Raw genomic sequence first — 144,179 nt, 5'->3', positions numbered from 1 at the left:
ACGAATCGTAACTGCGTTAATGCATCCCTCAAACGGTGTAAGAAGCAGTCTTTCCCCTTCTTCGAGACGTCGCACGTGTATAACCGTTGAGATATATTCGTCGAGATTTCCTTGATTGATGTGGATCAACCCAATCCGATGAGGCTTTGGCTATAAGAAGTTGGTGAATACACTGACGGTAATACATATTCGTTAGTGTTTACGACGAATAATATTGAGCTTATATGCATGGGTTGGTAATTAGTTGTGTATAGCATTGACATGTAATCGATATATAGTTGGTACAGAGTCGAATTGAATATTTTGAAGGTCACGGACCATAGGTTTCTTCAAATTTATTTCAATCGCGAACAATCTCCTAACGAAAATTTAATATTAAAATATGGCAAATATTTGTATTTATTATTAATATATTGTTAAGTTATTGTTAATATGAATTATTACAAATATTGGACTTTTATTCGAATGCTTTCATCATTAGATCAATTACTGAGCGTCGCATTGTGTAAATTGACATTTTTTTATAGGCTTACTATGAAAATTTGCTTTGATATGAAAATTATTTTTTGATGTTATTATTGTTATTGAACAAAGATGGAGTAAGGGATGTTGTCAATTTGATTAATTCATCCTTTGTTTCTTACAATGCTCATATTTGCGATTCCCAATTGGATTATAATAATCTTGAGAAATATTTGCTGCTACTTATCAATTATGTATGCTGAAAATTTATTGTGAAAGAAGCTTTTTGTATATACAAATATATTGACAACGATCCCTCGGATCATTCAATTCCGTTAAAACCTATTACCATCTTAAATTTGGCGCAGATCGTGTTCCGCACACTTGCTTTTAGTAAAATTAATGGTGCAACTAGATCTCCAAAAAATTATGTGATTTCAAAAGCGCTTTCACCGTATAAAAATGTTTTGCGTGGGAGAGTGGTTGGCGAGGAGGGAGAGGGGATTTTTTGCCATAAACGTGATACGTACAGCTGCGACACGCAACAAAGAGTTGCTGCCGCCTACATAGCGATCAGATAGAAAATAATGACTCAATCTATTAAGTGATTCGGCTTGGCAGGAGACTCTGCTCGTCTTCGCGGGAGGCAAAAAGCCAGAAGGAATCCGAAGGAAAGTCGAATAATAATGAATCTCACCGGCCTGCAACGTTTGCGCCGTTTCACTCCGGAAAATGAAATACTTCCCCGCCTCGTATCCTTTGTTATTTTTTATTATTTTCCTGCCTTTGAATATAGGGGAAAATATTCGAATCGCATTCGAAAGTTTGATGTCATCTGTTTGGTATTTATCTTAATATAGTGCACCGCTAATGAAATCAAATATATAAGGTTTTTTCATCATTTGTTATTACTTTATTTGTCATTAGCCAAATATAACGTGGCTCAATATTAATATATGTAATATAGTTCGATCAGCATACACAAGAATAAAAGGATTTGTTTTTTTTTTTTTTTTTTTTTTTTTTGATATTGATTTATTTGGTTTTGTCCAATTTTATTCTTCTTTTTTTAATAACTATAATTTTAGGTAAATAGTTTTATCGTATCTTCAATTCTGATTGTAAATTACAAATGTTCTATTCAAATGGGAAAAAAGAGTTTTAAGTATTGAATCGAACGATATGAGACATGAATGTCATGAAAATTTTGTTTTAACATAAAGTATTAATATATCTTTAATTTTCTATTTATTTGTATTCTATATAGATGTATTATAGTTCTTAACGTAAAGAATGCGTATTCATTTAATTGAATAATAAAATAAATAAATTTGTGCATATCATAGCGATTCGACATTTTACGTAAATTAATGTACGAGCTCTTTATTCGGATATTTTATATTATTTAATTATTTTTTTTTATGAATATTAGTACGTTATTAAACTTATTTATAAACATGAAAATATGGATTTTAAAGAGATTATCATTGAATTTCAGTCGGCTCAAGCATTTAAAAGACTTTTGCTAGTCAATCTCTGATATTCGAATAATTGTAAATATTCATTAATCAAATCTTCAAATATTCTATTTAAATTGGAAATTGTGTATTGTGAGATATTTTTCTTCTTCATATTTTCGTGTTTATTATTCAAACATTCTATTAAAAAGCCTGCTGCTACTTATGTTTCCAAGTTCTTTAACTAAATTAAATGAAAAATTAATAAATTGCATAACTGATAACGTTATTATATCAGAATTATTAATTTTAATGAAGTATTTTTAAATCACATGAAATAATACGGACAATCATGTCATCCATAAAGTAGTTATTTATAAGCCAAAAGTGATTCTAATACTAGGAGCCGCAGTAAGTTATGAGTAAGTTTTGTAACTGTAAACGTTTTAAGAATCACACATTGTCAAAATTGATGTATTTATTAAATTTTATCAAGAAATAATCGTTCACTTATCTTGAAGTGGAATCTCAATAACAATATTCTTCGATTGAGAAGAGGATTCTCTATTTCTATCGTTATTATTTAGATCGATTATTATTATACGAATGACAATTAATGCATAATATATAAATTATAAGATTGTAAGATATAAGATTGTATAAATTAGTAAGTGATATATTGTAATATATCATGCTATCTGGTATAACTACAAAATTTATAAATCCATTCAAAGTAGATCCACCTTTTCTCTATGATTAAAGGATGCGTGTGAGAGGTTAGATATTTAAAAAGTTTGTTAGGAAAATAAACAGAAAGGTAGCCAGCTTTTTTATTACGATTAATGAATAAATTTTGTAATATTTATTTAAGCCAGCCTCGTTAGTCTCCTCGTAAATCAACGATTTAGTATGTTACGAATATTCATGTGTTCTCCATAATTCCTCCATGACGAATGCGATCGACCAATAATAACTTGGTACTTGGTTTCGCCGTTGAGATCTCTTTGGCGGTAGGGGGTGAAGAGTAACACATTCAACGCGTAACAATCCTAGGAAACAATATTGAAGGGAAGCTGGTGGTGAAGGCAATGATCGTTATCCTGCCTTCAGAGTGGGTACAAAGGTCGTGGTCGCGTTCGCCTTTAAAATCAGCGGCGCGCGAGTACGAATCGTTATTTCCATCTCAATTAATATTTTAATCAAGCCCTCTATGTTACAGCGCGTTGTTCCATTTATCATCGGCTCATGCCTTTTTGACGTTCTCTCTTCCTTCTTTCCGCTCCTACCACCAAGTTTCGTTATTTTCTTCTCTTATTGCAATCCAATACTGAAGCAACAATGGTGATATACTTGTCTCTCTCTCTCTCTCTCTCTCTCTCTCTCTATCTATCTATCTATCTCTCTGTCTCTCTGTCTGTTTCTATCTATCTATCTATTTATCTATTTGTCTCCATCTCCATCTTTATCTATCTTTATCTAACTACATATCTGTAAATAACCAATAATTCCCTTTCTCCTTCATTGACTCTGTATACGCATACATCATTATCAATCTAATCGTCTATATTCATTATTTATACATAAAAGTATTTTACATTCAAGCGTAATGATGAGAGTATCGACATCGTTGATGATATTCGTCGAAGGAATGAGAAATTCATTTAAACAATGGAGGCTGGAGACTTTATGTAGATTTCTGAATGCTCGGGGATGTGCAGTCGTTTTCAGAATTAAATGTGCATTGTCCTAGAGAAGAGAAGGGAACGTTATTCGCGCATTCGTAATTGCTATGTAGAAGGTATCAGTCCGACTTCATGTTCACAATCATACTTACTCGAAAATGGCCGGATTGTATTGTGGTGAGTTCGATAAACGTCATCGGGACTGTTGCTGTGCTACCATGCCTAGTTATTATCGGCTCGTTGTACTCATAATTAACGAAAGAAGAAAATTGAGGATGAGCAAGCTCAAAGCCAACTACGTATTTACGAATAATGATAAAGAATAATTTATCAGCTAAGGGTTAGCTTGAGGCAAAATTCCGCACACAAAAGATATCTGAGAGGTAAACAAAATTAAATTACTTTAAAGACACGCCACCATGGCAATTATTCAATTACATAAAGAAATCATTCGTCTTTATTTCTAAAGACTAGCAAGCGCTTTGTTCTCGATAAATAAACAACAAAGAACATTGAATATAAGCAAGCAGTGTTTTTTTTTAAACATTTGTTCGCTTTTTTTTTATTCCTAAAAACATGCTACATAAAATATACTGTTTTAAACCTGCCAAAATTCTAGTTTTCATGACGCTGTTTTTACAATAATAACGGACATTAAGAATTCATTGTCTATTATTCCCGAAACCAGGATCAGCGTTGATGTTACTCAATGCATGTGATTGTCAATCTTGTTATTGAGAAAGTTCTTAAGCCGTGCTCTCTTAGGGATTAAATCTGCATCACCAACTTTGTAATTTTTTGGCTGGGTAAACAGCCATAATTGTTATTGTGCTACCCCGTACTCGTATAATGCCCGAATCTTATTAATCATCAATATAAATATAATTACTCGGCATTTAAATAATTATCTATTAATCTATCGAATTATATCTACATATTTATTTCTTTAAATTTAATCTCTCTCTCTCTCTCTCTCTCTCTGTTTATATATATATTTTTTCAGCTACTTTGAAAACCCGCATATTCCGCTCCATTGCATTTTAATTAAACTTTCGTTTTGATATTTATCATTCATTTCAAGCTTTTTATTATATACAAAGATTCTTTTATTTATCTTAATAACTTTTATTTATATTACCTTGAAAGTTTTACTGTATAATTTATTAGTATGATATCGCACTTTTTTTTTTTATTTATAACAATCTATTATTAATAGATAGTAACTAGTTTTTTAGCTTTCTAATATATGCTAATTAGCTTAATGTATTACATTAGATTGTACATATAAGAAAAAGAATTAGAGAAAAATTAGATAATTATTAGATTAAATTAGAGAAAATTAGAGGCAGACAGATGCAACATTCGTAAAAGAACTTGAGGATTGAATAGTAGATCCAAAAAATGTCGTCTGTCAACAACTTCGAAGCACTTCATCCCCTTGTAAATGAAAACACGGAATCAAGCGCAGCGAAATAAAATTGAGTCCATCGATAAGTCATTGAAAAAGAAAAAAAAGGGTGACACATTGCATCATCACCCGATCTTTTATATTTTGCTTGTGGAGTAGTTATTTTAAGGAAGAGATAGAGAGAGAGAGAGAGAGAGAGAGAGATAGAGAGAGCGAGAGAGAGAGAGAGAGCGAGAGAAGTGGTGCACTCGAGAGAGTAAATTTGTATAATGGAGTTGTCCCCAAGGGGGCGCGCACGCATCTCCAACCCCCCGGAGAACAATCATTGGAGCAGTTTTGAAAACCACCGTCAGTGCCGATGTAATCCCGGGCGCGTGGCACATGTTTAAAATCGCACTTGGATTCAGGCGCGCCTTTTGAGGGTATCGTCTTCGTCGGCTTTAGAATTTCAGTCGGCAGTGTCTATTGCAAATGTACTATAAAGTTTATGGCTTCCATTTGAGAGACTCGATGAAGTTCCATACATATTTTGCATTTTATACTTGTATATTATTATATTGAATTACTTATTATTATATTATGGACTTAATGTGAGAAATGCGAATAGAGGAGAGAAATTTTTTTATCCAATCAACGTTCACCAGGTATTAGGAATTACAAGGGTTTTCCATAATTTCAGTATGACTTTCTGTGAAAAAGCCATTATTTTATTATCAAAAAAATTTTTATATTAAAAATACAAATAAATCTATAAAAAAATGTAATAAATTTTAGATAAATATAGTTTTTAATGTGGTGTTTAACTAACAATAAATTAACTATTATTATTAATTAATTGCGTTTAATTGTCGAGAACTTCATATCGATAAATATACAACCAGTCGATTAAATAACACTTCGTTCGATTATTCTATTAACTCGTAAAGTTCGTATTATTTAATACAAATTCAAAGCATATTCCCCATTGCTCAATACGGTATTACCATAATGCATTGCATCATTATTTGTTCTTAAGTAATGTAAACAAAGTTGTAATCGCGTAATTACATATATTAATCGAAAGCGATTCAAATAGGATGGAAATAACGTCGGATCAATTGTGTCCGCAAATACCAAATAATCCGTCTTGCCCGCTCGCCCTTTTTATAAACGAGACATGAAATATAACGTGCCATGAAAAGCCGAAAGTAACAACCTGCTCCGGAGCTCCCCGCGATCTCATTTTCAAGGGTCGAGCCGTGCCTGTCGCTGTAATGACCGGGAGCCGCACAATAGATGTCGAACGCTGTTATACGCGATTCTAATCTGCGATGAATGTCGTTAGGGCCGGGAACACATGGGCACGCACATTCATGTATGCGCGATAGGATCCGTTTAATCTGTCAAAGCGATTTCCGGATATTGTGATGCGAGTGTCCCGAGTTTTTGGCGTTTTTTTTCTCTCTCTCGACGACAATGAGCGGCTCGTTAAACGAGTCAACCAATCAACAAGTTATCCGTTTGCGAGCTCTCGAGGCAATGAAAGAACGCTGTCATTCAAACATTTTATCATGGGGGCGACGAGAAAATGCATGCTGTCTCTGTACTTTGTGAGATGCGCACGAGTTACCCCTGGACGAGGTCTATTTTTATCAGAGCGCGCAACTCTAACGCGAAGCATTTCTTAAGTACCTTTCTCTATCGAACACTCACCTGTATTTTCACAGCAATTTGGGATAAAGCGAGAAATTTTTTAAATTAAGAAACGGCTCATCTTTACGGCCGATAGTGAGAATCTGCGAGCTTTAAACATTGAGCTATGTAAGGTAACAAATGGTGCTAAGACGCTGAAACAAATTTAAAAGAAAGACAAAAAAATGTTAATCGTGCACAAGAGGAATATAATTGGAGACGAATGTAATAAAATGTATGTCTAAAAATGTGATGGAACATAAAATCACTCGAGTCGTTAATCTGCACTAGGAAATTAATTTTCATAAAGTTCATTTTTCATAAAGTGCAGTTGGATAAAAATATGGAAAAATTAATTGTCATGAATTGATTTGATAGGGAGGATAATATTAAAGCGTTATCAAGCACAAAGGATGATGAAGTCATCTTTATGTGCTCGTGCGTGTTCGTACTTATTAATCTATTGTGGAGAAAGAACGGCAGGACGATTCTAGCACGTGGCTGCTTGCTTCTTCTATTGTGCTAATACGACGCGAGGCCCGAACTTTGGGACCTCTGCGGTTGACCGACAAGGTCGAGGCAAAAAAATCTGCGCGTTCCTTAATCACGTCACGTTTTCACGGGAAGCCCGTAATGAAAGCCGGTCACGTTTCGCTTTGTCGTCGTCAATAGACGGGCCGTTGATTACAAGTACAATGGCAGCCATCGATCCGCGAAGTTCCATTCACTTCCCAGTCGTCGTTGCTTTTTGGTATTTTTGTTTCCTGCCTCCTAGTACCCTAAGACTCGTGTAACATTGCACCTCATACGTTTTCTTAACATGACTGTTTGCGTGAACAACGTATGGGCGTATACGTGGTGGATTTTTTTTTTCTTTTAAAAGCTGTTTATTTGTATAGTCAATTGACGAAATTCATGAAATTCTAATCTGCTCTTGTAATGTCGCAGCATTTCACATAGTCAGTATTGAAATTGAGTTTATTTCGGGAGAACGATTTATCATATATTTCTTTTATTCTATTGTAATTAAGTAATTCCAACAAATTAACTCAGTAGTGAGTGGAACGAACTTTCTTTTATTTACGAACTCTTTCAAGTAGTAAAAAATTATTGTTATAATAAAAAGCAAGTAATAAAATATAAATTATGTCTTAATATCAATTTTAATTATCATTCGACATTTCATACAACGATGAAGAAAAATTTTATTTCATTAACGATATTTAAAAGCTAAATATTTAATTATCGAAACAAAATTTCAAGTCTTTCAGCGATAAGGATAAATGAATTCTTAATAATTTTTTTCTTAAACAAGCTATCGTAATAATGGAAAATATTGAAAAATTTTTGTTTACAAATTTATTTATACCTTATCGAAAACCCTATGACTGAGTTGATAATAAAACGACACGATCAATTAACAAAATATCCACGTTGTTATTCTTTCTCAACTGTCCCAAAACTGTCCAATTTACTCGGAACGGTGCTCTCTAAATAACAACAGCAATAATACCTTAAATCGATGAAAATGATAATGCGTACGGGAGTCAACGCAATCACTACGAACCTCACTACTACTACTCTTTGGGGTGGAAAGCAGCGGCATTAGACTGGACGAAAACTCGTAATTACACGTAAACCGACATCCGATAAAATGAAAGCTGATTCCCAGCTGGTGCTTCACTGTGCTAATGAATCAATTTTGTCGATCATGTTAACTTTGGCTATTGTTGCGTGGGAAAATTCGGCTCGTCCTTTGTCATTGTTGCGATGCAGATACGCGCAAAGTCGTTTCATCAGGTGCCCCGACATACGTGCAGTCGATCCTCGTAATTTGCTCGCGGCAAGTGTGTCTTTGGCAAGTGAAGCTTAAAATTGCATAAAAGTATAACCGAAGAAGCCTCGACTTTGCTCAGTTTGCTGCTGTGCTTTCATTCGGTTTTTAAAATCAAGATTGTCTTTCGATTTTCCTCCGACAACAATTATCGTCTACAACAATCTCGCATTTGCATTTCGTCGCTGATCTGTGTATGTCAGCTTGTACGAGGGAAGCGACGACAAAGCAGCAAAATCTATTCAACGCGTTCACGCCAAATAATATAACCCAATACTAAACCTTATAAAATAAATCGACAAACATCCACGGGCTTATATCGCACAGAATCACGAGAATCTTTATAACAAAACCGAGTATTGGTCGGAACGTCGAGGTACGCCTCGCTCGCCATCTCTTTCGGCGCACATACGTCAGCATTTAAATGAATTGACCCTCTCGTGTCTCGGCTGTCCGTTGGGAGCTTTTCGACAGCCTCGGCCCCTCCGGATACCAACCCTATCGTCCGGCTGTACTTTCTAATTAATCAGCTAGTCACGTCCCTCCGCACATTTATTCGGGAATTCGGTGGACGTGGTGCAGCTCGCGATGACGGTGGGTAATAAGCGTTCCTCGATCAGCTCGACCAGCGAACTCGAGCGTTCACCTTGTTTTTCTTTTCTTTTTTTCTTTTTTCTTTTTTTTTTTTGTGGGGGGGGGGAGGAGGAGGAAGAGGGGGGGGGGAGTGAAGGAATAAACGGTCCTCCGCGGGACTGAAAAGAACGTTTGGACTGGATAGTTTGATTGGTTTTGAGGTGAAATAAACGAGAGAACTGTCTATGTGACGGCTTAGAGCGCATCCACCACTCGTTGCGCATACTTGAATGCCTTCCTCCGAGCAATGTGCTCGGGAAAAATATTTGTTACCCACATCGGACTCGATGCTTAGTGGTGAGATTTTCTTTCTAAAGACTAAGGTTCGCTCCATCGAATTTAATTAACTTAAACAGCACCGAGAGCTGAAAATAAAACGCCAACCGACAACCCCGAAGTAATTGAAGGCTAAAGCTCGCAAAGGTCCCCCCCTCCACCGACGCAAAATCTCAAGCGTGGTGTAATTTCTCTTAAATAATCATCCGCGTCTATGAAGTTGGCTTCCAGCTCGCGGAACTTTGCCGGATCTCGCCGGCATTGGACGCCGACATATATACCGGGATGTTCTCTTTTCCCGACCACTTTCCACCATCCATCCACCTCCTCTGCCTCCGTCCCTCCTCCTTGAGTAATTAACGATATTTCACCGGTAATTAAACGCATCCAATACACTCTGGCTGGTTCGTTAACGATGGAGGAGTTGCCTCTTAAGACACGACCTCTTCCTCCAGCTTCCTCATCCTCCCCCTTCCCATCCACACTCCATCCACCTCTCCCTGGCGTTTCTTTCCCCGCGACCACATTTTCTATGGGCGAACCACCGCTCCCCCTAACCCACTCCACCCCCATTCACCTCTCGTCCTTCTCCTCCATTGGGAAAATTGTGTGTGGGTGGATGGGTGAGAGGGAGGGGGGTATACAAGTGGGAAGTGGCTAGGAGGGGGGTGGGGGAGTAAGAGAAGGCAATCGCTATTGGCTCCGTTACTTTGGCCTTTCGCGAGCGCATCAATCCATCGGCGTCCATTTAAATGTTTGGCTCCCTCGTCGAGCTTCTTACGCGAACGAATTAACCCGTTTCCGATGAAATTGATCGATTGGAAGTCCTCGTCGGCTATGCAATACTCCGTCCCTCCAATTTTATTAATTGCTAGCAACGTCATTAATGGAGATGTTGCCAGAGGGCACGGAAGAAGGGCCCGCCGGAGGTAAACGTAAGGAAGCACTCGTTGCGAGCTGCCCCACTGATTTACGACTCGCGCAGCTGCCATTGATAAATGAAAGTGTATGCGACAGGGTTTTATTACTTTTAGATGCTCGACGTTTCTTTGTGCGGTTGTCTCGAACGAATGCGGAATAAAGTTTTACATCGTTTGTAATGTTTGCAATGCGTGCTGTGCCGTATATTTTTTGTAACGGGAGTTAGTGCCGTCAATACTCGTGTTTAGCCTTAAAGGATAACGAATAATCCAACTGAAATCACCCTCAATTTTCGTCTCATATTACTTAAATAATAAATAATTGTAAGGATTTAAGAGGAAGCTTGCTCGGTCAATTAAATTATTGGATAATTTCGATTTTAAGAGAAAATGCTTCATTCAAACGAATTACAAGGCGTCGATAATCAATAATATTTAAATCAAATTTCGATGAATTAATTCCGATAATAATAAGTTCCGACAATGTTTCGATCTTTATAAAAGAGAGTTTGCTATTCGATAAATGAAATATTGCCTACAGGTCTAAAGGCACTTAATTTTTATCGGTAAAGGTATGAAAATGGTTAATTAATGAAATTTGTATTTAATTAATTGCAAGTTATATAAATTACACTTGTAATTTAATAAAATACAAGTACTTTTAACTTGTTACATTAACAATAACAACAACAACAATGACGTTTATGATCATAATGACATCGCCGACGATAAAGATAATAATAATGATAATAACAGTAGTAATCATAATAATGAAATAAAAAGTCTTAACATTATAATTCCTGCGATAAAAAGTTCTTAGGAACCTCTTCCTTTAATGCTGCGTCGATAATAAAATCCATGCGCTAATAACGTCTGTGAAAATATGAAAGACCTTTTCATAATCCATTAAGAGGAGCGCGAATTCGCCGTGAGCCAGATTTAAGCTAGGCGTACTGCGCTGAAAAAGAATAATCAAGCTAATTACAATTAGTATGATTAAAAAAACGTGCGGCAAAGAGAAGGAGGGAAAGATTGAAGCAATTCCACGAGCGAAGGGACGGAAGGGCTGGCGGATGGTGGAGACGGATACAGGACAAAAGGCGACAAACACGTATGCACGCGGGGCACGAATAATGCGTTATTAAATGCGCGGTTCTTTCATTATCAGCAGTTGTAATCGTTGGTTGAGTCCAATGTAATACAAAGTTGACTGAATTTTAATTTTATACGGAATTACAAACAAATTCCACATAGAGTTCGGTAAAAATCTTTTGGGGAAATGCTTTTCCTCGCAAATCGAAACCTTAATTCGATACTTAATCCTTCTTTCTTTTCTTCTCCTTGCTATTTTTTTTTTGTTTTTTTGTTTTTTTTTTGTTTATATTCAATTATACTTCGGCTTTATTAATGTTCATCAGTTGTAAAAACACATTACTTTTCGACAAAGCTTATTTTAGCGGCCTAATATTATTTACTGAAAGAATTAAAATTCTCTTTCAATTTTATTAATTCATTAAATATTGAGAAATACAGGTATTATTTTATAATATTACTATAGATATTATTAAAGATATTAGATATTACTATAGGTATTATTTTATAATATTACTATAGATATTATTAAATGTACAAATATCGATAACTCATAATTTTTCTTTAAAATAGGTATTGGCATTTTAGCCTGATGGCATGAAAATTAAATTCTACAATTAGTTACACAATACCATTGTTTTTACTAAGAAGAGAGAAAAAGAAGCGATCTCGTAGTTGTTACTATAGACTATTCTTACTATGTGTAACACTATAGTTGTAATGAATTGTAAAATTTATGTTTAACCTTTGTTCCATAGTAGTATTGATAATAATATGTCTATAAATATACAGTATATTATTACCCGTATAACGTTTTTCAAAAGAGTAAGTTAAAAACAAGTGTGCGTTTCTTGTACAAAACAAATCAATACGTTATTTTTATTAGCCGAAAAGCAACTACAAGTTTAATAATTTTGATCGTTTTGCTTTAGAAAATTTATCATTTTACCATATTATCGTCCACTTATTTATCCTAATGTTTAAAGTAATTTACTGCAGTTGCCACGAGTATGATCATTGCACATTTTATAACATTCAAGCGCAATTCACATCATTTCGTCCACATTCCCAATATACTCATCGTGCGTGCGTGCATGCGTGCATAAATATATACATAAGTTAATTAAAAAAAAACATTAATATATAAAATACAATTAAATAAAAAAATAAATAAGATAGGCATAGGTAAAAGTAATGGGTGCATCTATCAACATTTATCTTCCGTACAGCCGTCGAGTAACTTGAAATGAAATTTTTCAACAACAATTTTTAGTCGTTTTTATCAATCACCAGTCTCAAACGCGCTTCCTAACAAAAGTAAAACAAAGAAAATCCTAGGATGACATAGCAATAAAGGCGCCCTACACCCGCATTGGTGGTTTTAATTACCGCTTGCACCGAGTCCAACTCCCTTAATGGATTCATTTTGTCGCATTAGGAAAGCCACGGCGGCCTCAAAGTTTAGTCGGAGCACACATACACGTACGACCGCAAGCCGCGTGGCTTTGGAAAATTTCGGAAACGCTACTCGCGAGCCACCAAAGCTAGTTCGTTCAACTTTGCCTGCAGAACCCTCTCCTTGTCTTTCTCATGTTTGATGTCCGATCGCCGACTAATTCGCTCTTGCGCAAGCGCCGATTAGTTGGCCTTTGCACACTCCCAAGGATAAGCAGAACGAATTGTGCGACTGTACGGATGGATTCTGTTGCGCCGGTGTTTTGCGGCCAAATTTGCTTGGATGAAGGCGGCCAGTGACTTAGTTCACTTACTTTAGCTCTAACGTTTTATGTAAATTAGTTGCCAATGCAGGTGTAATTTATTTCATGTTAGCGTGTGTACATAAACGCTTTTCCTGTTAAAATCTCTTTCTCCCAAAAAACCGATTTCGTGATTTGACTAATTTTTAAGCTTATTCGAGAACTACCTTTTCTCAGTTTTTTACATTATACTTTTACTTGTAACTTCCATATAATTTTCCGTATGAAATTTCAAATCACTTATATTTTTGCAATCGATGATTAATAGAATACTATTGGTTTTATTTCATAATTAGACAAATTATTTCTAAAACCTTGAAATTCGCCGCTGTAGCCATTGCATAAACCGCAAAAATTGTAATCACAATGCAATATCAAGCCTATGGCATTGTAAAAGCGATCGTAAAACAAGAACTTGTATTATTTTTATTTACTTAACATTTGTATCCATACATATCTATATATTTTCTTAAAATTTCAAGTGTCTATTTTCGAAAAATTTACTAAAACGTTTTTTATGAATAACAAGATAGATTGACGATTGGTCGGATGGGTAGATGGAGAGAAAAGCGGACAGACAAAAAAGATACCGAAATATAAATTAAGTGCTCCTTTCAAATAATTTCGTAAGTTTAATTGCCGTACTGAAATTCTTGAGCATTGCGATCTGATAAGAGAATCGTATCTCAATTGGTGCTTCGAATCTTCTAAGAATGTAGTCTTGCGAATAGTATAGAGGGATGGAAGGATTAATCGCTTAATGCTGTCTAAATCCTCAATGGTCAAAAATCTTGTAAGACTTTGCATCAATATAAATTATAAATCTTCGTGTATGCAAGTAATCTTACAACCTTGTTTTTATGCCAATCGTTGGCTCGGTTGATCATCGAGGTCAAGGTGGATTTAATGATAACGTGTCGAAATTCTCGATAATAAAAGAAAAATGAAAAAAAAAAACAATAAAGCTGTGAAATCCTTAATTTTTTCCGAACGTTTTAATTTTAATCAGAGAAACAAAATCTCATTCATCGTATTCTCTACAATTTATACTTCAAATGGAATCTAAGACAATAGACCCCCCCCCCGCCCCGCCCCGCCCCACCCGCCCTACCCACCTGTAACCTCGGCAGCATTGCCATCGTCAACTACTAGAACGACAACGAGGATGATGACGACGACGACGACGACGACGACGACGACGACAACGAAGATGAAGATGGTGATGATGATGACGACGACGACGACGACGACGACGACAACGAAGATGAGGATGATGATGATGATGACGACGACGACGACGATGAAGTAACAGCCACGTTTTCATTTCCTCCTCAGATCGATTTAATGACAGAACGCGATGTCAAAACAAAGCAACTTCGCGCTCAGCCGCTTATCCAACAATGGCGTCCGCCGCGTAATAACGATAATGAGGGGCCTGGGGTGGTTGAGGAACGGGGGCGAGAAGCGACCGGAGGTATCCACGCGTGAGCTTACGGGCTCGCGCCTCCGGAAATAAAGGCCCAGCTTCACGGCCCCTGCTCCCAAATAATGAATTACCGAAGAAAGAGTTTCCACGATGGCGGCGATAGATGGACTGAATGGTGGAGATTTCTCGTGCGACACACTCTCCGGTGATTGATAACGGTGGATGCTTTTTTGTTTGCATTTTGTCGGGCGAAGGCAATTTTCCTTTGGAGTTTGGGTAATGGGAAAGGATCATTATTGTGACAATGCTTCAATTATAAGGATTTTATTGTTAATGATGGTGACGTAGCGTTGGATAAGTCGATGATGTCTGTGGTGCTAGTCGTTTGTCTTTCAATATGTAAAATGCGTTTCGCGTTATTAAATAATAGTCGTCAATGAGATTCGACATTTTTTCCTTGTTATTTAATTAAAGCACGCTAGTACGTTTATTGTTGATCGAGCACTTTGAAAATTAATGCAATCGGATATATTTATATATATATATATGGGCGATATGATTAAATTCCAATCAGCACTAAGAAAGGCAAGTATTTGTAGATAGATCATCTAGTTGGATAGATTTTGTGATTTATGCGTAGATATATCACATTATATTTGCTATTGTACATCGTTAGTACCGCGAACGTGAAATACATGCAGAATTATATATTATTAATTAAGTGACAGCCATATGTTGTCTAGGAGTAAATTTTTTCAAACTATATAGTGTAGATAAGTACGTGCATTCTGTAGAACAAAACTATATATATATATATATATATATATATATATTGATTATTATTTAATTATATCGTTAAATAGTAATGACTTAAAAAGTAATCTAGAGTTTCAATTCAATGAAATATGTAAAGCATGAAATAAATACAAGAATCCAGATATCATTGCATTGAATTAAAAGCCTGTAATTTTGGAAATTTCAATTTAATTTCAAGTTAATTATTAGACTTTTTTTTACAAAATATATAAGAAGTTTTGTAATAATAAAAAAATAAGTATAATTGAGTAAATGTTGGTTTTAAAGTTAAGATATTTTGTTATTACGATCAAGAAAAAAAATAGATAAAGCTTGCCAAATGAATCCGGCGAATCGTTCGAGTAAGCTCGAACGATACACGAAACAATTAACGAATGCTGAGTGCTCGGAATTTCTTGGTATCTTAATACGTTTCATTCGTCACAGCATCGTTGTCATTCCAATTTTCCGACAATATCAAATAATTTCTTACTTAAGAGAGTAATGTTCGCGGTGTCCACCCCCCTTCCCAGTTTCCTAATTAAAAAAAGTGTGTCGTCAGACGACGAGGGGAAGCGACAGAGTTGGCAATTTAAAGAGAAACAGAACCTAATAACAACTTCTCACGCGGCGTGGCCGGGATAATTGTTTTTCCCTCGTGCCGGAAAATTTTAATCTCGATTCGCGTTCGCGACAGACGCTGGCGCGATGTCGAAACGTGGCACATTGTGCAGACGCCATAACGCAGCAATAACAGCGTTCCATTATATTTCCATATAGTAACTAGAGGGAAATGTGGGAGGAGGCGGAGGAGGAGAAGGAGGTGAGAGAGGAGTGCGTGGGGAGGGGGGGAGGAGGAGGAGGAGGGGAGATATAGGGAGAGATTGCAAAACATGCCTAGATTAATGTTTTCTCATCCAGCCGTCGCGTCGCGTCTCATAGCCTCGCCCTTCTAAGCCCTATTGCATTAAATACACTTCAGACGCGTCGTTTATGCAAATGCGATGTGCGCCCAAGATGCTGTGTAACTTATTCCTATCATATCGCGACATTTCATTATACTAAAATAATTTAAGGAGTGATTTAATTAGATTAGCGTTTCGTTATCGTTGATTTTTGACGCGTTAAATGACCCGTCCGACGACAATAGCATTTACAAGATAAACGAGAAGATCTTAATATTTGTCCGTTAACGTCGCAAAGAAAGTGTCGAGCCAAATGTGTTATTCTTGGCATTCTTATTAAGCTATCGTTGTTGAAAGAAAATTTTCATATTTGATTTAATGCAATAGAGTAGGTAGTTGGGTAAGTGCATCGTACAATCCGCTAGAGTAAGCATGTAAACTTTTTTCGACCATTACATTGATACGCGCTAATAATAAAACGACCGAGTAGTCTAATGTTTCAAACGCGAAAGCTGTAAATCGATTAAAGTCTGTGATTTTAATTGCATAGGAATGATTAGTATTCGTTAGTTTGGGCGATAAAAAAGATACCATTGATTCGAATTACTAGATTGTCAAAGATCTCATTAGGATTAATAGAAAGTCCATTTATTTCAACTCTTATGTCTGTAGTTTGAAATTTAAATGTCTAGTATAATTATCGTAATATAAAGTCAACTACGATTATCAAAACTTACTTGCCTACATAAATAGAATAAATAGAATAAAACTTTGAAAAGCTCCTAAACGTATGTGTCTCGTGGTATGCTACACATTATTCAATAATATATAAAAATCTACATATTATACAATTATTTAACATTTCATAATGATTATATAGAGTATTTCATCATGATACAGCAGAAATGGAAGATTCTCAATACCGAGAGATCTAGATAAAATTAATGCACATTATTAATAAGTTACGATAATATTAATATAGTTTAAAACGTAACTGCAAATTTAATGTAAAGTTAATGTAACTGCAAATTTTTAAACAAATATTTTGTTTAAAATCTTATAAGCTGGTCGTTCCATATAATCAATCGGAAAAAGGCAAAGGAAAAGTTATGTAAAATTTACAAAACTAACTCTATATCGAATCTAATTTCAACACCCCATTAAATTAATAACGACGGCCATAGAAAGTTCAGTTTTAGTTGCTAGTTTTAACTCGCTACACTGGCATACACAAGCTCAGGTGCTCACGGGTTTGTTTTAGCGAGTCTTCACTCCAATCCACGCGATGTTTCTCCTCTCCAATTTTCGCTATTAATTCTTTCTTAAAAACTATATTCGCTTTTCAATTAGCTCGGTACAAATTCAATTAATCGCGCTCACCTAATAGCACCGCACCTTGGTCCGACTGATGGTCAGAAAGTCCAAAATTACTCGCAACTTTCTAATAAATGCTAATACAAATTATTAAGTTTATCAATTTTCCACCTTTTCATTTCAAATGCAATATTAATATCCTGCGCTCGCGTCAAAGTCGCATCTATGCGTTCCAAAGCAGATGGGGAATATATTAATAATTATCATTAGCCAATCCTCGTTCGATTCTGGGAGAGCGTTATTACGGGGCATAAATTAAAGCACATTCGTCTTTATCGATCTCATTATTATTTCCGCTTAAAGGATATAGATAAAAGATTGTATTTTGTATTTCGTTTATTATTATTATGTTTTTTTTTTTAATAAAAATTTAAATAATTACTAATACTATTCCTGAAAGTTTGGACGGTGACAGAGAGAAATAATTTTGTATAGGGACAGCGATCATCGGACTGAGCTTCAGACACGAAACCACATTGACCATAGAGATGGGGAAAACAGCTAACATGGCGATCAGTCTAGCAGGCCAAAGTCAGGGCGAAGATGCGAATCAAGGACGAAAATGCGAACGAGATGCGCACTATAATCACGGTTATGACGTGGGAAAGGATGTTAACGGTGACTGGAATCGTAACAGAATCCATTTCCCAGTCTTGGGGGTGCCTCGACAAAGGGCGCAACTTCCGCGTCGACGAGCGAACAACGGGGCAGGAGGAGGGAATCCATCTGGCGGAGTCTGCATTGGGCGCATTGTTTACGAGCATCTCATGAAATTAAACCGAGTGCGCGAGACAAAAGCCCGAGCGGCAGCTTTCGGCTCGCTGCACCGTCCAATGACGGTCGCGGTCGTTCTCGTCAGCGATCTTCCTTATCGCGGAAACCGCCGGCTTCCACGCTCGCGAATTACACCCACGCGACACGAGCGTTTAGCAAGCAAGGCGGAATGGGTTATTGATTTAAAAGCTGAAGCCATTAACTGGTGATACGTAATCTAATGTGTGCTTATTATTCGCGCAGCATTAATTTTACCTGCAGTTTTACTCAACGATCTTGTGTAATTTTAATTCCTTAACAATAAACAAGGACAATGCAGTATATAAATACGGATTAGTTAACCGTGCTGATCAATTATTCTTTTCATCATCTGATATTTTGAAATCGATAAACTTTATAAGTTTCGTATTTATTTAGTGAATATCGAGTTATCGAGCAATAATTATGCACAGTTCGATTTGGATGTGATTAATTATAAGACTTTTCTCACCGACTTGAGAATCGAATATAATAATTAAGTTTCGATGAAATCATTAAAATTAATTTTGTATTGATTAAAACACAAATATTGTAACGAAGAATCTACACACACACGCACACGCACGCACACACACAAATTGATTAAAATAAACAAAATATAATTTCATGCATTTGTTAAGTTTATCTTATTATATTTAGATTTAAATTGATAATTATCTTGTGTGAAAAATTTAAATAATATAAGGTTTATAATAAACATCCCAATTTAACGTAATAATTGTAAAGTGTAAATCTGCCTAATGCATTTTAAATTTGTATATGTCATTATTTGAATAAAAGAACGATTTAATTATGCTCCATAAAATGCAAACATTTGTAACGAAGAGATTTCTGTGAACTTAAAAATGAGAAATGAAGTCCAGTTATGATGGGGGAAAAAGCAGGGGAAAAACGAAAATAAAGCAAAAAACAAGCGAGGGCGGAAAGAAAGAAAAAACTGCATTTTCATTATACGCATAAAAGAAAATCAGAAACTACGAAAAGGAGAAAGAGAAAGAGAGGGGGTGAGAGAGAGAGAGAGAGAGAGAGAGAATAAGCGGAAGGTGAACACGGTGAAGAAGAGAGACGGAAATTTCACTCGCATTGTTTCTGCAACATTTGGCTCCTACTGCTGATGAGATTCCTCTCTTCTGTTTGCGATGGCGGTAAAATGGCCCATCAAGCCTCGCTCTCTTGCTCGCATGTATCGTCTCTCTCTCTCTCTCTTTCTCTCTCTCTCTCACTGCTTCTTTCATTCTCTCACATTCTTGCTTTCTCCACTTCGCTCCCTCACACACACTCGCACACATCCATGCACAAAATCTCTCTCTCTCTCTCTCTCTCTCTCTCTCTCTCTCTCTCTCTGTTCTGTTATCTTCCAACTACCCGCATTAATAAATACGCGTAATGCACTCGTCGAGGGACAAGAAGTATTTTATGAGTCGTAGCTTCTGAAAGACTTCTGTCTAGGCTAATGTTCATGACAGGTAACTGAAATTTCATTTTAGGCTTTTTAAAGTGTGAGTTACTCTTCTTTATGATTTATTCAAACATGACAAATTTTGCATTTTTAATTAATCAAATAACAAATACAAATGTTTTAATTAAGAAAAAATTCATTTTATTATTTTTAGATTTTATTTTAGACAATCAGCGTTTGTCAGGTTTTCCATTTGTTTTACAAAGTCTAATGAAATTTATTTTAATTATTAAGAAACTACAATTAAAACAAACTTTTACCCATACGATAGACAATAGGAACAAATATTCATTGTATCTACAGAATTATTTAAAAAAAAAAAAAAAAAAAAAATGCTACTTTGGAAAAAAATGCATTTTAATTTTAGTTCAATAAACAATCATCAAATATTAATAAAATGTTGTTGTCATTTATTTATATTATGTCATTCTATATACATTTTATTTATACTCTCTCAAATATATCATTCAAAAATCAAAAAGAAAATAATTTTAATACACGAGATAATTTATAAGTAAAAAATATATAATTTTAATTGTGGATATTTTAATATTAAATGAATAGAACATTGGTTGTATTTTTTTTAAAAGAATTATTTTTGTGTTATCTATGCATTATTTGCATTAGTAAAATGTTTACCTCCATAATAAGCAAAATTTCTAGTAACTGATAAATTATTATGTGAGCTTTGGCCAACGAATTATTTTATATTTTTCTTACATTTGCTAACTGAAAGATAAACAAGCAGTCTGAGCTTTTCAACTGCCGACGAGTTTACGATACGTTAACTTTCACAAACTAGAGGCATTGATTACCCTAAAAAAATTCATTACAAGATATATCAGTAATATTTAGGTTAGAATCGGTAACGAAAATGGAAACTTTAAACGGCATTACAAACGAGATTCGCTGTATATTATAAGGAATGACCGCGTGTAAATGAAAACTACATACGAATATATTTAATTCCACTATATTGAATATTACGTTTATTTAACAAGTTATAAAGTTGTTTTACATATTAAGCGCTTATATATTTAATAATAGATAGCAAATAATAGATTTAAAAGGCTTGAGAAGTAATGTGACAGATAAATCATAATTGTTGGAGGCAGTGCTTAAAAAATTAAACAAACAGATGCTCTATAGACTGTTGAGTAGACGAGCGATATAATCGTTGATCAAACATTGAGATTATATGAGTAAAGTAATTGAAATTGTTATCTAAGCATTTAATAATATATATGTATATATATGAATCTATCTATGCAAGTGCATGCGTGCGAGCGTGTGTATATGTATATATATAAATCCACAGGTTAACGAAAAATTAAGCATAACTATTAATAATACTTTCATCCGTGTTTATAAAATAAATGCATCAATAATAACCAAATACATATAGTTAGCATACGTCGTGACTAAATACAATATGCAAAATTTTAAAAGATAAAGAACCAAAGGCTTGATTAAAATGCGTTTACGATGGATTAATCAGTGACCCCATCGGCCTCGCGACGACAGTCACCGAGGGATGATTTTCCGCGATCGACGATTGGCGCAATCAAAAACAAATACAAAAAAATCCAATAATTCAGCGGCACCTCCCTTCCGATGTAGAATAAAAGCGGCGAACAAAGCCCGCTGAAAAGCGTCATTCCCCGAAATCTAGCCGATCGCACGGTGCGCATGATCGAATAAAGCCCCACGACACAATGGCGCGCTCGGGACAAAAGGGGGTGGTACGGGGGCGGGTGAGCAAAAGTCAATTAGCACGAACCCCGTCGAAACGCGGAGATGAGAAATAATGAATGAATTCGGGCATTGTTTCGGGGCTCACATGCGGCGCACTTTTTTCATTCTCTCTCTCTCTCTCTCTCTCTCTCTCTCTCTCTCTCTCGAGCGTGTTGCGTTATTGTTGATGTTTGCTTTAAGTCGTTACTTCATCAGTGCATGAGTAAAATAACGCGGACTTCAGTCGTAACGTTTTATTGAAATTTTATTTGAATAACGACGATCCCGATTAGAGATGACAGCAAGAATTGATAATACTAATATTTATTCAAGAGCAAAGGAGCTGCTTTATTTTATAGCTTTTGGATAAAAGAGACACTAATCATGGGTTTTTATTATCATGATGGTTAACTAAATGATACTCGATGCCCTACATAAGGCTTTCCGATTTTACTAAACTATGATCGATTGTGCTAATTGATATGGCACATAAAAATACATCTATTATTTATTATTTTAATCTATGAAATACATGTATTTTACAAAGTACTAATTATTCGATCAAATTGAGAAGACATGTAATTGTATCCCACAATTAATGTAGGATCTCATGCTAAAATTGTCATTTTAATGAAATTATTCTATTTATTAAAAAAATGCAATAAGTAATATGTTTATATTTTTTTGTACAACTAAAAGTTCTTCAAGCTGTTAAGCAAAAAAATGTATACATTATGCGGCAATTTAATTCTTCTAAATCAAGGCATAAACATCAAAGTCAGTTAATAATAGTACCCCTCAGAAGTGTTGATACCCCATAAATCAAGCACGAGCCATTATAGTCAAAATACATAACTACGCTTAACATACTGGTAGCTCAAGTATCTTTCAGGAAAATCGGTTGTGGTGCAAGGTTGCGGGAAGTTATCGTCAAAGGGGGCGGAGCGAACCATGAAGATGAGCGCTGGGCATCCTCGGGACGCAACCGGGGGAGGGAGGCTAAATTAATAAGGGCGTTGCTCTGGGGCGGATACATTGTTGGACCCCCCCGATTGCGCTTTTGCCCGTATCGACGACGTGCGTACATCGCAGATAGTTCTTTCGTTTACAAATTTCGACTGCATTCCGGCCTTTTTCGGGAAGATGCCGTCTTTCAAGTGTAATTGTGTAAAAGACAAGATTTAAATAAATTCGTATGATAATTTTTTATGAAGATCTGCGTCACGTGTTTCGTGCATTTGGTAATCTGGTTAAAAAATTTATAACATAAATTAAACACTTTTACAATGGTTTGCAAGATTATTCTCTCTCTCTCTCTCTCTCTCTCTCTCTCTGCCCCTCTCTTTCTCTCTCTTTCTCTCTCTTTCTCTCTCTTTCTCTTTCTCTAACACATAAATGCGATATAAGTGAAAAAAAGTATAGTTATCTTATGGTCCGAGTTGTCGCTTACACTAAAAAGTTCGTTACCGTGCAGATCCATTTCTTAAAGAAAAGGAGGATAAAGAAACAAAATAAAAGGAGCGTGCAAGCGAGAATGAGTGAGTCAGAGAGAGAGAGAGAGAGAGAGAGAGAGAGAGGGAGAGAGAGAGAGTAGATTGTGTAAACGGCAAGGCACTGCACCGGTGCAGGCCTAGGCGCAGGATCAGACAGAAGCACATAGCCCGAGGCCATGTAATTCATTACTAAAGCAATCTCACCCTGGCACCCCTCCGCTCTCTCCTCTTTTACCAGGTCTGTCCCTCCTTCGCCCTTATAATATAAAAAAGTCGGGGCAGCGTCGGGAGGACGAGTAAGAGGGAGAGAGAGAGAGAGAGAGAGAGAGAGAAGAGAAAAAGCGCTTCGAATAGAATGGCGAAAGAGAGCGCGGGGACAACAAAACATCATGAAACACAAAGCGCCGTTTTTATAATTAAAAAGATTGCGTATATTTCTCCCTACCCCCCGCCGCTATCCCGCCTATGCCGCGCTCTACCCTCCTCCCGCCCGGGCCCCACGCCATATCTCTCTTCCTTATTCTTTATTTTCGCTCCCTCCATTGTTTGTACTCCCGCTCACCTCGCCACGAAAATTCATCCGCTCTTTTTAATCAGGCCGGACATCACGGATCACCTTAAAACTGTTAAGCGCGAGGTCCTTATTATTACTTGCTTTTGAATATGCTCGTGACGGATGCTTTTACTTTGGCTTGGTGAAAGAAAGGCAGCTTCTCTAGGTGCGACGCAATTAATTAACTACAATGATGAGGAGGGGAGGGGGAGTGAAAATCTTCTTACTGAAGATCAACGCAGATGGGCTATTATTTTCTTTAATGGCTAGCATTAAAGTTTACTTACCACAGGTTACAGGTTAACAGAGGTGATTGAAAAATTGAATTAACCAAGACATAGACAAAAATGCACGAGTGATCATCAAACTGATATTTGAATGCTGAAATTTTTAAGTATGAAAAATTCTGTCGAATTTTATTAATCAAGTAATAATTCACGCTTACGTCATGCCAATATAACAATGAATGCTATAGCCACTGAAAAATATGTAAAAATGAAATTAAAAGCAACTGAATCGTCCACAATTGATCCAAAGTATTCTTATAAGTATTCTTAAAAATATTTTACATCTATTCGAAGATATCGAATAAAGGATAATCCTTCGTCGTGACATAATACAATTTCTCTCTATACCACGACTCTATACGCTTAGATTACCGCGACAATCTCGATATTCTAATTATAATAATAAAAAATTTAATATTAAATATAAGTATTTCCTAATCTGGCTATATTCGTGATCAAATTGAATAAAATAAAGGATTATATTGAATTAAAGTTAGTTTAAATTTAACTAATTTTATCATATTAATGAAATTCCTATTTCAAAATTTCAGATTCGACAAATATCTATTAATTATAGAGAGTATTCATTATAGCAAGCAAATGTACCTTTTCAACCTTTCGGAATAAATTATCTCTCATTATTAGCATTTCATATTAGAATTTTCAATGAACCAGCGCGCTTAATGCATACATAGGATTTTATGAGAATAATTTATAAAAACTCCTTTAAAATTATTAACAAATCGTCAGAATTGATTGACATTTCGGCTTATTTAGCTGCGAAGCGCAAATAAATACATATTTGTCAAATAATAATATTCGTGAGCTATTGATTTACGAAGCAAGATAACGGGAAACATTATTGGAGCTACAATTTCTGTATCGCATGAAAATGTGTTAGATTAACACATGACAACATATGAGCCACAAGGTAATAATATCGCGAAACTTGTTATTTAATTCTACATGCTATTTTATCTGCATACAATCTATGTAGAATGCATTATGAAAAACTATTTGAATAGGATATCGTTTTTAAAACTCGCCCGTAATTACTATCATTTCAAATTGCTTAATGTAATCCATCACGTGATACATTATTTTAATAAAACTTTTAAAAAATAATAAAACATTTATTTTATAAAACTCGATGTGAGTATTAACAATGAGTAAAAAATTCTCGAATTGAATTCGTTTAATACGAACGTGATAAGTGAACGAATTTACCATTTTTGTAGATTATTTTCTTCTTTTATAGCTAATATATAAAAATACACTACATAAGAATACATAAGAAATATAAGAATAATACAAAAAATTCATATTGTTTTTATTTAAAATAATGTTTAAGCCCGGGCGAGTGTATTAAGCATGCGCGCGACATTCATTGCGAACGTAATCGAATGTGTTACAAGCGATGATGATTGCACGCCGATTATTGTATGTACTCATTTAATAGTGCTTGTAAATATTACGCGAGTAGCGATTATTGATGCCTAATCGTTAGCTGCAGGCTTAAAGAAATACATATTTTCCATTGTATTATGAGCGTTGTAGGTGGCAAATTATAGACGACGTTGGTGCTTGAATTTTAAAACGCGTTACATATTTTGAGGATGGAAATTTTCACTTCATATGAGATTTAAAAATATTTTTTAATTGAATTAATGATAGATTGCGAGGATATTGCTTAAAATGGAAAGCAATAGAAATTCAGCGGCCAAGCTATTCACCTTTAGCCACGACAGTTAATCAACGACGCAGAATATTATCAACATTGCCAGCCAAGTCAATAGTTTTAATAATATCCTTTCACGCATATTCAATTCAATCCAACGCTTCATACAAACGACAAAGTGTAAAAAATGACTGCAATTAAGAATATTTTAATGTTATTTTTGGAATGAAGTCGCAAAGGCAAAATGCAAATGGCTAATATAAAAGTGCACATAACGGCATCCTCGATCATTGTTCACGTTCATTGATCTCAACTGTTGATTAGAATAATCTCCCAGGTATTTAAATGTAGATTGGTGGAGCGAACAGTCGAAAGTGGAAAGACAAGTTGAGAGAAATGAGGCCCTTGCTCGTATAGAGAAGGTCTCAGGCCTAGAAGACGAAAGGCCCCGTAGGTGCTTTCCGCGATGATGATGAGTCGCGGCGAGTAGGGAGGGGAGGGGAGTAGGAATGGTAATTGGGTAGGGGGAATGGGGCAGGGGGGAAGGGTCCGAAGACTGAAATTCGAGCATCGGAAAATAAAGAGCGCGAGACAAAACATTGCAAGAAATTAGAGGGTCGATTCGAGCGGTCAAACGGGCAGGGAGCGCCCCCACCAGCCGCCCCCGCGGCTCTGCGCCCGGGACGTATTCCCGCCCCCGGGAGAGCGCGCGGACCAATGGCAGCCCCCAGTCGACTCCACCCCGTGGGGCGCGAGCCAGGTTTAAGGCTGGCGAGCCCTCAGTGCCTCGCGCCATATCGCCCGAGCGCGACGACCTCGGCGGATCGGCATGAGGCGGCAATAAGCCCGAGCACCATGGCTGGACCCTACCTGTCGCCTCTCGGGCCCCAGGCCGACCTTCTCACCGAGTACATGTTCGGACGTCGCCGGCAGGTTAGTGTACGTTCCCTTTGTTACTAATAAACTCGAGCGTGGCATTGCCTCGAGGTAGCTCGCTTTGGCGGCGCGCTGTGATTGTGCGAGAGGATGGTGACGGTCGACTGTGTGCCGAGTGCCAAGCCACTTACGAGGACCGGCGTCGTTAGGCCGAAGTCTGGGGCTTCGGAGCTGAGAGGGATACGTTTTTGTGTTGTAGAGACGAAACCGGACGACCTTCACGCCGCAGCAGCTCCAGGAGCTCGAGTCCCTCTTTCAGAAGACCCATTATCCGGATGTATTCTTGCGAGAAGAGGTCGCCCTAAGGATCTCACTATCGGAAGCTCGTGTCCAGGTATGCATCATCTTATCGTCAATTGCCGATAATGAACGGGCTGCTAGGATTGAACGCGAAGTATGCCGTGGGTAAAAAATAGTTAATCGACTCGCCGTTAAATTGATTTCACATCTTCTTAAGGTATTTATTTACAACAGTTTTGTTCAGAAAATGTTGGGCAAGATCGCGTGTAGGATTGACAAAATAAAATAAGGTAGAATCTTTACGAATACGCATAAGATAAAACGATTTACATCAACGCATCAAATGTCAATTATATGACGGACTAACCCGAATGCACAGCCTAAGGATGAAATTGTTTAGAATTACATTTTTAATTTACTCGTTTCAAGCATCATTTTACCTGCTAACAAACACTGAAAATAATTATATACATACCGACATATGATTAACAATCAATTATAAAATAAGCATATTATATGGCAAAAATTTTCTTTCTAATCGATAATAACGAATTAAACTTCTTAATATATCTAGAAATTATAAAACTTTTAATTGTTATTCGTAAAATTTTATCGATTACTTCAAAACGAAGATGCATTTATGGATTCGAATGACTTGGTTAATTAGTAGCTCATTACGTTAATATATCGACGAAAAGTATCGAGGCTCAATGTCGATTGCTACTTTTAGAAACATTTAAAACACTGATCGATGCTTCAAAACTGTGTATTAAAATACCGTTAAATTTTGTAAAAATAATATTGACTGGAATTCTTATCTTCTAATTAATCGAGTTTCTTCATAAATTTGGACTCGATCCAAATGCATTTGACAAATATATGTATTTTCAATATATTTGATTTTTAATTTGTTTACACTGGATTATTAAGTGTTAATTATTTTATAAAATTTTATTATATATTATGGAGATTAATCGTTCAAAGTAAACTATAAAATCGCAGATCGACCATTTATAACTTTCATTATTTTAAATTTGTCAAAATTATCCAATCTTTCAAAATTTCAAAAATCGTACCAATGCTCTAAATCCCATTCGGACTCTAAATACCCATATGACCAGCAAACTGCTCATCCCTTAAAACATAGCTTTAAACTTATATATGAACAACACATATGCAATAAAATATGTAATAACGATAAAATGAAAGAAACGAAGGAACAACGATGAAACAACTTGGTTGAATATTACTCAATAATAACTGGGCGAAGCAAAGATTTGCCGATTCACTCGCACTAACCTTCCATTGTTCACCTTTCACTGTTTACCAATTGAGTCCGTCGGACGTCAATTGTGTCCGCGTCTCTGAATTCGGGGCTTGCGCAGGTGTGGTTCCAGAATCGGCGTGCCAAGTGGCGCAAACAGGCACGGCTTCAGCTCCTGCAGGATGCCTGGCGCATGCGCTGCCTAGGTCTCGGCAGCGCAGCCCCACTACTCCTGCGACCACCGCCTCCGCCGCCGCCGGGTATGCAGGAGCGACCCGAAGGCTCACCACCGCCGGCCCAACAGCCGTCGATTCAGCAGTCGATCCCGCTCCAGGAAAAGGTCATTGATGTCGGTGGTGCATCACCGCCCGTTTGCCGGGATTACCGAATCCTGCCACCACCACACGGGTGCGTTCTACCATTCGTCTACGCTCATTTTCATCAAATTTGTCTTCTAATTCGTCTGGCTTATTATTTTAAAGGACTCGCGCGCGAGGTCCTCGACTGGACGATTGCTACTGCCTGCTACGAATAATAGCGTTTTCGAAAATATATCAAGGATTCAAGTATTCTTATCCGATGCATTTTTTTTTGTCTTTTCTGGCATTGTCGATGCTTATAAACGACCATCGGTTTCACTTTGTTTACCATTGCATGTAATGAATCATTATGGATCTTACTAATGATGTCCGGCACATCAATCAAAATCCACATTGACAAGAGCTTTAATGGGACATTTTTAAGACCTTTATGACAAAGCACTGTAATTTACCATTATTGTATTTATTCATTACTCTTTCAATATATTCAAATATACAATTGTTATATAAGATTTTAATTTATTCGAATACGCGAACTTACGTTGACTGTAATTTCTGAGGCTTATCGCGTCTTCTAAAATTATTATTTCCACCCTGTTAGTCCCTGTTAGTCAAATTGATTTGCACCTCAGAATATATAAATCTGCAGAGAAATACAATTACATATAAATTTATTGCAAATATGTATGAAAGAAAAATTGCCTATATTCGAATGTAGCCCAGGCTATTCTCTTTTTATCTTCAAATAAATAAACTCCTTATATTTATGACGGTTGATATTCTATACGTTTAAAGCTTGTCAATGATGAATATGATCGCTTAAAAAATTTACAAAAGATCCGTCCGAGGCCAAAGCAATTACCGATTCAAATTTTCGATTTTTTCATGATAATAACTCGTGTGTGTTGACTTAGGTACACGATGACGCGCGACAAATCACCGGATAAGTGCGGATGCGGTTCACCATCGCGGGGATCCGTGAGTCCATCGGCATTATCCTCGTCGCCGGAGGCTGAACCTCGGCCACCCCAGGAGTCTGAGATCGACTTGACCATGAAAGGTCCATCGCCGGTGCTCCGACCATCGGCGCTTTTCCACCATCTGCATCACTTACAGCAGCACTTGCATCGGCCGACCAACCTTAGTCCCCATCCCCCGGAGGAACCTCTGGATGTTACTCTTACCGGTCTCAAGAAGTAACGACTCACATCGCCTTTAGTTTTTTCTCTCCTCATGCGAATTTATCATTGTTGAATGTACGAGCAAATCCATGGCAAATAATTTTTGAGTCTGATTTTTCACCATAGTGCGTTTGTAACTTCAGTTTCATGCCAAAACTATAATGTAAAAGTCATATCTTGCAGCATTATAAACATTGTTTAGTCGATGAATTGTTACGGGAATAATGATTATTATTTATACATAATAAGAAGAAAGAAGGTTGTGTCCCCGAAATAGGCAGTAAAAACTAGTCTATCCCGATATTAATCGTGGTCAGTGATATTATTGTAACACATCAGTCTCCTTCGCTTCAAGTCAGATTCTTTTTTTTTTTTTGTAATATACTTTGATTTATTGTATTCGTAAGGAAGCTATAAATTAGTTAATAGTACGCAAAGCATAACGAAAACTATGTAATAAGAATGTCGTAATTATAAATATCTTAGCTATCTGAGTGATATGATTTAACAACGCGTCTCGAGGTCTTCCAATGCACAATTATTCTGGCGGGCGTAAACGATAAACGTACGATTAATAATACACTTGGGAATCGCGTTTAGTAAAATACGAATGAATTTTTATGGTACATTTCGGTATACCTCAGTATCTTTATAAATATTATCTTTCTCGTTGCTCTTTTCATTCAGTGTTAGAGCGTTTTTATTGATCCACCGCGAGGAAATATTTTTGTATATTTTCCAACAGTTGTGGAAATGGCGAGTACGTACTGCTTCTATGCTAGACAATTAATATTAATTATAATCGAATGAAATTAAATTACATCTCTGTACATTGATTCAAGTATGATAAAAATACGGTTAAAGAAGCTTACGGAAAAATTTCGTGAAAATAGCTATTATCGCAAATTTTATTTAATTTTTTACTTTTAATTAATATATAAATCAATACACAAAATTTAAACTGATTATACAGTTTTCGCATATCACTTTCAGCGTAATTATATATATATAGCGGATATTCCTATATATATTATATGGCTTTCCTGCCTAATTGCACCGGTAATAATAAATTTAATTGTTAAATTATTACGGCTTTGATTGCTTTTACTAAGATTTGAAATTTACTACAAAGAGATATCAATATGTACGATATTATTTTTTATTGTAAAGTAAAAAGTTCATAAAATATAAAAAATTAAAAGTCATTGGTGAAAATGAAGTAAAGAATTTTTTATTAATATAGCTGATGATATTAAAATTGAAAATCATAATTAGTTAACAGCAGTAAATATGATACGTAATGAATATAAATTAAACAAAAGAGTACAGCTATAATTAATTACTATTAATTGCTGAAAAAGTTTGCAACAAATATATGATCTGAGGCCCAGAATAAGAAACAATTTTTCAAATGTTAGATGAAAATGTTAGATTGTTAAGAACTCAATTATTACTCAAATTTATGTAAATATTTAAAAACCCATAAATTCTTTAGTAATGATTAATATCGATGATATAAATTAATTACATTCTTAATTTTTTTTTTAACATTACGGTATATTTTATAAAATTATCCAATATAATAAATTTATCAATATTAAGAAACAAAACTGATATTGATATATATATCATCTCTTTTAAATACAGTGATACTATCGGTTTTGATAATATGCATTTGAAAATTCAGATTGCTATGATAATAAATTAATTATCATAATGAAATTTTATTTTTAAGAATGACAGATACTTAAAAATATTAAAAATCGAGTTTTTAACAGCGGAAATATTTTATCTATTACTATCTTGTCAAAGATTTAAAATTACAGTAAAATTTAATTCGAAAAAGTATTGAGTCTTAAGTACTATTATTTTAGTTCGAGTATCTAGAGTAAAAAGATAAAGAAAGAGTCATTATAATGTGAAAAAAAAATTTATAATAACATTTTCACTAAATAAGTATGTTAACAGATCAAGTGATAATTCATTTAACAAATTTTTATTTGCCTTTGTTATTTGATATTTAAAATACGAATAAATATTAAACTGCTAAGTAATCAAAATGAAACAGCACACTTATAACTGTGAAAACAGTAGTTTACGTTGAGATTAAATATGTTAATAGGTCGCAAAACCTTTATTAGCATTCAAATCAATTAATTTTAATTAATAATACAGTGTAAGTTAATCAATCGAAAATTTGGAGCTTTTTGAATATTATAATTATAAATATTCGACAAAAATCTAATTCTAGTCAGGGAATATTTATACAATTTTTTTAATGCAAGGTATTATGTTATTTATATAATTACTGTAAAATGTAGTATATTGATAAACTAAAGAATTAAATAGCATCAAGCGCATCAAGAAGCACTTGTGAAAATATTATCAAAATGTTTATATAAGCTTGCGAACGTTTCCTTATATTTTTGTATAATTCTGTCTTTAAATGTAATAACAAACTTTATTTGTATAATATTCCATTAAACTCTCAGAAAAGCAGCTTTCCTTTTGAAAGATCTAGTCACGAAACTAAACGAACCTGATTAGATTGAATTAGATGCTGCGCATTTAGAAATGCTTAAGTTTCGCCTTAAGTGTGTATCATAATTGCATATTTCATCCAATCACGAGTATTTTATATAACTTAAAATGTAAATACTTAATATAGTACATAAAGAAAATCAATGTACATTTTATTTTAATAGCACTAGCACCACTTAAATTAATTTATACCGTATATCTTAAGTAATGTATGTCCTATAAAGTTGTTATCATCCTTATTACTTGAGTCCACGTTCCAAACGATAATTACAGAGACTGCAGAATGAAAAATAAATGGACCAATAACAAATAATAGATCATTCATAAATATCGTCTTACTTAAATTTTATTTATAAAAGCACAGTACTACGAACAAAGAGCTACTGATTCTTTTTTTTTTTTTTTATCACGAGGGAATGCGAGATGACAATTATCTTGATGACTGTAAGCGTAGATGCAGCAGCAAGAAAAGAAAATAAGAAATTCGATCGTCTGTATGTGTACAGTGAGATAAATAATGCTCTATTATGTCCCTCTGCATATCAATTAAATTCACAGATGACAATATTAAAAAATTTTCTTTTTTTTTTCTTATATTTTTTTATCAGTTGGGCTTTACTAAGAGCGTTATATATAAAGTGGAAAGTATAATGTGAATCTTTTTCTAGTGACCAATAATTTTGTTCTTTATTGCATAAGGTGAACTTGATATAGTCTTTCCTGGTGAGAAAATAGAAAATATTAAAGTGAGAGTAAAGAATCAAACTGCGAATTAAATGTTATTTCAATCATTTTTGTTCATTCGAGCATTCTTAATAACTACTGAATTAATATTATCTTATAAAAAAAAGCACAATATTTTTTTTTTCCATAAATTTAGGTCCAATTTTATAATTAAATTGTAAATTACATTGAAATTCATTTAAAAATATTTATATTCTGAATTGTGTTCGAAATGTTATTTTAACATTTTGCTTTCGTCAGACTAGTAAAATTTAAATATCTATACAAAGCTATAGTTTTTTAAAATATTCTAACCCTTTAAAAATTAAAAATATATAAAAAAATATTTTATAATTGAACAAATAATTTCTGTCTCTATGCATTAACTACTTTAAATCTGCTTTATAGCGATTCGCATCCCATTATTTAAGGTCTTAAAATTTTGATTACAGTTTTGAAACAATGTTGAAAATAGATATGCAATTCGCATACTTAAAATATAATACATTGGGTTAGAAATATATGATCAGTAGTATTAAATCTTTCATAAATAATTCATATATCAAAATATATTAATTAAGAAGTAAAGTTCAGGTAAGGAAGTAAAGAGGTTCTTCATTATTGATATTGTTCTACTTAAAGATGAGTGTATAAAATATGCAGTAAAAATTTTGATTATTTATCTGTAAATGACAAAAATTTTATAGTTGTCATTCAAATTGAAGACCTATTCTTGTATATAAGAAATCTGTATCTAAATTACAAATTATATAGTTTTAACGATTTTTAAATAGTTTATCATTTAAAATTACTGAATATATAAATTTTCGCATCGATATCTTTATCGATAAATGCAGTTGTATAATTAAATAATTCGTGTGTGCTTATGTACGGACACATTGATATGTTTTAGAATGTGCAAATTATATCATACGTTTTCATAAAAATTCTATTTTTTTTTTAATATACAACTTACACTTATTTTTTATGTCTAATGAAAATAATGGTTAATTACATGAGTAGTAAAAGTATATTAAATAATCTCTCATTTTATACAAATCATTATTTCTTGGTATGGATATTTTATAATCAAGCAAGTTATGAAAAGGTATTGAAAAGGGTTCAAGGCAGTTCAAGATAAGCATAGTAATACAATAATACTTACCGTTGTTAGTAATAATATTACACATAATTAGGCACAAACTTAAGATAAATTAAAGAATCTGGTTACTCTGCTGATAATTTCAACATCCATATCTATTATTAGAAACGGAATAATCAAATGAATATTTCCTACTGCAATATTTAATATAACGACCGTCAGTAATGCCAGTGCTTACGTTAACCTGGAAGAAGAAGTGATCGATACTTTTCTGTGTTTAAAAAAAATCATCGGTCATAAAGATAAGAGTACACCAATGTTCCGTAGATGCGCGCTTGAAAATATAAAAAGGTCTCGAGTTAGAACGTAAGAATTGCATAAGGGAAACTAAAATGGAAAAGTAAAGACAATGATATACTAAAAAATCGCTTAGAAAATGTAATGGATGGTAATAAAATACATATATTTGCTTTATTATTATTTCTTCTTTTTTAATTTGTTGACGTGGATCTATTGTGGAATGTGACGAATGCCTTTATTGTTTACAATAAATTATTAGTAAATGGACGTGGTATTATATTTGTTTCAATTATAGTATAATAATTATAAAATTGTAAATTAAACTAAGTTAAAATAAAAATATATTCGTATTAAAAATGAAATTATAAATATAATTCTTTTATGAATTATAAAATTAACACTAAAATTAATAATAAATATTTATCATGCTTCATTATCATCAGAATGTATAATTAAAAATATAATTAGCGAAAAAAATTCGTATTAATATTTTCAAAACTGTAATATAATTAAAATCTTTAGAAGTAATTAAGACTCTCAGAAGTCTACAATATAAATATATTTGAAAACATCATTCAAAGGACATATATAGTTTACAAGAACTAATGTTTAAATAGACTGCCATTTCAGAAAATATTGCAGTTATAAAACATCATATATTAACTTAAAACGTATTTCAAACTTGATATGATGTATTATTAAATATTGGTAATTTGAATCTAATTCGATAATATATTTATTGCTTTGGCGTTCGTATCATATGCGTATCACATCATATATTAAGTTCAACCTTATCTTAATTTCTTTTCAAAATATTTTGTATATTTTTATACAAAATACGTGGTCATAATGAACAGTCTTCAAGTACTAGACGACAGTCTGTAACAATAATGTAAATAATATTGAATGTTAATCCGGATGAAGTTAATTTTGCTATTATTATTTCTATAGAAGGCATAATCTCAATCCTAATAGAGTAAACGCATTGTATAGTCTTTTTTCATAATAATTGTTATCAATGTATTCGCCGAGGGCAAATATAAAAATATGCGATTCCTGCTAAAATTGATAATCGCTAGATTAAAATTGTATAGATTAAGCAAATTGATCCTTAGTGTTTAATATTTCTTGGTAATAATCCAACAGTTGAATAACAAACCAACTTTCGTTTGTTTCTGTCATTCAATTCTCATAAATTTAAGACTAAGACTTTATTTTATTTTTATATGCAACAATTATTATATGTAATAATTTACAAATATATTAAAAAAAAAAAAAAAAAAAAAAAAAAAAAAATTTAAAAAAAAATTAAAAAAAAAAAAAAAAAAAAAAAACATAACATTCATCAAAATATTACAATAGACATATTATTAAAATAATTTAAAAACTTTATAATACATCTTGTTTATTCTTATTTTTATATTAGACAAATTGTCACTAATAATTATTTTCTTTTAATACATGTCCAGTATAATAAATAATATAATTGATACGTTTATTAAGAAACAAATTTTAGGTCATAACTAATTAGTATACATATTTTACATTTATGAATTTGAAAATATATTGATAAAAGATATCGATAATTCAAACAATAAACTTCAGTTTACAAAACCTTAACTTCCGTAACGTTAATATTTGCTGCTGATAACAATTTATCAATTAGCAGTAAACTTACAAAAATATTCAATATCAGCGTGTATATTAGAAAATCTTGCACAAGTTTTAATTTTTCCTATAGTTATGCATAATCGTTCGCCGTTGATTTTTGTTATTTATCTATTTGATAGTTATACGACATTAAACAAATGTCAATAAAGATTAAAGAAATTTGACTTATTTGCAATTTTTACCTGCAAAATCTTCTTCACCTACTTTCCAAATACTATAATATATTGTTGATCGGCTTATTGAATTTATTCTAAAATTCTATTCTATATAATTTTTGCCTACATTGACATTTTAATATTTTAAATCGATCTTAAGCAAAATCATATAGTATTTTCATATATGTTTTATAAAATCAAGAATTATATTTGTCATTATGATTTTTAATTTAATTTAAACTCAATTTTATAATATTTAACAGAATTATTATTCTTAGTTAATATACGTTTACTAGTAAGTAGAATCTATAGAATAATCAGTTTAATAATCAGTTTATACGGCTCATTGTACCGAGTTACACGAAAATCAAACAATATACTCTTATAATTTACTTTGAAAGGAATTAAAAGCAATTTCTATAAAAAAACTGCTAGTTGTTACGAATTATAATATTTATGATATGAATTAGATAGGAATTTCTTATATAAATATAATAATATTTGTAAATATATAAATGCTAATATACAATATATAAATTATAATAATCTTTAATATTTTATAAAATTTACATAATTCTTATGGTAAAATATCCCTGTAAAAATTTATTATTAAAAAAACTTTTGGTTAGAATTTATAGTTCATGAATTGTACTTTAATAGATAACAAATAGCATTTTAATATGTGAAAAACTTTAGTTTTCTTAAAAACAAAAAAAAATATATTATGTAAAATAATTAAGTAAAAAGAAATATCATGTTTTAAGACAATATTGTTCAAAAGTATTGTTTTCTAATTTTTTCAATACTGTTTACAATTTCGATGCTTGGAATATGGAATTTATGAAAATGATGCTTGTATATATAAATATTTTGTTGAATTTAGGAAAAAGTTAAGATGAAGTTATAGTAAATTCATAAAACATTCAAAAAGGGTCGAAATCATGATCTTTATACTTGCAATTGACGATTTTATTCATTAATTAAATAATTTTATTCATTAACTAAATAAATAAAGAGCTTCGAATCTTATCTGTGTGAGTCTTTTATTTTCAACTTCATGTTCTACCAATTCATCTATAATACAGTGACCTCTATCATATTAAGTAGAATATTCAATGTTTCCCATTGAGAGTTCTAACGAATTTTTGAGATTTATTATACGTAAAGAAACTGTTGTTTTCCTACACTCTGGGATCTTTCGGCTTACGTAGGTAAATAATGATCGCACACATAAAACCGCAAATATAAAACTAAATCAAACATACAGGAAAATCTTTTAATTTTTAACAATCAATTATAATAATACTCATCTGTGTATTAAATCATATAAAATTATATTATTAATGTTCTGAATTATATTCAATCTTATATTTAGCCTTATTATATTCGATAAAGTACTTAGATGAGTATCGTATAGCGTGTAATTAAATATAAAATATGTATAAATAAATAAGATATCTTATATAGTATTTATTATGTATATATATATATATAATACAAATACTGTAGTATTATATCTTTCATATATAGTTTGTTATATTTTTCCTTGGATTATGTATATTATTATTATTATTATTATTGTTATTTAATAACATACTGAATCATAAAATAAGTCAAGAATTTTGAAAGTTACCGATTGATTTCATTTAAAATCACTTCTTATCATTTACGATGTAAAAAATCTAAAGCCTCAATTGAAATTTTAAAATGAAGTTTTTAATTACAATATAATGTTTTAATAAAAATTGTATTTTATATTAGGTTAGATGCGTAATTGCGATAAAAATGTCCGTGCCAGATTATTTTTGTTAAAAAGTAAAAGATATGAGAATCAAGAACTTGCTTATCATCATTCTTAGTCCATTTAATTATAAATAATATGTCAGAAGCTTGGGTGCAATTATTATTTAATTCAAACGCGTATCGACGGTGTATCGAGCGAAAGTTCATCAAGTGCAAAATTTATCGTTCGCAGGTATAATTCATCCACGAAAAGCGTAAGAGTGTCGAATGTCACCTTACTAACGAACAATTTCCCTTCGATTAATCACCGGTGCGTGCTCGAATATGCCACAGTCTTCCCCTATCGTTCCAAATAAGCATACGTCCGACTCTTCGCGTTAACGTCCAAACGCTATCCGTAGAATTTCAGATTGCACTGCCAGTCGCGTACCTACGTTAAAAGAGTGAAAAACTTTCGCAGTAATCAGGGGAAGTAAGGACGGACGTTGCGTTATCGACTAGCGAGCAGCGAGTGGCTCAGTTCGCGCGAGACCGGCAAGCAAGCCGCTCGTTCAGGCTTTTCTCCGTTGGAAAAACTTTCCGTGCCTACTGTTGAGTGCTCGAGGGTCATCATATCTCAATCATCTTTCAAAGGGACTACGTTCCTGTAGGTTATACATCCAGCGTGTAAAAATTGTATCACGGGGCTCGAGGCATCGGAACGCCACTTTTTGGCAAGTCGCGTTTGTGATAAGATATAATTTTTTTTTTTTTTAGTTTAATTTCTTTTAAATTGTGGCCCGTTTGACGTCGAGCTTCACCGAGTTGACGATCAATCAAAGTAAAGCGAAGTTTCAAAAGTTCATAAACATTGCTCCTCTTATTCCTACTCAAATATCAATCTCGAGGCTCATGCTGACTATCCATCGTGATTCCATTAATTTCGGCACTCCTGCGACCTTGCGCGTCTCATTTAAATGTATTCTTAAAATATCTATTTCAGCGTTATATAATTGCCGCCTTGTGGACCGTAATTGAACCAATCGTACTGCTAAATGTTAAAGCAAGAATAATAGAGTGACTTTTGCAAGTGCGAGGCCTTTGTTTTAAAATATAACAGCTATTTACGAACGTACGACTGTCTGTCATGCGTGTTAGTTGTGCAAAAGCAATGTATGCGAGAATATGTACGAAAAGGATAATGAGGAATGAATGATAGATAACTAGAAACAAATGATGTACCGTTAGAGTCGATGTAAAAGAGTGCGAGGTCGAAACGAGCATGGGCATAAGCTTGCCGTGTAGCGACATAAAACTGAGGTTAAACTTGCCGATTATGTTTAATCAACAAATTTGCGATTAATATAATATTGATAAACTCTGTGATGATATATTCGCATATATGCATTATAATTCTATTTTACTGTACATTACATGTAAAGTTTTATTATATAGTGTTATCATGATATAATTATATAGGGCGAATTCGTGTTATTTACGAGTAAGATGGTGCCTGTATTATAAGACATATATCTAATGGAAATCTTATTACTTTTCCATTATTCGATATTATAGATTTGTATTAGCGTTGGACATGTAGTTGCGCACATTTTATTTAATTATCCATTCGCTTAAAGTCGAATGTAGAACAGACATGTTGAGTATAAATTATTGCAAGATTATTTTCAGAATCAAAGTGCCACTTAGAGGCAAATTAAGTTTAATAGAAAAATTTCTTCAAATGAACAAATACGTAGCCGAGTGCATTGCTGCATAATTAATAAATAATTCCTACGATGCGCCTCGTTATTGTCGGTCACGAGATTATTATTTTACCGCGTCTTCGTAATTTTCGAAAATGCTAATTATCTTCATTTAAACAACAGCAACGACAACAACAATAACAACAAAATTTGCTGCTATTTCGTTGTAATACCGGCGTCATGTCATTAACAACCTTCTTATTACCTTCGACTATCCCAAATGGCCTTATCACCCATAGACACGTCGTATTTGCTTATTCCACAGTCACATAATATATCGATTACACGCTGCAATATCAGATGCTTTTAGAAATCCTGCAGTCAAATATCATTAATTTGACGTATTTACTAATTTTATTTGTGCACATTATTTTATAAATTTACATCGCGTGATTTACATGGCTTCATTGTGTAAAGTAACACGAATGAGTAAATATGATAATTTATTACAATATATATATATATATTATCATTCTTAGCACCTTTCCTTGATTACGGAAAAGTTGTTAAATAGAATATTTATTGCATTTAAACCTTAAACCAAACTTCAGCAGCATTGCTTATCATACTTTATTACAAAAACTGTGAGAAATATCGTTATATTTAGGACGTTTGCCTGTACAATTTTAATCCGAGTTTTTTCGTCAAGTCATACTATTGAATATTATTGAGTTAAGAGGATTATATTCATAATTGCACCAAGTCTTTCTTCCAAGTAAAATATTCAAACTTTTACTTCATTAAAATAATAAAACACTCGTTATTCGTATGTTTAAGTTCGGTATTTCGCAAATAGACGGGCGAGCTATTACATTGTGTATAAATCTAAGTCGTATTTTCATTTTGATTTCATTTATGTAGCAAAGCCTCACGAGTGAGAAACACGATTTGATTCATATGGTATATATGCGTCTAATGTACGAAAGGTTCAGACGTGGTGTGCTCTATATTAAAAATGTTATGAAGGGTCTACATTTCTATGAATGGGTGTCGGTAATAAATAGCATTTTCTGTATTAATAAGCTCGGCAAGATTGGATATGTGACGTGCGACTTTAATCGTTGATTGGTGTTGAGTAGAAAAGGAATGTTTCGCAAAGCCATGATCGCCGATCAGTCGTAAATGATAATGAAGAAAATGCTTAAAGAATTGCACCACGCTTTATGCAATTCAACCTGTTCTTTTCATTCTTGCATTTCTCCGCGATCAGGGGCATTAAATAAGTTGAGAACCCAGTGCCACCATTCTCATTATATTATATAATATTATGAAATTGTTAGCATTATCATTATCAATTAATTATATTATTAATTTTCTCGATTTGACATTTGTATTTATCAATTTTCCTTAAATTAAGTTTCCATTCGGTTAATAGGGCCAATTAATTAATTGTATTAATTAATTAATTATTAATTTTAGTAAATAAAATTGACCCTTATTTGTTTATCAATAAATTGTAGACGAAATTCAAAAATCATATTTATCATCGAATAAAATACGTATGCGTTAGCCTAACTTCTAACTTGTCGATTAAAAAAAAATTTGAAATGCATACCTGTTTATTGAGCAAATGACGTGACTTTTTGTTTCGCTTGAAGAAAGGCTCGTCTCGATAGTAATCGCGTCACGTGCCAATTGATACTTGAAAATAAAAGCCAACGAGATGATACGAGTGATTATTGTCGAGAATTATAGTAAATATTAAAATAAATAATGTAAAAGTGACATTGAATATAACGTTTATGTAGTTATAAAATGGAAATAAATCGGCCTGTATGACTGAATAGATGTTTCGATGACATCTACAAAGTAAATTGATCATTGTTCATTGATGCAATTGTCCGTGAGTAAGAAGCTGAATTTCAATAATCAATAACACGCCATTAATAACACGTTAAATCCAAATAAATCTTTTGGCCAATATTACAATAATATAATAAAGAATATCGATTTAACAGAAAAAAGTCAGGGATCTTCTGATATAAACTACTGATTTTTCTTGCTCTATTGTTTAACAAGTTAACCAGTTAAAATAAACTTTTTGTAATATAGTAATAAAAAATAATAATGTTTTATTGTGTTTTATAGAAAAAGGCATATGTTAGAAGATGCGGCTATTCAATTTAGTATTTGTTTTGATATTATTGATTCCTGTTAATGCTCATGGACAGTCGTAAGTATATTTTGTATTTAATTAATACAATCAACCGACCGAACTTTTATTATTACAATTGAAATTGATTTGGTCATTTAAAGATAATACTTTCATGAAATTAAGTTATATGCAATGTATGAGCACTATTTATTTAAATTGATTTAATAATGAGTAAGTTTAATTCTATTTAGTCAAAAGAAATAACAAAGAAGAAGAAAAATATGATAAGAAAAAAAAAGGCATAAATTGACTTAGGTGTTAAAGCTCTGGCCATTAATACTTATAAAAATGTCGATGTTTTCCTAGTTACGTTACTTTGTGTACAATTTCAAATTGTATAAAGGATGAAATAATTCGTTAATTTTAATTAACAAACGTTCGAAACGTATTATGAAAAATAAGCAAAAAGAAAGAAAAAAGAAATTTCTAAATTATTCCATTGATCGAGAAGTTGTAGAAGAAAGTCACCTTTTAAAAAATATGTCTACTCCCTATACTCTCCTTATCGGTTTTTAAAACTATTTTTACCTCCGACTCCCAGCACAAGTACAGAAACGCTCAAAGATCGTTAATAAAATCTTATTTTTTATAAAAGGATATTTCCGAGGTCGTGTACTAATGCCTCACTGATTTTAATGATTATTAAATTTAATATTAAAAGGCCTAAAATTTCTTACAGAAAATTCACGAGGACATACGAATGCGTCCAGAGTAACAGATGTCGACGCTCGGTACGTCCGGTCAGCGACATTGGCGGTTTATCTCAGCACCCGAGCCTTCAGGCATGCAAACTCGTCTGCGCGTCCGGAGCCGGACTTTGGCCGATACCGACGGGACCAATAAATACTGGCAGCAACGTGAGTTCATAAATGATTATGCGCAAAGTATCTAAAATGTTTTGCAAACACGTTGGGAGAAAGTTTGATAGTTCGAGACGTTTTATCTTTTCTGTTCTATAAAGCGTCGCTATAGTGTCGAAGTAATTAACCCGATACAAATTATTATGACCTTATTGAATTTTATACAAACTTTTTCTTGTACATACTAAACCAAAACGAACTTTCCTTTTATATATACAAAGCAAATATGCATTTTTTTTTTTTTTATTGTTTAATTTAATTTTCAATACGTAGTTCTTATGATTTGTAATGAACTTTGACAAATTAAATTCTGTATGATTAAAAAACTGAGAAAATTTTGTAAAAATCTTAAATACTTTGTATCTTCTATCTCAATTATCAAATAATCGTAGTGTATTTTGTTTGCTTTTTGTTCAGTATCTAACTATTCACCCAGAGAATTTTCAATTTATAAGAGTTGATAACGTCACGGATCAAGCGCGCATTTTCATATCAAAGGCTATCGACATTTTCATGGAGAACGTTCGTTCTATTTGTACATTCAATTGTAAGCAAGTTAGCAGGAAAATTTCGGTGAATTTGAAGGTCGAATCCTCTAATCTGGATCTCAACTGGGAAACCAATGAAGGATACGATTTGGAAATTTCCACTACTGGTAACACAATCTTAACTTCGAAATGCCACGTATTTCATAAAGATAATGAATTTAAGAACTTAAGAAAAGTCAATTGAATTAAGTCAAATCGACGAGTTGGATGATATATAAAGAACGTTTCACTGATTAAGCGTTACTGAAAACTACATTGGTAGTAAACTTCTATCGCCTTCGATTTGTATATTCAAAGCAAACCCTACATTATAATACTCGAACTATTACGAATTTTTATTTTTTAATGCAACGACTTAAATCGCATTAAGTACAAACAACTATTTCGTTTTATCCAATCGAGTCAAGTTGTCACTATTCTAAAGCACTTTATATAGACGCATTATATATATGTTTAGCACAAAGTACTATCGTTTAGCTTTAGTAGCAGTGATGGTTAGAGACGCAATGAAACAGCAGCAACAATAGTACATCTAAGCATTTCACCATTAAGACATCAATTGTACACACTAATAGGTTCCGATGTGTCTATCTTCGTTTCGGCACACACTGTTTACGGCATGCGTCACGGCCTGGAGACGCTATTGCAATTAGTAGCACCTGTGCGAGATCTCGGGAAGATAGTTATCCTGGATTTTGCGACGGTGCATGATAAGCCGGTGTTCCAGCATCGCGGACTTCTCATCGATACCGCGAGAAACTTCCTACCGGTACCAGATATTCTGCGTACTATCGACGCCCTCGCCTCCGTCAAGATGAATGTCCTGCACTGGCACGCCACCGATAGTCAGAGCTTTCCACTCGAGATTAGAAGCGAACCACTAATGACCATGTGAGCTGCACCTATTCGTAACGATATCATATAAACGTTTTATTGGATATCGGCTAATCTTCCGCTCCGCTAGATTTTGTTTAATTTTAATAAAGCGAGCATCCTAATTAATATACTATATACGTATATATACATATGAAAGCCAAGCAATCTCTACGACGGTAGATTTATTAGAAGATATTTTATATTTTGCACTTTATTTGTCAATATATTTATTGTTATATATATATATATATATATATATATCAAGTTTGGCTTTCATACTGAGAAACCGCACATCAACGGTGTCGGGGATCGGAGAAAGTCGCAAATAAGCTTAGTTGTCATGTATATATGTAAAATTCGAGGTCGATCTGACGTATACAATACAATATAATGTTAAGTAACATTAACGAATAAGAAAATCATTGAAGAAAATAATTAAATTAAAAATTTTAGGTACGGAGCTTACAGCCCTGAGCAAATATATACTGTGGAGGACATGCAGAAAATAAAGAAATATGCCAACTCGAGAGGAATTAGAATTATTTTAGAACTTGATTCTCCGTCTCATGCTGGGGCTGGCTGGGAGTGGGGCGAGTCCGAAGGTTTGGGTAATTTAGCGGTATGTGTTAATCAGCAGCCTTGGCGTGAATTTTGCATCCAGCCCCCGTGTGGTCAGCTCAACCCCGTTAATCCCAATACTTTCAACGTTCTCCGGAATATTTACAAAGAACTCTTGAATACGTTTGGTCGACATGGATTGATGCATCTTGGTGGCGATGAGGTTCGTACATTGCGTTCATTCGATTTCAAATCAATTATGGCGCCACGTAAAAGACGCTTTATTTGTCTTCCTTTATGCGCGTTTTTTCCTTCCTTTCGTTTTTTTTTTTTTTTTTTTTGACTAAAAACTGCGATCGAGTGTTTCGATTAATTATAAAATATACTTTTCACATTCGTAGCTTTTTATGAACTGTTGGAACTCCACGGAGGAAATAACAACCGAGATGGCTAAAATCGGCCTTGGACGAACTACCGAGGACTTTTTGAAACTTTGGGCATATGTTCATAACAAGCAGTTGGAGATATTGAATTCAGAAAGTAATGATAAAAGTACGGAAAGTGTTATTGTATGGAGCTCGATGTTAACCTCGCCAGAATTTATAGAAAATTATTTAAATAAAACGACATTTATTGTGCAAACGTGGGTCGAATCTAATACATATTTGATCAATAAACTTCTTGGTCTGGGTTACAAATTAATTATATCAACAAAGGATGCTTGGTACTTGGATCATGGATTTTGGGGCCAGACAAAATATCATACCTGGCGCGAAGCTTTCAATAATCATATACCACAACATGTAATTGCACTATTGCTATAATAATTTATATTGATTTATTGAGATGTTAGTAATGTATCTGTCGTTAATTAATATAATTACAGTCTGGAGTATTGGGAGGTGAAGCTTGCATTTGGGGCGAATATGTATTCGGTGAAAATTTGGACTCACGAGTGTGGCCGAGAACAGCCGCGGTCGCCGAAAGATTATGGAGCGATCCTTCCAAAATTACTAACTACAATCACAAATTGAGAGACTGATGTGGAGGAGAATCTCGCCCGAGGCGATTTCACCCGAGTGGTGTAGACAGAATGAGGCCCAATGTTGGTAAACTGTGATTCTATTGAACGGTTTAGACTCAAACAAACGTCATTGCAAAGTTAGTCATTAGTTTTAATTCTTAAGAGAGTTATAAATTTTTTATCTTACTTTTGACCAGTGTGTGTACGTATTTTTTTGTAATGATGAAAGTAAAAAATGAAGCCACATTTTTGTATACATAAAACAATAAATAATATTTATTTTTATCGTTGTATTAATAATTTAATAATGTAAAAATAAACCTAAGAATCATGCAATTGTTCTGCCTTTTAATTATAAGAAAACGAGGTAGTTTTAAAATTGCGCTGTAATAGAACAATACATAAATTGTATCGGGATTTTTTTTAATTATTTATAAGAATTTCACCCTTTTGTATAAAAAGGTAGGCAAATAATATATATTTTTTCCTTACACAAATAATATTTTCTTAATGTGTCACATATTATTATTATTAAGTAATACATTAAAAATATTGGACATATATTGAATAAATTAAGGAACGATGAAGAAAATTATTCCAATTATCATTATTTACAAATTTATATAAGTATAAATAAAATTTATTATCCACTTGCTGATGGTGAATTTAATATGGCTATTGTCAAATTTATTTAATTTAGATTCCTTACAAATTGTGTTAGTTAAAGCATTATCACTATGGTCGTCCTAATTAGGCATATTCTATATACGAAATTTGTATAAGAAAGAATAGAGGCTTAAAAGCTGCTTTCTGACGAATCTTATCTAAACAAGTGTTCATTTTTTTTAAACAATTACTTTGGCTGTATTAACAATTAATTGGATGGATATAAAATATTTACTCTGCCATTTATCAATTTTAAAGTGTATTTAATGTTTTTATTATTTTAAGACAAGATTTACTGTATTTTATTTAATTTATTTCATTCACAAGTCAGTTACTGAGTATATTTTGGTAACGTTAATATTTACTGTGGATAATAATTTAATTTATCAAATAGCAGTGAACTTACAATAAATATTCAATATCAGCGTGTATATTAGAAAATCTTGCATAATTTTTAATTTTTCTATTTGATAGTTATACGACATGGAACAAGTGTCAATAAAGATTAAAGAAATTTGACTTATTTGCAATTTTTACCTGCAAAATCTTCTTTGCCTACTTTCCAAATATCATAATATATTACTGATCGGCTTATCGAATTTATTCTAAAATTCTATTCTAAATAATGTTTACCTACATTGACATGTTAATATTTTAAATCGATCTTAAGCAAACTCATATAGTATATTCATAAATCTTTTACGAAATGAAAAAAATATAAATTGTTTAATTGATTAAAAAATAAAAATTTAATTGATTTTATTTCTCGATTAAAAACCTAATTTTTGATTCATGAAAATTTTTCTCACAAATTACTATTTATTACTAATTCGTTATACACATACACGAGATCAACTATATATTTAATTTATTATTTATAATTGTCCTTTTATATTATTTATAATTGTTTATATTGTTTATTTATTATTAAATTTTATTAAAATTTTATTTATTATTAAAAACATTATTTATAATTGTCCTTTTATACTCTTTACCTTATATATTTATATTGCATATTTTCTAATTATACACTAATTATGATATTTTCGGATCCTCAATATTTAGAATACTTTGTAATTATTAAATGTTCTTACCACACGCGATATTAGAATTTGATTTATTTATAGATTATACATATTTGTAAAATAATTATAGAGTATTGCAATAAAAGATATTTCCAAAATGCAAACTTTTACATTGCTATTAAAATTACTACGTTAAAATGTTAAAGTAAACGTTATATATATATATATATATATATATATATCAAAGTAATTTATAATTGGTAAATTAATTGCATTTTAAAATTCATTTGATTTTTAAAACTTAAAATATTAAGCATTATTATTACCAAAAATTCGCAACATTATATTTAATTTCAATGCATGATTTGATACTTTTAATTCAATATTAAATTTTAATACAAGTATCTACTATTTACTAACTTATAATTTGATATCTATAAATACTGTTGGACTTAGGAAAGAAATATGTAAATATAATTATTCAATAAAGTTTTTTATTATCATTTCAAACTAATTTTTAATTACAATTATCTTAACAAGTATTATAATTCTTTGTAATCGAGTTTATAATTTATATAATTTAGAATATATATAATTAAGTCTTTCTCTAGATCGTATGAAAATAAACATTTTTGGATCATGAGGTTATATTATCAGCGAATTAAATCCAATATTACGATTATTTTTATCGCTTATAAAGCTATTTGTTACAATTCGTATAAATAAAATGGAATGTTATATATTATGAAAAAGGTTATAATGTATCAACAGTTAATTGTGGGCTTTTATACACAATAATGTTACATAAATTATATTTTAATATTATAAAATTAAAAATAAATTTAATCCTTTTTGTCTTTTTACCTGAGCAAAATTTATAATGAATAATCATTTTAATAGTGTATTTAATCAAGAAATATGGGAATATTCTGAATACAATACTGATTTCCAATACCTTATGACTCTTTACCTTCAATGCTTCCCTGTACTTTTCCTCGTAGAACGGAATTTGTTGGTTGTGTGTTTAGATAATATTGTTGAAAATTAGGATGTTGCTGTTGATGATGAAAATGATTTTGTTGAATATACATGGGCTGAAGATCCAATCTTGGTTCTATTGTAGCATTTGCCTGATATGAAGGTGGACCAAAATCTTGTACGTTATGTGTTGGAAAATTCTTGTGTAATGCATAGGAGTCGTTTTGATTTTTCTGTATATTTGGCATTGGTGATTGGATGGTTGGAAGAGTTGAATACTTGGCCGAATGAACGTCTGTTATAGAGAGATTTTGGCTTTGCGTTGGCAACTGATTATGCGTATTAGTAGAACACGAGACAGCATCTTGATAAAATTTTACCTAGATCGTTCATAAGTTTTAACGTTCTTCAATAAAAGTATTTTAAAAAGATTAAAACGTATTTGTTAAATAAATAATTAAATAATTAAATGATAAAAAAAAACCATGATACAATACATTTATTGATATAAGTAATTCTGTGTTACATTTTATGGGAGGAAGAATAAGCAAATATCAAATTATCATGGAATTATAAAAATATAATTCCAATAATGCCGAAAATGATTATAGTTTAATAATATAATATTTAATATTTAAATATTAATCATACTAAAAGTAAGTGTTTTTATCATTTACTATATCGCTTTCAAATTTTGTAAATAATTTATCGGATTTAAATAAACTAAGCAAATTGTTTTATTTAAAATAATCAATAAATTTATTAAAACTTTGAAAATTTATTGTTTAGAAAAATTTATACTTACCATAAAATAAACGTGCATGCAGCTGCCTTAGAATGTTATATTAAAATGGATAAATTTTTAGAAAATTGTAAATATTTTATGTAACTATTTTGATAATAAATACGTTAAAATATATTTTATATTATTATTATATACTTAAATTCTATTGATGTTTAAATATTTACTTATTATATCTTAAGCATTTATAATTGTATAAAATTGTGTTTTGCTTTAAGTTGTACAATAATAAAGCATATTTATCTTACTGATCAAATCTTAAAATAAATTAAACAGGAAGGTTTTTTAATTATTCTATCAAATATACATTTAATTAATATTAAATTTACTTATAAATTTCTTAATGAATAAATTTATTTAGAGCGCATTACTGATGAAACGGAACCATTTGCAAGAAAATGCAGAACTTTAATAGGCTATGCAAAACTACGAAAGATCGAAAGTTTTTTTCGTTTTTCACATTATCTTTATAAATTTCACATGAATTCATAAGATACCATAAATTAAAATATTCAAAGCTTCTACATTAGTAAAGATAGTAGATTTTACCTGGGCTGCCAATAAGTTAGCCTGGGCTGATGCGAGCTGTTTGGACAAGTTGCACACGGTATTATGGAGACTGAGCAGATTTTGTGAGGAGTTTGATATTTCGTTCATGCAGATTTGCTGCTGTTCATCGGGGAAGACGTTAAAGGCTGCGCTCGGTAACTCTGGAATTTGACTGGCCAATCCTTGGTTATTACCAGCGATGAATGGTATTGCATTTATATTCATTACGGGGCTGTGGTGCATTCTTGTTGGTACTTCATAACTCACGCATGGCATATTTTGGTGAAATTGGCCACTTTGGTCAGGGTAAGTTAACATGACTGCATTATCATCAACTACCTCAGAAAAACACGGCACTTCATCTTTCATTGTTGTCAAATTGATATTTTGAGGCGTATTACATACCCTGGTATGTACTGGCCCTGAAATTCAAAATGCGATTATACGATTTATTCCTCTTGGTCTATACGCATATATGTAAATTGTCAATAACATATATATATATATATATATATATATATATATATATACATATTAAATTATATCGGTTACTCACACGAAAATAAGTTAAATGGAATTATGATTTATCAATACTAATGTTTAATACGAATTTTTTTAAAAAAAGTTATGTATGTATATTTTAAAGCATAATGTGTACATTTTCGTGGTCTGATATAATTGTAATCAATTGATATTTCTTTGGGCTGCAGTTTACATTAATTTTCTTCTTATTTATTTATGGATATTTTGAAGAAATCGTACAAATATATTTTAATTTAGATTTTCCAATATTTCAAACTTTGTTAAAATTTATACAAATTCAAAATTTGTTAAAAAAAATGTATATATATATATATTAATTTTATTACATATAAGGAATTTTTCTTTGATCACAGACTTATATTCTCAATAATATTTTTTGTTAGAATAGTTTTCAACTTCTTAAATTTATTTTTTCAAAATGTCTAAATATTATATTCATTAAATAGTTAGTAGAAAACAAACCTAAAGCATGCTGAATATTTTGATTACTTTCAACAGTTATAGCATTAGGTTGTAGATCAGAGTTTGAATCTTCCTTAACACTCTTAGGATTTGTACATTTGTCTAATATTGAAGTGGTTTTGGTTTCTGATATTAACTGCTTGGCTTCGTTTAATTTTTTCGTATTGGCTGATGTAGTTTGATTCATAGAATGATTTTGTATAATTGATATATTTGCTTTCTGTAGAATATCAATTGCCCTGTCTAGATTTGAATCAGTAATCACATGTGACATAGCCCAATTATCGGGATGTTCCTGCTTCGATAAATGAACATTAACACTTTGTTCTTCTTGTTTAATGTTCATTTGTACAAGAGTATCGATTTTATTATCAAGGTTGACCTGACCCTCTTGTTGATTAGTATTTTTAGGTTGATCAAAATTATTTGAAAATTTAGTTTCTTCCTTTGTTAGACTTGTACGAGTTTCTGAAATCATAGAATTTTGCATAATTTCATTTATTGTTTTTACTTCAGAAGTCCTATTTGCGTGGTTCATAGGATGATTCGGTATCTTTGATATATTTGGGTTTTCAGGACTATATGATTTTTTTGAATTTGAATCAGTAATTACATATGGCATAGCCCAATTATCAGAAAATTCTTCATTTGGTGAATTATAATTAGCGCATTGTTTCTCCTGTTTAACATCCATTTGCACAAGAGTAGCGACTTTATTGTCTACATTAATCTGGTCTTCTTGGTAATCAGAACTTTGATATTGATCAAAGCTACTTGAAAATTTAGTATCTTGCATTTCACTTCTTGTTTTCCATTGATTGCATTCTTGTTGACTATTATTATCAGAATACTTTTGAAATGGGAAATTATTTCTATTCATCCAATGTTCATCATTGAAACATTTACCGAAACGTCGTTTAGCTGGATGTGCATATTTCAGGTGTTTATTTAAATCATTTATATTTCTATTATAATTCTCAGTATAATTTTTATTTCTATTACAATATTCCTGATTTTTATTAAAATATCCTTTACATTTAATTGCAATATCTTGGTTTCTGTCATAATTAGAATATCTATTTAAGAATTCTTGCCTTTTCTTAATATTTTCATAATTTTTATCAGAGTAATTTTGCTGCCTATTTAAACGTTCGTTATTTTTATTTATATATTCTTGATACTTATCATAATAGTTTTGATGCCTAATTGATTGCTCTTGATTTTGGTTATATTCTTGACCTCTAATGAGAAAGTTTTGATTTTGATAAACGTAAGATTGACTTTTTCCTTTAGTGTCTTGATTAGATTTTAAATAATCTTCTTTGCATTTATGATTAACATATTTCGATGTTGTTTGATTATAAACTGTTTTATAATCATGTTTATTTATTAACATGTCAGTTTCAGGATAATCACATTCATTAGTAAATTTTCCATACATAAATTTTTCTTTATTTTTATTTGGTAAAACTACTTCTGCGTAGTTTTCACGCTGATTTTTAATTTCTTCTTTTTGTTCTTCATGTGAATTTGGTTCTACATCTAATTTCCTGATTAACGTTTGTGGCTGAAGGAATCCTTGATTATTTTGCAGTCGATATTTATTTTCAGTATGAGCTTTAATAAAATCTTGTTCTTTCTTTCTGGCACCTTTACCTATAAATAGTCTTTTTTCTGAATAACCATCGACTCGACCGAATTTATCAATAAAACCTTTTGCTTGATTTTCATCATTGCTGCTTAAAATAGTACCCTCACATAAATTATCTGGAGGATTTTTATGAGTTCTCTTCCTAAAAGCAAAATCATCATTAATTATACTATATAAAATAAATCTTTGAATATTGAAACTTGTATTTTCTTTGAAGAAGTCTTATAAAAAAAATGTAATATTTATGTAACATTATTCGTGCAATTTGATATATATGTTGTAAAAATATAAATTTTATATATTATATAAAATAAATATAAATCAATTTTATAATAATAATATATAATGAAAATAAATAATTGACAAGATAGCATATACACATATTTTGAAAATTAATCAAACTTATATTCTAATATATGAATTGGTAAATTTTATACTTATTAATAAGCTTCTATTCGTTAGCATAGATAAATATGCTTAATGAATTGAATGTGAATAAACATACAAATGTAATATATTTATAATAAAAACAAACCAATAATTATTATTAGAATCATCTTGAATATTAGCTTTTAAACTTTTTGCAGATATTTTACATTTCAAATTATCCTGTTGGGCTGTACAAATATTTTCAGATAAAGCCAAATTTAATTCTTCACCTCCTTTTGTTCTAACAATTATTAATGACTGGGTATTAGGCAGAAGGTTTTTCGCTGAATTATTATTATTACCCCAAGAATTTTTTGATGGAGCTGCATTTGTCTGTCGTTGAGCATTGTTTTGTTTAGAAGAATCAGATATGTCATTGTGATTGCTGTTTTGTATAGTGTCATTGGATCGATGCTTATTATTAGAATTTTCATATTTTGGAATGTAATCTTTGTTCTGCTCATCCTTTTTCGGTAAACCTTTTAATGTAGGTTTCAAAGCGTGACTCATATTTATAACACTGTAACAAAAAAATAACTGTTAGTTAATAAAAACGAAAGTAACTACATTTATATAATTATTAAGAATTTCATTTGACATTTGTTAGTGGATGTATATTAATAAATTAACAGTTAATTAAAATATTTGATTGAATAAAAATTTGTTTCTGATATTTCCCAAAGTGAAAAATGTTATATATAAGTAAACTATTTATGCAATTAATATTTATATCAATTGATTATTGATTAGCCCATGTTTATGCAAACTACACGTATTTCAATTGTAACAAATTATGGATTAATAAATTTATATACATACTCAAATGATGCACGACTTTTCAGCCAATTCATATTCTGCAGCTTACTAATAATATTTGGTTCTTTATCACAAATAGTTTTGTCCACAGTCTCTAAACATTGATTTTCAGCGATACACATATCCATTTTTATATTTTCTAAAGGTATTTCCTTCCCATTATTAGTATCAGCATCAATATTTTCTGAAGTCTGAATAGTTTTAGAAAATTCTTTTAAATTATTAGATTTAAGCAATTCTTTATTGCTATTTAATTGTATGTCATCTGTTATCACAGGATCATTAGTATTAATACCTATTGTTTCTTGAGTTGGTAAAATACATTTAATACTTAATTCCTTAGAAGACGATTCATTGTTTTCATCACTTTCTATTTCAAAAGTATTATCATAACTTTCTTTGATACAGAAATTTTCTTCAGTCTGTAATTCTTTATCATTAGTTGATTTTACTTTATTAACTATTGAACCATTATTTTTTGTACTATCAACAAGTATGATTTTCGGTAATGATAAATTAGAAATATTAGTTACATTTTGTGACGGCGTTTCATCATTAATTATATTCTTATAATCATTTTTTTTAGTTGAGCTACTTGTTACTTTTTCTTGCTTATGTATTAAAAAATTAATATCACAATCTTTATTTTTTTGTTCTACTTGTAAAAGTTCTTCTTCCTCATCACTAAAAAATATATCTTCATATAGAGAAATATCTCTATCTTTGAGATTTTTAGTAATCTCTAAAAGTGTTTCATCACTAAAATTCACTTTTGCATCAATTAATGAGGACTGCATTTTATTATTAATACCATGTATGTTGCTCATTTGCAGTGTACATTTAATATTAGAATCATCTTTAATTTGTAATAATTCTTCTGCTTTAATCATGTTTATTTTATTATTAAACAATGATATTGGATGACTATTACCTATTTTAGATGATGTGTTGGCTGAAAAATATTTAATATTATCAATAAATGCTTGCTCATTTTGTAAAGCATCATTAAAATAAAAAATCTGCCAAATTGTAATAAATTAACAATTTTAATTATATATATTTCATCAGAAAAAGAAAACTATTGCCATTTATTTTTTCAGTATATAATAAATATGTACTGTTATAAATTCATATATATACAAATTGTACATACATATATATACATATATATATTTTTTGTTTTTTTAAAGAAAATTATTCTATTATTTATGACAAGACATAACAAACGATAAACAAACCTTTATTATGAATATTAATGAATTTTATTTGTTCAGTTTATAAATGTACTTTATCGTTACAATTAAAATATAATCATTTCATTTATAGATATTTATAGTCCAACGATGAACTCTCATACAAAGAAGATATTATTAAATACTGATACAAGTCTTTGTAAAATTTTTTAGCCAATATAAATTAATTTTTTTCATTACTTTTCATTTTAAAACTAATTTCTTTATATGTATAGGCATAATGTTGAATGTAAATTAATTTTATTCAATAATATATATAATAAAATATATTTCACACATATTTAAAAATATATTATCAATAGATAATATAAAAGGATAAAACTCTATTATTGATAAAAATTTTAAATATATCGATACAGTTCAGTTACACACAGATAGACGTGCGCGCGTGCGCGCGTAGCATGTAACATAATGATTGTATTTAATGGAAAAATAAAAGTTTTAACAAATTACAATGAACATTGTGAATTTGATTCAATTTTAATTATAAATTGCAAAAAGATATTTTATTTATTTTTACTAAATGTTGAGTAGTTAACAATAGAATAGAGTAAATATAAGAAACTAAATCAACTTTAATACGTAATCGAAAAAACAAAATAATACAATTGAATACTATTAAAGATGGTAACAATTACAGTGCATGGTAACTGAAATCTGAAAATTAGGAAATATATATTGACCACGTACGTGTAATATATTTAAAAATCTTTATATTAGAGCAAACGATATTTCACTGTTGTTATAGTGTTTCGTGTTATTAAATATAGTTATATCGTATAATAATTTATTGTCAATTTTTTCGATGATGAAACGAGACTTTATGAAAAGTAATTAGGTTCATGAAAAATATAAGCGTCTTACTTTTATCAATACATTTTACTTTTTTTTTTTTTTTAATTCGTCAAATTTTCCTTTGTTCTTCCTTTCCCGGATCCCTTATAAAACTTATAAAACACAAACACAAAACTAAAATTTTAACAACGCCTCATAAAAACGGTCCTTCGAAAATATAATAAAACTATGTTTTCATTTGTTATTAGTTCAATTCTTTCTGCTTAAAAGCTCGGAAACAATTCGCCGATCTTGGCTTGGTGAATATGATCGCACAACGATAAGGCAGACGCGTTTTCAAACTTCGCCGGTGTGCTTTCTTAGAATTTCAATAAACAAGAATATGTACGCTTATTTATTCATTGGGTCAAGTGTTGAACCAATCGTAACTGTAACTATTTTTGGCGCCATATTCGATAAGCACATAACAACTCGCCAATTATAATTGGAACTCTAAAAACGTTGGTCGATCATTTCATCGTACATTCGATCGTTTTTGATATATATATATATATATATATAAGCATTTATTCGAAATATTTTAGAAAACATTCGGTGACTTATGAATGTCTCCGGTGTATGCTTCCAAAAATACCAAATGTAGTCTCAAAAGCATCCAGCATTAGGATCAATAAAAATGTATAATTTAAGCGAAAGTAACTAAGAAGTGCACTGGATTAAAAAAAAAAATTTTTTCTCCATGCATACATGAATTAAATTTATTAAATGCATGCACTATGTTACAGAAGATAATTCTAGTTTGATTATTAATGAACAGATTTTCAAAATGAACGATAATATAATAATAACAAAACAACTCACCTCGGATATTCTGTTTTGAAAATAAACATTTGCAGGGCACTTATATCCAAATGTACATTTTCATCTGTTTGAGGTTATGGCGTCTAATAATCGACTTGTTTGCACTTGTGTTATTGTGCATGTATTGCATTATCGGGGGTATAAAGTTATATGAGCGTGCATAAAGGCCTTAGAAAATCAAACATAATAAAAGAAAATAATCGATGGCAAGAGGGGTGTGTGTACGAATGTGTTAATAGCCGTAAACGTAGGGAAATGGAGAGGAGTGCGAGGAGGGAATGAGAAAGAGCAAAACTTGGGAGAATGTGCGCAAGCCGCAAAGAAGGACGGCGTGTTGACTCGAGAATGAGAGCGTTCGCATTTTCGTATCTTTTGTCGTTCCTGGTGTAGGGCTTACTAGTCGATGGTAATTCGTGGTTCGTATTGTGGGATGAATATGTCAATGTTCGACGAGATGAAATTTATAATTGAAGCGAGGCCACGAAGCTCCTGAAAATCGCGAGCCGGTGGTTCGACACTAGTGCCCGATCCTACGGTAATCGTCCGAGTAAGAAGCATCGTCATTTTTAAAATCCTTGTTATTTATCCTACTGCTGGTCTTGTTGGTGTCTGTGCAACTGATCGAAACGTGTTAATTTTTGTTTGCTATTACGTTTGGTCCATATTTTATTATTCGGCTCTCCTTATTCACGCCCTCTTCGCTTTCACTATACATTTGCCCTGCACATATATTGTCGTGGGAAGAAGAGGGGTTTGTTGACCTTTTAGGTTAGATTAATCTGGTTGTGTACTTTTATATTTCGGTGTTTATTCGGACCGAGAAATTTCCAAGAGTCGCAATCAAGTGTGCAAATAAGAAATAAAGTTAATTTTTAATTTTTTTTTATTTCTTTTTTTTTTTTGTACAATTATTTTATATCAACTTGATAATGTAACTATTTATTATGGTTTGGTGATGTATTTTAGAACGAGTTCAAGTTTCATTTATGTAATTTGTCTCCGATGCAATATCAGGTATGCTTAGTATTTAAGAATATTTTTATTTTAAAGTTATTCAATAATTTGATTGCAATTGTTCCTCACGTGGGGGAGGCTGTTATTCCATATGTATTTAAATAACATTGTTCTTTCATACCTCGATACCCGTTTTCGCTATGATAAAAAATAGCCAACCTACTTTATCTAATATGTGCCATATATATATATTTCTCTGTTTAGAAAAATATTTAACTTACAACTAACTACCTTCGGTATTACGATTTGTAAAAATTTACAATTAAATGTCAATTCAAATGAATTCCGTTCATTTCCATTCATAATTTAATAAATCAATTCCACTTAATAAATTACGATTATCGTTCATTTTATATATCAAGTTAAATATGAAAAAGTAAATAAAATATTTTTTTATATTATTAAAGCCCAGGAAAACTAATGATATGTATTTAAGATGTTAACTTGTCGAAAATATTTGAATACAAACTTATAAAACTTTCTTTTCGCTAATCTTCTCAATAAGCGTTAATTTATGACATAACTCGTCATCAACGAGAAATAATTGTAACACTAAATAATTGCGAATTAGTTCAAAGTTTTCGTTCAAATACTTTCTTGGAGTAAAAATAACAAAAGTAAATAAAAATATTAGCTTATAAAGTAATTATAAATATCACTCACATATGTATGATTTTCTTATTCCATATTTCTCTTCAATTACGTTTTTAACATATGTTGACATACAATGATTTATCATAATATTATACTTATTTATTATTTAAAAATTGAAGTTCCTTAGTTTTAATGTTTTTTTTTTTTTTTAATATCTTGAAAAGGATGCATGTAATACGTATGCCTTATTTTGTTTTTATACAAATATTGATAGACTATATTAATTTTCTGAAATAATTTCATTGCGCTTAGTAAAATTTTCTCAATATTTCAATCGTTATATAAATGTCTTGTCGAATAAATAATTAAATTTGGAAATTAAGTAATAAAGAAAGTTATTAAATGCCACTCAAAAAATTAAAAACATATAGAGAATATAATTATTGTCTTTAATTAATTAACAAATTCATTTTTTTTCTTCATTACAAATGTGTATAGCCTTGGAACGAATTGATATATAAGCTTATGTGACCTCATTAATACATTATTACTACGTACCTGTATACATTGTTACTTCACAGTGAAAATCATTGATAAGATGATTTCATTTTTGCAATAAAAATTGTAACACTCTACTACCTTTCAGAATATTTATTTATTTCAATTATATTATGCGCTTGATAAATTGTCTTTTGTCCAGACCATGGATTTATTAAAAGATTTATTATTAAATTAGAAAAATCGCATTCCAGATAATCCTACAGTCAAATGTAATTGTAGCTAAAACATAGTTTTTTCAAGATATTTTAGAACTAATAAAAAAATACGTGTAAAATCGAACAATATATTCTTTCATAACGGTGAATAATTTGAACGTAGGAGTAAATAAAAATTAGATGTATTTTATAGCTACAGCTAGGAGTTTAGAATAATTAAGAGACGTGCAAGAGTCTAAAGGCAAAAACGGTTGGCAGATAAAACAACGAAAAGTAATGTCCCCTTTGTCGTGAAATTGACCAAGGAAAGGGGAGAATGGAATAATCAGCTTCGTGCGCCTCATAATCGACAATAGTTGCCACGTGCTACTCTGCTTTTTTTTTAAAAAAAAAAAAAAAAAAAAAAAAAAAAAGAAGAAGGAAAAATGCAAAAAATAAAAGAGTCGCCATTCATAACATGTAAAATCGTTGAGATGTTATAAAAATTACGGCCATCTATAATCGATTGTTTAAATTTATTCTTACAGCTCTGGTATGATTTTGAACGTTAGTATCGTTAGTAATATGAGAAGTAAGATTTGTTATTACTTTATTCTATATTATAATATCGAGCATTATTCGAGTGGAGTCGGTATAGTACTTATCAGTGATTTTATGCCCGGATACTATAATGAAATATATACTATACTTATAGTATAATTATCTAAATAGCTAAATTGACATTGAGATGAAAAAAAATTGCTTGCTCACATACACATATACTTGTGCTTGTACAACTAATTGTAAACATTTAACATGGGTTTTGCACTTATTGTTATTTTCATTAATTTCGATAGCATGAGAATGTTTGTACTGAAGCAAATGTTCATTTATTTTAATCGTATAATTTTTTATACTTTATTTGAGTCCCGTTAATTTTGAGTTCATATTTTATACATAATATTATAAATGATATTTTTTTGTAATATATTACTTATGAAAAAAATGAAAATAATAATAATTCAAAGGTGTCGATAAAATCTTTCAATTTTAAGATCGCGGGAATATAAAATTTTAAAATTAGCTACAAATCTGCATAAATACAATTTTCTTTATTAAATGAAATAACATCGATTTTTTCATTGTGAAGAGTATTTTAAACATTTTAGAATAAAAATTTTAATATATTGAATTACAAATACATTAAAAAAAATCGTCATAATATATATATTACTTAATAAATTTATTAATGTTAATTATTGATATGAATTTTATATGGAAGATATATTTTAATAAAGTCATAAAAGTTTTGCCATTTTAGTAAAGATTGCAGTAAAACTTGATATTTTATCAACATTGAAAATAATATTTACATTTATATTTGTTATAGAAAAGTTAAAAGAAAGAAAATTTATAAAGAATATATATTTATGCGTTTTATGCATATTTCTTAGTATCTAATGTTAAATATTATCAGTTCATTAATCTAAATCTTTTTTTAGCTCTAATTAAAAAATATTAAATTATACAATAGAAACGATTGAATAAAGAATATGTCGAATTTTATGATATAAAGGCGAGTTGGCAAAGATAGAATATTATATATAAAATAATATAGAATGATTTTAGAATTAATTTAGAATTAATTAATTAATTTAGAATGTTTAAAATTATTTGAACATTTATTAGGCTGTAAAACTGCCACGGTTTCTCAATCGACCCATAAAAATTAAATATTAAAAATTAATTTATAATCATGAATTGATAAATTAATTTTCAATTTAAATTCTTTTATTATGAGCGATATAAATAGTTCAATGATTCCACTTTATCGCAAAAATAAAGCACAATGTATTGGTCATATGATGGCTACGTACACGTGATTAATTTATGTAATTAAATTATTTATCCAATACAACGCTATCATTTCAAAAGATTTTGTTTTCTTTTATTTATTATCTTCTTCTTTTTTTACAAATACATATGTAACACCTTAAGAAAAATCTCTTTCATTTTTTTAATTATAGAATTATAGAATTTAATTACAGATTTTAATTAGAATAATTTTTCGTTTAAAGAATTCCTTAATTCTTATGGGAAATTAATTGACTTTTATCGATTTATACAACGAAATCCAAATATTTTCATGTATCATATTTAACGAACGAAGAAAATTTTTGAAAGTTCGTGCAATACTTCTTTGAAAGAATGATTTAAAGTAGAACACGAGCACGAGTAAAGTATATGTACTGTAAAAGTAAAGACAATTAAAATAAATGAACTTCGTATCTCGTCTATTTTGTAGAATAGGAATAAAAAATTTTCTGTTTTATAATCTCAGCTTTGTGCATGAACGGTTCATTCAAGGTAGTATTTCGTAAAGGATTATCTTGGTAAATGATTGATTGATTTTCATTTTCTTGATCTATTGCAATTTATTGAGCTTGGCAGCAATTTTTTCAAAAGTATTTGCAACCATTACATTATGTTCATATAAAATGTATATTTTATTACTTATAACGAGGAATCTAATAAATAGTCATACACACACACAACACGCGCGCGCGCGTATATACTTGATTAGTTCCAAAACTTTGAAGGTGCGACATTTGTTAGAAAATGCGCGTACTATAACGTAGATTAATCGGTACACAAATGAATAAACTATAAGAATAATTATAAATTATTTTTAACAAAATTTGTTCACATTTTCTTTTCTTCATTTTTTTTAAGTATTCTTAACAATTGTATTTATTACATAAAAGCTGTTTTTTTTAATACTTTATAATTATTGGTTCGACAAACTGTATTCACAAAATTGTATATTTAATATACAAATTCACCTTCCCTGGTCAATTTAAACCTTAACAATTACAACGGAAGAGTAAAAAATTGGACTAAAAGCAATAACGAATGGAAACAAAATTTCGTTGAACATTAAATAATTGAGTTTTCAGCTTATGAAAATGTTGTCCTCGCTCTGTCATAATAATAATATGTCTATAATTTCATGGGAGTGTTTCGATTAATTTTCTCACAAAAACAAACATTTTATCTACCCTCGCAAGTTTGAAAGCTACGGCCGCCCGCAAATATTTAAACAACTTTACAAATGTATCGCATCGTATCAATGAAAAACAAAGTTTCGTCGCAATGCTCTTTATTGTAAGCCGGGACAAACGATAAGGATGTCATTAGCTAGATTACTAAAATTATGATAGGACTGTCTACGTATAGGCTCATTCGTTCTACCGACGAGTCGCTCCTTTCTTATCGTGAAGGATATATACTCCTCCCCTTGCCGCACATCCCGATTTTCTTCACCAGCTGTCCGTGCGCATACAACTGTAAAAAAAAATTGTCGCCGTTCATGCGCACAAGTATTTAGCGCCTGCCCGCTCACCCGTGAAAAACGGATGACGCGAGAAGAGACGCAGCATCGAAGTCGCGAAAATCCCTTGGCAGTCCCGTATAAAGAAACACGTGCACCGTCGCTTGGCATCAGTCTTGCGACGACCGTCGCTGACGATCGGCCGTCTCCGACTTGGTTCTCGCAACGTGAACTCAATCTACCCTTTAAGTCCCGGTTAATGTGAGTATGCGCGCGGCCACCCTCCAACTCATTTGCTTCCGCATTCACGACTTGGAAGGAGCCGCCTGGTCGTGTCGGGCGAATTCGCTCTCTTCCGGTGAGAGTCGCAGCCGGAATTTCACTCGCGCACCCTCAACTCTCGTCGCTCGCGGACTTGCAAAATTGTCATCTTGAGTTCCGTGGGCTTTATTATTATTATTTTTTTTTTACATTCGTGGAGAACGCGGCATCAGATCGTTGTAATCAGATATGTGCATGTGTGCGTGATTCGACTGGTCGTATGCCGGAGTGGGGAGAAGGACGTGCTTTGGAATATCGTAGGATAATTCTATTACGGTGTATTTATTTTTGAGCGTTAGTCCTGGCAGATGTGCTGCATTCCTTCGAAGTTCTCTAAAGTTAATGCTGTATTGCCTTGAGACATCGTATACGGAGAATTCTAGGAATTTAAATCAAGTTAGAGTTGTGATATTCCATTTCGCTTGCGTGCATTAGTTTTTTTTTTTGCACGTACAGCAAGTTTAGCCGACAATCACCTACGAATCATCGACTCGACCTATACAAAGACACTACATCAATGCACCAATGTTATTATTCGTTGTATTTATGGCAGCTCGTTAATGATTGTAAGTATCGCTATTGGAAATAGGATTTTACATAATACGAAGCGATCTCTTGGATATAAAAATCGCAATTGAAAAAGAAACCGAGTAAGCGAACTAAGAGTAAGGAGATTTAAGATTACGCATTATCGGTGACATTACACTACTCGTTATTACAACGTACAATTAAATGTAATACTTTTTTTCTCATATTTTTTTGTTTGTGCTTTTCTTCTTCTATTTAATTTATCGTATCGATGAAACACTTAATGCAATATTATTTTATCGTGCATTGTTATTTAATGTAGTTTTATCGACACTTAAAAGTCGATATGGAAATTTCAATGTTAAACGAGATGAATAATTATTTTATAATACCACTGACAGAATCGTACGAGCTAAGATGAGACGTGTAATTCAGCGTGCCATTACCATTCAATTTATTAGCTTATGTAAGTTTAGCACCTATCATCTCGAGAAAAATTATATAGTCTCAATCTTATGATAATCATAAATTCTAATCATCTCTTTGTATCATCAATCGGACTCCAGTCTCTGATAATATTACGTTACTATATTAAATTTAATTAGCCGGTCTGTGAGCCATTGACATTAATATTGTCTAATTAACCGTCTGAATTAACAAATTAAAAATAAAATTATTTGCATAATTTATACTTGCATTTGTGCGCGTAATACGCTTGTAGTTCTTGTGAAATGTGAAAGATCACCCGTTACATTATTGTACGTAAGTATATTTATCCTTTGACAAATAGTGGCACATTCTAATTCGCATATTTAATCCTGCTATCGAAATTATCAAATAACCAAAAGTCAGTACGTTTTCAAAATAAATTTACCTTTTCTTACAAATAAATCTCTCTCATTTATAATATCGGTTGATTTTTTTTGTTTTTTTTTTGTTTTTTTTTTTTTTTTATAATAGTCGAATGAAAAACAAATTTAGGAACAAAAGATCGATTTGGAAAGCAAAATGTAATGCAAACATACGCGTCGTATCGGTAAGAGGATACTTTTTATTTTCAGCCTTATATATTCGTTATTTAATAATTCTTATTCAATTCATAAATTATAAGCATATTTATTATCTTGGTGAATAAAGGACTAGTTACGCTTATAAATAATGTATTGATTGCTATTCGATCTGTCTAATCCTCGTCCTTTTCGGAGGTAATGCGATGAATCGGCGTAATGTTAATCAGATTGTCTTAGGTTTCACGTTTTTAATGTCAAAGATTATTTATACGAAATCAAATTTATTTATTAACACTAACGAAACTGAACTCGAACGAAACTGCTATACCTACCTAGCAGCAGTAAATCATAAAAATAAATGAATGGAAAGTCTGAACGGTTACACCGAAGATTGGAAGAATAAAGATTTGATCTTAGATTAAACAAATTCAGTGAAAGCGATGAATATTTCTTTTCTTTTTCTTATGCTCTTGTAATTCTGTAATATTTTTATTCGTTTGCAAATACGATACAATGAAGGAGTATATTTTTTACATTTGATACGTAATACGTGCAGATCATTTATTATAATACTTATAAACAAAATAAATAAAGTATGGTATAAGTAATAATTTACGACTTTTATTTTTTCTTCTTTTTTTTTTTTGCTTATTTAAATAAGTTTTTCTCCTTAGACTTGTATATTTCTTGCTGTTCTTATTGTTATTTAGTTTTTTTGCATCGCTAAGTTGAACTTGATGTAATTGACTATTTGCGAATTACAATTATTTCTGCTTTAATTGTACACTGGCGGAGTTGTTTAAATGAAGTTTCGTTGTACTTATCCGTATTGAATAACTTTCTTTTATGACGATGAAAGTAGTTTCCTTACATTATTTAATTATTTAATTAATGCAATTCAACTTTTCTCTCTCTCTCTCTCTCGCGCGCTCTCTCTCTTTCTCTCTCGAAATATGTCTTAATAAGAGTTATTTTACCTGGTGGCTAATTTATTCAAATCGGCAACCCAATGTAAGTTTGTTTTTTTTTTTTTTTTGATCACTTATATGTAAAGCATTTCAAGGAAAGTAAAACTTATTGCTACGTAGTCGCTCAAGGAATTACGGTCGGATCTTAAAATTTTTCATAGTATTAATGTGAAAGTAACGACGAGGATTAATTTTTTATTCGACATCTCTATTGACAATGCGTGTATTTTCGATAGCCTCAAACGAATACAAATATTCACATTATATAAGCTTAGACGAATACATGTATAAATCAAAGCAATTATAAGCAACTTGTTACGATTGATCAATCGTGTATGTTTTTTGGAGCGAGTGGCGAGTCACCTCCCAAACATTAATAAAATTCATTTAAAAATTCCAACCAACATCCGTCCCGATAAGTATTATATACTTTCTTGAACTCCTCGTGCCCTTAAAGTCTCTCAACTAAATTTGTTAATCTCCACCACAGCACTCGCAATCGGCGGTTAATCCTCATATCATCATAGACACGTGTGTTGCCTGTTTCAGTGCAACTGCGGTGAGTCGAGTAGGGCCATGGCGCAGGCGCAGAGGCCGTACCGTAAATATCGACAGCTACGCAACTGCGTGGTAGCGTTGCTCAGGCGCCGTTTGCCGATCGTCAGCTGGCTTCCAGACTACAACAGTCATAAATTCGTTGGGGACGCCATCGCCGGTATCACCGTCGGCCTCACAGTCATGCCCCAGGGGCTTGCCTACGCCACCCTTGCCGGACTTGAGCCCCAGGTTCTCAATAACCTCGATTATCTCGTATTTTTTCAATGAAAATAGTCCCGGTCGTTTCCGTGTATGTCGAGAAAGTTTTTTAACTGCTCTAGCTACTGGAGATAGCTGAGACGTACTACACGTTTTAGAAATCGGCAAGAATTTATCGTAAAATCAACATCGCTACTGCCAATTTATTCGCATGGCAATTACATTATTATATTCTGGTAAGATTAGCCGAATCGAGATTATTGAGGCTCATCCGATGACGTTTTAACAGCCAATGGCAACTGAATGTTCCATTGCAAAATTCAAAGCATGTTTTTATACAAAAAGTTTTTTGGGAATGTCAGCCGCTTTCCGTTTTTTTTTGTTTTTAAGACGGGAAGGGTGAATGGAATTTTTGACCAACTTTTTTACTCCCCGTTTAGACAAAAATACGACAAGAATTAATAAGAGAAATTATTGTCAACAGTACGGACTGTATTCGGCGTTTGTCGGGGCTCTCATCTACGTGATCTTCGGCTCATGCAAGGATATCACCATTGGACCGACAGCCCTCATGGCCCTCATGACCAATCAGTATGTCCAGGGCCGGAGCGTCGATTTCGCCATTCTTCTCACGTTCCTATCAGGCTGCATGCAACTCCTCATGGCTGCCCTCAGACTAGGTTTGTTCCTAAATTATCATCGGATTTTTTTCCCGCTAATGTACCCCTTTGTCCGTTGTTGGGGCGTTACACTTGCATAAAGAATGCATAAGGGGCGGCCGTTTAACACAGCTACCTGGAAAGGGCTTTGCACGTGCCTAACAATTGCCTCTGGGGGTTTTAAGGCTCTTTACAAGCATGCTCCAACGCCCCAAGAGACGTAATTGATAAATTGATTTTCTTCGGCTTAAGTTTCGAGCATTAAAATCGACTTACCAAAGCACATGGCATAATTTATTTTCCCTTTACCGCTTCTTTTCTTTGCTTTTTTTTTGTAGTATCGGACGTGTAAACACATATATTAAATAACTAAAAAGTTGTTTATACTTTAAGCTGGAAGAATACTATTATTAAGCTTCAAAACATATTAGCCTTCTTAATCTATTTATTCTAAATCTCATAAATCCATTTATCAAATAGCATTTTAATTTTTAGTTATTATTTATAAATTTTTATGCAGCTTTTTATAAAAATTTGGTTTAAAATTAATCTTAATAATATGTGTGAAATCGATTTTACATAAAATGTTTTAAAGCATATAAATCAAACGTGAACATTATGCTTGGTATATCTTTAAGTGGATTATCTTCAGACAAAGTCGAAACGATTAATTTTGTGAAAAAATTAAAAATTTAAAACACGCGTGTGCGCGCGCGCGCGCGCACACACACACACACACACACACACAGTAAGAATATTTTATGAGAGGACAAAATCTTCTTAAATTTTATTTTTTTTCGTTAATAGGTTCATTCATAAAGCAAAATAAAGCAAAATATAAATGATTATAAATATATATAAATGAACAAATCATGTTATTTCACGAATTAACATCGCTTCAACATCTTTTCTTCGAGCTTATTCGAAACTGTTTGATTTCTTGGCCCGAACCGCCAATGTTTCGATAGCTTTATAATAAATGCCGCCCGCCCTAGCGGATACTTAGGAAGGAGTGAAGTGGAAGGGTTATAGAAATGTGTAGTACGCACAGACTTCGTTAACATACGATTTATTTATAGTTACAGTAATAATAAGCAGCATTCACTTCTCATAGAAGAGCGTAAACTCTGTCTTTTCGCAATAATGTAATTGCTCCTTGATTGTGACGATGTTGTTTTTGTAAGGATCACCGATGGAAGCTAATGACCTGCTACTGTTGCAAAGAGTAGCAGGAATATGCGCACACTCCTGGAAAGGACGTGTGGCCTGAATGCTGATATGGAATACCTTGATACCGTGCTTCTTGTAGTCGTGTACTCTCTTGTAATGTAGTCAGCACCTTTGACTGCTTTTAACTGGTAGCGTACTTGATGATTGAACGTGAGTTCCTTGTGATGGTTTCACTGCGCGAGTGTAATTGAGTGAGTAACTTATAGTTGTAAACTCCAGCCGAATAATGTAGCTGAATAGTGTAATGACTGATAGATGGACTGATTGTCTAAATTACAATGAGCGCTTAAGCGTGGTTGTAATCTAGGCAGTCGCGCGGCTGCTTACGTAGCTGGTAACGATGCATAGATGTTGCTGTGCGGAAATTTTGCATGACATGCGAGACTAAAGCTTTAGAAGTTTCGAGAGCTTCAGTAAAGGAAAACTTTAGTAGTTTGGAGAATTGTAAAGAACGTTACTATTTGAAAACCAGACAAGTATTGTAGGACATTTGAACGTAAGGCGTTGGAATATTCGAGAATTCTCGGAATCGAATGTTTACAAATTTTGAGAGCTAAAAGGCCTCTCTGAGAGCCAAAGTGTTGGAAAATGCTCCTATTCCGAACATTCCACCCGTCATCATCAATTTTGTTGATGATTATTTTCCTTCCTCAGGGGTTGGTAGCACTGCCAGTTTATGTATTGATCTTACCATAGTAGTTGAAGCTGTTTTTATTGTAGCCAGCGTAGTCAGTCCATCCTTGCCAGGATGTATGTCGATAACTCGAGTGAGAGGGCACTTGCACGGTGAGAAGCGTTGGTCGTTGACAACTACCAACGAGCCAATATTGATGTCACGACTTGGATAATGGTATTTAAAAGGAGGTGACCATTGTGCCCAGAAGTGCTGTAAACATTGTTGTTTAAATTGCCAGCGAGACAATCCTGACATGGACAAATCCTTGAGAGATTGTTCTGGAGTAGTTGTGAGCGAGCTCCCTATTAGGAAATGTCCGAAGGTGAGTGCCGAAATATCTTCGGGGTTGTCACTCATCGGTTCTAATGGCCTTGAGTTGGGGATTGCCTCGATCTGAGCAAGTAAGGTAGTGAACTCTTTAAGAGTAAACAGGCTTTCTCTAATAGTCTGTCTTACGTGGTGTTTTACTGATTTCACCAGAGCTTCCCACTTCTCACCATGTGGCGTTGTGGGTGGATTGAATACCCATTGAATATTGTCTTGTCGAAGACAAATTGTCAAGAGTCTTACGACCTCTCAATCTCAGTGTAGTATTTTATCACCATGCGTACTGCATCAAGAGGATCTGGAGATTTACGACCTCCTACGTCTACATGTAGCGCATGCTGACACCACGTGGCAACAACCAAGAAGCGGCAAGATCTCACCGATTCTCATCGTTAACGCAGTATCATTATATTGTAGTTATAAAATAAACGAAACCTCACTTTCGAAAAGCAAACGTTAAATACTGAATTCAAGCGTTACACCGGGCACTTCTCCACACTTTTCTCTCACCAGGGGAGCATAGTCAAATTTTGAGAGCTAGAAGACTTATACCTTTCCGAGAGCCCATGTTTTGGAAAATGCTCCAATTCTGAACAGAGCTATAAATCAAAAGTAAAATTTCTATTATTTTTCCTTTAACTTTTCAACTTTCATTTTTAAATTCCATTGTCGCATCATAATGAGACTGAGGTTATTATATATTATATGATTAGCTCTTTACATGTATTCATTGTACGTGCATTACTTTCTCCACAATATTCATACGCTTCTGAATTTGTACAACATTCAGTAGTTGCCGAACCTTTGTCAACATTATTTAATAAAATCTTACGATTTAGTCACAATAACCCGAGAAGCAGTAAAAGATAAAGTAAAAGTTTGTTATTCGAAAGGTGTGCTGGTGGACTTCATTTCGATACCGGTCACGGTGGGTTTTACCTCGGCGACGTCCGTTATAATTGTCGCCTCCCAACTAAAGGGCCTTCTTGGCCTACGGATCTCACCAACTGGATTCATGGACACCCTGAGACAAGTCGTACGCCATATCGACGAGACCAACCCTTGGGACGCTGGCATGAGCTTCACCTGCATCGTTTTGTTGTTGCTGTTAAGGGTGAGAGTCGAGCGCGGATAATCAAACTCTTCGTCGACATTTCGATATAATCGGGGTTAACAATAAAGTCTCGAGATTATCAACTTTTATATAAAATGCTGCTCGATGACACTGCACTATTGGTAGATTATCGGAATTTCTGTATTCATGGTTGTTATCGAATACAGTGATGTCGCGCTTTGGTGTGAATTTACCTGAATACAATACGACGAATAATCGATCAAAAGCTCGTAAGCGCCCGAATCTCAAATGATAATTAATCTATTCTGCTCTTTGGACTAATAATTTATAATTGTTAAAATGTCGTACCTATCGCGAGAGAATATCCACGAGACATGGGAGGGCGCGTGCGTGATCCATTCGAATGGGAAGGGGAAATTGAAAAGTTTGGACGAAAAATTGCAGAGGTTGAAGGATGTGAGCCTGTGCAAGGCCGGAGAAAAGCCAACGCGCCGCCAATGGATTCTGACCAAGATCCTTTGGCTCCTGGCTACCGCCCGTAATGCAATCGTCGTTGTTGTTAGCTCGAGCATCGCTTACAAACTCAACAACTTGAGCTTCGGTTGTCCATTCGTACTTACGGGACCAGTGAGGCCCGGGCTGCCGAACTTCGGACCTCCACCCTTCTCTACCCGGGTAAGTTTTACGCATGACTTTTTGTGTTTCTCTTATCGAATTTGGTCGTTAATAGATCTCGCGAATCTCAACCATCGTACGGAGAATATAAGGAAATTCGCCCTTTATTAATCCTTTAACTTGAATGAGTTATTATTGATCGAGTAGAAAAAGCGCTATTGCCGTTCGATTCGAGTAAAGAGTAAAGTTAGTAGAAAAGAATCAACTAAAGAAGCTAAAAAATAACATAGAAGAAGTATGGTTTAATGCAGTAGATGGATTAATTATAGAATCAATTGCGAGTGACGTTTATTGAGATTCAGATAAGTTTAATGTGACTAAATATTTAAAATGTAAGTGATGAGCAATTTAAAATAAACGTAATTTTCTTTAAAAACCACGCGTCAAATTTTATAGTTCTCATGCTCTATTCAACTCTATAATCGCGCCAACAATTGGATATTTTAAATATTTGCACACTACCAATGGCATAAGTATCTCTCGATCATAGATTAGCGTCAAACAGAAAGGCGCGGGCTTGTTAAGATCAAGATTTTACGTATTATTCCGATACGTTTAATCTCTTTAATTACGATATTAAACAGATGGTACCCGATACCTCGTACCTATACATTTGCAAATGAACAATAGAAAATCTCGTAAATGTACGCAGGTGAACAATCGTACCCTGGGACTGACAGAGATGTGCGCGGAGCTCGGACTATCGATCATCCTTGTGCCGATAATCGGTGTGCTTGGAAACGTGGCCATCGCCAAGGCCTTCGCCTCTGGCAACCAAGTGGATGCAACTCAGGAGCTTATAACCCTCGGCATCTGCAACGTCCTGGGCTCGTGCGCCAGCTCCATGCCGGTTACCGGTTCCTTCAGTCGCTCCGCGGTCAACCACGCGAGCGGCGTCAAGACGCCCATGAGCGGATTATACACTGGCCTTCTTATATTACTCGCCCTCACGCTTCTCACGCCCTACTTCTACTTCATACCCAAAGGTGTACGATTTTTCCATTTATTCTTTATGTCGAGTGTTTTCAAGCCAATATCCCCCATGAAAGAATAGTGCCTTTTCATTGTTAATTTAGATTCGCAGCTTCGGTGATTCGTACAAATTACCATTGATTGTACGTTCGTTAGTTTGACTCGGTTGTCAATTTATGTGCAATATATTATCATCGATGATTTTATATGACTTGGAAGGAATGTGGAAATTTTAGGCCCTAGTCGCCTTAGCTTTATAATAATCGGCGAATATTTTTTTATAAAATTTCAGCGTCTTTGGCAGCTGTAATAATATGTGCTGTTATATATATGATCGAGTACGAAGTTGTGAAGCTCATGTGGAAGTCGAGCAAGAAGGATCTGATACCCATGTTCGCCACATTTCTGCTGTGTCTCGTTATAGGCGTGGAATATGGAATTGTCGCCGGTGTCGGGATAAATTTGATATTTTTACTTTATCCGTCGGCTCGACCGCAAGTCCACGTCGAAAAGTATTTCGTAAGTATTGCTTTTCAATAGGCTATTGGTGTTAAATTATAATGAAAGTATGGGCTCGCCACACTGTACAAACAATTGACAAATCTTATTTAATTTTTCGAATGAACATTGCTACATATCAAACACTCTGATCGAATTGATATTATCGAAATTATTATCGAATCTCTATTGTAACGACGTTGTTAGCTAGTGGAAGGAAAAGTAAAAAACATTATCACCGATATTATTTTAAACGTATTAAAGCCCACCTCTACTCCACCCATTCATCAGGCACAAATAAATATTTATATATTTATCATAATATATTTATTATAAAAACAAATGAAATTTATCAGACAAGTGATTAAAGAATTTTTTTACTTCCCATATGAACTTCGCATATGAATTAGAAGTGTCTAAGCGTTTTGCTGTTGTAGACCGACTCTGGTGCTGAGTATCTGATGGTAACACCTGGGAACAGTCTCTATTTCCCTGCGGTAGATTTCATTAAGCAATCCGTCGGTAATGCCGGTATCACCGAAGGATCTAGCCAAGTGCCGGTTGTTGTCGACTGCAGATATGTCCTTGGGGCCGACTTCACCGCCGCTAAAGTTAGTATTGCTTATTGTAGAGCGATTTTTACTCATTACGAATGGACTCAAGCTATGCATCATTTGATTGGGCACGCAATTTCTAACAACGAATAGTCGTATTGACAATTTTTATTTATCGCAACTTATTGTTATGTACTATCCTACCACGTAAGTTCTTGCCTCAATAAAGCAATGTGTTTTTAATGAGTCTACTCGAGCATGAAAGAAAATTGTCGAGCTCTTTTAATTGCGAGCGTTTATTGTTACTATTTTTTTTACAAGACCTAGTGCACTAACAACAAGTGTTAGATACAAATGTCTGTTTGATCATATCAGGGAATCGCTGCTCTAATAAGCGAATTTGACAACCGTAAACAGGGCTTGTACTTCTACAATCCCAGATCAGATGTCGTCGCGGTCCTTAAAGGAGCCTGCGGGGAAGACTTTCAATACGTTTCCACCCACGAGGAACTCTCCTACCTTCTCCATACCACAAGAGGTAATTCCATTTGCCAGTTAAATACAAGCAAGAGCCATCTACATTTATTTTCATAAATTTATGTGCATAAAGCATAAGGATAGTAAAACATTTTTATTTGATTTACACATTGTATTTATAATGTAATGTTCATTGGCATTGATTGATTGGCCTCGAATTTATACATTCGAAGTTACGTCTTATTAAAAAGAAAATCTTAAACGTTAAATTATCTTTCACCTTCTTTCACAATTCACATGCGTCGCTGCAATTACGATCGAACGTTGATACTAATAACTTAAACATTTCGCTTACGCGTACATGATTTTCTTAGAGAAGTCGTCGCATCAGTTGCTGGAGATACATCGCGATCGAGACGAGCCGCTTATCAGTATCCAGGAGCTGACGCACCGAGTTGTGCACACGTCGTGCCAGGACCTGAGCGAGGTGAAAATGACGCTCTTGCAGGCGAGCGGAAGCTGATGGAACCCCGTAATGCCGAGGACGTAAAGACTCCGATAAACTAAACGAGTGAAAATGGAGAAAAATAGCCATTAAGATTAATTCTCGTGTGCTATGGGCATTGTTTATCGACACTTTTACGTAACGTAGACCTCTCACGGATGAATTTTAAAATCAGTATTTTTTTCTTTTTCTATCGTAGTACCAATCAAGATGTGTGCTCATATACGTTCTTATTGTTTTTTATTGATTTTATCGTGCCTAATCATTTTATTTCATAGCACAACTTTATATTGTCGTGGAAAGTATCGGTATTATAAGTAGACTCATACACTCGTTAGATGCTATAATATTGGTATTGTAAAAAGTTTTTAAATGCAACAGTACCCGTATTATTTGTCCAGACTAAGGTATGCGTATGTTGTACGTACGCATATTTTTATTTTATTTACACAGGTTAGAATGCAGTTGTAGCTGATACAAAGTATAGATATTATTATTTAATAAATGTATACAGGTACATGATGATTGATTTTTTAATTTCAATTGTCCAGAATATTATCCTTTTAAAAAGTCCACTTCCTCATTCTTAAGAAACCACGTATTTTTCGCGAGTCGAGCCGAAGCTTATAAAAACGAAGACGATGAGCAGAGTTTCCTGGTATATCGTTACCCGTAATCAAATACGTAATTAAGCTGCTCGGGCTCGTCACGATTCGGTGGTGAAGCTTCGCGGAGTGTGGTACACGTGCATGTGAAAGCAGCCAACCGCATCAAATCTAGATAGAAGGTCTTGGATGGTTCTCCTAAGCTTCACTTAAAGTTCACTAATTTCTTGGATTTCGAAATATTGAATTACTACTTACTGTTCGTAAAGGCATCATTGTTACAACATGAAAAATATTTGAATGTTCAATTATTATTTACTATTAATTATTCTTCATGGAGCAATTCATTTTTAAATCTAATTTTATGCTCTTCTTATTTGTGAAATACTTTTTTTAATTATATATGTATATTAAATGTATTTGCCTAGTTTACAAATCAGTTTAATCTATAAATCCGTTTAAATTATATTGATTTCTTATATTTCGTTTAAATGACATTCGATAGTACAATGCATGAAATTCGATATAATGCAGCATTAAAAAACCAAATCTTTAAATTACTCTTGTTAATGACAACCTTACGTTAAATGGCCGTTATTTCTCAATATAATAATAATTAAAGATTATATTTAGATAACTGTGATTGTTAATACTTTTATTTATTGTAGTGTTTAGTAAAAGTAGTATTCTTATCGGAGCAAAAGTGTATGCAGATAGTAAATATTGTTGGAATTATTGCGCGATTAGGTGGAATAAAACAGCTTTTAGATCATTTTTAAATAATTAACTACGGATCGATATTTTTATTCGCAACTGAAATTAAAAGTAACGAACGTATTAACAGTCACGTATACAAAAAATATGCAACATGTTTTAATCATATTGTGATAAGATGTCACTTGGCGGAACTTCGATAGACTGAATACATAAAACAGGATCGAACTTGTTTGTCGCATGGTCTATCGATTCCAATTAAATTTATTTAAAAAGTAAAATATATAATGAGTACAATTGATTAAAATATTTAATGCGACTGCTTAGATGAGTGGTTTTAAATGAACAGATTTGATACATACAGATTTGATCGTAAATAAGTTTATTATTAGTTTTTTTTTTTTTTTAATATTCATTTCTTTATTTCAAATTAATTTCAAATATTTCTTCACAGTCGATATCTATCTTATCCTTACATTAAAATTTTATATATATATATATATAGATATACGTAAGTACGAAGCAATCGGAATATCAAATTAAGAAAATATAAAAGTCACATGCACATGACAAAACAAGTTTAGATATATTAATATAATAAAATTTATAACTCAATCTTGATCTTTATAGTCGCATTCTTGATACGTTTAAATGTAGCTGAGGTGTTGTTCCATGTTATATAATAAGTGAATTTCATTTACCGTTCTATAATAGTTCTTCTATATTCACTATTTTTCTGTAAAAAAAGTTTTTGAATAATTACCATGAAAATGTAAATAATTACGAGTAATACTCATTCTTTGTAATTAATAATTATTAATTATTCTTTATTCGAACATCGTAACTTTAATAAATTTACAATATAAATTAGTGTACGTTATAAAAAAAAATGAATATTTCTTTTTCCACCACCTATACATAATTTTTGAACTTTCTTATAATAAGTAATTCATTATGAATATATCGGAAGACATATACGTTTGATTTATTAATACTTCGGAAATATTGCACTTCAGTCCCTATGTTACATCGCGTAGTTCATTATTTATGAAAATGTCGTATCCATTAAAAAAATGACAACGTTATAATAACTCTAATTTTCATATTAAAATATTTAAAATTTGATATTTTAATAAAAACATTACCAATACACATGCTATCGAAGAGAGTATGGAAAGGGAAAGTGAATTGTTGAACTTTAATATGTAACTCTTAATTTATAAGTAAGCAGATTAAAAAGAAAAGAAAATACTTTAAATTATACGAAATAAGCATATCAAGTACTACGTATTACAATATATTAGTATAAAAATGTTCATTATAAATGCATTATAAACTTTACATTTGCATATTATAATGAAAATAAAAAAAAAAAAATTAAAAATTTAATGAGATGATAATGGCGTTTTCTTATTTGGAGCATTTACAGTTATTTGGTACGTGCAGAATTTCTATGATTCAAACTGTGACGATCAATTAAATATTTGCATAAACGTGTCCTTGGTACCAGTTACAGTATTTAACATCGATATTGTACATAACTTTGAAAAACAATAAAAATAGATTCTTATACGTACGCACATACACATCCTACTATATATTTGGTTTTAAACTTGAAAATTACTGACATTTACATTAGTAAGTACACGTATAAGAAATAAACATTTCTTGTATAAAATTAAAAATATATAACACAAAGTACATTATATGTACAATTGTTATTTATAATCATATAAATATATTATAAAAATAAATCATAGGTTAATCTCTTATTATCGAATTAAAAATACGTCGGTTGCTTTGCGATATAGGTTGATATCGATTTCAAAAGTCAACTGAAATTTAGCTCTGCAAATTCTACATGACACATTAAATCCATTTTGTGCGTCTCCATTTTGAGCGCTTCCATAGCAAAATATAGAATCGAAAGGTAATTGCGTTGAAAGTCATCAGTATCAGTAAAGTCCAGAGACCATGTCAGTGACCTTGGCGCGTATGTTGTGGGCTGATGATCCATTCATGTGTCTGTGCGTGCTTTTCGCGAGGAATTGTTGCTGATGTTTATGTTGATGTTGTTGTTGATGTTGATGTTGATGTTGCTGTTGATGTTGCTGCTGCTGTTGTTGTTGTTGTTGTTGTTGTTGTTGTTGTTGTTGCTGCTGCTGCTGATGCTGTTGCTGCTGCTGTTGCAGTTGGGAATGACTAATGCCCGAGTATTTGCCTGCGTTAAAGCGGTTCTTACCGAAGCCCAGGACATCATGAGGCCTGCCAGCAAAGATGCTTGAATCGTTTTGTTGCTGCCTCCTCGCGCTCATCGACCTGTGCCTGCTATCGAGGAATGACGTATATTTACGATCGTCAGCCACCTCGGAGCGTTTATTGTCGATCTCCTCGTGGCAGTCCCGGTAAGGATGCTCGTCACGGTGCCGATCCCGAGCCCGATGCTGCCGCTGCTCATTCCTCTCCTCGTTTGATAGTCTCCTGCACAAATGGGCCCTACGCCCGTTTGTAATTTCGATCATCGCATCCAAACCCTCGTCGATCCTATCGAGGCTTTTGGTCATCGACCGTGGCCGTTTGCCACCGTAATTTGAGTCGCTGTCAAGGAGGCCGTAGGCGAGGCCGCTGTCACTGCCACCTCGGGACGATGAACCGTTATCCTTAGAGCTGAGCCGCGTCTGGTGGAAGGACTCGGATCTACGGAGCCTCGAGACCGTATCATCCGGTGAGCATTTACGCACCTCGAAGCCGTTCAGGCTCTCGAACTTCCTGATATGCTCGATCACGCCTCGGGACTTGGGCCCCTCATCAACGTGGTCTTGGCTTTGGCAGCGACGCAAATATTTTCGCCTCTCGGTCCGCCGCTGTACCGTATTGCCCCCGCACTTACTGTATTGTTTACTTCCGTGGTATTGGCTATCCGGCCGTTTTTTCGCTATTCTCTCGTCGAGGATCGTCTCGGATATCTCGAAATCGGCCAGGCAGTCGATTTTTAACTCGCCGCCGCTAAGACTACGCCTACGTCCGAAGACATTCGAGGGCTCCTCGATTTGAATGCTGGGATCATTACGGACCGAGAGTTTGGCCGCGTGATAGTTGAGACGAGAGGCGCTCAGCAGGGAATCGCTGCCGTCGTCGTCGAGGAGAAGAAGCTCATCGTCCTGCTCCGAATCCATGCAGACCTCGATCACGCGGTGGTGGCCGGCCTCCTGATCTAATACGAGGTCGCAAGTCGCCGGGAGGAGATGCTGCTGTAGGTATAGTGAATTTCCGACGATATAAGGAGGCGTTCGTCGAGGCGGTTGTGGGTGAATTATTGCCGGTATTATAGCCGATTCCTTGTCCTCCTCTTCGTTTGCAATCAAATCCCTAGATTAAAAGAATTCCAATTAAAAGAGTGTATTTTATATGCAAACAATTAATAATTAATAGGCATTAATAATATTTCAATTCAATTATAACTTTTATAATTAATAAGCATTCGTATCTGTATCTACATGACTCGAACGTAAGCTTCGCAGAGGCATTTTAAATGCAATTTTACACAAACATTTGGCATTTTCGTCCCTAGTAGTATGTGAAGCGCATATCGCTATACTTAAATAAACTGTCGATTTACCTAGTCTGTTGATGAGGACCGAGTACGACGATCTTTAAACTATCATTGGACTTAAGACCTCGGTCGATCCTGGCGCTCTCCTCGGAGTTCCTCAAGCATTCTCGGGCTTTACTGGGTGGTGTGATTTTCCCCTTGGCCGGTAGTTTTATTGTGGACGAGGCTTTACCAAACTCTGCCGTCTGCATCTTGGAACTTGTGTCTGGCATGATGTTCCAATCGTGGAGCTCCTCCTCCGCGTCTTTTACGATGATTCTTAATTCCTCGATGACGTCGTCGATGGTCGTTTCTTGATCGTTATCAATGCCATGAGCCACTGATGGTCTTACCGGTTGAGCCTCGGGACTGCTCGACCTCTCCGAGAAGCTAATGCCCTCGTCCTCGGCACTCGACGACACCTTCTTCTCTACTTCCATTTTCGCGTGCTAAGAAGACGATGGATATTACTGCGTAACACGCGCTTATGATAAAAAATTCGAATATCAATTGGATTGTTCAATGGAATAGTGACGCTTTACGAAGATCGATTTGAATATTGAAATACCGATTCATTCATTCATTTGTTATAGATCTTGGATAGAAGCTTTTTACGTAAATAATAAATTAATTACGCAAATTCCATATAAGCTCATACAGAATAGTATTGTTAATTAGATAAACCTCTGAGTCGACAATCTCGTCTCTCGAACAATCCGTTTTTCGCATATTGACAAAGAGAGTCACCGTCTATACTCACCACGTGCACCTCCTCGTCCTTAGCGTTAGCTGCCATTGTCGCATCTCCAATCTCTTGCTTTTTCACCTGAGGGACGCTGTTGTACTCGTTGAGGCGCTCGAGCTGAATCTTCTGGAGCTGTCTCTGAAGGGCAGATACCTTCTTGCTGAGGAGCCGGCAAGTTTCCTCAGCTCGACGTGCTCGACCTTGGAGTGCGTCCACGTCAACGCAGTGCCGTGACCACTTACGTACCTCCTCCCGTAGTAGTTCCGTCAGCGGCTCCTCATCGTCAGCGTATTTCAACCACTCTTGGAGCGCGCGCGGCTCTAGTCCTGCTTCGCATGCCTCCGCCTATATCGAATTTAAGCATAACATTGTCGCTTTAACACCGTTCTTTCAGCAGTATATTACATACTGGTATTGCGATTTCATCGAGTCTAATTGCCAAAGACGCCTCGTCGCGAGGATCTTGTAACATACACATGCTCTGAATTTATTTTAATTTCGTGTTCGATAAATGCGAATAAGAGCTCACGTTAAAGCATCGGCATTTGTTCATCAACCAAGTGGACTTACCTGTATGTAGAGTTTAGTTTGGGCTCGCGGCGCTGAAGCGAGAAAGGCATTGAGGAAGGAGACACCGGCAACACGAAGAGCGAGGGCAGCTTTGGAGGCAAGAAGTGCGCCAGCAAGAAAGCGGAATCTCCCGCCCTCGCCGTAACGCAACCTCAGGGTGGACACGGCTTCGGAAACGGCTGCATGACCACCGGTCGTCTGGCACACCCTCGTCAGTAACTGAAATAGAGGGATACAAGTGTCAATCGAAAGAAAAGATGCATCGTTAAAAATGCCAAGGCTAGAGTGTCGTGCATTTAATGCATGAGAATCCATTTATTGTGACGCACCGAGTGCTGTAAAATTGATAAAAATAATCAATTGGACTATAGGCATTTTCAACAAAGAAGCTTCTCATAATAAATGATATATTTATTAAAAAGCTGTAATATCAATGTCAAGCAGTGACGAAGATTTGTGTGAATAATCGACTAAGAAATTAAATTGCAGCGCGTACACTCGCATCTAAGATAATCGGCTGTAGCCGCATAGTGAACAAAATTAGTTAATTCAATACTCAGGACAAAGTAAATCGTGCCAAAGAAAGATGGAGGGAGATTAATTAATGCGCGCCAGCTACGTAGGTATCTCAGTAGGAAATGCCTATAACGGAGCGACGGAATGCGACGGATAAAAAGGGCCACGGGATGCAAGAAAACGAGAGGATAAAAATCGCGTCGCCGACCATAAATATTACAGAGGGTTCGATCACCTCGTGGCCGCGACGACTCATTAAAATAGATGAGGTACCGGCGGGACCGTGCGCAATATTAAAATTCATGAGTCCGCGCCAAGTTGGAGACTCTGCATGGTTCTCGCCCCTCCCTGGATTCCCGTTGTGATAAGGACATGTCACAATAGTGCGTCCATTAAAAACTTGATATGGACGTAAGAGATTGATTCATTAACTTCTATTTCCATTAACAGATTACTCGCATTCTTTGGGTGGCCGGTAGTGTAACCCTCGGCCGATTCGTGTCTTTCATTCAAATTCTATTGTCTGGTGAATTTAGGCATTCCTGTAGTATGTAAAATTTAGGGAAATGAAATCACCGGGCGTCACATCTTGGTCGGTCGCTATGAAAATTGGTCACCAAGGAATTTTCTCCACGTTCATATTCACGTCATTAAAAAAAAAAAAAACTCTATAATATTACTCCTTGCTTGAAATTTATTAGAAAAGTACTCGAAACTGTGAAAAATAATTTTTGAATACAAAATCAGGTGACTATTAGAACTCGATTTCTCAACGCCGAATAACTAGTAGAAGCCCTAAATGCTTCTAATCTTTGAATCGATGAATTATCGTTTGTCCTAATGAATTGGACAAATTGCTACAAAGAATAATCGCTCGTTTCAATAAAAAGAAAAGCTACTTTCGATAAATGATGATGGTCAAATTTGTTTTCGGTGCAAGCGCATTTTCTGTCCAAAAAATCTTGAATGATATTTTCATTCCCATGACGATCATTAAATCCAGTATGCTTATAGATATAAATATATTGTTTTAATTTGATATTCTGAACATGTATTTTTTTTTTTTTTTTTTTTTAACATAAGTTATCGGTTCATCGATGATGCTCTTTAAAAACTTGTATTGAATCTAAACAATAAGTTCATCCATTGCGCAGGATTTATATTTATGTTATATTTATATTGATATTATATTTATGTTCTTCGAACATCGATAAAAGTATTCCTTAATACATAATAATTTCACGACTATTTAAATAATTACTATCAATTGAATATCAAGCCGTTTAAATAATTATATAATTAGATAATATCAAATAAAATATTTATTACATATGATATAAAAAAAAATTATTATACTACATTTTCGTTTTATGATTTAAGATGAAAATCATTACTGAAATAATTATAGTTTTTTATATAGTAAGAATAAAACATGCTTGCTTTTTTTTTTTTTTTTTTTAAGAAACGAAAGTCTCCCTATGATTATACAGTGTTTCTAAAGCATAATGATTACTTTTCATACAAAAGGTTATTTCTTTACAATTATTAATGATACATTCTTTATTTTACCTACTTGGTTTAGCGCAAATCTAGCAACTTTTAATTTGGTTTATTAGCACAGAATTTACGAGATGTAATGTAGCATAATAACTTCACCAATTTAATCATATATTTATTCAAAATGCATATCAAACACTGTGTATAATTATTTTTAAGGTCAAATACGTATAATGATATGTATAATAAGAGTGAAAATTTTTTCTTGATTTATATATGAGTTTTATCAAATTTTATAATGTATAATTTTTCATGATAATTATTAAGGTAGAAAGGATAATATGGAATTATTTTCTTCGTATAGAATTAGCATTCAACGAAGAATTTTCAATTATAATTTTTGTTTTATTCAAAAAAGTTATATAAATTATTTTTAATGCGCTATTTAAAGAAACTAGTTAAAAGGTTTCCACAAGTTTCATAAGAATTGAATATAACATCATTCAGCAGACATGAGCTCACTTCTAACATTAATAAGCTTCTAACAAACTTTTAACATTCTAACTATTAATAAGCTCAAATAGTTTAAAAAGGTTTATTGGACAAATTTTAGATTTATCGAGAGGATTACACGTCCTTTTTCCATGGATAAATCAGCATGGTATTACGGCAGGACATCTGATAATCAAGGGTTACGGCATGTCGGAGTTCAAAATATACTTTAATTTGGCGATTATAGCATGCGCAATAACGATCGTAATTATATCGATAGCCTCGGTGATTTGGCTGCTGAAATTAGACAGCGAAATCTATACGACCTACGATATAACGATGGTATTAATGAATAACTCACTGAGATCCCAGCCTCGCTGAATTTACGAAAGGATTATATTCTTTTGTTTCGTTTTCGACTCGCTTGCGCATCCGCCACAGATGATCGAAAAATGATATGTACCAGAAATACTTAATATCAAGATGTTCCGATATTTATCCAACCACGGCATCGCTCGTCTTGTTATCGACGATACAATGACCACCAACGCGTATAACTCAATTGTTTGCGCTAACTCTTTATCCGGTTCGCTATTAACTACAAAACTCGGATTTTTATACGTCGTGCTTTTTTTTTATTATAATGCATTATACTTAATTGACCCTTTATTATCAATAACTACTCTCAATAAGAGTGGCACAATTAACTTACTTATAATAAACTGATAATACAAAAGATGTCTCCTCCTTTTCCATGAAACAAAGACTTGTAATTTGAAATAAAGTATATTACAATCAAGAATAATACATGTAATATTGCCCTAAAAAATTCTAAGAATAGGGTAATCGATCGCGTTAAATCGTTGATAAATGTAACTTGATCGGTGAACGATTGTGCGATCGATAACATTCTGGGCCCATTTGGTCGCCAAAGGCTTAACTCACAATGAAAACAAAAGATCGAAGGCTTCGATAAGGCCTTACGTTGATTCCTCAAGTTCGGCCTTAAGAATATTAGCGCGACCAGGAGCTTTCGTCACTTCGTGCAATCGCATCATCATCAACAACCGGTAAGTGTATTTATCACCTCCGGACGATGCAGCATTCCACGATTCACCGAGCCAAGAGAAGGATCGCTAGCGCGCAATGTTATCCTCGTGTTAATCATCGGACAGTTGACATCCTGCGCTACGTTCCTGGACGAACTGATAATCAGTTATTTTAGTTGTGCACACACACGATATTACCTGCGTCATTCTATTGTTAAACGATAATGTGCTAATTGCAGATTATTGTCTCTTTCAAAATATTCTCAGGATAATTAATAAATTTTAAAGTTAATTTTAACATTTCTTTTAATTTTGTAAATTTATAAATAATTTTATAAATAACAATCTTTCGTTTAAGATTTTGATGATTATAATTTTCTTTGCAAGTTTCTCATCTTCAAAGTATTTAAATTTCTTATCGAATCGTATTATAAAAAATTTTTCAATTTATAAATGCACGTAATTATATTACTATATATGAGTGCATTACTAATATACTATATGTTATTAACTTATATTTAAATATATTTAAATTTTGAAAACGGCTAGTTAATTTTACATAAACGTGTTTTTAGTTAATAATTTTTTTTACCGTTTGAGTCAACTAAAACATAATATATAATTTTGAATTTGTTTTTACATTAGTATAATTTTACATTAGTATAACAATGTTGTATTTGAATTGATAAATTGTCTTAATTATTAAAATAATTTTGTCGACCAACTTACTTTTAAACTGTTTCCAATATTAAAAAAAATTGTAATTTTAACCTAAAATTAAAAAGAAAGATTAACGATAAGAATTTCGCTATTTATAAAAAAAAAAAAAAAAAAAAAAAAAAAAAAAAAAAAACTACTAATCATATAAGTTGAAAATACGCGCATTAATATATAATGACTTTGAATTAGGAAAAGTATTAGGTACATAGAGAAATATATTGGATAGAAGTGAGCTTAAGATAAACATTATCAATGACGTACAATATTCAATTTGTACTGTTTATTTATTTAGATCACTTGTTAGTTGAATTTGCATTATTTATTTAAGCATCTATAGGATAACGCGCTTAACGCGTGTAAATACGCGTTCCATCGCTCAAATTTTATCGACCAGTTAACGAGAGTTTCCAAACACTTTTAAGTTTATTGTAATTAATGAGCTCGTCAATTTCTTAATCGTACGGTGTACACGATTCTAATTTAAAATATTGAGTATTTTTGTATGTAATTTAACAATCCATTGTCAAAATCATGAATCGTTTAATAAACGTTTCATTTGTTTTATTTTCACTTGTTGTGTACAATAATACAATAGATTTCTCAGAAAGAGATATAATAGATTACATAATTAACTATATTAAATATAGTCAACAATTTCACGTAATTACGATATATAATAAAATGTCTAAGAAGTTCTCATCGATATCTATGAAATTCATACAAAAAATAACGAATCGATTTCCAATAATATCCGTAGATATAGAAGATTTATTTCAACTACTGAACAATCGATTGCTATCCACAAAGAAATGGTTAAATTTTCAATCCCAAAGAAAATCGTTGAGTCTATTATTTATTAACAACGATTATGAGGATAATATAGATCAAGCTCTTATCGACAGCGTCGCCTTTATAGCTAACTTTACAATATGGGAAACTCGTTCTCAAATCATATTTTTTGTTGTCAACTCAGCGAGAAGGATAAGGCTTCGTGATTTCTTCGAGTTCAGTTGGAATCACAAATTTTTGGATATTCTTCTATTGGAACTCGTCAAATCTAAGGTGTCGAAAAATTTATTTCACTCTTCCACCGACAGATTTGCGATATTCATGCATCAGTTCAATCCATTTAATCAAACATACTACGTGAAAACTCTTCTTGATAATGAAGAAGAGAAAATATTTGTCGAAAAACTAAAGGATCTGCATGGGTATGCACTGAGAACGGGGATATTCGATGACGTCCCGATGGTTATGATCGAGCGCAATTACACTGGGAATGATCTATGGAGTCTCGCTCAAGGAATGGACGTGATGATTACACGAACATTGGCTGAAATAATGAATTTTACGGCTAAGCTCAATATAATTTATTCAGAGAATCCGAATGTCCAGCGATTCAACGTTAGTAATGAGTATATGGAAAGTGCGTTGGAAAACGAGAGCATTGATTTTGTAGTGAATTTTTGCGGAATGATTATTTCTAAGCCACTGGAAGACTTGATCTTCGAGTCCAGCATCTTTTTGTATACGTTCTCAAGTAATCTTATCGTTAAACAGTATGGCAAGTCCGTAACAAAGGTAATGACATTGATGTGTATTTTTTCTTTCTTTATTGGTTAAGCCTTATTATTCAATTCGTATAGTAAATAATCTTCACTCATTAGATTTACTTATTAGATATGAATATTAAAATATTAAATTAATTTATAATTATAATTCTTTAATGCCTGTACGATCTTTCGTGACAATTTACATTTGTATAAAGATGACGCGTATGAGTCGAGCAATTCAATTCACAATACATTCAACCATAAACTTTACTTTCACTAAGCTATCCCTCAACCTGATGATCATAGCATTAGTCATCGCGGCCACACTGGCCGCTTTCTTCATCATAATTCGGTTGCTACGTCTTGACACGAAGATCTGGACAACCTTCAACATTGCAAAAATAATGGTCGGCATCTCAATTTCCGCGAACCTTCGTAAAACCTACGAGAGAGTCCTTTTCTTAACACTGGCTATCATATCCGCTGCACTCTCGGTCAATATTCTCGAACAACTATTGGACATCTATCTGTGGCGTGACACATTCTTAGATCTGCACACGCTCCAGGATGTGATGAATGCTGATATCGTGCCCACCATCACCCACAGCGCGAAGAAGACCATTTCCTTTTACAATCACACAGCCTTAGAGAAGCTGCTGGAGACATCGATACTTATGGATGAAGAGCAGGTGCCGAGATGCATTGAAATGCTCATTAATAATCAAAATGCCGTCAGCGCCTGCGAGGTAAGCAATGCTCTTCGTTCTTTATTTCATTATGGTTGAAAAGGCTTTTTGTCCTTAAAATCGATAATCCAATAACAAAATCGAGCTCAAATCGAGAGGCATCGTATGTTTATGAGCTGACATTATAACGTACGGCTTTTAGCGAGGTCAGTGAATATGGAGAATAAACATAGTTCCCCGGCCCGAGTCTAATATCTAATCTAATTTAAAATATGTCTAGTTAGAGTAAGCATAAATATTATACGACGATTAAAGTTATGCTCGAAGTTTTAACGGTGAATTGAAAAATATATTTTCTCGTGGTATTTAGCTATGAATTTTTAACGATTCTTAAACTGCATAATGTCAAGGGATTGGAAACAGTGAGAGACAATGAGAAGGTAATTTTTAACGGGAAGGAGAAATTTCTCGATTTCACGAGATAGACTCGTTGATATTTAATTAGAAAATTTATTATTAGAAAGAATGAACGGAAAGACGTTGGGCTTGTCATACTGCTTCATAGAAGGCCTTCGAGAGAAAAAAAAAAGAAATAGAAAAAGAAAAGAAAATTAATCGCCAAGGCGGATAATATGTATATGACAAAACGTGCAAGCCGTAACAAGCATCTATCAAGAAAATAAAAGAAGTGACAAGAGATATCATACAGAAAAGTACTAATTTTAAGTTTAAGAATGGCTTTGTAATAGCTCGCGCTCGGGGTAGTATTGATAAGTAGATGGCATCGGTAGTTTTGCGGGAGGGCTCGTGATTCGCAGAAGTAGAAGCAAAGAAAGAGAAAGCTATAACGTCATGTTACAACGAAGTAGCAAGAGCAATAAAAGAAGGGTGTAGATAATGCCGGTAGCTCAAATGTTCAAGTGGGCAAATGCTTATTAAAAGTTATTTTGATCGCGAGAGGAACCTGAGTAACCAATTTTCATCAGAGTTGAGACTCTTACCGTTGATTTTTAAAATAAGTGCAAGTTACAGTCTTTGATTAAAATATTCATTATTTCGCATGATGTTGCAAATTCGAAGAACGTTTAATCTTATAATGATTTTGGTGCTCAGTCGTTGAGGTGCATTCTGAAAAATATAATCTTGCCCGTGTCGTAGCTCGACGATGAACTAAAGCAAATTGAGGTTCATTAATATTTATCATACTATTTATTTTTATAGTTAACTATGTGACTGCTCCCATTGATAAATGAACAGAACTTCATGCTTTTTCTTTTTAAGTTATTATTAAATATCGACCGTGAAAGTTTAATATTGCTATGTGAGATACAAGAAGTTGCAATAAGAGTATAAAAATATCGGATTTATAGATGCTAGTATAAACAAGTTTTTTTTTTTTTTTTTTTTTATTTAGCAAAATATTGAAACTATAATTAATTTATTAATAGACACGGAGGCTCAAAAGAATATAAAATCCAACCTTACATATATTATCTCAATTTTCAATAAATAATTTATAATAAAACGCGGAAAAGTGATGAATATCACACACCCTATGAATATAATATTTATTTTACTGAGCGAGCACTTTCAATCATTAAAAGATGAAACACGTAGTAGTAAATAAAAAACGTATTACTCTTTTCTCATTAACGTACAATCATTAAACGATACCTCACATAGAATCTCCTACTCTTGTTGCGAACGCCCCCCCCCCCCCCCCGATACAGCCAACTTTTTGGCTCGAATGATAGCAGCTATCATTCGTAATTACGCATCGGAATACATCGTAAACGTCAGCTATAAGTAGAGAATTCCCACCAAGCAGTGTACAAAGTGTGAAAACTGACCAACGGGCGTCTCGTTCTATTTTTCCTCGTTACGGGAGCAAAAAATATTTTGTAACATTCTATTATTTTGCAGTATTACAAGGCTCTCGAGCTCGTATATTAATATTCTTTTTTGTGCTACCGTATCCGTGTGGCTGGGGTAAAATTCAGACGACAAAAACTATTGGATTTGGCGACGACCGTAAATCGGACTGTCTAAAACAATATTTTAAATAATTTCTTGAAAACTAATATAATTCGAACATCAGCGACACCGTAAAATTGAAGAAAAAGTAAATCGAGCGGTTAATTAGAATTTTAAGATTTTTCACACAGCAAATTCTTTGCGAATAAAGTATAAAATTAATTAATCGAAAAATTGCTGCGACATTATAAGATAATTAATACTTCATAATTGTAAGTTTTCTATATTATGCAGCAGTTTCGATGAAGTGACAAATGCTAAAAAAGACCGTTTCTGTCAAGTTATCAATCATCGAGAATGAAATGATTGAGCGTAAATAAAGTAATTTAACGAATAAAAACACGAAAGTTAAAAAAATAAGCTACTTGGCAGGCACAAATTAAAAATTTATTGATTCCAAAGTATAAATTATTTATTTATAATATATATATATATATACATATATATAGTCTATAAATATATTAATAAGTAAAGAATAAAAAAAATAATGGATTTTTAGATTTATTATCCAATGCCTAAAAACTGATCAAAACAATTTGTAAAATTAATATGTTTAAAAATGTTAGACCGGTCTAGTAAGATATCACTATTAGTATTAAGTTTCAGCGAAAAATTCGAGTAAATTACTGGCACCTACGAAGTACAACCCACGCATCTTTGCACTTGCCCGTGTAAATTTACGTTTGCATAAGCACATAAGTACAAATAATAAATATAACTGAAAAAAAAAAATAGAATAAAAACTCGTTTGGTCTAGTTATTATCGCGATAAATAACCATTTAGAGCTTTTTACATAGCTTTATTAGATAGGCAGAGTATCCGTGTTGTTATGAGAAAAGCCCTTAGCTTGACATGCCCGATTAATCAACTCATTTTAGAATTAAATTGATTTTCTCACTACAAATAAATTTTAAATTCAATCCAATATGACGTTTCTTTTTTAATCTAAGAAGTTGGCGAATTTATCTTGATAAACTTTTATATATTCATTTGAATATTACGATTCACACGATCCCATTAAACATTAGCTGCTGCAAAACACTCGTTAAATATATCTCTGAATTTATTTTAATTATTCATTAGAAATGACATTTTCAAATAATATGCCTATTCATTGGAGCGATTTGAGAATTAAAGTTTTATCTGTCATTTAATTAATTAATTTCATGCGAATAAAGATTTTAACTTTTGATGAACTTAAAGTTGTAGTTATTGCGAGTATTTTTCAAATATTCGTACGTAGAGGCGTAATACGCATAAATCAAAATTAGCTTCCCTTTTGCGAGTCTTGGTACGTAAATTTGAACAGGCATAAAGGTAAATTAAGTGTCTGAAGTATTTCAATCGAAGTTTTTTCCTTCCAATATATCATTTTTAGCAAAGCCTAATAATTACAAGATAAACGTTTTCATTTAAAAAAAAAAAACAAGAAATAAAAAGGCGTTTTTTTTTTAACGAGAGAAAAACGCCCAATTTAAAATATATCGGACTATGAGTATCGGTAACCAATAATATCCCATTACAATGCAGAAATCGCATAAATTGAATAGAACATTTATTCACCACGGCTCTTATCTTATTTCGCGTAATTGCGCATAGTGAATCGAGAGTTTGCTAACTTTATCGATTGCCACACTCGCGCCATTCATATATGACATACGCCTTCCCACTGATATAGCCCCCTCAGACAAATATGTTCCCAATCGCGTTGAGTTCATCGAACAAGTTTATCTCCCCGATCGGCTTGGTTTTGTTAAAATGCAAAAACGGACACAGACGGTGACGCCCATTACATGCCAATCATTCGGTCTCTGTGTGACTCGCTGTCAAGTGTCATGCCACGCCTAACAATTTATAATTCGGTCCCACGGGAGTCATGGAGTCGCTTCGAAAAACAAGAACTTACGCACCACTGCTAATCAGCTACATCAGCTTTCAGGAGCTATACCGGGATATACTGGGAAAGGAGGATTTGTCTCGACTCCGACCATCTTCGTTGCTACGGCAGAGAAACTTCGTTCCACCGAACTTATCAACCGCGTACTACTCATTCGATGCTTAATTATTTCAAGTACATTGGGAATCGGTACGGTACGGGGAAACGATCATCTTTCACTAGACTTTGACTTATCTTAGCTTATTTGAATGTAGTACCGTGACTGAATTTTTTTTTCTTCGTTGAAATCGAGAGATTTTGTGGAATTTCTGTGCAATGATTAATTCGAACTTGCGCTTCTACGCCGTTGAATTTGCAATTTCGAACTTTAATTTTCTAATTGATCGAATTTATCTATTGGATTATATGTAATAATTTTTGTTTTAATTCGATTTGTGTTTTATAAAAAACAACTAACTATGGACCAAATTATTAATTCGTATTTTAAAATGAATTTGTAAATTTATTATTATGGAAATTTTAAGGCTATTGAAAATAATAGAATGTTGCACAATAATAGGATTGCACTTTTTTTCATAAAAAGCAACTCACTATGGGACAAACTATTAAACGTATTTTAAAATGAATTTGTAAATTTATTATTATGGAAATTTTAAGGCCATTGAAAATAATAGGATGTTGCACTTGATTTTATACTTACCAATGCTATTTCCAAGGAGTGTAAGTATTCTTCATAATTTTACGATGTATTTGCATGAATAAATTTAAATTTTCAATTTGATATGAACATAAAGAGATGGACAGACAAGTATGTACATTAAGCAGACATTACTCTAGTGTGCTTATTACGTTTAAAGATTCTTGGAATTATTTGTACGCAGGTGGATAGCATCCTGGGAAAATTGATGGCGAGGAACTACGCGGATAAAGAACGCGGATGGATAATGACTTTGGTGAATGAACCGATAGTCCAGCCGTGCTGGACTGCCATGCTACTGACAAAGACATCGCCCTACGTGGGCCGATTTAACATTATCTTGCGCATATTTTTCGAATCTGGACTAATATCGTATTGGTATCAGAGTTCGATTATGAATTTCACGCTTATGCACAAGAATTTTTTTGGTACCGAGCAGCTTTTTCACGGCAACACGGATCTCTTTACGAAGAACTACTTCCTGAAGAGTCGCAAGGTGTCGCTTAATAAGAAGATAATCTTGATTCTATTCATTGGATACGCGACATCTTGTCTCGCATTTATTTTGGAATTGACGTTGAGTTACTGCAAACGATGCCCATTCAAGAGAATAAGGATTTGATTGAAACTTATTCGTTAAATAATGCGGATTTATTCTGTAATAAGGGCTACGTTGTATTATTAAAACACTACAATATATATATATATATATATATATATATATATATATATATATATATATATATATACACTTGGTTTATCGTATGAACTTCTTCTATATAATTATTGTCATTTTGTTTTTTTGTTTTGATTTTTAGTTTTATAATTATTGAATTAACGTAAACTAATCGGTTATAGCTTATTAAATTAATTAGGTACAAACTAATCTTTAAGTTAACAATGCAAAGTCATAAATTATGAAATAAAAAAGTATCTGCTTTTGAAAGGTTCGCTATGAAACAGAAAATTCTTGTTTTATAAACTAATAAGAATTTCAATACAAATCATATGCAACTCTTATCTCGAGTCATAAAGTAAATATCGACTGGACCAATTCATTCGTACAGTTATTCAATCCTTTTTATTCCTCTATCAACATCGTTTCAGCTTTGTTACAAAATCTGTTGACGGATCCAGTCAAGGTGATAAAAGACATCGGTATACTTCATGGGCCAGCCGTCGACATCGCAGAATTGCGAGTCAGTGGTAAGTATGCCATAAACAGCCATTTTATAGCTGCCGTCGTCCATTTTCTTGACGCCCATGAGGGGTCCGCCTGAGTCCCCGAAGCAAGGCCACTCGTTGGCCTTGCCCCCGGCACAAAATTGATCACTAGCCGGAATGATTTTGTACAGCGCGTAGCCATCCTTACAGATATTCACGTCGAAAAGGCTGACGATGGAGCGGAGCTTGGGTCCGCTACCGTAACGCCCAGCCAATCGACCCCAACCTGCCGCGTGGAACCTTCGCGACTGTGCGGCCTTGTTGGGCAGGCAGATGGGTGTGATGTTAACGGAGACGGCGAGACGTATGACAGCCAGGTCGTGGTGGCGCTCAGAGTTGTTGTAGCTTTCGTGGACATTTTTCGCAACTATAGGAATAGAGAGGGCCTTGGGTAAACAAGTTGTGGTATTGTCGTAGTCGCCTTCGTAAAAACAGTCCAGGCTCGTGGTCGTGTCGTACTCGCCCAGTCTTACTCTCGCTAATGTCCAATTCAGAGGGATGTTGGCGACGCAGTGAGCCGCCGTCAGGACGTGGTGATTCGTTATTAAGACACCACCGCAGGCTTCGCTCAAGCCGAACGCTGCTGTCAATCATAGGGTTCTTTAGTGTAGGTCTTTAAGAAACGAGATGTTTGACGTATTTGTTAATTAGGAACTCTATTTATTAAGTGGCACTCGATTATTAATCGATAGTCAAGTGCCTTTGCTAATCTTTGGTTATTGGCTGTTCTAAAAAATATAACATTCAAAATTACATTCAGTATAACATATTTACTTAAAAATATTATTAGTTTTTAATATTTATAAAAACATTGTTGTTTGCTAATTCGAAATGATAAAATTTTAATAAAGCAAATGTAAAATACGTAAATAATTTGCAAATTTATATAATTTTGTAGAGTACAAAATTTTTTCTTTTTATCTCTTTTTATCAATTTATAATAATTAATTACAAAAGTATTAATAAAATAATTAAATTTGAGAAATAATCATTTTGAATGATAATAAATTTTTTTTTTATTTTAATCATTGTTAATATATTCGTCACATTTCATAATCGTTAATAATACTCATTCTTTATGAAAATCACTTTTATATAATCAATGGCATTTAATAATTATAAGATCTTTTGAAATAAATATTTTAATATTTCAAAAATTTTTGGCAATAAAATGTACCTGTGAATTCCAATGACTTTAATGTAATTTCATTATTCCTTAATTCTCACAATGTTCTTAAACGTGCAATTAATAATTGAAAGATTGTTCTCCATTAGACTATTAGTACGTTAAAAATAGCATAACTATACGGATTATATTTAAAAATAAAAAACATTGTACTATACTTTTTCTAACGTTCTATCAATATTATTATTTTCTTATAAGAATATAAGACTTGTAATAATCATTATTTGCAGTACACGAAAAACAAAACAAAACAAAAAATAAATAAATGAAAGTGATACATAGACGAGTTAAATACGGTTTCAATATCATTAATAACAAATACAGAAATTAAATTCCTCTGGCCGTTACACAAATCGATGGTGTTCGATCGAACAAAAGATGGCAATTGCCGAGTCGGAGCAGCTACCTGAAATATACTTACGCGTATCATATTCAAGAAGAACTAGCCATGGAAAATCATCGATCTCTGACTGATTGCCAAAGAATACTTTATGATGTATAAAGCGTCCGCAATCAACGCTCGATTTGCCCAATATCTCCTCTACAATACACCAGATAAATTATTTTGTGTCGAGTGAGCCAAAACAAAAGGAAAATGTGAGGGGGGAGGAGCCGAGGCTTCGATTTATCTCTTTGGGTCCTTGTTTTGCAAATACCCTCTACCCCGAGAAATGCGTAAAATGAAAAATGACACATAACACTTGCCTGCGCGAACGGTAGCGAGGAGCGAAGCAGCGATTACCACGAACTTCATGTCGGCGCGACTGTGTAACGTACCGCGTATTGCCTAACGGTTTGCTACGTTGACAAGAAAGCAGAAAAATATCAAATAAAAAGAACAAACGCGCATGCCCGTCTTCCCTCCGTGCCGCTCCCCACCTTTGGGCCACCCGAGATTTATCATTTATCTCGTGCGAATTCCCCTCCTCCTTGTCACTGACGTAATCGCCAATATGCCTCTTCCCTTATTTGTTCGCCTATTTATACGACTTTCCGATTAACATGCTTTGATAAGGCGTTTTTGCTGTTTTTCAGTGATATTTGTGCATTTTTGCAATTTAGCAGACTCCTTTATCCAGCTGCTCGATTATTGTAGGAGATGTGGATAATATCTGAGCAGTCAATCAGGCAAATCCAATGTCAAGAACTAGATATAGTATATTTATAAATAGAATAATTTCACTAAATAAGTGTTAAATGACGACTGAAAATGGAAATATTTTTCCTATGATCCGAGACTATCCGAAACTAAATCGGTAGATAATTCCCGTATTATCTTACAAAGTAATATCATCCTAGTCAGTGATTACCGAACTGCTCTAGGCTACATGAAAAATTGTGGTTCAACAGTTGTTCATTGTATTCTCAATCTTTAAATGACTATTATCGGTGATGAGAAGATTGGATTAACCTGTAAAAGCATCGTTGTTGTCGATGCAGATATTCATGAAATACCATTATATTTATGGTCGCTTATTTGTGATCGCCAAAAAGTATTTAACATTACAAAGATACTTAATATTTAAATTATAAAACTTGTTTTTAAATATGTGCACAATACAATACTTAATTTATGCAATTATGTATTGTATATGTAGGTTTATATATAACTATAAAATATAAAGTTTCAACATGCATCATACAATTAGCCATGCCTATATTTCTATACAATATTTATATTTTTATGGTATTTTTTAAAATTACTAACATATATTGTAAGAATACAGTGAAAATAAGTACAGTTAAATAATGATAATATACGCAGGAAAATAATTTCTAACAGTCTTTCAATATTCATGAAATGTAAATGTGACGTTTCAATATAAACGCCTGGGATCAGAAATTGTATTCCATTTCAACTACGTAGATAGCTTTTAATTTTATATAAACATATTTATAAGTACGTAATAAGAAGCAATTTCTAGAATTTTACCGTACATTGCTCATATAATTATTATATTAATATTAATAAAGAATTTATTATTTGTGGTGGTAAATTATTGTGCCATTGTGAAATTCTCAATATTCACCAATCGAATTGAAAAATCACAGGTGCATAAGCACTATAACAATCCGTAATTTATGATAATTACGAGTTTATGTATTCAAAATATTTCATTAGGTAAGTTGACATTAGTATGTGCAATAAAAAAATATAATAATTTCTACAACAAAGGATATTACTCATTAATGCTCATTTTTAACGACTATTTGCTGAAAAAATGATTGTAGGCGGTATCGAAAAATATCTAAAAATACAAATTAATTTCTATTTCATCTGCATGTACGTTACTTAACGTATACATTAGTATCACACAGTCTGTAATACATGCATTAATATATCCATGGCATTAACATAGTACTAATAATAATTCATTTTTTGTATAAATTTTCTAATTTAATAATGTAAAGATTTTGTTTAGAATAACAAAGCCGCAGATAATTCTGTGTAATACAATATTCAATAGGTTTAATATTTTATAATATTTCCTAAAGTTCCATATTATATTAATAATTAATATTCATATGGAAATTTTTATCATTTATTAGTATATTTACCGAAATACTTGATAAAACGATCGATTAAAATCTTAATTTTATAATTAAAATTACAAATTAGCGCTGCAAAAAAGAAATGCCCATAATAAAATTCTTCTGTGATATTATATTTTTAATCGTACATATTATAATAATAATATTTTATCTTTTTGTTTATAAATTTATCACGATTTATTGTCTTTCTACATAACAAAATTATGTACATGCGATATTCTATCTTACTGCATCTTGTAAAACTTTATATAATGTAGAAGAATACTTGTAGACTTAAGACGTCACAATTCGTAATAGTCGATAAACGATATAAGCCATTTCATTAATACCGTTTTAATAATACACCAATACTTTTTCATTCATGATATTTTCGATAAACGGTATGAGATGAGATTCCATACTTTTGTGAACGCAAGGGACATAAAATTGCAGAGTCATGAAAATAGTTGAAAGATCATTGCAGCATTATAATGAAACGTACTTATCAAATATCGTAGCCCACATTTTCCCCAAGTTCACACAAATGGGTTAATGGCTTTTCATATTAAACAAAAGGCCGTTTGGATGCAAGTGCAATGTCATTTATGACCTCGAATCCGATAATGGTGAACGGTACATGGATGTTACATTAGGTAGAGAAATGTTGAGAAAAGACGGGCGCCATCGGTCGTTATATCGTTGAGTAGTGGAGTTTAATTTATCTGTAAAGAAAATCGCTGAACTGATGCTAAATCCTGAATGATAGCGTTGGCTTACGTTACGCACAATTTGTAGGTTAACTTGTGGGATAATGCTATCTGAATTAAATTCTTTCCCTCATAAATCACACTTTTAGTAATGCGCAGACAAAGTTAGACTAGCTGTTCACATGGTTATTCTTTTGAATAATAAGTAAGATAATTAAGAATTTATTTTAATATGTTCGAGGTTTTCGTTTTATAAAACAGACTCGTGAGAGATACTAAGCTTCTGACTACTTGTATTGATTTGTTTAATGAAATAATTCGTAAGAAATAAGTATATATTTGTCTCGATTTACTAATTTAATATCTAAAACTAATTTATTTGCATATAGAATAACCGAATTCGCAAAATTGTCTGTAAGATCGTACTAGTAGTATATCAGAAACTTATTTTTCAAAATTTCTTTGAAATTGTTTTTTAGGTTAGATGTATTATATATAAATCGTATTTCGAAAAATGTCCAAATACGTGTGAAAGGATGAATTCCATTAAATTATACTTAGCTCACCTCGTCATAATTTTAAGCATTTTTAATAAAGTAAATAACGTTATACAATTTTCGTTGTACCATAACTCTTGCAGGACACCTTAGTGTAAAGATAGAGAGAGCATATCTCTTTATACCACGTCAAACAGAAAATTAATGCTTCTTTATAGCAGTATTATAAAGTTTTATTAAATTCTGTTGAATATACATATGTATGTATGTATTTATTGATTTATTTAATTCCAACGGTATTCTTTATTATATTTACAAAATACAAAAGTGCCACAGGTGCTCTTTTATTTCAATAATCCAAGTAATGCAGTTAATATAGTATATCAGATAAAAATCCTTTAGCTCCTCCGAATGTACTTTGATTATTATAGAGGGACTACACGACCGGACAACGAGAGTAATGAGAAATAAACCTAATGGAAATACCAACCTGGAGTGCGAGAACCCGCGATCTGTTGAGGCTACTGGTGAGGCAGACGGCGAGAGCGAGGAGTCCAGGTTGTGCTTGTGCAAGAATACGAGCGGCGTCGGGGCAGCGCTCGGCACATGCTCCTAAGCACTCCACACATCCCAACTCGTCGAGGGCAGCGCGTCGAGCCCGAGGTCGACGGGGTCCTGTCTGACCCGAAGGTGGCGTCGACTGCGACAGCTGAATACCTCGAAGCGTTTCCAGCAGCAAGGAAATACCCTCCGCAGGTGCCGAAGCAAACTCCTGAACGAAGCTGTTGAAGAATGCCATTAAATCATAAATTAGTCAAAAATGATTTAGAAATAGGCTGCTTTCTTGATTCGTCAAAATTAACAAAAATTCTAAATAGGTAACTCTATATAAATGCTGCTCTATATGAATTATTTTCTTGCAATTTACCAAGATTATTTATTTTTATTATAAATATTAGCCAAAAATATGTAATAGTCTTTTAATAATATCAACGTTTAGGTAAATAATGTAGTTCAATTAAAATGGGACACCTAAAATAGTATAGTTTTCAAAGTTTGCTATAATTTATCTTATATTACGTAAATGGATATAATGCATTATTATAAAGAGAATTGTTATCAGTATGACTGAACGATCCAACACGATATTTTCCAGTTCTGTTTATTTTTTATAAAAATACCGTGTATAAGCGGAGGAAGGTTATGCCTAGCCACAATCAATTACGAGCTATTATCATATTACTAGTAATATTATTTTCTAATAGTAATATTATTATTAAATTACTAGTAATATATTAAAATTAAAAAGTATATTACTAGTGGCTAAATACAACAGAATGGCTACCAAAATTATAGTATCGTTAAAATAGCTTAATAAATCGTATATTCCCATATACGCTTAATTAATGTAAATCAGATGCACTCTTATTCTAAATTATTATTAATTTAGAAAAATTTGTTATAAATTGTAAATGTATTGAGGGAATAAATAATGTCAGATTATTTTTATTTTTTTTCAAGATTAAGTATTGTGTTTGTACGGCCAATTCGACGATTAGTTAATATATTTTCGTGTATATAAATAAAATAAACATGATATATAAGCAGTGGTTTGTAGAGGTTTGGCGAGAGAAAATAAATACTTTAAATAACTGGGTTATAAGATCTACATTCGATAATACTACTCAATCGAAAGTAAGAAAGTCCTGAACTGCATTAAGCACAGAAATAAAGAAAGAATATCATAACATCAAAAAGATATCGTTTAAAAATTTTCGATTAACAAGAGACCGATTAACGCAGTCCTCATAATCCAGTTATCCTCGAGTTCATTAAACCCAAACACCAGGAACTAAAATAACAGTCCAAATAAGTAGAAAGGGAAAGAAAAGGTGTAAGGCGGAGTCAAGGCCATTAGGCCTCCAAAAAAAGCGTTGCACAGGTTAATCCCGCGTGTGCGCATACGCACGTAATAACGGTCGAGACAGCTGGAGATAGACTCGAAATCGGATCACTCGAACTTTTACGATCGTGTGTGCCACTTTAATGCCAATAGCGCGGCGTTACGCCTCTCTTTATCTCTCTTCTTTCCGCATTCTCTTCTTCCTTCATTTTCTTCTTTCATTTTTCTTTTTTTCCCCCTTTTTTTTTTCATCGGTGAAAGCTTACGATAGATGTCAACCTGACACGCGGATCTTAAGTTACGTCTTATTTTTGAGGTGACCGTTGCTAGCTTATGCTCCTCCTCGTGTTCTTGAACAACGCTTAAATCATTCTCACGTATGTCAGAGAAAATACGAGCGCACCGACAGATGGGCGCGTATTTATGGCCAGACTCCGAATAGCGGCTTAATCCGAGTTTAATTAATGCCGCGCGCTTTAAGTTACCCATTAATTCTTAAAGTACACAGAGGTACCGTTTTCGGTTTTTTTTAATATTGCTATCCGTGTCACTGATGTCTTTCCGCTTGTTCCGACCTCGTATTCGTCGCACTTTTTCAACGTGACCGAAGAATTATCTAACTAGCTGAAGGCATGTTTCTTTGAACAAAGATACTAAATATATGACTACACTAAATACATCCAAGAATATATTCGATAAATGCATGCACTACAATATTGAATTACACAAATATTTTCTCGCTACCAATTGAAAGGATATCGTGCATTGTAAATGTATTTTAGTATTATTAATAGGGATTTTCATAATACCGGCACAAATATTTAACGAATGTTCGTTTTTACGGAAATAAAAAATCCATTTGTTTATTCGTCGTAATAAAAGTTTGAAAAATGAAAAAAGGTTTGATTGTAGATACATTAATAGTTTAATATATTCTAATAGTGCATCATATTGATTTATAGTATATTTATTGTGGAATTAATTTATTCTCCGCATTTAGTCTAATTTTTTATCAATTAATATCTCAAATTACCACGATAATGATTATTTCTACACATGTACAGGAAAATTTCTCATTGAACTATCATAAGCGCATTAAAAAATATACACTTAATCAATCCAATATTTATTGCATCGGATGCTTAGTTAAATGCAACACTTTATAGCAAGTACATACGTTTAATAATAAGAAAAATGGAAAATAGTTTCTGTTTTAACATCTCTTATATATCTACTTGATACTTTAATGAAAATGATAAATTATTTTTTAATTAAAATATTAACAAAATGTACTATATTATATATTACGTATTATGTTAAAATGATAATTATAATGATGTGTGTTTCAAATCGATTGCTTTGTTATTAATCTATGCTCATTCACGGCTTAACCATTCCTAATATTCAGAGAAGACTAATTATTTGAGAGAAATTATACAGAATTCATTTTCATTATAAGATATCTGTATTATAATTTACTTTCAGATAGCGAAAACAAGTCATTTATTACATAATGATTGAAAATCGCGTGAACAAAATGATTCATTCATAATTAATCAATTGGATATTTTACCGATCTGATTAGGGCGATAATCGTATGTGACCGCCAATTTTTACACTAATGAAATTAAAAAAAAAAATCAGTGTTCCTAGTATACCTGGGGAAGGCGAGATGTAGATCAGCTTTGAGCTTATTGAGTAGCTCACTGACGGAGGTGAACTGTCTTAAGGTCATTTCGCCGGCGTTCCCGGAAGCGTAGCCGGAGCTCGAGCTCGTGCAGGTCGAAGGCAGAGTGCCTTGACTGTTGTCCGGCTGTCCTCCGAGGGCCCGACGGCCCCATCTTCGAAGGGCTATTGCATAGTCTTCGGCGTTGTATGTCGGGGGTCTTAAACGTTCCTGTAACATTTAAATTGTCGGTAATGAGCTTTTGTGCCAACTTTTCTTCTTCAATTCTTGATATTATAAAAGTTGCGAAATTGACGGAGTTGAGAAGATTCGATTTTCCATTTCTATATGAATTATCGTTTAGTAAAGGATGTTAGAAGACTAGTAAAATCTATACTTCATCAACAATTCGATAACGATATTTCAATTATTGTTATCGATTTTGATGGAATCTGACAAAATCCCGACTAATCGTAAGCAAAAGCCGGTTTTTTCATGATCAGTCGAGACAGTTTAATCGGAGTAAAATATACTACGACTGGATAAAATGTTTCTTTCTAGTTAATTATGAACCTGTTTTACTTATCGATACTAACGGTATTGGAAGAGACATCCGACATAATTGTCATTACGTTATTCAATTTAATTTTGGCTATCCATATAATACAAAATAGAATTATTATTATTATTCTCGCTATCGCTAAATTAAACAATAATAAAAATAAATTTTATTCAGTTTAATGTACTATATTAGAGAAAAATTTATTAGATGTTTATTTTAGAAATTTAATGTTCGTGCACGAAGAAAAATTTATATTTAAATCTTTTTTCAAGTTTCTTGCTATACATATACAGATAGGCAGATATGAAGGTATACTTATTCAAATGTAACCGTGGAACCGAATAAATTACTTTTATATACAATAATCATAACATATTAACTGTCATTATTATGTCATGAAACATTTAATGATCAACAGTAAGATTAATAGTATAATGATTAAATTTTATATATAACATATTTGAAATTGAGATCTTAATTTTGAAAATGGTTTTGTCCACTCACTCGAATAAAAATATACGTCATTTCATGATATTTTAAAGAATGAATGAAAGCAAAATCATAATAGAAGTTATACTTTATATAATATTGTTTATATCAAGCATTAATTATTAGTGCAATTAAATATATTTATTAGATGAATAATAACTGAAATAAAGACTACTTTTATGGATTAACATATTTTTTATCATGAAGGTCAAAACGCTATCGGTTAAATTATTCATCAGATTATCAAAAAAAAAAAAAAAAAAAAAAAAAAAAAAAAAAATCTACGTTTGACAAATGCTATTATAAATCGATCATTTTCATTATAAAAATCAACAGTTATTATATTAACAAATGTAACCATTTGATCGCGCGCAGTAATACTTAAAACTGACATATGATAAAGAAAAAGGCTTTGCAGATAAAATATGTACCCAACCGGTATGTACACATAAACGATAAAGCCATCATCGATCTACCATGTCCTAATAAAGTCGTCGTCAAAAAAAGTCCAACGCACGACGTCACAAGGGACGAATTAATCTCATGGATGCATAGACAGTAAGTGTAGTATAGTAATCGGTTGTGTAAATAAGGATTCGCCCCCACCCCCCTCACACCGCTCATTCCTAAAGGATCAGTTCGTGCGATAATGTTAATATAATCGCGTCATTCACAGCTTCATTTTTTCATCTTCTTCCTCCTCCCCTCGTCGAGACCCGCACGCATGAATATTTCATAGATGAACAATTTGTGGTGTCGCGCCGCGACTGCTGAGAGCACGAATTTATAAGTGCGTTCGATTAGCTCTAAATTTGCCGACATTTTTTCGCAGTGGTACTTTAAAGAGACAAAGTAACTTCTAAAGTGATCCATCGTTCTTTTACCTCGCAGAGTTGCCTCGACGTATTAGCATAACTGGACCGAGCGCGCAAAGTCACACTGAATTTCAGTGAATTTTGCTACATTGTGATCTTAACGGGCAACAGCGGCAGTTGCATCACATGTACATTCGAGTCGAGTTAGCCACGTACTAGCCTTGATAATCAAACGAAATAATCTAGATGCTTTATCAGATCGCAAGTTGCTTATATGTGCACGAAATAACCGACGACAAGGCTTAAGTAAAATAGCTTATAGTTTTATGAGCTCAACCATCATATCCGTTATCTTATAACATTGAAGCGCTTGACGAGGATCTCATCGTCGTTATACTAACTATACCGCGATGAGGCACGGCAGGATATCACACCTGGACTTGTAAAACTGGGAAGCAGCATTCTTGAGGCCTGTGATCGGCGACTTCCCCCGATGAATGCACATCGAGGCTCATAATCGCTTATGCTCTTTTCGTCGTGTGAAAAAGCTTAGTCTCGGGAAATGAGATACATAGTCTCATGACTTTAAAATTTCTTAGATTCCGTTTTTGTATAAGTAGCTGCGGTGAAGTTCATTTTCAACAATGTTTATATTAGACAGGTTAGAGCTTGCTTATGTTTGTCGGGTATTGCGGCCAGCGGAGTGCTGCAACAGAATTCACAATGACTGACGAAAAACTGGACGAAAGTTAAGTATTCAGGGTTATAGCGAACCTTCTGTTGTAAAATTTATAAAGTAGTTTACGAGACCTTCTGACGTAAAAGAATTTTTCTTTAAAATTTTCATTTTTACGTTGGAGAATGTGTGATGTTACATCCGGAGGTAATAATTTAATACTTCAAATCATTAAAGTGAACTTAACGTGCTTGTAATACAAAGAAATTCGGATACATTGATAACATAATAATTACGTTTCGACTGAATACAATTGTATACTAAACTGTATTTCATACGAGTACCTAGTGGATACCTAAAATTGTAAGTTAATATTTAGATATCGTTAAAACAATTTTAGTCTTGTTTCATTGTGTGGTGCAGAATATTTATGATGCATAAAACAAAGCTTACACAAGGAAAATACATAGTGATACAGACGACACGGATGATTTAATTAATGTCTTCTTTATGACCATATGAAACTTGCGTTTATAGTTTTCGATAAAATTAATAATTAATTATAAAAAAAAAGAGCGTTAAGAGAAATACTATTCATTGTTTATAGAATTTTCGACTTGTTGATTTTGGTAACAATGGCTATATTTATAAAAAATGAATTTAGTAAGCATACAATTATTTTGAAATATACAACATATATAAGTAAAATAATTTTTGAATATGAGAGACGGCGTTCGGAATTACTATCTCAAATTATTAATTTTCTTATTAATCGTGTAACACTCTCATTATCTAATGTGCGCGCTTACAAACTATAAAATCGAAGATACTCATCAAGTACGAATAATAAACTTTTTGCAGGTCCCTTTAATCCATCACATAAGCTATAAATTTTGCTATTTTTTATGGCGAGGGCTTTCAATTTTTTTATTTGCATGAAGGCCGAAACGTCGGACATAAGGTTAATATATGGACGGCAAGAATCATCAATCTTCCATAATAATACTACCATATTTGAAGCTTAAATGTAATACATAAAGTCCACTTAAAATAAAAATCTTCAAACAAATTTGAGAAAACATCACTTCCTTTTATTGATATTGACTTTATTTGAGTTATTGTGAGACTTTATTATTGACTTTATTTGAGTATATACTCTTGTAAAACACTCATCTCATTCAAACATAAATAGTTCTATTGCATTCAATACGTATCATCGAATTTGCAGCATATTTAAATATTTTGAAGAACTCATACTTGAAGTAACAAATATCACAATATAATAAATTACTTTCAATTCTCGAAATAAACTAATTTCTACTTAATTATTTCTTTAAATAGTATGCATCGATCAAATGGCGCAAAAATAATTTTCATTTGCATAATTAAAATTTTTCATAACTCAAGATGTTACACGACGAAAAAAATTTGCTATATCCATTTAATGGATCTTATTAATAGACTACTTAATAATTACTTCATTCGCGCCAAATGATAACATTGTCCATAGTTAGTCATTTACCTACTTAGGTAAAATGAGTGCCCAAGTACATATTTAATGTTTAATAGGGGCACTTGCGAACTTACGCGCCATCGTCAGTGCATTATTATTTCGTGAATTATACAGCATTTACAAACGTGTCGAGATTGATTAATATTTTTTAAAAAAATCCGGTTTGCACAGTAACAAATGAATATTGCGAGTGAGACGTTGGGACTCTCGGGCGCTTAATTTAATTCATCTGCCCTTTGAAGCACCATCACTTTTAATAATTATATCCATAATGGGGAGTCTTTGTTTCGTCGGAAATCTATGTGTGTAAGATAAATCTGTAATACGAAGAGGCAATTCGTTCTCTAATAGCGCGTGTTCATTTATTCATATCAAATTTCAGTAGATTAAATGGGATGAATCTTGTTTTCGTAGTTTAATAAAATGCCATGGCGACGATAATAAATTAATAATTAAATATCGCAAAAGTAGTGTCACTTTTCATCTTATCAGTGCGTTTCTTTGCTACATTAAAAAAACAATTAATTGACTATTGGTACAATTTAACACGAGAGTTTTAATTTAACATGAAGATAAATTTACCGGCATTGAGTTCATTAATATGAAATATGCACGATTTTAAATGCTAATCAGTTTTTTAACGTTAATCTCAGGTGCTCCGTTTCTCTGTTTTGGATTCGCGAATCATTATACCTATTCCAAGATTCACTGGTAGTCGCATTTATGAAACATTTTCCCTTTAAAAGAGTCGTGGTAATATTGAAAATATTCAGCGCGCAGGATTGCCGCTTGACTGTAATTGAACGGGCAAATCAATTTTTCGAAATAAATCCCGAACGCCTCCTTCTGGAAAGTTGTAAAATTGATGGGGTTGGTTATTATTAGCCTGTAATTAATCTTTCGATACGTCTGATACGTACTATTATGATAACTTTCAATGAGAAGATGCAGGAGCGTTTCTGTAAAAGAAGATACAAAATTTAATATACCTACTGAATATTCAAGTAAGTGAAACTCGCGTACTTTCATTTGGGTAAAATAGGCAACAGTGAAATCGATCATTAAAGCGCTGACTTTTTAATGGCCAAAAAAATGTAAATAAAATGTTAAAATTGGTGCACGGGGTTTTACGAAAAAATTACAAACGATATTTTATGAAGAAAGTTTGACGTGACAAGATTTAGTTATACGCCGAATAGTCATGTGCGTATATAAGCGGACGCATTCCTCAAGCGATTTATGATACTTTTAAACTCCCGCAAAGAAATATGAAAATATACTAAAATATATAGTGCATAGTTGATTATTCGTCTTTTTTATTATTACTTTTCATTGTTTCTCCTGTATAAGAATTTTGTTCCACATGAATTACGGACATTATCATATAAATGATTTTTCTTAGAATGTAAAGTAATTTTTGTAAAATTTATACACTTCGACGAACTGAAACAAGACTATATGCCTTCCGACACTTATAACAAATAACTCATAATTTTAATATAAACCTCTGCGTATTATAAGATTAATTAAAGCTTTTGTAAGATTTTATTAAGGCGCATGAAAATTCGTTATATCTTGTTAAATTGGAATTTTGTTAATTTACTTAAATGAGTGACGATGAAATGTATCATAAGATCGAATTAATGGACCAAATTGAATATACGTATCTTTTATAGGAATTTGTACGCGCGTTGAACATAAATTATACACAATCCAATATACAAATATAATCTAAAGTGCCGAAACAATGTAATTTTATAAATATCTTGTTAATTAATTGCAACGAATTTTTTAATGCTAAAGCTATCGAAAGCAGATTGTAAATTCCAGCCCATGTCATTAATCGTGAAAATTAACAGCAATTGCGATAGACACGCATTAACTAAAGTTAAATGCCCGACTCAACTTTAGCCCATAACATTTATTCGGTAAACCAGCGCACTCGTAAAACTAGGGCCCGCCGCAGTACCATAACAGGGCCATAAAAGCGACTGGCTTCCAGCTTTTTCAAAGGGACGATTTCCAGGCGATCGCTAAGCGCTTGTCTCCTCTTGAATCGTTAAAAACGTCGCGCGAATCCATGCAGCATTCAACAGCGTGCATTCCGATGCGCGTAGTTGACAAAACGGAGTCGTGCAGGAGTTGTGGCCGATGAGCGACGCAGCCGCCGTTGGATGCCGATCGTTAAAATTCCGCAAGAACGAGTGGGGAAAAAGGGTGGCCCCTTGCCCTTATCGATGGCGACCCTGCGCGCCGGAACTTCCGCGTCCCTACAAATCTCCGTAGTCAAGAGAGAGAAGGACCCCTTATCGGTTGGTCATCGAAAGAAGATCGAAGGGCCAAAGTGGTTGACGAAGGGCGGGTGGGGAGGGGGAATACGGAAAGCATATCCCAGATATGGTAATCGGGAGCTTCCCGTCGTTTTTCCGGTCCCTCCTTTTTACTTGTCGCGCTGTTAGCATAAGACCAAGTATATAAGCGCCCTTAATGGAACTAGTTAATCGCGAAAACCGGCTGAATAAGCAGCGTAAAGCCCGCGGCTTTTCTCCCGGAACACAACAATTTCGCGTGCGACGCTTTTTCCGTGTGCTTTGCATGTCCCTTTGCTTCTCTTCGTGCTCTCTTTCTCCTTCGTTGCGCATTTTCTCACGTTGCTTTCTGCAGATCGGGATGCGTGTAATTGCGATGTTTCCGTTGATAGTATCGGCTTGTTTCTTGTGTGTTTAGTTATGGCGATGAGGAACTCGTACATGGCGAAACATTATACTGCCAGACGATGCAGTTATTCATATTTATACTATTCGTTTACAGCGCGTAGGGGCTAGATAAACGACTCAGAATACGATTGTTTGCGCGGTTTGCTTATTGCGAATAACTCTAACCCAGACCGATTTCACGGTTTAATTAAAATATGTGAATAGCTAATGCTTCCCTTTATGGTCATTAGAAATAAACATGAAAATAAAGTATCAACCACTGATGTTTACCATTTAGTTATATTGAAAATGTATTGTTTTCGCATTAATTATCTCAATTATTAGTTTCCATAATCCAAATATTGCCTCTGGTGGGCCTGTAATGACTTGTGAGATCAAACACTTATAATGTCAAATTCACGGATAAGAATTTGAAATTCAGCGGCGGCTCACCGACTCTACTATCTATATACTAATATTCTCTCTTATATTAGTAGCTCCGGATCTCTCATAAAAAATGACTCGCAAGTAAAATGTAAATAAAAATAATGAAATATGACGAAGTGCGCTTTCCTGTTGATGAACGATATAAATTGCCGCTCGAAATAATGGAAAGTGCAAGGTCGTAAAATTCTGTGACCGACGCTTCGATACAAAGTGCAAGTAATACTTAGTAGGCTGAAAAGTGCCGTAAATGCCTTCACGTTTTCGAGCAAATTGAATCTACTCAGTTGGGTCGTATTACAGGGCGTTAATCTCCCTCGCACTATCTAAAGCGGAACTCCGCGCGGGAATTTGAAACGAAGGTATAAAGGGAAACAGGTTATAATTACCTTGCCAGAATGTGGACCACGTGGCATTGTGACCAATAGATCTTCCTCGGCGTTCGGCGCCATGTCCGATTCACTGTAAAGTGAAACAAATATTTATATAATTGTAAATCGTACGTAATCTTATTTATCTTTAATTGTCGATATAATCGCTGCTATTACATTGAACCTTCTTATCATGATGTTCGTCGTGTCTATCGAGTACTTATTCGATTGCCTATTGTATTTTTATTAACTCAAGAATATATTATTTCATTTGTTTGGTACTATTTAATATTATACACTTGCAGCACATGTTATGGTTATTTGTTATTTCTACATTTTTTATATCATCGAATAAATTAGTTTAAGTTAAGCATGTATTTTCAAATGTAAATGAACGGAATTTCAATGTGCATATTCACTACTATTATATCATAATATTATCTTTGCAGCTGTTAAAGTACAAAAAAATTTTTCGAATATAAAAACATTTTTCATATCTTAATTTAACAATAGGATTTTACGTTTAATTGAGCGATTTTATGGCCAAAGTGATCGATTAATTATAATCACTTAATTAATTAATTAATTAAATAATTACACTGAAATATTCAAAGAAAGTAATTTTAATTTAAGAAAGTAATTTTAAAGAATTTTGTAGAACAAAATGAATATGCCCACACTGCTTTCTGGTATAATAAATTATTAGCAAAAATTTACAATTTTATAAGTTCATATATATTATGCTATTTATAAATTCATTTAAATATTTATCAATTTTTAATTAATATATAATATACATTTTTGTTAATGTGTGAAAGCATAATGTATACAGTTTTCAATATCGCGTTTAAAAAGTGCAACGAATTTAGAAAGTTTTAAGTCTCGATTATCACACAAGAATTATTTTTCAAATGTGTAACTGTAAGACATTTTTACTATAACGTTTCAACAAGAATCTCAAATCAACCGGTCATTGTAATTCGTAATCAGAGACAATACGAAAAATTGTCGAACGAGCTACCGATGCGTTTAAAGTATCGTTGATCAGCAGCAAACAATACGGAGTGAAATTTCAATACCAATCAGGATAATTTTAGCATTATTTTAGAAAAGAAAAAAAGACAGAAAGAAAATAAACTGTATTTGAAATAAAGACGTTGTGCCGCGAGTGTAATGGACTTGAATTGCACCGTCGCTCATATCTGGTTCCTATAATCTTAATGCATACGTGTCTTGGGATCGAGTTCCAATTATTATTGTGCGTTCCATCTGATTATTTCTCGTGTGCCGTTAACCGCGAGAATCTAATTTTCTTGGCGGAGTCTAGTAAGCGAATCACTTCTATTTCGAATGGAAAGAAACTTTGTGTATGCATCGATTTTCTAGATACTTAATTCACGTATTTGTATTTACATTTAGTTCTCACTGTGCTTATATGTGCTTTTACTGAAATAAATAGTGATGTATTTTAATTTATTTGTTGGGATAACGAGAGAGGATTCAAATGCTTAAATATTTGTATAAATGATGGTTATAAATGATAAATATTTTTGTAACTGTCGTAACCTGAGAATTTGCCTCGACGAAAAGATAAAAGAACAATTAAGATAATAATTTTTCAATTCAATTATACTTTAATACAATTAATTTGATCATTTAATTAATATATTTTCATATTACGAAGTAATGATATCTTCCTATTAGTAATAATTAGCAAAGTCATTTAAATACTGGCCATGAATCTTTTATATAATATTTTTAAACCTAAAAGAACATGATTTAGTATCTACATTGCATTGATTTAAATTTTTATTAAGATATTCCGTAAATAAGTAAGAAACTGTAATTATTATTCATTTGAAGTGTACTTACGCATTTGCATAATTCACTATGTATAAAGTGAATAAAAAATTATTAAAGACAATTTTCATGTTAAACGTTGAAAACAATATTTGATGACGAAACCTACTCGTTATTTTATAACTGAGCTTGATGTTATAATTGTACAGAGTCTAAGAAGCAAAAGTTATTAATGACAGACAATGGCCAATTACTGTTTATATCCCATTAAAAGAAAATGTGAAATATATTTTTGCGTATATTCGAATAATAACGACTAAGAAAATAAAAGATGAAAACAAAAAAAAATATATAATAGAGACTTTGTCGTACCAATTCTGAAATAATATAGCGATAAATAAAAAACATACTAGTATTATTATACCTTTACAACTCTTTCATGACAATTTCATCGATTGCTCAAATATGTGTCAAAAAATAATAACAACAGAAATGATAATAATAATAATAATAATAATAATAATAATAATAATAATAAGAAGAAGAAGAAGAATAAATCAGATATCTAACTTATATTTCGGATAATCATTGGGTAGGGCGCAACCAACTCTTAGATATATTCTCAGATGGAATGTCAATGATAATGAAAACGAAGCCATAGATTTTCAATTCAAAATAAATCTCTAGATGTAATTAATAATCTAAATATACAGAATTTACATAGAGAATGAGTATCTAAAATCGACCAAACAGGTACATAATATAGACCCCGCGAGCTAGTTAACATACTTTGTATATTTGTCATTTTATCAACTAATATCGGCGTGATATAGTTTATAATAAAAATGATTGATATTTAGTAATTAAAATTTCTTCATCATCGTTAAATTGTAATATCAAATTGTTATTACAATTCCAATAGTTCCAAAAAATGGTCTTATTTTAAAATAAATACTCCTAAACATTATTTACAAATCTTTGATTAAGCCATTAAATAATTCAAATGAGTCTATTATAACAGTACCCGCGTAGAAAATGTCGCAGTTAATTGATAATATATAAATTCAACATTTATATAATTGATTTTTATTTCGAATGTATAAAATTTTCGTATACTGTGTATTAATATGTCTGAATATTTTATGACCATTATCAACGGGACTTACAAATTATATGGGTAATGCGATAGTCATTATCCAGTCAAACTCTTTAAAATACAAAACAAATTCACGATATATTTCAATTTTATTGAAAGTTTAGAATTTGAAAGTCAAGGATGAGAACTCTCAGTTATATGATTTCCATAAATTAGAAATCATATGTTTTAAAACTGTATATTGATTACTAAAAAATTATTAAACAAAAAAAAAAAAGATAATGCATACATAAATTCTTTTCATATATAAAATAATATGAATGTACACCTCTGGTTTGGTATAAAACGTAAATCTCACAAATAAGTAATTCGATGCTTTATAATATGAAATTCGATTGAAGTTGCGCTTAGAAAAAGTTAGGAAGAAAAGTTAAATATAATTATTGTTTGATAAATGTAATTATGTAGATGCATTATTGTGCTGGAATAGTAAGATTAATCATTTTAAGAATTTAATTAGTATTCACTTGAAGAAATAAGAAATAATATAGGCTAAGAATTTACAAATGATTTGCTTAAATAGTGAAACAAACATTTTAATTATAATTAATAGAATGTTTTTTCTCACATTACAAGAGATTAGTCGGTAATAACTAATTTATTTAAATATGTTTTATAATCCAGTCATTAAATGAATCGTTCGTTATATTTAGTAGGGATGTAACATTAATACACATTAATTCAAATTTTTATAGGTATTTAAGAAATTTTTACCTCAAGTTAAACAAGCATATATTCTATTATTAATTCCTATTAAGTGTTGTTAAGAACAAAAGATTTAGGAAAGTCGAGCTTTATGTACGAAGAATATGAGTGTCAAAATTTTAATCGTTACATTCTAAAAGGTGAATTTGAAACTTGGAGGTCGGTTAGACATTGGTGCATAGATAAAATATCTGTCTCAAACATCGAATGGGTAAGGGGGTAGGAAAAACTTTACACAAACTACGTTATTCACTCGAGATTGAAGAGAGAAAGAGTGAGTGCTAGTGCGCGGGGTGGGAGAGAGGAAGAGGATCTCCCCGCCGGCACGGCTGGCTAACGTGTCTCGATCCACCTTACGGCTCTAGCGAGTAACATGCGACGTGCATCCCCAGGCAGAAGAAGGCGAGCGTCCTTTTGGCGCCTAGCGGTACACGCGTGGTTATGGGCGCGCATGCGCGCGCGCGAGCATGTGCCGTCGTCCTCGTCGCCGTCATCCTCGGCGCTTAAGGTCAATGCCTCATTCAAGGTGTAGCCAATACACGTATAAGCGAACGGACGCGTGTCTCCCGGGCGAGAGCCTTGCCGTTTTTCTCGATGCCGGTGGGAACGTGGCGACGGGGATACAAGTGCGTACCGCCAACTGGTATTAGCCGATCCGCGGGAGGCACGATTAACCGTCTCGCTATTATTTAATCAACCAGTCTTTACGGATGGGAGGCTACTTTTATAGTAATACCGATCGGAGACAAATTTTTCAGGGTTACGGGTCTGTATCGAGCCGAGCAATTTTAGTCGACTTCATAGGATACAATTGGTACGCGAACGCTAAATGATATCTTTGTCTTTCGCATTCCTCGACTGTTATCTTTTAATCTTTAATGGCTTTGAGTTATTGTTCGGCAATCAGCGATTCGGTAAAAATGCATTTTCACCGTCGCTCCCATGTATACATCGCATGGCTGTGCTTTTCTATTATTTCCGCAGCCGTCGATCATTGATTTTCATCTGTGTCAAGTTGCGTGATAGGTTAAGGAAATCCTAGGATGGCTGGATCAAAGGGGAACACGTTTATGATGCATTTGCGCTGATTTCTCCTCCGCGTCAAACACGCACCTCGTATATGAATTACGTTGATTCGTGAGATACTTTTATTTGTGAGAATTTTGTGAAACATTTACATGACTATTTGCAAATTCTATTGTGCTGATACAGGTGCAAAAAATATGTAAACTTTTGTATTTATGATACAATAGAGTGCGGTAGGGATGGGCCATAGGATTCATGAGCTTACAAAGTAATAAGTAATTAAATTGTAAAGCGTTTCACTTAAATACTTTCCAATAACTCAGGTTGAAAAATAAATTTTAATAACATATAATTATGTATGGCTTGAAAAATGTGTAATGGATTACTCTAAAATTGGATTTGAAAATTATATGCGTGAAATATTAATTTATCCAGACGTTTTAATTGAATAAAACGCTAGTTTGTTTAAAGAATTAAATTATGAATAAGACTGAATATATTTCAAATAAAAGTTAAGTTAAACGACAATTTTAGTAAATTATAACTCTTGCTAGGTATGCCACTAAGTTTCTGAATATTTGAGAGAAACATTTTCAATGGTTAGTAGTAAAAGAAAAAATATATATATAATTTTTAACTTATATAATTAGATTAGATGACCTATAAAAATTCGACTTTCCTCTATAAAATCAACGTACAATATTTGTAACAACAAGTCACTTAAAGAATTTTAAATATAAAATTATACTTGTCTACATAAATATGTATCGTTTAAGAAAACTGGACTTAAAATTCATTCTTAAAACAAACTTATTGAATTTGTGTTGGGAATGAGGCATTGTAGATAATAAATCAATTCACATTTCTGTCTGCAATTTCGTTTCCGTTAAAATTGGAAACATTAATATATAAAAAAATCTTGAAATTTATCTACAATATGATTTAATATTAAGCAATTAAAATTTAAATAAAATATAAAAATTCAACAAATGATTAATTTTATGTCTAAATTTTAAATTTCCATAAATGTATATATTCAATGGTTATTCAATATTTGTTTGACATCTGATGTTTATTAACAAATATAATTAAGATGAATTACAAATACATATTAACGCGACGACGGCTTGAGCATAATTTCATTTAAATTCTATATTGTGACCGATAAAGATAGGTAACGGCTACGATTGTATAAAATAATAAATGTTTGAAATAAATGATTTCACTCTGTCAATTGGTTTTCCTAATATTCCTAATTTTATTAAGTTAAAACAAAACATATAATTTAATATAAGAAAAAAAAATCATAAATTTAACACGAATAATATAATTTGTTTTTTGTTTTTTATTTTTTGTTTTTTAATAACAGAAAAGTATATTCTTTTAAAAATAAATTACCATTATGTTAAAATTTAAAAAATAAAAATTTAACAACTAATAATGCCAAAGTTTCTAAACATCGTCTATAATAATGTGTTATTATAAGGCAATAATCTATTATATCAGGATGACATTATTTTATAATAAATTTAATCTTATTTAATCATTGGCTCTTAGCTACGCGGAGCATTTGCGCAAAAGTTTGAAAGATCTAATCAGAAAGAGAGAAGCGCCTAGTAGAACAAATTTTGATTTATAATGAAGAATGAACATGATAAACCAAATAAAAAAAAATTATCTATTTCACCCATCAATAATTGGCATTGGTACTCAATCATGCTCGTAATATATTAATTATTTGCATTTATTTTTAACTATTATTCATATTAATTATAATACATTTCTTTATTACGTTTCTAGCTTTATAAACGGTATAAAAGGTTCAAACATAAATTATGCCTTTTTTCATTGCTTTAGACCGAGAATTTTATATATTTCATTCATTAGACTTTTGTACAAAGCAATAATATATATATATATATATATATATATATATATATATATATATATATGTAAAAATATTTAATTCTATTCTTATTCTACAGTAATGTCTGTAGTGCGAGAGTTTAAAAATGTGATTTTCATTAAATGAACAAACTTTCATTCCGCAAAACTTCATGAATCAATTGCAAAATTACCTTTGGCCCCGAAAGTACAAAGAAACTTTATGGGAAAAAATACAATTCTTTTCATTAGTTCTTAGAATCATAGAATTTTCATAAATCCTTTTACCTGGAACTTTATATTTCGATGCTTAGGGATATGTCATTACACAGCAATGACATTATTTTATAAATAATTTTTATTGGACATACGCCACGAGAATAATGATTCTTGGAAGTCGCAAACTTTTGGAAAATGAATCGCAATACAGAAATATTGCTATTTTAAGAAAGGAAATTTATTCGCTAGTTCTCGGAGATAAAAATGTACATAAAAATTTTATCATTCGACGTTCGGTGGATGCCTGTAAAAATTCGTTATCTTTAACGCTTTTAACGCGAGAATTACACTTATTAGCATTAGTACCTGGATAAGTTTGGTCAATCAAACAAGCCTTCCGTGAAAAAAGCCTCAGAACTCATTGAAAATGTCGAGATCAAAGCCTTAGCGTGTCTCCATTAACCAATGCAAATATAATTTCCAGTGTGGGAAAGTCTGTTCTTTCGCTCATCCGAAGATTTAGAAGTGAAGTTTTTTTCTTCTTCATAATTTTATGTACCGGCTCTGAGCGCGCATACGAAATCTAAAATCTTGGAAGTTTTACGAGCAAGCATTAGCGATAAGAAGACGAAAACTCGTAGTATTGTGATTGCCGGTTGTGCGTAGCAGTCATTGCGCAAAGGGTAGTGGGAATTTTACAACTTGACGAACGGCTGTTTCACTTTTCAAAATGAATGCTTGTCACAAAAGAATGCTTAAATGGAACTTGTTGCATTTCATGATTTTTGCAGCGCTTCATCCAGAATTTCTCGACATGCGAGTTTGGTAAATTTGCGATGAGTAATAAGGTCGTCCTGGTCGAAGTTCTTGAAAAAATCATTGTACAGAATTTGTATTCATAGTTGGCATTCGATATATTTATCGCTCGGTCATACGTATTTTTATCTCCGTGGCGTTATTTCGCTCGGGTGCACGATGCGATCGTCAGTTTTTGTTCGCGTACGTTTGTAACGGGGTAGCCGAGCTTTAATTATTGTCGAGGAGAACAACAATTTTCCGGCATATGTAATCCGAAGAATTTTCATGCGCGGCCTATTATCATCGACGATTTAATTGCTCGGTATAAAAATTTTTATTATTTTTCGGAAAGGCTAAATTTGCGAAGAGAAATACGATAACGAGTGGCAATTCCGAGCTGGACTTTTTTTAAAGATGGATTCGCCATTGTCTCGCTATCGTGCGCTTAGCTCAATGTTTTCGGGAACAAAGACTCTGCGGACGTTGCGATACATTATTATTGAAGGCGCGCTCTAAAAGGTGAGAAGGCGCATTTGGGAGCGCGTATAAGAGGCGAGGTAGACGCTGAAGCGAAAAAATAGGGACCAAACCACGGAGTCTTTTGTCTGACGCAGTTATTTCCATACCTGAGCGCAGTTTCAACCTATAATTTGAATGTGAAATGAGAAAATACGTGGCCGGGCACATAACTCGGACAAAGCTGATGAGAGACCCATGGATGAGTATGATGGCATTCCTATGAGGAAGGCGCACACGTGTCACTTAATAGTTTTCAGCTCGGTTAGATTCATTTTGCCAGTCGATATTGCGATATGCGCGAAAATTTAATTCCCCATGTGTATTTGTTACGAAGCATTAGCGTGCGCAAGATATTTCATAACTTTATCAAGGAGAAATCACAGGCAAGTATATTGAATTCGGGGATGATTTGCGCTTATCAACTATATAAACGAACGTTGTGCGGATAATCGACAACATGTCATTATTATACATCTATTGAAGAGGCGAGTTGCTGCAAGATCGTAATTCCGAGTAAGAACGGAATTTTTGCATTACATTGGAACTTTGACAATTGCTAATTCCGCGACTCCATCCTTCTTTCGTGTAGAGTAGCAAAAAGCAATTTTGTATACGCGGCTAATTCGCATTGAAATAATATTTCACTCAAAGATGGATGGGGAGCGAAGTTTCTGTACCGTTAGGGCGGGTTTTATTGGCGATGCCGAGATTCTTCATCACTTCCCTTTTTCGTTTCTCGCTATTTATTTTGCCAGTGCGGTGGCACACACACGGACGGATGTGAGGCATCGTTTCTATCTAAAGAAGTAGAGAAAGACAAGGGAGACGAAGAAGAAGATTAAGAAGAAGAAGAAGAAGAAGAAGAAGAAGAAGAAGAAGGAAAAGGTGATTGAGGAGGAGGAGTAGGAGGAAGAGGAGAAGGAGGAAGAGGAAAAGACGGAGAAAGAGGTAGAGTGTACAGTTATGCGCTTTGCCACGGCGACGACAACTCGACTCCTCCGTCCTCTCTCTCTCTCTCTCTCTCTCTCTCTCTCTCTCTCTCTCTCTCTCCCTCTTTATCCGCGGAAGTACCTGGATAGATAGGGAGGGGGAGAAGGCAATTTTACGATGGCCGGCATGCATGTAACGGCGAAGAGCCCGTGGCATGTATTAAACGGCCCATGGCGACGTGGTACTAAGCAGAGGAGAATTACGAGTGTCATACTCGTTGGATGCTCGATGCCTATTGTCAACCAATAAAAACACATCTGAATTCGAATCAGTGCGAATCTCTTCCGTTCTAAAATTTAACTTTTTCTATATCAGAACTTACCGGCCCCCGCTCTTCATTAATATTGCATGACTGATATTGAAAATCGTATGATGCATTGGAGTATGATTAATAGCGCGAGGCTATTTTCCTTGGGACAAGTCACGACGAGATTTATCGAAATATTTACTATTATTTAATAACGGTGCTTCGTACACGCGTTTTGCGGATTTGCGTCGAAAATATATCTTAATTTATGCTGCCATTATATGACCACAACACAGGCAATGAAATCTTTAATGCTATTTAACATATTGATTTAGATTTGCGTAGAGATTAGATAGGCAATTTATAAGGTTGTCTCTATTTTTAAGCCGCTCTTATTATAATCCACGACACGTGGACAAGTAATATGCAGCCACTTCCTCTTCTAATCTAATTCTCTACAATAAATTTGCAAACGTAAAAGAAACAAATAAGATGATAAAATGAGAAAAAGAAAAAACTCTTGATATTAACAAACTTAATCGCCAGTCAATATGTATGTGTGACTTTAGTTAGACGAACGCAAAGTTCAGCAGAATCGAATCTCAAAATAACTGTACGCGCAGAAGCTTTGATTTTACTATGTCTAAAAAAATACTGTCGTCTTCGCCAAATACCATTGTCCCGTGATTGTTAATGCATTTTAAATAAATATCGAATGGCTTCGTTTATGTACATTGGTATTCGAGTGCCAATTAATATCTCCAATGCTTCCTATGGTAAATCGTAGATGGTAATCGTAACGCAATCGCCTGTCATTCGAAAAATATATACTCGAGCGGTGATGATAAAGGCGTAATAGAAATTCTGCGAGTTTCCTCTCGAGGTAGAGGCGACGGTGGCGTACGCGCTCATCGCAAACCGCGATCGTAAAACGGAAAAACTCAACTCACACGATTGATTTCTATTTATCAAAAAGCGACCTTTCTCGTGTCACGTTCGATCTACCGGCCGACTTTCTCGGACGGAAAATCAGAGCAGCCGCGGTTTTCCCGCGCGCACGGAAACATTGACTTCTCACGCATTGGCGGGGGATCGAGGCGCGCCTACACGCGTGGGAAGCGGCCCGTTGTTGCGCGCACGCGATCGTTCGCGCATTAACGGCGCAATCGGCAGCTGCGATAACGATTTAATTAGGGAGAAGCGAGTTGGATTTCGTTTTACGATGGAAATCCATAAAGCGCGTGGCTTCTTCCGCGCTCGACAAACTGCAATCACGCCCGCACAATTAACGGCCTTAGAAATAATGCGCACGCGTGCGTGATTACCATGCAAGATAAGGAGAAGGGAGGAGTGGCGTAGTGGAGGTACTCTTATTTTATGTAACAAGCCCGTTTCCATTGAGCGCGTGTCTAGATTTATACGAGAGCGCTGGGATACTATTCATTCGATGCTTGGATGAAAATTGTATGAGCATAATATAGTTGATACTGGTGCTTTTATCAATGAATGTATAAATCTTCGTATTGAATTATTTGGGCCAATTGAAGTTACCCGGTTTTTCAATAAGGTTTTGTAATAGGGTTTTTTGACACAGCATTTCAATTACAGCATTTGGAATTATTATTATAGGCTGGTACCGAAAACCTAGACACAAATGATTAAATAAACACAATTTCGTATTTCAGAATTGAAATCATTTTAAATTTCTTGAAGGTTGAAAAATGTGTTTGTACACACTCGAAATATCTTAAAATCTTTAGCTTAGTCTTTTAATGCACGAAGGAATCTCATTGTTCTTTATATGAATCTCAGGCTGATTTGAATTAGCCCTTTAAATGCTAATCATAATTTAATTCGATAATTCACACGTGGAATGCAATTGAATAAGATAAACCTATTTCTTTATTATTTGTTTTTTTTTTTTTTTTTATACGGTTTACATAAGCACAGTAGTAGGAGTATTTTTCACATACGCGCGCAAGATTACATAGAGCATATTAGCCTTATCGGAAACGTTAAAAATTTTATATCACTATTAATTCTTCCGTGTGATTAATTTCGCCGCTTCGTTCAAACGAATATCGTAGGCTTAGAAATTTCAATAAAAATATAAGTTCATCACTAGTATCTGGTCACGTTAGATATTAGTGTTTGAACTTGTCGTTCATTGATCGAAATATGCATTATCGTTATAATAAACAAAATAACAACAAATAAACATAGAAAAAAATAATAAAAAAAAAACAAAAGCAAAAGAAAGAGTTAAACTGATTTAATTCGAGTAGAAAATTAAAAAAATTATTAATGATTTTAATCTCGATAATGAGTTGCACGAACGGGTAGTACAGTAATGACAGATGACGCAGTTTTTCCGTGCAGTATGCGTCTCTTGAGATGATTTGAGGAAACGCAAGATGTTTCTCGTGTGGCTGGCAAAATACTTCATGATATTCTATAAACTATTGGCGAGATGCGCGTAATTAGGTGGAGATAATTACATGAGGTAGCTTTGAGGCGTGTTAACCGGCATTTATCCACAATTAGGGATAAAGAGGCAATAATTCGGGTAGTTGTGATTTTGCACGGACGGTAAGGAGCTTCGGTTATATGAATGTAATTGCAAATTTTGAATAATATTTATTTCGAGAACTTTATTTCTCGATGCCCGTATGATGATTATTGTTCGTACAACAAAGTTTTGTTAAGATGTGCCCTGTATCTCTTCTAGCACTTTGTTGTATTAAAATTAATTACTTTTATTTGCGTATTAAATTCTCTATAGAAATATCTGCTTCAATGATGTTGAAAATGATAGGGGATCTTTCGATCTAGCTATATTGTTTCATTTATCTATGCTTTTTATTGCTTTATATTATTTCTCAATTTTCAATTTTTTTCGGTTATAAGCGATCCATATAATATGACGATTAAAATCTTTTTTCTTTCTAATGATTTTTTCATATTAATAAAAAATATGTATAAATATATTTTTAGGCAAGATTTAAAATAAATTGTAGAAATGTATGGATATGAGACGGTACCTATAGTATTAACGTATTTCTTATAACGTATATCTTAAAATAAAATAGCCTTTTGGAAAACAAACTAAAAGTATATATGATTGTATACTTTTTATACATGACTAAGTATCTTTATATTATGCATTTGTACATATACGAAAGATAAGGATAATATAATTAATTAGGGCTAAGGTAGATCAAAGAAGAATAATCGGGTATTATTTTAGCATCATAATAATAAAAAATTCATATAAATGAAATAAAATATTTTAAAATTTAGTTGAAATTAGATATAATTTTTTATCTATATAAAGATCCAAATTAATGTGTTACACAATATATTTTATTGAAAAGGATATGTTTAACTTTTGATATATAAAAAGCAATTTCGTTTGATATATTTGTTATATATATTGATATATAAATTGATTGTATATATAATAAATAAATAAATAAAATAAATTGATATATAAAAAGCAACATAAAAAAATGTTGTTTCTTCGAAATAAATAGATTAAACTAAGATATGATGTAGTTAAAAAAGTTATTGTTTATAAATTAAATTATTAAATACGTAAGAAATTATATGCTATTTGTAGGATAAAATTAATTTTTTCTTTTTAATAAAACAATTATGTATTTTTTTTCATAATATATCGTTTAAAATACGATCCACGTTATTTGTTTTAGCCAAGTTTTATTATACCAAAAGGTAAATTATCCAATTCTCTTTAAATTCGAGAGTTATAAACTTAAATAATGCATCAAAAGATTACTTGCAAGTAAATTATATTTTCCTCCTTTTATAAAAGTGTAATATAACATCACGAAGGAAATCACGATTGTATTGATTTTTATCCATATTCTGTTTTACAGTAGATCCCTATCAAACGGTATAGTTTAAAATAATATTAAAGTTTTTATTAAATTTTTTTTACACTGACGTTAATCAATACTTTTAAAGTTTTTACTATACATCAAATGATTCTCATCTTAGCAAGGATAGTAATTTTCATCTTGAGATTATGATACAATGTAGGTCACAATTTTTATTTTATCATATATTTAAAATAATGGTCGATACGCGTATGATAAATTTTATTGCATTAAATCGATTCAAATTGCAATGTAGATTATTTGGGTATTTCGCTAATAAATACACGTACATTTCAATAATTTTATTTTCTTAATTAATGCAGCGTATAATGCCACATATCAGTAACAAAATTACTATTGGGTGATTAATACTAAAGCAATGACGTAACCTCTATTAAGAATTATCACCAGAATATTATCAATAAACTATTTGTTCTCATACATTTTTATATTTACTAAATTTAAATTTCTAATATATAAATTGAGATTACAAATTTACAAATACAAACATTTTCCGTTATTAAAAGTCATCGTCAATATTATCTTCTATATTGTTGTCAGAACTTCAAGAATTGCTTTTTTTTATGAATTATATTATTAAACTTAAAAGCTATATTAATCGATGTTGTATATAATATTTCGAAATATTATCATTTGAATTAAAAAATATTTTAAAATAGATCATTGTTTAGTAACTTAGCATAAAGGAAATTTATTATTATTTAAAATATTCCAATTACCTCATCGAGTTCGTACCTTATATAGGAATATTTGTGTTAATTTACATTTATATAAAAATAATAAGTATCATATTGAATAATTGGATATTTAATAATTTTACAAAACTGTGAAAAATTCTAATTAAAAATTTATTTAGACCTAATAATTTTTATGTAAAAATATTTATAGTGACTTTTTGAGGTTATACACTTCGTGAAGATACTAGATGATATTCATCAGTTCTGTCTAGTATTTTTAATAAAAATTAAGCATAATATACGTAGTAATAGGGTGAAAATTTCACTTTAAATTTATCATCACGATTTGCTTGAAACTTTCATTGAACGTTCCAAATAGTTTAATTTAATTTACATTGCGCTTCCATCATAAATGCTACTCCTTGATATTCGTGAAGGAAAGATAATGCAAATGGCATCTCACGAATTGCACGAATTCCCTATTCTCAGGTATAACCAATTGAGTCATCTCTCTTTGAATGATTAATTTCCCTTACAGAATCTCGGAAGTGCGACTCCATCGCGAACATATATGAGCGACTATGTCTCGTTATTGAGTGAGAGAGTCGCATATCAAATTCTATCGACGCCGGCCTTCGATCGAACATATGCAGCATTTAATTATGCAAGACTGCATTACTTCCTCAGCATTATTTGAACAACTCAACATCCGTCATCCGTAGCTAACACGATGAAAGTCCTCCTCGACGACGGCTAATCCAATTCCAATCGTAAATCGAGCGTAAGCCCATGCCCAGCTATGAAAGGTAATTCGTTCAGCGTCCATTTTCGATATTTACGTGGCCGCTTGGCCGTTGTGGGAAATCCGCGACCGTATCCTTATTTTTTACGAGGTCCCGAGTACAAATTGTCGATTTCCACGTAGGCAATTGTACTACCTGTATTTTCCACGCGTTTCTCGCGAATTATGACGAGTCCCACGGCACATGAGAAGTCGGGAGGAGAAAACGTTGGGAGTGCGGGGGTTTCAAAAAGGCGTGCGACGTTTTCATCCCGTAATTTTGAACGAGATAACCGCCCCTCACCCCACCCTGCTCAACTACACCACTATTGGAATTAATCTAATAATCATGAATAACATGTTCTAACATACTCTTACTGTTCGATAAATTGCTGATCTGTTATCATTCGCTTATTTTTATCAATGTCCAGCCATAGCTGCACACGTGCAGTTACGATTTTCTAGAATTGGAATAAGCGAGAGGAATAATAGTGTGAACAATGCGAAAAAGATGTATGGAAATTGTTTCCTTTTGTTTCGAAGCATTCGTATGAAGTGTCTCGTTAAGTGTGCAAGGGTTGGGAGGATTGCCGAACAAACAAACGGCAATGCATTTATTTGAACATTCTTGAATAAATGAAATGCTTTCTATTACTTTATTTTTCATAGCATTCTGAATAAGTTATCGGAACTCAAATTCCTTCGTAGAAAATGCTACGTATTTGAAAATCAGGTTTTAGAGAAAGATTCTTCGAAACGTTGCGTTTGGGAAAGCATTTTTCTTAAATTTTATTCCTATCTCCATGTAACGAAACCTACATTACTTTAGCTCTCTCATTTATAATGTTAGAAGTAATTTACGTCGATGATACTGTTTAAATTTTTCATGAATATGGTATTTATCTTTCCAACTACAAGGTAAAACATGTAAACATTCGTAGAAACTAACTTTTGTAAAGTGTTAAGATAATGATAATTTATTTATCGATTTAATTTATAAATCGTCATGGTATTATTAAAGTAATAATGTTAAAAACTTAGCGCTGTCAGAATCTTAGAGCTCCGTTTTATAAATAAGTTTTAGATAAATATTCCTCCAGATTAAAATATATTTAAAAATAATTTTGAATACAAATTCTTCAAATAATTATCAGCCTGCTATCGATTATACTTATTTAATTTGTATCAATTTAATCGTTTGCGCATTAAACGCCTTTAAATTGCATTTCAAAACTGAAATTCCATTCTACTTACGCAACAAATTCGATCAATTTCATTTAAATCACATAAACAGCGACAACAACTTCAATAATCCATCTCAACGATCGTGTTCAAGTGAAACGAACGACAGCCCAATCATTACACAAATACATAGATTGTACTCATAAATATACTGTAAATTGCTTGTTTATGAGTCTCTCTTTCTCTTTATGTTTTTGTTTACCATCAACTCATTAATTTAAGCCTTTGTTGACTGCATCACCTTACCATTTATTATGGCACTGCGGGAGGAACTGATCGGATTCCACCGACACTGAGAACTTCTATTATACGACTGTTCCCGTTTCTAACTTAAAACGCTGGAAATTAAGCTTAATTATATTTTTCTCGAGTTTCTTTAATAGCAAAAGTATTATAAGTCGAGTGGGAAATGTAAATCATGACATTTAAGATTCATTAAGAAATAAATGACAACCATGTATCTGAATATGTGTATTCGGGAATTTACATGAAAACCAAGTGCGTATACTCGTAAGATGGAGGTGTCTGGCGAATTTTTATTAGATGCTTACGTACTTATTTACTTTCGATCTTGGCGGACGAACGATAATACGAAATAAAATTTTGACACATATCGCCTGTGTTGCGCACGTACAACGCATCAAGGCATTTAAAAAGACACTTTACTATCCAGAGAAACTCGAAGGGGAATTTTTAGCTTGATTTTCCATTTCTCTTAATGCGTTACTCGAGTGAAACCATCGGCGCTTGCCATTAGACCTCCATCGGATCTGGCTCGCGGTGGTCGACTCCATCTGTACTCGAACGCGAGACTTCATCGCGACGCTAAAACAATGCGACGCGCTCTTACTTCTCAGGTGACGTACACCGAGTGCCATTAGCCGAGGAAGCGCGTATTGACTCGTTGTTTCTGTAATTGCGGTAATTGCTAGGAGGGAGACGTTTTTAAGTAGGTCTGGCCAGCAACGGCACTTCACGGGTCGTCACTTCTTTCGGGCGGAAGTTTTCTCAATTGAACAGCAATAGTCAATATGTTAAATACAATTAGCATCTCGATAATTGCGGATGATGATTTAGACTGTCAAAGGTCGAATGTGGTCAGTTATTATAAAAGTAGTAGAACTTTTAGTCGATGGAAGTTCGGCTATTACCACACAAGTTATCACCCATTCACATATCTTAAACGACAAACAAAAAAACGAGCCATCCTAAGATTGAGTCATATCACGGTAGAAAATTATTTTTTCATTATTTTTTTATTGTTCGTCGATTATTCTCGGGGGGAGTAAGTAGCTGCGTAATTGCATTATGCAAGACTTCGCAATGAAATATGAATACACTCCAAGTGCTTGTTATTATCAGCTTAAGCCTTGAAATATTTGAAGAGCAAGATGAGAAAAAGGGGGATGGACGAGGGGAAGATCGTGTAAGATTCAATGCTAGCGTTCTTTAAAATTAAATCAGCGCGAGTTAAGTGAGAGCAACGAAATCCGAAAGCAAAATCTCGGCGTCATGCGCGCATACACACGGCGTGGCTTAAATGATTTGTAACAGTAAACAATTTCCCTATGGATAAAAGCTACGCGAAAGCGAACATTTTATCGGAACAATCGCTTTTCTAGTACGGTTCATAAAACACGAGGAAGTACGTGTAATATACGTATACTACGCGTCATGGTTATTTCTCGAAATCGATGAGGGTAATCCAGACCGGAATCTATGTGATTCATTAGCGATTCTTTATGAAAAAGTATGTAGGCAAACTAAGATAAACTCGATCGCGGATATACTGACGACTGGCTTTTAGGATTTCACGTCATGCGACGAAAAGAATACAGCGATGAAATCATCCACTCGAGCATCTAACGGCCAAGGCGTATCCCGTCAACCGTAACGTATGCTAATGTTGAAGGGTCAAGCTGAAAAAGGGACGGGATAATCTGTTGGCTTCTCCATTTGCATTTCGTTTTACGTTCAACCACGAGTACATGAGATCTATTTCCCATTATACTAGTATGAGAGTAAAATATTTATACCTCGGGGAAGATTGGGAGGAGGGTTCGGAAGGTCCGAAAAAGCACTGGAATCTTTCCATTGCTTCTACCGTTCAAATTTATTAACCAACATGCGTGTTATCATTTAGAATTAGGAATGCAGTTCTAGGAGGAGGGGGGGGGGTGGATTCAGGACAATTCATGACACAGGGTATGTGCTTCTTGTATTTTCGCGACATTACGTCTTTACCGATTTTATTGGTTCGGTGTCATTCTAATTGGCGACAATTTCTGACAAAGTCCAACACCTTCTATCCATCCCTTCATACTTCCGCAAACTTATTTCTCCGAGTTGCTACAATTCGCTTCTTTACTTTTACGTGAAATTTACGGCTCGCGTATTCCATTGGTTATTGCACGATGACAATATTTTTTGCGCGTTTTATTAATAAATTAAAGCTACTGGCCTACATACTCGCGAGTCTACGTTAGTTTTTAATTAATATGACTTTGTTCGTGGATAAATGAATTGAACGAAATATTAGCATGCATTTTCAGAAGCTAACCATCCATATTAATATCCCATTTTTCAATATACGATATATCCTCATTACTCGAAGCATTCGACTTGTAATATTAATCATTATGCCAATTATTTAAATGAGTTTTCAAAGTTTCACTTGAATTGCACATTGTGAATTTTGTACTTCGTAACCCTCATTTAACGTACACTATTGAGATGCGCGCAAACCAAGCATCACAATATGCACAATGAGTGCGAGATGAATGCCCCGATTAAAAAACCACGAGAAATCCAATATTGGTATTCCAATATTAAGCTCTCATCCCAATCAATGAAACTCAAAGATAATTCAGCTAACAATCAACAATCGCTCGCATACCTTGATTTCTCGGAAATGCGATAAACAAGAGGGACTGAGTCAGCGCGCCGCTCCTCGTCTCATCCCCATGCGCTAAATCTCGCGGTCGATGAATGTCACCGGGGTGGGTCACCAACAAATAGTAAACAAAGTAGGCCCCAGCGACCGATCGGCCGACGAACAAAAAGCCCGCGAGATTCGAAAGCCGAGGGCTCGCGCAATAGGTTCACCTGTTAGTGCGCCGGTCGCGCGACTGACGAGAGCCTCGGCGACTCGTCCCCTGGGTACCGTACGCGGGACACCTCCCCGGCACCTGCACATCTCCCTCTCCCTCGCGTGCGCCTCTCCTGAGGAGGCACACAACGCGATGCGTCAGCCGCTCCCGGCCACTTCCCTGCCCAACTCCCCGAGACGCGCTTCCGTTTGTCGATGCATCCGTGCTGCCGCCACCGCCGTCGCCGCCGTTACTGCTACCACCACCACCATCACCACCACCACCACCACCACAGACGCTGCAATCGCTTCACGATACCCCAGGCTCCTTTTTCTTTTTTACATCACGAATTTCATGGTCGGTACAAGGGAGGCACACCACCGAAGGAGCACTCGCTTAAGCTCGAGAAGGATGGGCCTTTGTCGTCTCTTCAGAGAAACGACTGGGCTAGTAGAGGGGCACTTTTGTCATGATATTTACGATTGGTTGTCCAGCGGCCGAGAGGCATAAATTAACAAAGACTTTTATTTTTCATCGGGGATTCTTGGCCGAGCTTCCGATCAAATATTGACTGTAATAAGCCAAGAAGGCCAAACGGACTTACCTGGCCACTTGCAAATAGAAAACTCACACGCGAGATTGCCAACTCGAAGTTTGCTTTGATCTCTTGATTGGAAATAAGACATGTTGTGAAAAAATTCCTTAGGAGAGTAGCAGCGCATTGGACGTGCGACGAGGATTAATTTAGTTGCGTGAAAATAATACTTAAGTATTGAATGTTAGATGTATATTTAGATGTTTAACAATAATTAATAACGTCCATTATCATTAATAAATAAATATGAATATTCGGTGCACTTGTTTCTCTCGAGTATGCAAAGTAACCTCGGACTATCCGGTATTGCCTTCGAGATTTTCCATTTTAATATCTTCGATTTAAATGCGCGATTAATAAAACTTACTCTTTAATAAATACGAAGAAAATAATTAAACATCGAGTGCCCAGCACGGATCTTCTTTATTCCAGTATGATATTCTTAATCGAACTTTAAAATAGAAAATAATTATGAAGAGTTTAATAACACTCGCGGTATAAGAAAAATATACTTTTCAACTATATTTTACTTGGCAGTATCGAGTATATATATAAATTTTACGCCTCGAGGATTATAAGTATATGCATTGTTTATTTTTCAATGTGGACTATGATTTGAGAAACAATCAATGACAAATAAATAATACACATGCATACGAATACGCAAATACTTGTGTCATATATGTTTGATAAAATTTAATAAATACTTTAAATCTAAATCAATCAACCATCGTCGTCTGTAATATGTATGACAGGGACAAATATCCGTAATTACATTTCTTCGAATGTAAGAGAAATCAATATATATAAGCATAAGAGAAGTTTTATTAAAATACGTAATATATAGACGTAACATATAGGATAATTCTTTTTTTAATTATAGATTTAATTAAGAAAATGAAGTCGAATATTATTGTGAAAAGCTCCACGGAAAAAGTTAATTGACTGAAAAGAACATTCTTAGTTAATTTGTTACACTTTCCATTAGATTTCGCAGGAAATTAGTTTTTACTAACAATTGAACAAATAAAACATTTTATTCATAAGCACTTATCAATTATCGTTTATCAGCGCTAAAAGATTTAACTGGTGCATCAAATATAAAAAAATAAGGTTTTAATGATTAGTAAAGTTATTTACACTTATGAAAATATTCATCTGATAATATCAAAGCCATATGAAAACCACGTTTAAAATAAAAATTGATATAACAATTATTAATTAATAATTTCAATTTTTTTTAATTTTAATATTTAGATAAATAATGATTATTCGAAAATGAAAAATAAATACTTAAATACACCTACATTTAGTTTTATACCACAACATTCACAATATTTCCAAACTTTAAAATACTTTCATTAATTTATGCAACTTATTTCTTTAATTAAACATATTTTTTGCCGCTGATTAAAAAAAAGTTCTTTGTTAAACAATATATAATTATAAAAAAATGAATACATATTATGCTGCAAGATTAAAGTGATCTAAATTTTTGTAATAAAAAAAATCAAATTATTTGATTTACTAAAACAATAAAACGTACTGATTTTGATTAATTTAATTATTGTATATTGGTTCAAATCAATGCATATTTATGTGCAAATGAATATTGATCCATATTAAATTATACATCCTATATATTAAATGTAATATTTGTATATATTAATAATCAAGGCAAATTCTTTTTCCTTTACCTTTTTCAACGAATAATAAAAGATATTTTTGCACGTAAACGGATGAACATATAACTTGGACTTCTTCATCATGTAAATTACATTCACAAGCGTACATATGCAAATTTGTATGAATTCGTCAGACTGTAATGTAATGTATAGGACTTCTGCACCAGTGACTACTAATATAAATCCATATAAATTAATTTTTCAAGCGAGATTAATATAATGTTGTAATATAATTTTTGTATTCGCCATTTCAATAATTAAAATATTTATATTTGTTTAGCAACTATTTTATGTAAGCAATGTCGTACCTCGTATTTAATATAATTTTAGTAATTCTTTCGCACTAATCGGACATTTTAATAAATTATTCACAGGCGTGAGCATCCTCACATTTTCGCCTACAAATTTGCACACAACCATCACTCTGCAAATTCACTCAACTGACGTACAATATATGACGCATATTAAATACATAAATAAAAAAATAAAATAATTATTTTTATATAAGAATATCATATAATGATTTGTTATGTAAATGATAACCAATTTATTTATCTAACCGTTAAGAACTATTTAAATGATAATTTTTTTTTTCAATATTCGAATTATTATAATATCTACTGAAACTAATATAATAGCATTTATAGTATAATGTTGTTTCTAATATCAATTCCAAAAAAACCATTATTCATTTTATTCAATATTTTCTTTTTCCGTTTTATTTGCTTTAAGGATTTCGTTTTATTGCTTTAAGGATATAAGAATTAGTTATTTATGTAATAAACGCTTTATAATTAAAGCTATTTAATGATCCTAAATAATAAACCGGAATTGCTTATGCTTCTTGTTCGGTATAGTAGTTTATTGGTAATATTTTGATACAAAAGTTATTAGTGGCAAAACGATTTTTTCGTTTTAAATCGAACTTCAGAGAAATTAAGAAATATTATATTTATTTGTCTAGTAAAGAATTTACAGTTGTAGAAAAAAATTCTTTCCATAATTACATAAAGACGGCCTTTCCAAATAATTAATTCTTAAGAGAATATATTGAATGCTTATACAATAATTTATAATAATTCAAATGTACATATAGGCGCATCTATGAATGTATAGATGATAAAAATTATATAGTATTAAAATTTTATTAAGTTATTATTACCATTTATAGGACTAATATTCATTTAACAGCAATAAACGCAAAGTATTTACTTGTGTGAGTTTTTGAAAATGTACTTTTGATGTTGTAGATCTAAATATTCGCCCAATATATTAAGAATGAGCAAAACGAATAGTAAAATATAACTATTATTTAACTTACCGGATATAGAATAATATAAATTCTAAATTTTAAATTAAGATAAATTTAATTTAAGATTAAATAATTTATTATTCAAAAAATTTCCAAAGAATTATTTAGAATTAATAAATTTGTATATAATACATGAAAATAATCTTATTCCATATTTTTTAACTTAATTTTGAATAACTAATTAAAATATTTCATGAGAGTTTGAAAATTACCAAAGGCTATAAATCATTAAAATTAGACATAAAATAAGTACTGACTATATATACATAGTACTCATTATTATTTAATAAATAACATCTATTTCAGTACATAAAAAACTTAAGATTTAACAAAAGTTAAATCTTCATTTACAAATACTATGAAATCTAACATTTTAAAAGCGTGGCGTTTTATTGTTTTCAGGCGCGATGATTAATTGTTTTGGTGTTTGTTACTACTTCAGCGGAAATGATAGAATTCTAATGACACGCGTAATGGTATTGGATAATACGATACGTAGGATTGTATAACAGGTACTTCGTTGCATGTTTTAATTCATTGGGGAGCAATAATCGAATGAAATGAATATTATTTTTCGTATATATTTGCATATATATTTTTGTTATATAACCTACTAAATCTTATTTAATTTCTTGCTTGTAATCCAAATGAGCATTTTTCAATTCCCTTTGACGATTCTTTGATAAAAATGTATTCGACCATGATCATCATTTTTTCGATTAATCACTTGTAATTTCACTTTATTTTGAAATTGATTCCAAAGAAATTTTACGGAAAATTTTAAATTTCATGTAGATTATTTAAGAAAGTTAAAATGGTCCTTCAGTATTTTATATCAGGGTTATTTGGTTATATTTTCTTTAATCATCATTCGAGAAAGTTTCAAGAGATTTTATTGGTACGCTTGGTAACTATTAGAAAGTATAGAAAAACGTAAATAAATATAGGATGGTATTTTTAGTAAAGATAAATATTATAATATAACAGATAATTTTGTAAATCTTGTAAGATTTTTATTTGTTATTTCGAACGTTAAATTATTGAAATTTTTAAATTATTGAATGAATTTAAATGGTAAATTATTAAATCATATTAAATATATAATTTCGCCTAATATTAAATATGCACATATTTTAGAAGAATCAAAATAAAAAAAAAAAAAAGAAGGAAACATTAGAAAATTAGATTAGTAATGAGTGTTCAGATTTCTTAAAATTCGAACGCTTCGTTAAATCTTGAATATATTACAAAAGCATACGAGTAAGATACAAAAATGAATGAATGTTAGTATACATTACCATTCAAATTTTTATATTTGCATTTTTAATTTTCAAATTTTTAAGTTTGCATTTTTAAATGCATTATTTTATGTGGAAAGGCATTTCATTATAACATAATTCAGAATATATATTTATGTCATAATTTGAAACTATTGTTCTGCGAATTATTACGAATCGAAATTTAAACATAATTTAGTTTGGTCACAGCGAGAATTAGACCTAACAATATTTATCTTCTTCAACATTTTTCATAGATTGAAGTATGTATGATATTTAGAATAAAAAAGAAAAGTATTAAGCAACCGATAATTTTCTTATTTATAAATGACTAATTTTATGTAGTTTTAAATAATGAACAGCGCTATATTCTGGTTTCAGTACACTTTTTCATTTTCAATGAATTTATATTAATACATTAATTAAAATAGTCGCAGTACATCTACTTTTTTGGATTTATTTTATTTTGTTATTTTAATGGAATGAATATATCTAAATATAGATAAGGACTAAGCTGTGTATTTTAAATAGAGATTTTTTTTAATACTGTAAAAGATACAGAAGCTATCATTAATTTGATTGTAATCTTTCGATGCTCATTTTTTTATTTAAGTAACATTCTACAGAATTATCACTTAGAAGCTTGAGCTCTTTTCAATTAATATTTATTGCTGTAAATTATGAAATGTTCATCACATGTGCTCAATAAAAAGAAATAAACAAATTAAAGCTTTAAATGAAAATTCTAAACTACTTATTTCATAAGAAATAAATTATGAAAGAGATTTTACGGGAAGCCAATTTATAATTACTAAATATATATTAAATTAATATATCAATTATATGTATTGTATTTTTCAAAAGTATTTCATTATAGATAGTATAATTATGATTCTTATGGTTATAAATTTAAATGGTACTATTTGAAATATTTTAATATTACTTTATGATAAATTGTCATTAATCTTATTGCATCTGAAATTATCTTATTAAATATATGTATCGATATTATGACTACATTTAAAGCTAATATTTGTTATCTATCTACACACACACATATATATATATATATATATATATATATATACATACATTCAATTATACATAGTTTCTTAAAAACATATTAAACCCTGTGAGATACACATCACTATTGCAACACTTCCTAACTCTTAAAAGTTGTTATTATATATGATTATGTTTATATACATTTATGTTCTAAAGAAATTATAAAGTTATATGACTTTTCCAAAACATTTTCTAAAATTATGTATAAATAGAAGTACATGAAAACTATATCTTAAATTTTGAATTATATATGTTTGAATTTTACTAATTTAATTATTCGGTAACATAAATAATTATAAATAATTTGAGCCAAAATGGTATATAAAAGAAAATTATTAATGAAAGATTGAAATTAAAAAAATTAATAGACTCTAAAGTATTGGTTAGATATTTTTAGCTTATTAGTTATAATTCTCTACATAAGCCAAATGACTTTTAATTAATTAATTTTTTAATTTAAAACAAATGTATATTATTTTACATTAACGTACAATTTTAATAATATACTATATAATTATTATATTTATATATTATGAACAAAGTATTCTGCATTCTGAATTATAAAATTATAATTTTACAATTCGTATGATTTACGATTTATTTGAAAATACATATTTTCTCTTAATGTCTCTATTATTATATATTTTTAATAAAAAAAAATGAAATTTAAAAATTGTATAGTATTCAAATAACTATTTTAAATAAACAAATTTGAAACTAAAAACTTTTTTTTTTAATTAGATGATTAACATATAAAGATATTTATGTAAAAAAAAAAAAATCACGAATGAAATATGTCTACTAAATTTAATTTATTTAGCCATTAAAACAGAAAAGTATTAGTTGCAAATTAATAAAACAGAATTAATATCTTTATCGTTTTTTCCAAATGATAAAAAACATAGAAAAATTTTGTTTATAATTCATTTCCTTATTTTAAAAACTTTATAGCAAATAAAATCAATCGAATGGAATGAATTATAACAATTTGTTAAACGACCAATTTTACGATCACTAATTTTCTCTAATTTGCTTGGAATAAAAGTCTCGATTCATGAGTAGTTTAACATACGGAAATAATCGTACATCTATATTTAGAAAATAACTTTTACAAACACATTTATTACACGTAATAATCAAGTTTTGCTCATTATTGCAGGAAAGTATAATTTTATATTGTAATAGTAATATGCGTAAAAAAGTCATTATTAAAGTTAAAGATTAATTGCACTTTATTTTTTATGCCACAGTTTTTCAAAGTATTCTTAAAATTATATTTTAACAAAAGTAACAAATGTGAAAGAATTTTTAGATTAAGATTAATTATAATACATCATCGTAATATATTGTGATCTCACACCATACTAGTTAAGCGCACTAGATAATGGAGAAAATCTTTTCATTGAAATATGTGTTTTGTAAGTCGTAATTTATGCAGCAGTGCAGGAATACTGTAGTTGGCTTAAAATTTTTGACATTCGGCAGGCGAACATGTTGCATGCAACGTGAAACAACTACATACCTAATATTCTGTGTCCTTAGGTTGCCAAGTAAGCTCAGAAAAATTATCTACCTAATTTTTACTGAAATCCAATCGATGTCGGCAATAGAACATCAAAACAAGTATTATACAAAAAGCATTTTTTACAGAACATAAAATATATGTCTGCTATCTACAACAAAGAAAGGACATAAGCTACCAAATATGATGTTATTAATTAATAAGATTTTTCTTTGAATCACGCGTAAACACGTTTCATAGATCTGTGAAAGGGTAAGAATTCTGGAGTGAAGGTGGTGCCATCTCTCGAATATCGTTATAGAAATGTGATTTTTTACTCTTTGGGGAAGTAAAATCCGATGATGTAATATTTTTTTATTATAAGTCCTTTGGTACACGGAAGTCTCTTATACCTAACTTTCTATGTAAGGGAAATCGAATAAATGTTAAATCAAGATGATAATTAAGCATTGAATTATTCTTATGTATAGGTGTTAGTTAATAATCCTGGTGTTACGTTACGATACTTCATATCGATAAGCGGTTCACGACGATGTTACCGACGGTGGATAATAGAATAATGATAGATAAAACAGATATCTTACCTATCAAAGTTAAGCTCACGACTGAAGATACATCCTTTGCATCCGCTGCATCGAGATGTAGTTGAAAGATCAGTCGCGCAATCATCGATATCATCGGCTCCTTTTGTGCCTTCGTCACCGCTCGACATCATCTTCCAGGAGCGTCGGATGAGCTGTAGGAAGCACAGCGGCTTGCTTGGCTGCTGCGATCGCGCGTTCCCCATTTTTATTTATCCTATTCCTCTTTCTTGCCTGCTTTTGATCCTTTCAGCTCGACTATAGCGGTCGACAACCTCGCTGATACCCGATTACCTCCTTCGCTCTGCTACGTGTCAGCTGCAATGTTTTACATAATGTTTTATTTATTTTCGGTGACTCGGAAAATGTAGATTAGTTTGATATACTGAGAGAACATACTCGGGCTTTGGAAGATTTTTTTCTTCTGTCTTTTCTTTGTCACTTATTTAATACTTATTTATTGTTTTACATTACAAAATTTTATTATCGTTTCGTCTTATTACTATTCATTGTTTTAATCAACAATGCTCTATTATTCTCTTACACGGATGAATTTAATATCATTGTTTCTATGTTGATAATTAATAGGAGAGTTGGTAAATTGGAAAATACAGTGTCCGTGATGAAATTACTGATACTTTCTGTAATTTTTAATCTTGGCTTTATCCATTTCATTGAAATATAATTAATAGTTTCAGAAGATTGAATATAATTCAGTTTGCGAAGACTTGTACGGTTTATTAAATGTGGGAAAAGGACTAAATAGGAAATCATTTCTATTATAACCGAGTTGTTAATGCACATAGTAGTCATGCAACTTATCTTTCACATGGCCCTGAAAACATGAAACACATTAGACTTATATTAATAAATATTTATATTAATAATAAAAAGGGAAAGGAAAAAGTCGAATTTACATTAAAGTGATGAAAATCACTTATCTACAAAGTGTCATAATTGTGTAAAGTAAAAATTTCTATCACAAATAATTTTTTTTACATTAAATGTACATAATTAAACATTACGATTTTTTTCTTTTTAAAAATAATATAAAAAGAATTGAATTACAAAGACCTTTTTAATTCATGGAATGCAACTTGATGATTTAATACACAGTTCAGTTTCATATAGACAAAATAAAGCCAAATAAAGACGAAATTTGAATATAAACTAAGTTTATTATTTTTGAAATTCATTTTCATTATGAAGTTTTTCTTTTGCACGTTTTCTGCATATTTTTTCATATTCTAATAATTATATATTTTGCATATTTTAATAATTTTGCATATATTGCTCAAATTGCTAAAATTCATCTCATAATTGTAAAAATTTAAACCATTATAATTTATAATTTAACATTTAAAATGAAGATATTCGAATTTTTATTTAATAACTCAAGGTGATTTATTGCACAATACTTTTCTCTTTTAAAAAACAACTTGCAATTTGAAGTTTATGCAATGTCTTCCAAATTATTAAATTATAACGCATTTGAAATATAAGCATGGCTATGTGCTACAAATTTATGATGTTAATAAAGAATGGCATAGGAAATAGTGCATTTTCAAGAAATTCCATAGGATTTACAAATTACAACAAATTAAGTTGGAGGTTTGCGCAGACAAATAAAGACAAGAATTTCACTATTTCTAAATCAGCGCTACGTTCATTCGCTAATTTACCACTAGTGATTTAACTATCGACGATTACAGATATATCCCTGCTCCCAGTATCAGGATTTCTTAACGAGCGCAGCGCACAAAATATCTTTCATAATTAGTTGCCGAGCCCAGAAAACCGTTGTTTGTATAACGTAACTATGTTTTTGTAACTTCTACGCAAACGGCAATTTGATTCAGCTAGGTAATATCGCGTATGCTTGAAGAAAGAGAAAAAACTAAAACAATACGTACTTTCAATCATTTGAATAGCATACGTCATTGAAGTACGCACTTATTACTGTCACGCGTTCTTAAATATTTCTATAATCGGTTCGCTACAGTAACAAACAAAAATAACTAGCCTTACCCAATATTTTTCTCAAGTACATTGTAACTGACCCCTTCCTAGTACGAATATCTGCTATTCTAGGAAACTCGAGTTGCTGCGAGGCAATCACACACAGAAAGATATAAAGGGGAGAACTATTGTTTAATTGATAATCAGATTACTAGTCAGATGGTAATAATTCCAAAGCACATTTCATGCAAGCTTCGATGTTTCTGAGTGATAATTCTCTCATTAGCATAATATTTAGTTAGCCGTTTCTGCATTGTAGGCTTATTATTGTTTACGTGTTCGATTAAGTTGAAATAAGAGAAATCCTTGATGTTCGATCTGAGTTTTATTTATTTATTTTCTTCGCTTTGGGCCCAATGATTTAACTATAAATTGAATCTAAAATGTTTAGGCGACGCAGGTGCTTGGATTTTTTTATATTTTTTTTTAAGATGCTTGATCTCGTTAAATAGTAACTTCCATTGGCAAAAGCTATTAAAAGTGTCGTAAACACGCAAAAAACGTACAAAATGTCAGGAAAAGCTTCTTTAATTAAAATCTTCAGAATTATCTTGCTATGAACTATCATTATTATTTTTTTCAAGTTCATTCCCTTGAATTATTTGTCGAGGCTTATATTCATTAGATTATAATAACAGCTTCTAAAGCTTCTAAAGCTCTTATTATTATATATTAATAATTATTATTCTATAGAAGATTATTTATACAGTTTTGCAAGTAACTAATTTTGAAAAATTACTTTTGAATTCAAGGACGAAATATTTCTTTGGCGTTGAACCAATGTATAATGTAGGTTTTGCGAAGAGAAAAATGTCGACATCTATCTCACTGATGAAAATATTGCTTCATTTAATTTTCAGTTGCTTCTGTGCAAGGAAAATAGACCTATTATATCTGACATTATTAATAATAAATTAATTCATGCGCTTTACGTTAAGATAAAGCGGCAAAGTCCAAGCTCGTAATTTTACAAAAATATTGAGATACTGCTTGATCGATAATTTTTAATAGCAAAATAATTTAATTAATTTGAAAATATATTTCCGATAAACTTAATTTTACTATTATTTCAAATCAATAGTTAATTTACTCGCTAAATCCATAAATAACTGATATTTCTCTAAAGATGTGTTATTGCATATTAGATAGCCCTTTATATATACATATATAAAGGACGCAATAATCTATTATTTATTTCCCTATTAAATAGAGTATATCTTGACTAACAGTGAATAGACCATACAGAATTATAAAAAAAATCTTTATATTTTATTACATATTTATACTTTAACATGGAATTTTTAATGACATTAATATATAGATCTAATTTTAATTAATAATCTAAGGATAAAGTAATAGACTATTCACAATATAATTTACTATACAGGCGAATCGAATCTAATATAATTGTTAAACCAAGCCTGAAGTTAGCTTGATGAGGTAACATTTACCAATCATTTGTTTATTATGGCTCACTAAATTTACTATTTTTAAAGTTTTAAGGTTTCTAAACGATTATTAAGCGAAAGCAACGTTTTTAAACATCAATTTTTTTTATAATTTATAACCGATTTTATAAACATCTTTAAATTGAAGTCAGTCATTTATTTGTTTTAACTACTAGATATTCATAGAAAATTTTAACTTTATAATTTTAATTGTTCACTAATAATAATTATAATAATGTTGAAATTAAAAAATTGTATGTATGAAATTTATTTGAATATATCACCGATAAATTATATGCATTTGTATTGCGTGTATATTTGTTAGGGTTACATTAAATTAGTAAACTTATTTTGAAAAATTTCATTAGTTAATGGATAATGCTAGTGAAATAGTACTGCTATAAAATATTGTTATCTTAGTAAAATTATAATAAGATTCTCATAATGAGATTTAACTTGTGCTCAACTAATAAATTAAGAAATTATTACCCCTTATACATGTTAAAATTGAACTTTCGTTTTGCCTATAATTAAAATATTTACGATTAGATTAGATATTTTTTTATAATCAATGATCTTAATAATTTTAATATTTTTTATATTAATGTACCTTATAAATAATATATAAAATAATTGATATTTGTATATTAAAATATTTTATAAACATATAAATTTGTTGATATAAAATTATGAGTACGAATATGTGACAAAATATAAATTTGTATGCATTTGAATGATCCGATATACGTATTCGAATGTTTATTATATGCATTATGTGCGTTATATATGTATAAAGTTTATATGTAAAATTTGTAGAATTTGTTTGATAATCATTTGTCAGATAATCACCACATTTAAATCTTAATTTCGGATACTTAAACTTCAGTCTTAGTCTTAATTATTGATTTTATAAATGTAATATAGTGACTCTATTTGATTATTTACGAATTTCTCAATATTAATACTAAATTTCATTCATGCCTAAATGGACACATCTTAAAGTTACATAATATTCTTTATTTTCAGTACTAAAATTTGATATATGCTATGCAAAACTTTTCAACAATCTTGTATACATGTGGCAGATCTATTCGTATATATAAAATATTTTATGACATTGAATTCCAGGAGTAATCAAAAATGTAAATAATGTAATTTGACAATCATTGCTATCCTCGTATGCTCGGGCAGTTACGTATTTCAAATAGAAAATTAAATATCCTTCAATATTAATCGTATAATAATAATATAAATTATTAGATGTACTAACTGTCTAAAAGTTTATACTTACGTACAAAAATTTATTTATATTTTATGTTTAAATATAATGTGCAGAATGAGACAAATTTATGAAATACTTGAGAGTTCGGTTAAATTTAGATTGTGAAGAAAGTAACTTTTAATTGAGTGTTTCAATTCCTTTCATTGTCAGAGTAGTTCAAATCCAAATGAATGGAACTGTATTCACAAACATTAGTTACGAAAGTTAAACGTATTTTCCATTCTCCGTTACTCGCAGTACTAATAATTCACTTAACAGCGTTTTTTGTAACTCTTATTATTATAAACGTTCCAACTTTATAATAATTACACAAAGTTTTATTTCAAATTTACGATCCTACATCGTTCTAATAAGCGTTTCCTTCCTACGCCGTACAATTTTGAAACAATACATATTAAATACGTTTTTATTCAGTATTCGACCGAATATTATAATTATAACTTATGTTATAATTTACTTAAAACTACGACGCGAATGAAAGACAATAATAACATATCTAATACACGTTTATTAAAATCCGTTTAATTATTTGAAACTAGGGAAGCTGAAGGGCTGATTAGCTACATATTTTTCTTAGTTCTTATTTAACGAATATTTCATTAATATTAATATTTTATTAAAAGAATGGCTACTATAAAATATAGAATATTTGTTAATCGAAGATATTGATTTGAAATTCTTTTTCCAATATGCATTTTAATTATCAAATTAAGAAAATAAAATATGTTTTCTAAGCATAGCATAAGTCGAAAATTAGTATTATGATTATTATTATAAATATTATTAATACCGATGTGTAATATGCTATAATTTTATTGAATAAATTGTTGAATTCTATTTTTCATACAAATAACGTAAACACGAACATTTGTTATTTTAATAATGTCAAAAAGTATAGTCAAATTATATTTTTACTGTTGTTTGGCTTTATAATCCTCAAATTGATTATTAATTAAGATATTTTACAATTATTTTGTTACTTTCAAATATGTCGTTTATGCTATAAATAATTCACAATTTTGTTATTCGTGATTCATGAAATATATCGACGTGTAAATATAAATTTCATTGTATATAAAGAAAATTATTTACTATAATTACAAATATTAGCCATTTATTCTAAAACTTATCAACATTTCGTATCACTCTTAAAAGCAGAATATATTTAAAAAGGCATCGAATTTTTAATAAAAACTTTAACATCACATAAAAATAACTATTAAAAACATTTAAAACAGATTTTATTCGGTATAAGATAAGAGAGTGGCACTTATACGGCACAAATTAGCATATTTTTATGCCGTGTTCCTTGATAGAAATGAATTTTATATTTTATATATTTGAGTGTTTCATTCGTAATTATGCATATCACAGTAATTAAACATCTTTTATTGAGTGGCATCAATATTTTATATAAATAGGCCAAATTTATTTAGTTGATGGAATAATATCAACTACAACTGTACCAGATACTTTTCTATTCTCACATTCTTTTTAAAAATGCTTTTTAATACGCTGTGTTGACAATGATATTAAATTATATGATTATTATAAATTCATATTAGTTTCAAATATTTTAATTTGAAATATATCTAAATTTTCAATATAAGCTGATCATTATTATTCATAAATAATTGATATAAATAAATTATCTTTAAAGATTTGTGAATTCTATTAAGCTTTCATAACTTTTATAAGCGCTTCAAATAAGTTCTATAAGATCGATAGGAGTAAAAGGAAGTAGTTGAACGTAAGATTTCTTGAAATTGTAAATATAACCGAAATAATTAATTTTACAGTAATCGATCTGGTAAAGGTTTTAGATGTTTTAGATAAGAAACGCCAGTTCGAAACGAATCACTGCATTAATTTATTTATAGTATTCCTTTATAGGTGAGACATTTTAGTTGTTTGATTGTTTAAATAATTATTTTATGTATATTATGCGAAAAGAACAAAAAGTTAATTATATGATTCTTTAAGTATTAAGCAATGACAATTGATATACGGTGAAAGTAATGTGCTAATTTCTATGGACATCGCAAATCGTACAAATTAATATTTAGCTCTTTAATGAGAAAGTTATAATTTGATTTTTCTACTGATTTTTCGAAATTTATAATTCGATTTGATAAATAATTTTATCAATGAAGAATACAAATAGTCACGTGTACAAAGTAATTATATACATTAAAATGATGTAATAATTGATTGGAGAGCAGTTCTATTTGCTGAAATGAGGTTTTTATTATGAATTACTATAAAATCATTTCTTTTATGAATCTAATCTTCATCTTGAGAGTACGAATAAAAAATAAGTAATCGCGTATTACTAATTAAAGAAATTTTAATTATTTATGAATTATACCTTTTATATTATTTTATTATTTTATTTTTTGTCTTGATTTTTGTAATGGTGATGCATTTGACGATTAGAAAAAAAAATTCATTATATTTATATCGTTGTCCGATAAATATAGGAATTTAGCAACTGATCGTTTAATTCAACACATGAATGAATTGATTTAAGATCTGTCATAAATAACTATTATTTTTTAACATTGTCCCCTGTAAAGTGGAATTTTAATTTACATTTTTATTAAATAAAACATCAAGTGTAATAATTCTTCCTTTTTTTGAAAATTGCACGCTATCACATATATGCATAGAAGAAATCAAAATCGATGAGAAGTCATAATATTGATACGGTTTTGAAACGATCATAGATTAATATTTTGTTAACGAAATTTTATTTGTTTTGTAGCTTAAACGGATTTGAATGCATAATCAGTGGAAGGAGTCCGTGAATGTGTGACAACTTTTATTCGACTCACCGTTACTTATTAGTTTCAACATTGGTCTTATTTAATTTAAAATAAGTGTATCTTATGCGAAAATTCATAACTGAATGATATGAAGCCTCGAGCAATTATTAATTAGCATTCGTAAAGTCAGTTGCACAATTAAATACGCGATCGTAAAAGTGATTTCTATGTTGAATGGAATGGAAGATTTGCATCGCTAGATGGCGGAGCAAATTGATTGAAATCGTACACAAGGAGTAAAATGCTGTGAAATGCACAGGAAATAACAATAAGAATAAGAAAACAAATTTATCTGACGTTAATTTATCATGACAAAGTGTATCAAATGTCTAGATAGCTTTACTCAACACTTCATTTAATCTTAGCAAACTAAAATAGGTGCACAATCGCATGAATCTTTATCAATCGAACAACACTAGGACATTGATATGTTCATCCTAGGATCTCAGTTAGACGAGAGTTGAAGAATATTTTGTACGTAGCTCTTCCTAATAAAATCTCCGTAGTAACAACTAATGTCAACGTCATGTGTCAACAGGGCTGGGTAATAAAAAATCGCGAATAAAATACCGCGTGTCCACGATTTCACGAATTTTTATTTCGACTTTCAGAACGTACCGCTCCTCAGGTAACCTTTGTGTTAGGTTCGCGGTCGTTGTGCCGCGGCTCAGATAAACAAGCAGAGGTGCGTAATTATCGCGCGCGCCCGTGGCCAATGCGCTACATCATAAGCCATCCGCTAACTCCTACTAACGCAAAAATCCTCTCCGATTTATTATTATAGTGCAATTACGTATGGGGCCTATTTTTCCGACGCGGAAGCAATGCTGAGGCCGTATCCTTCTCTCTCTCTCTCTCTCTCTCTCTCACTCGCTCTCACTCACACACACACACACATACGCCCGCACGCGCGTGCGCGTGCGCGCGTACACTCTTCCCCCCGCCCCTTCGCCCCGATAATCAGCTTCTTTCAATTACATGGAGAAACACGTCCTACGCCTACTAAGGGGGACCGCCGCGACCGCCAAGTTCCCATACTTAACGGAGCCTGAGCTTTGCGCCCGAGTGACCTAACCTCTTTTCACGGCCCACGCGCAACAGCTCGAGTAGCAGCTTTATTGGTGGGAGTGAAGTTAGGGGGGAGAGGAGAAGAGGACGGAAAAACGCCGCTAATAACACATCGTGCTCGGATCATAGGCTTTTTTATCCAGGTTGGAAGATTGTTGCTCTCTTATGCCCGATTCATTAACACTGTTGCTTATATGTTTTAATCTTGAGTGAACTTGCCGCTCTCATCGCTCGAAATGCAAAAGTGTACGACGTATCTTTGAATTTATTTATCATAAATAATTTTCAATGTTTAATCATAGTAGAAGTAATATAATTAAAGCTTCTCCAATAATCGTCTAATAAGTTGGTAAGATATGTTTTTGGTTTTAAAATAAGTTGAATAAAGGACGTTGTTTTATATACAAACGCAGAGACTAGTAAGCTAAGAGTACACATAATGTTAAACCGTATTTAGC

General features: G+C 32.2%; 6 protein-coding genes across 7 annotated transcripts; 3 read left to right on the top strand and 3 right to left on the bottom strand.

The window, feature by feature from the left end:
- Positions 1 to 26,521: 26,521 nt before the first annotated feature.
- LOC105365694 (paired box protein Pax-6) lies at positions 26,522 to 29,967 on the top strand. Of its 2 annotated transcripts, none has more exons than XM_011503920.1 (4): positions 26,522 to 26,642; positions 26,845 to 26,979; positions 28,271 to 28,557; positions 29,384 to 29,967. In XM_011503920.1, exons 1-4 carry the CDS (start codon positions 26,565 to 26,567, stop codon positions 29,667 to 29,669), a joined length of 786 nt encoding a protein of 261 aa, XP_011502222.1. In that variant the 5' UTR covers positions 26,522 to 26,564; the 3' UTR covers positions 29,670 to 29,967. The 2 variants fall into 2 exon arrangements, with proteins under 2 accessions (XP_011502222.1, XP_011502221.1); XM_011503919.1 differs by having other exon boundaries at positions 26,522 to 26,648.
- Positions 29,968 to 35,064: 5,097 nt separating this feature from the next.
- Positions 35,065 to 49,902, bottom strand: LOC105365693 (uncharacterized). The gene is made up of 3 exons (XM_011503918.1): positions 49,669 to 49,902; positions 48,310 to 48,697; positions 35,065 to 35,195 (listed from the first exon to the last, which is right to left on the bottom strand). The coding sequence occupies exons 1-3, from the start codon at positions 49,891 to 49,893 to the stop codon at positions 35,161 to 35,163; spliced, it is 648 nt and encodes a 215-aa protein (XP_011502220.1). The 5' UTR covers positions 49,894 to 49,902; the 3' UTR covers positions 35,065 to 35,160.
- Positions 38,413 to 45,880, top strand: LOC105365691 (chitooligosaccharidolytic beta-N-acetylglucosaminidase). The gene is given in 9 exon segments (XM_011503917.1): positions 38,413 to 38,531; positions 41,716 to 41,800; positions 42,462 to 42,639; positions 43,060 to 43,297; positions 43,766 to 44,081; positions 44,520 to 44,847; positions 45,026 to 45,427; positions 45,511 to 45,637; positions 45,640 to 45,880. Coding segments are annotated over 8 exon segments (1,752 nt in total). The 5' UTR covers positions 38,413 to 38,531; positions 41,716 to 41,735; the 3' UTR covers positions 45,738 to 45,880.
- A 672-nt stretch (positions 49,903 to 50,574) lies between the features above and the next one.
- Positions 50,575 to 51,606, bottom strand: LOC105365748 (asparagine-rich protein-like). The gene is made up of 3 exons (XM_011503982.1): positions 51,580 to 51,606; positions 50,674 to 51,523; positions 50,575 to 50,609 (listed from the first exon to the last, which is right to left on the bottom strand). Exons 1-3 carry the CDS (start codon positions 51,604 to 51,606, stop codon positions 50,575 to 50,577), a joined length of 912 nt encoding a protein of 303 aa, XP_011502284.1.
- Positions 51,607 to 65,496: 13,890 nt separating this feature from the next.
- On the top strand, positions 65,497 to 73,550 carry LOC105365690 (sodium-independent sulfate anion transporter). Its single transcript, XM_011503916.1, has 9 exons — positions 65,497 to 65,725; positions 66,180 to 66,375; positions 69,481 to 69,701; positions 70,107 to 70,337; positions 70,990 to 71,323; positions 71,602 to 71,828; positions 72,245 to 72,418; positions 72,737 to 72,899; positions 73,213 to 73,550. Exons 1-9 carry the CDS (start codon positions 65,516 to 65,518, stop codon positions 73,359 to 73,361), a joined length of 1,905 nt encoding a protein of 634 aa, XP_011502218.1. The 5' UTR covers positions 65,497 to 65,515; the 3' UTR covers positions 73,362 to 73,550.
- Positions 73,551 to 76,607: 3,057 nt separating this feature from the next.
- Positions 76,608 to 135,302, bottom strand: mwh (multiple wing hairs). The gene is made up of 9 exons (XM_011503980.1): positions 135,083 to 135,302; positions 108,011 to 108,083; positions 100,419 to 100,657; positions 97,348 to 97,639; positions 79,570 to 79,788; positions 79,015 to 79,344; positions 78,282 to 78,703; positions 76,801 to 78,031; positions 76,608 to 76,761 (listed from the first exon to the last, which is right to left on the bottom strand). Exons 1-9 carry the CDS (start codon positions 135,283 to 135,285, stop codon positions 76,618 to 76,620), a joined length of 3,153 nt encoding a protein of 1,050 aa, XP_011502282.1. The 5' UTR covers positions 135,286 to 135,302; the 3' UTR covers positions 76,608 to 76,617.
- Between the last annotated feature and the right edge of the window lie 8,877 nt (positions 135,303 to 144,179).

Source organism: Ceratosolen solmsi, unplaced genomic scaffold, assembly GCF_000503995.2.
Source record: "Ceratosolen solmsi marchali unplaced genomic scaffold, CerSol_1.0 scaffold53, whole genome shotgun sequence".
In the NCBI taxonomy this organism is placed as follows: domain Eukaryota; kingdom Metazoa; phylum Arthropoda; class Insecta; order Hymenoptera; family Agaonidae; genus Ceratosolen; species Ceratosolen solmsi.
The sequence above is the reverse complement of the archived record's forward strand: the minus strand, read 5'-3'. Positions and strand labels throughout refer to the sequence as shown.

Excerpts from the sequence above, each read along its gene's own strand:
- LOC105365690 (XM_011503916.1), top strand. The coding sequence starts at position 65,516 with ATGGCGCAGGCGCAGAGGCCGTACCGTAAATATCGACAGCTACGCAAC. Across the intron at positions 65,726-66,179 it reads TTGCCGGACTTGAGCCCCAG|TACGGACTGTATTCGGCGTT; the intron begins GTTCTCAATAAC and ends TATTGTCAACAG. Across the intron at positions 66,376-69,480 it reads CATGGCTGCCCTCAGACTAG|GTGTGCTGGTGGACTTCATT; the intron begins GTTTGTTCCTAA and ends GTTATTCGAAAG.
- mwh (XM_011503980.1), bottom strand. The coding sequence starts at position 135,285 with ATGGGGAACGCGCGATCGCAGCAGCCAAGCAAGCCGCTGTGCTTCCTA. Across the intron at positions 100,658-108,010 it reads GTGGTCCACATTCTGGCAAG|GAACGTTTAAGACCCCCGAC; the intron begins GTAATTATAACC and ends TAAATGTTACAG. Across the intron at positions 78,032-78,281 it reads GGTCCTCATCAACAGACTAG|GGATTTGATTGCAAACGAAG; the intron begins GTAAATCGACAG and ends CTTTTAATCTAG.
- LOC105365693 (XM_011503918.1), bottom strand. The coding sequence starts at position 49,893 with ATGAATATAAATGCAATACCATTCATCGCTGGTAATAACCAAGGATTG. Across the intron at positions 48,698-49,668 it reads CTAACTTATTGGCAGCCCAG|GTAAAATTTTATCAAGATGC; the intron begins GTAAAATCTACT and ends TGAACGATCTAG. Across the intron at positions 35,196-48,309 it reads AGTACAGGGAAGCATTGAAG|ACTGTCGTCTAGTACTTGAA; the intron begins GTAAAGAGTCAT and ends TTATTGTTACAG.
- LOC105365694 (XM_011503919.1), top strand. The coding sequence starts at position 26,565 with ATGGCTGGACCCTACCTGTCGCCTCTCGGGCCCCAGGCCGACCTTCTC. Across the intron at positions 26,649-26,844 it reads GACGTCGCCGGCAGGTTAGT|AGACGAAACCGGACGACCTT; the intron begins GTACGTTCCCTT and ends TTTGTGTTGTAG. Across the intron at positions 26,980-28,270 it reads TATCGGAAGCTCGTGTCCAG|GTGTGGTTCCAGAATCGGCG; the intron begins GTATGCATCATC and ends GGGCTTGCGCAG.
- LOC105365748 (XM_011503982.1), bottom strand. The coding sequence starts at position 51,606 with ATGCACATCCAGCTAAACGACGTTTCG. Across the intron at positions 51,524-51,579 it reads TCCAGCTAAACGACGTTTCG|TATTCTGATAATAATAGTCA; the intron begins GTAAATGTTTCA and ends CCATTTCAAAAG. Across the intron at positions 50,610-50,673 it reads AAATATTCAGCATGCTTTAG|AAGTTGAAAACTATTCTAAC; the intron begins GTTTGTTTTCTA and ends AATAAATTTAAG.